At 40.9% G+C, this 144,179-nt stretch overlaps 1 protein-coding gene across 2 annotated transcripts; it reads left to right on the forward strand.

Annotated features, from left to right (window-relative positions):
* The first annotated feature begins 9,118 nt into the window (after window positions 1–9,118).
* CAV1 (caveolin 1) lies at window positions 9,119–89,801 on the forward strand. 2 transcript variants are annotated; one of them, XM_089672083.1, is made up of 4 exons: window positions 9,168–9,244; window positions 32,350–32,499; window positions 38,497–38,661; window positions 85,845–89,801. In XM_089672083.1, exons 3-4 carry the CDS (start codon window positions 38,563–38,565, stop codon window positions 86,184–86,186), a joined length of 441 nt encoding a protein of 146 aa, XP_089528209.1. In that variant the 5' UTR covers window positions 9,168–9,244; window positions 32,350–32,499; window positions 38,497–38,562; the 3' UTR covers window positions 86,187–89,801. The 2 variants fall into 2 exon arrangements, with proteins under 2 accessions (XP_089528208.1, XP_089528209.1); XM_089672082.1 differs by lacking the exon at window positions 32,350–32,499 and having other exon boundaries at window positions 9,119–9,244.
* The last annotated feature ends 54,378 nt before the right edge of the window (window positions 89,802–144,179 follow it).

The following is a 144,179-nucleotide window of genomic DNA, read 5'->3' on the forward strand; positions in this document are numbered from 1 at the left end:
TGCTGCATCAAGATTGGGATCAGGTAAGTTTATAGGGGGGCTGGGGGGGCTAATCATAGAGTTTTTACATTAATTCAGTGCATGCAGATTGTAAGCTCTAACAAGCAGGGCCCTGTTTCCTCTTGTACCAAATTGTACTTTAACTGTAATGTCTGCCTTCATTTTGTAAAGCGCTGCCCAGACTGTTGGCTATATATATATATATATATATATATATATATATATATATATATATATATATATATATATATATATATATATATATATCCTGTATAATAATAATAAGGTAAAAAACAAAAACCTTTAGCTTTTGGAACCACTTTAACTCTAATGAAAAATATTTCAGCTCACCAAATCATTGTTTCATACAACTTAAAGGATATGTTCACCTTTGGGAACATATTACATGTTCCACCCATTTTTAGGGTGTAACATGTTCCCATATCTGCAGCCACCGCGCCCCCTCCCTCTGTCAGATAGTACAGGGAGAAGTCTCCCGTACTATCTGTCAAATTTGAAAACAGCGTGGCCATGTGGGGCTCCGCCCACACAGCCACATCACTCATTCATGGATTTCCATGAATTAACTGCAAGTCCCGACAGCCTTAGCGGCTGTGGGCTTGTAATTTTCAATGAACTACCACAGCACTGTGTAGTGCCGTGGCAGTTCATTGAAGCTTCCTGTCAGTATATCTGCTTGCTCATACATCCCGTATGGCAAGCAGATATTCTGACAGGTCTGCAGGAGAACTTCATGGCATCAGCAATCTACTGATTGCTGGTGCAATGCTTTCCAGGCTCCTGTAGACAAAAATAATAAATGCACATTTTGTTACCTGCAAAAAAATGTGCATTTTATTATTTTTGTCTAAAGGTGAATTTATCCTTTAATCCACTTGTTATGATGGATTCTCTTCTACACACCCATAAAGAATTCTATACAAATACATTTAGTAGACCATATAATAATGTAACATGTGGCCAGCTTTACCATTATTACAAGTAGATCAGAAACAGATTTGACCATACTATGACCGATGTGGTCACTTTATGACTGAATCCACCATCTCAGTTGAGTTTATTGCTGTCACTATGTGATCGTTTATTAAAACCTTTGGACCCATATTGGTGATCCTTGGTGTGCTGGTGACATTTTTTCCTTGCTGATTTTGTTCGGTTCCAGCCAACGGTCGCTGCAGCACCCAATTATACACACAGCCATTTTTAACGCAGGAATGTGTGCGTTTGGAGTGTACACTTGCATTGCTGTCACTCGTTTCACATTTTTATTGTAATTAACTAAATTAAAAATGGTGGAGGTTTTAACACATTTGCCTGGAGTTGTTTTTAACATTTGTCTTTAGTGCCATAGAAACAGATCTAAACAGTTTGTGTAAAATATTTGTGTAAATACCTGTGACCAATATGGGTAGAACAGACAGTGTCACATTGTTACAGTCTGTCAAACCTTTCATATTTTGATGTTTGGTGTTTCATGAAAAAGAATACCTACAGCAAGCACGGACTGATTCTGCCAGAGTCAGAAAAACAGATCATGCACAAAACATGTTACATCTTGGTAGCTGGTTTAAAACAATCTTAGAGACTTAACTACACAAATTGTAAGACTTGGAGGGTAATAAAGGTCAACCACAATAAGCAGATATGAGACTGTTTTTTTCTTCTGCCTATTTTTGTTTGAGGGTCAATCCATTGTTAAGACTCAATAGCTACTACTACAATGTTCCTCGATTTATCAGCCTCTTTTCAATGAAGCTTCATAAGACTTATACTCCTATGATAATATGTGCTAGATTATACATTTTGAATCATGTGTTGGTTTCTGAATATGGGCTGGGCAAGGAGAAAACAGTTAGGCCAGGTCAGTACCAAGCAAGTGCAGTATCAAAGGGGTCAAGCGAAGCATAAACAAGTACAAGCCAGAGGTCAACACTAATTAAGTAAGTATGGTATGATACAAAGTGTTACAAAGGACACCAATATTTAATTTTCTTTCAGTCAACCCATGGTTGAAGGAAAAAAGCTACTTGATTCCACTATCAACACAGTGTTGATGGGGTAATCCATTACGAAGTGATCTACTGGCAGGGAGTGTGGGGAGCCTTCCTTCCAGGTAGAATACAATGATTACTGCTGATGGCTATAGCTGTTCAATGATTGGGTGACAAAAAAACCCGACAGGCTGGATCTAATGAAGTCACTCCATGGATCAACTTCAGTACAACTAACCTGCCCATAGATGGATCAAAATTGTCTGGTTCCTGATAAACTGGCCAAATTTCAATCCATCTATGGCCAGCCTTAGAAAGCAAGCCACAATAAACAGATTCAGAAACCTAAAAAAGGGTCAATAAGGTGAATGATGTTAACCAAAAGTTGGGAAATTTTCCAAAGACTAAAACCCTGTATACACACATACATTACCATAGATACCAGCCAGCATTTGACCCATGTGTACCGGTCCTTGTTTGACAGAAGCCAATCTCATGGCCGGCTTCTGCTGTGCAAGCTTGCTGGAAAATCAGTTGCCAATCAGCATCCGATTAGCACTCTCAGCCAATGTCTGTGAGGGCTGACCGGTGTGTTCTGGCTGGGGGGCAGCCCCCCTGTCAGAACACAACAGCTCAGTGGGGAGATCGCTGAACTAAAATCGCATTGTTAGTACAGCGACCTCCTCCCGAGCTCCTAAGGTTTTTTTTGTTCAGCCCAATGGGCTGTACTAAAAGAAAATTAGTGTGTACTAGGCTTAAATTATACATCAGTAAACATGGTTAGCACAGTTGGAATTAAAGACCTCAAATCTAAGGTCTGAGTTGAAATGACAGCATAGTTTGAAGAGAAGAAAATATAAGAATCAGCACTGGTGTTTTTTTTATTTCTTATGGCCATTTTTGTGATTTGGTATCACACAATATCACTGTTGGCGGAGCAACCTCCTCAAGGCATTAAAGTTGAAGGTGTGGTGTCCAAAGGTATGCAAATAAACCCAACACTAGACATCCAGACTGTGGCAGCTGGAGCCTTTTTAAAGGAGATTCAGAGAGAAGGATGTACATTGTGGGCTTGGACACCCAAACACATGTAAAAAAGCGAGAGGATAACTAAAAAGGTACCAAAGTATTAGGAAAAGGGTACACAGGAGGATGAGCAGATGACCAAGCAGCATTTGACAATCGGCCAACAGCAATTCTAGGGCTAGAAGTATAGAGAAATCTTCCAATGGAGTTTTAGAGATCAGGAAGGCCAAATGGTTTGGCCTGTTGAAAACTTCCTCTTAGTTTCTGTCAGAATGACAACAATATCACTGGACAGGAAGTGTGGTTAAATCTTCCCAATGGGCCATAGACAGCAATTAAAACCTAATAGGATAGCATGTTATTTTCTGGTGATATGCATTGGACACTGAGGTTATGAGACTTTTTGGCACCAACAAAACATATACCCAAAACTCCAGGTTATCACACCAAAAAAGTAATTAAACACAATCCCCAACTCCAGGCAGACATAAATGACACACGTGAATGTAGCTCTATAATGGTTAATACATCCTTAAATGTATTTATTAAATACAGGCAGTGTAAGTAGCTGACTTTCAACTGATATGTGCACTCTGAAGTTCCTGTACAGCAGGGCTGGAGAGTGAGCAGAAGAAGCAGTACAAGGAGCCAATCGGTTCATATGTTCAAGAGATGAACTCATCAGGAGCAGCAGAAAAAACTACTGCAAGGGAAATCTCTAGACTGATGCTGAATACTGCAGTAAAAGCCGGTATTGTTTGATCATTTAAAGGGCTATTTACTTTTATCTTGCTATTTTTGTTAAATTCTAAAACTAACCACCATATTACTAAAATGATACCACTGACTTTAGCCCTAGAGCAAAATATAATAGACAACATAACCTCTCACCAACAGTAAATTCCTTAATTTGGGTGGAGTTCCTTAAAGTTCCAAGGAGTCCAAAGCTGCCGTTTCAGATTCTGGCAGATGCTGACAAGTTGTATCATATATTAGTTTATTTTATCTCTCTAGGACTTCAGTCGCATAAATTACTTTTGCTTCAAGCTCTGCTTTTTCATTTTTTGATCTCCATAACTAAAAAACAAACCAGAAATTTTACAATAAGAATGAGACCCCATAATGGTTGTGATGAGAAGCAGTTTAGCCTTAGTCTGTGTAGGGTTTTTTTTTTTTTACGGTTGGAGCAGTAAGGATGTGGAACTCCCTTCCACAACTGGTGACGTCATCGGGAACTGTCAATAATTTAAAACTTTTAGACGGGCATCTTAGCGAACACAATATACAGGGATACGGGAAGTGGTAGAGACATACATGCATACACACACCCACACAGGTTGAACTGGATGGACTGGTGTCTTTATACCACCTTACCAGCTATGTAATTATGTAACGTAGGTGAATATTGGTACGACCTTTAAAACTACACATTCAAGGCAATGTGGCCTAGATAATTTTGAACCATCTTCTGCATAGTATGAGGCCATTGTGACATCCAGAACAGTAAAAAGGGAAAAGTATTTGTATTTTGTAAATGCATTTCAGTCTCACAATGGCAGTACCTTAATTCAGAGAAAAGCCCTTCAGTATATCGACATCCTTAGCAGATCATTAATATGTTGCAGTTATGTTAAGCTTTACAAGGAGTATTAGGATAATAAATCTCTGTCTTTTATGACCTTTTATCCCTCAGCCTTATTTGGTAAAAATCAATTCAAACATCTGTAGCTATTTTTAGGATTCCCTATCAAGCAGTTCTAAAAAGAAATAACCAATTGCTGTGGATCTGCCAAGATTTAACTGGATCAGATCTCTCCCTTCATAATATAGACTGTTTTATCATTTCACATGCTTTGTGAAAATAACCATATTGCCAGTTTATTTATTTCGTGATGTAAATGGTTTCAAACCTACAGTGCTGTGTTATGTATCCATGTCTCAAGCAGCATTAAAAGCTAGACTGGCATGACACAGAGTGAGACCTCTCTATGTTATATACCATTAAAAAGTATACATTTACTTGCAGAGTAAAAGTTAAATGCTGTCTAGGTTAAACATTGTGACCATCCAAGAAAAAAATGGAATATTGGAATATGTTCCCATGGAAATATTTTTCTCTGTTTACGGGAATGCTTACCATCAGTTGCCATGATTTCTTACATTTTCCATGCCTTTTTTTGTGCAGATTTGAAATAATGTAAGTATTTCTGTGAATGTTCCTTACTCCTTTCTAGCTGGAGACTTAAATAGACCAGAAACTGAGCTAATTTAACCCATTAAACTGTAATCAGTCAGAATGCGTTTTGGAATGCTTAACATTGTCTTGTATTAGACGAGTACCGTGAAACACTATTACGCATACAAATATCCTTTCACCAGTAATTATTTTCATACACAACAAATTCTGCATTTTACATGGGATTAAAAGATCCTTGTATGACACAAAATAGACTATAATCAAGCTTGTAAGACATCAGAAACAGTGCAATTCCCAAATACAGAGCTCTAAAAGTGTATGTATAACTTTATTTTAGTTACCACCACACCTTTTATTTAATGTATAAAAAAATATTTATTTTGAACCATTTAAAACCATGCATTAAAAATAGTAATGCACATATTGTTGACATTACAATTCACATAGTACATATACAAACATCACCCATGATATACATGAGCGAGTCCAAAAGTTGATTCCAATAGATAAGATGACAGATAAGGTCTCCACATTCAACATGTTTCACGGGACAACTGCTTCTTAGGGAATTATAAATATTCTCCACTTATCTGAAGTGACATCAATATATACATACATTAAAATTAACACAAAAGGAACACCTTCATGGATGGGTGGATATGGATGCTACACCACAGACCAAGAAGAGGAGGGGTCACTCGATACAGAGATGGGAAGTCAAAAGGTAGTTCTGTCTAGAAAATATTCCCTCTAGTGTCCTCCATTGTATGTATTCCAACAATCAGTAAGGGTTCTCCAGCCTCAATTCAGATGCAGTAGAGCAGGGGTGTCCAAACTACGGCCCTCCAGCTGTTGAAGTACTACAATTCCCATCATGCCTCTGCTTCTGGGTGTTTTGCCTGTGGATGTCAGAGTCTTGCAAGGCCTCATGGGACTTGCAGTTCCTCAACACCTGGAGAGCCATAGTTTGGACACCCCCGCAGTAGAAAAACCGATCCTCACAAGTTGTCCTGATAACCACTGATTCAGTCACAGGTTATTGGAAATCCAACATTTCTGAGTTGTCACAGGAATAGGAGAGGGAAAGGAAATCTTTCAATGATTAAACTTGTTGTGGTGACAAATGGCCAAGAGAACATATCATCTCACTTTGGAGGGATCTTATCTTACTTCCTCCATAGTCAATGGAGGAAGAACAAAAATAAATGAAAGAGGTTCCTCTATCTAGAGGTTCCTCTATCCAAACCTACAAAATTTTAGGCATTACATTCAATTTAAAGAAATTTAAAGCCAACAGGTTAGTGAAGCATTTGTTGAATGTTTTTTAAGGAATGGTGATTTCAACATTGCCAAGCAGGCATTCACAGTATGGGCCCTGGACCTGTCTGATTTTTTCTACTCAAGTCTGAGTCATGTGGAAGGATGATACATTTCCTCTGAAAGCATTGATTTGCAAGGCTGTAAAAAGTCTTAACTCCAATTTGAAATGACAACATTTCACAAGAAAAAACTAAAACACACACATAGTGGCACCAACAACAAATATCCTTTGGTATAAATTAACACAAGACCTGCCCTTTAGTTAAACAATATTGAAGAATATTCTGCATTATATGTCATGCCCACCTAATCTTAGAGGCAAACCCTGTTTGGGATTAAAGCGTATCTGAACTGTTATATACTTACCTAAGCATCGTTGTCAGCACACATCAGGTACCTCCTATCTAATTGTTAGCACCCCAGGTACCTGTAATGCTCAAGTGCTTCAATAGGCACTTACTAGTTTGTCTGCAAACCAGTAACCTGTTAACTCCAATCTTCACTTTCTGGCAAAGCTACAGCCACCATTGCTTTTCAATACCTCAGGGTTTGTCAAATAACTGGTCCCCATCTCGTTCTGTGGCTCTACTCACCTGGGGCAGGGTATCTGACACAGCCTATCAGTTGTGGTTGCAGCTCTGCAAGAGAGCAAAGTCTGGATTCTGTGCCTGTAGGACAGGTGAAAATTCATTGGGGTTGATTCACTACAGTAAAATAGGCTGTTCACATAGCAAGGGAAGTTGAACTTTGCAAGGGAATTTCTCTCAAAGCTTAGTGAATGAGGTGAGGTGAGGCTCTGCTGACTTCCATCATCCAATGATGTGCAAGCAAAAATACTGTTTTTTATTTTCCGTGCACATGATTGGGTGTTCTTGGTAACCTCAAACTTCACCACAGTCACTAAGCTCTGGGAAAAATGCCCTTTCAAAGTGCAACTTCCCTTGCAAAATGAACAATTTGCCTTTAGTAATTCAACCCCACACCCTTCTTTTACAGGGTGCCTTTGTTTGATTTTGGTGAATTAGCAACAAGGTTGCCTTAGGAGTCTAGTGGGTATAGATAAATAAACAGAACTAGAACAGCTAAAATACTCATTTGTCTTCCTAGGGAAATGCTGTTCCAGATTCCCTTCAGCGTTGCTCATAATTGTGAAGACAGGCATTTGGTTACATGATCTCTGTTGAAAGGCAAGATTGACAAATCTAAGCTCTGGTTCTTCCCTTCAGCAGCAATCATGTCCTTAAGTACCTTATCATAGGTCTATACTGACAGATCCAATTTTATATTAAGACTAATTAATTAATACATTATTTTCTTAAATTAATTTAATAATAAACTTTTCTAATTGAGGTAAAAACTGAACCTGAAGACTGTTAAAGGATAAGTTCACCTGTGGAACATGCTACATGTGCCACCCGCTTTTAAGGTGTAGCATTTTCAAGCACCTGCACCCCACACCCTCGATCCCCTCTAGCCTATGACAGTGGGAGGGGGGGGAATCTTCTCAACGCACCTACTGTCACAATTTAGAAAACAGCATGGCTGTGCAGGGCTCTGTGGCTCTGGGGCACAATATCCTGTGCATGAATAGCCTACAGGTACCATCAGCCATTGTGACTGACGGCTTGTAGTTCTCAATGAACTATGAGGTCACTGGTGAGCACTCTGGTAGTTCATTGATTCTTCCTGCTCTCACGTAACTGCCCACCGTACGAGGTACAGGTAGAAAGCTATCCTGAGAGTCTGCAGGCACCTAAGACTGCACCCACAATCTGCTGATTATGGGTGCAGTGCTCTGCAGGCTCCTTAGAAAGAAATAATACACGTACATTATTTTAACTGCAAAAAAAATGTGCATTTTATGTTATTTTTTTTCAAAAGGCGACTTAGCCTTTAACTCCTTCATTTTTAAATGCTGGAAATGTAATTTCTCAGTAGCAACTCAAAATGGGAAAACTCCAAATATAGTACTTAACACGCCTGCTCCGTGAATCTGAGAAACATCATACATTCAAACTTACTGATGCCATCAGTTATGTTAGCAGACAAGCCTGTAACAAGGAAAATAATACTAATTTGTCAGTTCCATTTGTTACTTAATCCTATGTGTTGTCTCTTGAGTCAGGGAAAGTGTTTGAGGTTGTATCTTGTATCTCACCTCACCCGTTCTTTTTATCCTTTAGTAAAAACTGTCCTCTTTATAACCCATGATCTTATACCACATTCAGTAATCCTCTAACTGCTCAATACTCTGCTTTATTCAAATAAATCTTAGATGCTTAAAGCCCCTGAAAAAGTGGGAAAATGCACAATGACATCTCTTCTATATAAGCAATACAATCCTAACAAGAGCACAGTACTGTACAGGTAAAGCAAAGTTTTAAGTTGGAGGAAAAGTTTTGTGGATCACAGCACCTTATTTTGTTCTGATGTTTTACGAGCCCTGGGGATGTGTCTGAGCTCAACGGGGCTGTCATCTATGCCAAAACCAAGCAGAACAAACATTGGATGTGGGCCAGCAACAATCATGCTCGCAGCCACCTCCTTCCCCTCCTTTCCTAGCTGTTCCTTTACACAATGCTGTATCTTCCTCCCTCAGATCCCTTAAATCATACCTCCCTGAAATCTCATTCAGAGCTCCTGGCAACTGAAGGACAGCATGTCTGGTGGCAAATACATAGATGAAGAGGTAGGAGTGCTCAGAGTGGTCTCTTTCTTCTAGCTCAGGCAGTAGGCTCATATAGCAATAGACTTTGCAAAACTTTAAGGATCTGTATTTAACACATATGTACCTGTCACAAGTTAAAAAGTACAGTGAGTCACATGATGAAATGATTTACAGACTGTCAAAGTAGTAGCCGAGAGATAGAGGAATTCTAAGTGGCATTACCCTGTGCAAACCATTTTGAGCTGATAACCTTGACATGGGGATGTTAACTCCTTAAAAATATTTTTATGTAATAAAATGTTTGCTTGGGGGAGTAGAGAATGGAATGTAACTTGGCTTCCTTACCAAAGGATTTATCCTTCATGAGCTCTGTTTGGCACTCCTGTGCTTGCTGATGTGTAGTCGAAAAGGGAGTTTAGGAAATGGCATTTGTTTTGCACAGGTGTGTTCATACCCACATGGTGAGGTCACTTCTGTTCCGTGAAATGCACTTCTAGCCTAACCTCGGGGCTCTGTGAATGGGATAATTGTAAGTGGAGCTTCCACAGAAAGTCAAAATTACAGAGTTGTGCTGGAAAAGCTGTTCCACACTGCGAATCTTCAAAGTGCATTTTTGAAGAATCCTGAGTTGCCTCTCCCTTTTCCACACGGAGAAAATTTGACTAACGCAAGTTGTTTCACAGTATGCAGACACAAATTGGAATAATACTGCTGAGCTGTAATAAAATTATGAGTGGGCTTTTACATACAATTACTAATTCATTTACTAGCTTTTAAAAATGTAGATCATTTAAATTACACCATATTACGATAATAAGACAGCACACTTAGTAGTCCTAGTGAATGCTCAAAGCGTGGTTGGCCATAAAAGGGTAGTTTTGGGGTTAACTAACAAGAAAAAAATACTTGGCGCACGCAAAGTCTGAGGTTTTGCAGGATGCTCGAAAATCTTTTCCATATTCTCCAAAAGAAAAGAGTATGATCCTTTCATTGTGAATACATTAGTGACAAATCTCTATCAAGTTCAGATGCAAAGTATAGGTTTTTAAGGTTGGGCAGGTCCATTTTTAAAGCAAAAAAGAGGTATTGTTATTTGTACCTTGTAACAGATACCAGATGAAACAAAGCGGTCCATTGTTATTAAAGACCATGTATGTGAACTTTGAATTGGTATTTGATTATACTGTATTTATACAAGGCATCTTAAGAAGGATAACAAAGGAAATCATTCCAAAGGCAAGTGTAATTAATAAGAGATCTTAAACAGTAATGGCCCATATACTAATAATAATTCCCACCATTTATGAGTTTAAGTAGTCATTTCAGAAAAAGGTGATTGCTCTGGCTTACATTGATTTTTGCCTTATCAAAGTCTAGAGTGTAACCACAGATAACCTTAGGATTGATCATGTGTGACGTTTCTGTGTCAGACATAGGGTATCATTCGCCAATAGGTGCTGAACATATACCTAGAGTGTCATTGGTAACACGAGGCTTGGCCTAGCTTATGGTAGGATGGAAACTAGTGATTTATATGGGTGTGTATATGCAATTCTGATTGGTTAACATTCTAATTGGTAGTTCCCATTCATTGTCTCATAAAATTCCAGATGCTAGTATTCTGGTGTTTTTGTGGTCTTCGCGCAGGGTTTGTTCCAGCACTGTAAATAGTATATCATATTTCTCAACAGCACAGTACAATGGATGAATTATTATTATTATGCTGTTTTGTGATCTTGAGTTAGCTATGTTAGTGTGGATGAATTGGTATGGTAGTTCTTGCATATTTGGTATAAAATAAGGATAATTTAGCTGTTATGTTGCATGATGCTGCACTCATGATCATTCAAGCCACATAGGGCATTCAACCTTCAACAATTTAGAGTTACAAGGATGCTCAATAAAATAAATTTCTACAGACTAAAAAGCCAGATAAACAACTATAAATTCAAATAGATACCCACTATATTATTTTATTGATATTGTGTTGGCTTTTTTCCTGCTGTTTTGAAATTCAAACCTGCCGTTTAGAACATGAAAAAAGTCGGGGCATCATAGGGTACAGCAGTAATCTTTACTGTATATAAAATATAGCATAGCAGTGTTTACTTAAAACTTAACCGCAGATAATTGGTTGCCCAATTGAATTACATGTATGGGAATTGTTTTGCCTATTAAAGAATTTGTAGCTCTGTGCAGCCAGTTTTGTGAGCACCACTGCCAGACAGCACAACCAGATCCTCAGCCCACACTACAGCAGTAGCAGCATAGCTGGGTCAAGGATATAGGTGAAAACACACCATGCAGACCCCGACTGAATCCCAGGTTATAGAAGCTGAATTACTAAAGGCAAAAAGGTTGTTCACTCTTTAAGGCAATTTTCCCCTAGTTTAGTAAATTGGGTGAAACATCACTTCGCAAAAAATAACCCAATCACATGCAAAGAAAAAAAATAACACACTTTTGGATGATAGAAATCAGCAGAGCTTCTCTTCACTCACTATACTTACAAAAAAACAAGAAGAACAGCCTGTTTGCCTTGAGTAAATCAACCTCTAATGCTGGTCTTCCCTTTACTAGTCTCAGTGTTCTAATACACCACATATCAAAAAATATTTAGGTACCTAAAGTAGCTACACTGAAATAGATACGGATGCAATACATTGATTTTTATAGCTGCCTAATGCTCATCTTTAAAGTGACCCTGTTATTACCTGAAAATATCATCAGACTTGCATGCCTGGATAAAAAACTGTGAATACCTTTCCTGCTGAATACAGTAGTGACGTAAAATTCTGAAGGAGAAACCAGTGAGCAATGGGGGGACCCCGGGAGATCGACATTCCCAGAAGTGTCAGATTCCTTAAAGTGGAACTTTAGGTAAAAAATTAACAGGTAGGCAGGCAGGATTTTTAATGCAGAAGAAAAGATGCTTTGCCTCTTATGCATTAAAGCTACCTGCCTGTCCACCCCTGTACAGTGAGCCATGCAGGCGCAGCTCACTGAACTAATTCATCAATACCGAATTCAACGGAACTCCCCCACATGTACAGGAGTGATCCCTGCCCAGCCAATGACAGCGGCTAGCGTTCGGGACCCGGAAGCCATCCGTCCGCAGATGTCAGCGGCCAAGCGGGAAGCTCCAGGACAGCACATCGTGAGTATAGTTCCGCTTACTGCAGAGGTTTCTTGTAGACGTGCACGGCAGAAATTTCGTTTTCGTTTTAATTTATCATGTAGATTCATTTTCGGGATTTGTTTTGTATCTTTGGCATTAGTTTCATATATTTGTATCAGAAGGATTCAATATTTTTCAAATCCGAACGGAATCTATTGTGAAGATCAGCTGCTTGTTAAGAAGTGGGCTGCCACCATGTCCTTAACAACCATGATTCATCTGCTGCCAGCAGGATTAACCGCAGAAAGCAGAATGTAAACAAACAAGTGCTGGCATGAAACCCCCCCCCAATCCTTAGGCCTTGTATGGATTTTGAGGGGAATCTCACTTTTTTCTAAAAATGGTGTAAGGTTCCCCCAAAATAAGGGTCTGGTATGGATTTTACAGGGAACCCCATGCCAATTTTTTTTTTAAATAGTGTGGAGTCCCCCCTAAATCCATACCCTTATTTGAGCATTGCAGCTCGGCAGGCCAGGAAAGTGGGGGACAAGCAAGTTCCTCCCTCCTCCTGATCCTTACCAGGCCACATACCCTCAACATAGGGGTACATGGTATGGATTTTGGTGGGGACCACACCATTTTTTTTAAATGTTGGCATGGGGTTCCCTTCAAAATCTATACAGACCCAAAGGGCCTGGTAAGGATTGGGGAGGACCCTGACGCTGGTTTTTTTTTTTAATGATTGCACTTGCTTGCTTACTTTCTGCAGTCAGCGAGGAAGCCTGCTGACAGCAGATGAGTCATGGTTGTTAAGGATGCGGCAGCCGCCCGCTCCTTAACAACCAGCTATTCACAATTAATTCAATATGTATCGAACAAATTTGAAAATCCGAATTAAACCAATGAAATTAATGCCTTCTTTTTTTCATTCTAACTTTTTTGGATTCATTTACATTAAATTCTATGCCCACTCAGAAATTGTGATACATCCAGATCTCCAAAAGCTAAATTTTCATCCAAAAAACGAATCAAAACAAAATGAATCACACGTCTAGTTTCTTGACAACAGGGCGTTCTGGCAGAGTGGGCAGCAGGAAAGGTGAGTAATCACCATCTTATTTTTTAGGTAAACCTCTTTGGGAATGTTTTTAGTTAATTATATGGTCGCTGTAACATAAAAAAGGTAAGTCATAGGCACATCTCCATTAATCTTTCGCTCCAACAGTCCACGGTACAGGGCCAGTATGACAATATCTTGACACTAAAGCCGGCCATAGACAGATCGAAATTCAGTTCAGCAAGAAGCTGTGGAATTTCAGTCCGTGCATGGGCAGGCTGGTTGTTCTGAAGTCAATCTATTGATCAAATTCAGTACTATAGCAGCCAGCAGTGATCATTGTATTCTACCGGTGGCTGAATACAATAGCATTGTGGGAGGGGTTCCCCTATCAACACTGACTGAGATGATGGAGGAATCGAAAGATTATCAACCCGTGGTTGAAGAAAAGAAAATTGCATCATGTATGCCTTGCCTAACATCATAGTACTTGGAGATCAGTGCAATCTTCTAAAAACTGTTAATAAACAACAGGCTATGGAGGAGGTGTTCCCAGAAAACCTGATTACTGATCACCAATGGACTGAGTGACCCAGAACACATTTTAGAATTTGACTGATGTGTACTGTATGTTTAATTACAAATTTTTCATTTAATGCACCAGCGTCAACATTACTGTCCTTTGAGACAATGGGCAGACCTGAACCTTTTTTAAGTCTACCAAGTGACATTTGATCATCCATTCATACTAAATAATGTTTGCCTTCCTATTGGAATGAGTAACTTGAATAATATAGGCCACTGACCGCTTCCTACAATCAAAAGAGTTTCATGAGAAATAACAATGTATTCTGTTCAGTTGCTTTGGGAGTCAGTTCAGTTTTTATTGTTTCTTGTTGTTCTTCCTTTCTCTCTTTTCCACTGTGAATAGTTTTCCTGCACATAAGGAAATGTATTACAACCATATTTTGATGGAATTTTTTGTTCATCTCACTGAAGAATTACAGTGGTCTAAAAAAAAAAAAAAATCGCAGGTTCTCATTTAAATCAGTATTACACCCCAAACCGCAAACACTGCTTTAACTGCAGCTGACTAGTTCTACGTTAGTTTTATTTGTTTTAGGGTTCTCTATTTTTACCTGTTGATCCTGCCAGTAAGTCTCTTATTATTTTATTTCTTTTAACAGGCTGAACTGTCCCGCAAAAGTGGCAATTAGAGGGTGCTTACAATGATCAGCTTTTATTAATTTATGTAAAATATTTTTCTCAAAGGTAAAAATAAACTATTGCTATAACTGCTTCAAATTTAACTCCAGGCATGAAAGCTTGCATTTAAATATATTTCTAAATTCCTATACATTTGAATATATTCAAATCCACAAATGATATGTAAATCCACTTTGTGTGCCCAAAATATATACTATACTACCAAGTAAAAGTAACAGAGACATCACCACTGCCCTGTATATAGCCTGTGCAGAGGGCAGAGCTGTGGAAGGGACCCAGCAGGCCCCACCCCCTGCAGACTGCCTGCAGAATACTACAGGAGGAGGTGGAGACTAGACCAGAAAACCTGCACAAGGAGGGAGCACAGTAATGACTGGTCTTAACACAGGAAACTCCAGCATAGATGCAAAGTTTCACACTCAAATACTGCACAGAAGTACGGTAATTTTTTTTTAATCATACTTACCTAGGTGGATGCAGCATCGGTCCGGTGTTGCATCTGTCCCTCGCTGGCTCTAAGGGTGAGAACTCAGCAATCACATGACCACTGATCAATGAGTTCTCACAGCCGCTCTGAGCAGAGAACATGACCATCAGTCACCGCTCTCTACTCAGTCCCCCCAGCACTCACTGGGGCGCTGGGCTGTGGTGGGGAAGGGAGCAGCTGACTCAGGCTCTCAGTGGCTCACTGAGAGGCTGAGCCAGGTGCCCCTCCAGACAACTGAGGTGGATCCTGACTTTGCAGGTGGGATCTGTCCCCAGCATGAACTGGCTGAGTGATGTTAGCTGACAGCGGACTGAAAACGGGTCACAGGAGTGCAGAACGAACTGCACACCTGTGATCCAGAGAAGTACAGCCAAACAAGCTTTGGCTGTACTTTTCCTTTAATGAATATTCAGTTTAACCCAGTCCAAACTGCAGAAGGATAATACAGCAGTAACAAATAAGTATGTTCCATAGCGGTTATCAGCTATAGTCCAGGTAATGCAGCTTTAATGATGTTTAAGGGATTGTATTTTTCCGGTGTGGAAAGTCATTACAAATTACAGTAGGAATGCAAGGACGTCTGCTATAGCAATAGTGTAAGTCTACCTCACCTAGCTTACAAAATGGCTGTATTGTTTCAAATACACTGTTGTGACTTTTGCACTGTACTTTCAGTATTTCCATAGTATGAATAGAAGTATTAAACAAAGGTTAGCTTTGTGTCTTATGGAAAACCAACAGCTGTCACTGGAATCTATATGATACATTACATAAAGTTTGGCACATAAGACACATATATAAAGGCAAGTGAAAAGTACTACACATTCAGTCTATTCTGACACTTATATATTTAAATTAGTTATTGACAGGGTGTAGGTTTATGAAAACCAAAGTAAGGAAACAAGCTGTCTTAGCTATACCTAATGTAAAGCGCTATGTAAGTACCTGTAATAAATAAATATATACATAAATACATAAGTATAAAATCAGAGCTTTTCCCCACAACTATTTGTCAGGTTCTAGACTTCACTTTCCCAATGTATGTTAGAGAATTATAGGTACAACCTAATTGCTATGGGCTCAGACCCCTATTTTTACACCCTGCATTGTTGTGAAGAGAGCAGTGCTGTAAGCTAAACCAAAGCAAGCAATCAAAGTCCAGCTTTCATTGGTCTGACTACAGTGTATTGCTGAGAAGTATATATAACTGGCTGCCTTAAAGGGTAACTCCACTTTCATGGGAAAAAAGTAGCAAATTAAAAAAAAACAGCATATAAAATTGCAACAGAAGTCATATTGTAATTGAATTATTAAGAATTACCTTTGCTTTTCAATCTGCGGCACTTTAATTTTCTGTAAAATTCAATCAATATGGCAACCTATCCCAGCCACAGCACCACCTGCCTGGAGTTTGCATGTTCTCCCTGTGCCTGCGTGGGTTTCCTCCATGTACTCCGGTTTCCTCCCACACTCCAAAGACAAGGTGATAGGTTAATTGGCTCCTCTCTAAATTGACCCTAGTATGTGTATGTATGAATGTAAGTTAGGGACCTTAGATTGTACACCCCTTGAGGGTTAGGGACTGATGTGAATGTACAATATATATGTAAAGCGCTGTGTAAATAGACGGCGCTATATAAGTACCTGAAATAAATAAATAATAAACCTCGAGGCATTCTGTACACAGATGGTGTCACGATCGCAAGATCGCCGCCACCAACATGTGACAATCTCACAACCGCGACCACCAATACGTCACGATCGCAGCGTCAGACCCCAGACCTTCTCGACCAAACTCGTGACCGAAGGACCGTCCGATCCAGACCGCGATGTGACGTGCGTTGCAATGCCACACCCAACTGCACCCTACACAGCGATTTTCCAGCTAATGGATTTCAATCTGTGCCGGCAGCCTGGATGCGCTTGTTACTGGGTCGGGTTAATTACGCAACTAACCCTTCACTGCCACCGCCCCTTTTTGTAGGGGAAACTCTCTTTATCAAATATACACTGTAATGGTAGAAAAGTCGCCTGTCCAATACGGTCACCGCAGGCCGATTGGGCAGAGGATTTCGTAAATTGGCAGAGGAATTGGTAAATTGCAATTAAGCGCTTTAGAAACAGTTTAACACTTTCAGAAAGAAAGATTTATTACTAAAAGAGTCAAACAGGTGCAATAAAATATTTACAGAAAAAGATGTAGCTAAGATATATATATATACATACAAAGAACCATAGCACAGCAAAGAGATATCAGAGAGGAAGTTAAAGGGTTAAGTTACTTGCCAATTAAGCCTTAGCCATAAGCAGATCCAAGTTTCAGAGCAAAGGGTCTCCCCGGGTGGTATATTGATGTTACAATTGGGAGATGTCTTCAAACTTCTTTTTAGACCTGCTAACCTGTGTTTTAAAGTCCCCCAGCAAGGGGGGTGGCTCTGAGTAACTGACCAATACTCTATTTAGGGAGGGATCGTCGGGCGTACCCTGAATTAAAACCAACATCTTCATAATCCATGATATGAAACATAGGGGACAAACTGACTTGAGGAATGTTCATTTAATTCTGTCACCTAAGCTGGTAGGTTTTATGAGGTTACAATCTCTTTCAATTCCTGGGAAAAGCTGCCTTATCTCAGTTACGAGGTGAGAGATTACACAGGTTCTTGGGCAGCCAGGCTCTGTCTCTCTGGGGGGGCTTTGTAGCTCTGGGCCCCCTGCTGCTCTAGCCCACATCTGTCACTGTGCCTCTCAGGAAGGGAGGGGGAAGGAGAATAAAGGATAAATGAATACTTTTAATAAAAAGGGGGAATCTGCGTCCATCTCTGATAAGCAAGTGTGCTACAGACGGTATAGGGAACACTCCCCAGAAATGTTATTTCCTGCTTGTATGATTGACTTACTGATTTTCCCAGAAATCTGCACTAAAATGTAAGTCAGATTTTGGGCATCCCCTGCAAAAATATGTTATTTATAGTAAGATACTCCCAAAAGGAAATCATTTATAAAGGGATTCAGACCCCACAGCTGTCCTAATTAGAACCCTGCAACATCTGGGGGGATCAAAGGGTTAACTGTGTGCTGTGTGTGTGTGTTACTTTGTGCTGTGTTTTACTAGGGAGGCGTGCTGCTTTGAATATCTCTCTGCTGTGCAGAGAGATATGCAAAGCAGCATGTCCTTGCTGACAGCAAAGAGACCTGTATTGTTTACACACAGGTCTCTCCCCTGTCAGCCAGCCGGTACCCGGTAATTGACATTTCTAGCCGCCAATAGCGGCGTGGGTAGGGCAGCGCAGACGCGCGTGCCCCCTACCCTGAAATGCAAATCACATATATATTTCACATATTTCTGCTATAAGGCGGAGGGCAAGTGGTTAAAACAGGGAGTGGATAGAGGTGTACACTGCAGCGTTAGGGTTACCTCGCGTTACTTTGAATCAAAACAAATACTGCCTGCAAATTTCGGCAGACATTGATGAATTGCAACTGCCTTCATTCACTTCTATTGAAATGTACCAAAAGGGCACCATAAACACACTGTATATGTGCCTATGGCGTTAACAGAGCATTTAGGGTGCGGTTGCACAGCGATTGTTTCCCTTTTTAGCCTTGTAAAAAATAAAAACAAACATCTTACAGGACATTTGAGGAGCATCGTCTGATGCTTGTGCATCCAAAATGCTCATTAACACTACAGCTGAGTTAATGCTCTTTAAAGGCTGCTTAACCACTTCCCATCCGGCCCATGTACATAAACGGCCGAGCGAGAGCAGTGCAGGAGCGGGTGGGCATTTATAAACATCCTCCCACATTTCCTGCCTGTGCGTGCTCCCTGGGACACCGATCGCTGTACAGGACCTCTGTGTGAAGTCCCAATCCTGTTATCACCGATTGGCCAGTGAATAAATACCACCAAAATAAAGCTTTATCTGTCTCAAAAAAATGCTAAACAATTCATATGGGTACAGTGTTGCATGACCGCGCAATTGTCATTCAAAGTGTGATAGCACTGAAAGCTGAAAATTGGCCTGGGGAGGAAGAGGGTAAAAGTGTCCGGACTGGAAGCGGTTAAAGAACCCATAGGGTATCTCCAGTGTGGATGGAGGAACAACAGAGACACTTCAGACAGCAGCATTATCAATCTGGGGAGATGGTAACATTAGATACACTAGCAGATTTCAATGGACTTGACTAACAAATGAAAGCCAAACTCCAGCTAACACTTTTGTTAGGCAGTTGCTGCAACAGTTTAGACAAAGGTGTTACATAAATAAATGAAAGCTGACCTGTCATTGCTAAATGGTTTTTCTCAACTCTCTTATTGCCACTTTTGCTGGACAGCTTTGTCTGTAAAAGGAAAAATACCAGACTTAAGCCGACCATACATGAGTTGAATTCCAAAAGAGTTTTCTTTCCAAAATCTTTTCTAAGAATCTTCATTTGAATTTTGTACCATTAGTGGGCCACAGCAAGGGTTAATTTTCGAGCGACCATTGAAGTTGAATGATCAGACATGGTGGAAATTTTTTTTAAAAACAAACAAATTTCTAATCAATGATGGGAGAATCATGCGAGAAATGTAATTGAAAAAAAGAAATGAGCATGAACTGGCCATGAGAATCCTTTTCTGTAGCAACATGAGGTGAAATTAAAGGCTTAGTTGGTCGAATATCGAAATCAATGATGGCTCCATTGGATTACAAAACACACAAAATTTACAATTTTCTAAAGAAAATGCGTTCGGAATTCAACCTATGTATGGCCTGCAAAACTGGCCACCAGGTGAAAATAAAGGACCATGGTACTGTACATGTGATCAGCTATGATACCAGCCATTTGATAACTTGACAGTTCAGTTAGGAGCACAAGCAACAGTGACAAAGGTGTTACATAAATAAATGAAAGTTGACCTGTCAGTGCTAAATGGTTTTTCTCAACCCTCTTGTTGCCACTTTTGAAAAATAACAGACTTAAGTTGACCATACATGAGTCGAATTCCGAAAGAATGTTCTTTTCAAAATCTTTTCTAAGAATTTTCATTTGAATTTTTCACCATTAGTGAGCCACAGCAAGGGTTAATTTTTGAGCAACCATTGAATTTGAGTGATCAAACAAATTTCTAATCAATGATGGGAGAATCATGCGAGAAATGTAATTGAAAAAGAAATGAGCATGAACTGGCCACGAAAATCCTTTTCTGTAGCAACATGAGGTGAAATTAAAGGCTTATTTGGTCGAATATCGAAATCAATGGTGGCTCCATCAGATTAAAAAACACACAAAAATTACGATTTTCTAAAAAAAATGCGTTCGGAATTCATACCATGTATGGCCTGCACTACGGGTCATCAGGTGAAAATAAAGGACCATGGTGCTGTGCATGTGATCTGCTATGATACCAGCCATTTGTTAACTTGACAGTTCAGTTAGGAGCACAAGCAACAGTGACAGTTATTCACAACACGCATTTAACCGCTTAAGGACCGCCCTATAGCAAATATACTGCTATAGGGTGGCACCTGTGCGCAGAATCACATATATATATATGTGATTTTGCATTTCCGCGTAGGGGGTGCACGAGCTGCACGCGTACGTTACCTGTGTCGGCGCCGGGTAATTACCAAGCATAACAAGGAAGATTGTTTTGTTTACAAACAGTCATCCTCCCTGTCAGTTCAAGCGCACTGCTCAGGATGGCTGTGAACAGTACAGTGACACCAAGTTAGTTCCCCCCCAGTGTCAGAATGTCCACCGCAGTCCCGCTAAATGTCGCTGATCACCGCCATAACTAGTAGAAAAAAAAAATCCCATTATCTACACCACCATTTGTAAACCTATAACTTTCATGTAAACCAATTAATTTACATGTATTGGGATTTTCTTTAGCAAAGACATGTCGCAGAATACATTTTGGCCTAAATTTATGATGAAATTAGATTTTTTTATTTTTTTACTGGACATGTTTAATAGCAAAAAGTCCAAAATATTTTTTTCTCAATATCGTCGGTCTTTTTTTGCTTATAGCGCAAAAAATAAAAAATGAACAGGTGATCAAATACCACCGAAAGAAAGCTCAATTCGTGGGAAAAAAAGGACGTAAATTTTATTTGGGTGCAGCATTGCATGACCACGCAATTGACAGTTAACGTAACGCAGCGTCGTAACACAAAAATGGCCTGGTCAGGAAGGGGGGTAAATCCTCAGGAGGGCAAGTGGTTAACATAACCTATTTGGAAAACAGCTAATTTGATGGGTTTAGGTCCACTTTAAATATTCCCAGTTGCCAATGGACATTACAAAGATCCCTTAACCATTTCACTCTGCTAAAACCTGGCCTTATGGTTGGTAACCAGTCACACAATGAATGGTGGTGTAATCACAGTGTGTATATTCATTTATTGCTCCATACATAATGACCCCATTGTACTTACAGAGGACCCTGCTCCATTCTGGCCCCGGGGACCCCAAATGAGTTCCTATACCTCTCTAGCCATGAACTAGGTGTTGGCTTCCTGTAATTCTTTTTCAGTGTCAGGCTAAGTCTTTTATCTACAACTGTGCCCGAGAGGGTGGCTGCACTGCAGAATAGCATTGTCTGCCAAATACTGCATACTTGTGAAGACATGAAGAGGGGATTTAATGCCTGCAAAATAATAGCACTTTTGTAAGAGAAACTAGCACAGAAATATTTGTTTTAATACTAACGAACACAAATGACTTATTAACCAAGCTAAAACTTGTTTCAATATAATGCTGGATATTTATTTAAAAAAAAAACAGCTTTACTGTGTTGAAAGCATATTCCTTTGAATCCCCATATATTATTTTTGGACAGATTTACAGGTAATTTATTATTTGTGAACTGGTCAGCCACTATAAAGTTTTAAGTGTAGATATCCTGCTTAGACGTATGTGCCAAATAGTGTCATCTTTTATATTTGTTAGCCACCAAACTCTCCTCTGTGTGCCTCTCTGACACTAGTTTCAGCTAGATTCTAAGTCCTCATGCACACTGGACGTTTTTACAGCGGCTGTTTTTGGCTTTTGAAGTTTTTTCTACAGCTAGTAAACTCCCCAGCATGTTATCCTATGTGTCCATGCACACATAGGGTTCATGTACACGGGGCATTTGGAAAACTCTTCTGAACGATGGAAATTGCTGGAAAACGTAGGTTAAAAAAGTTTCAGTTTAGCCGTGTTTGCATACCGCATTTATGCGCGTTTATGCACGTTTGCATTTAGAAGCGTTTTTAAAAGATAACCACAGGAGACCCTCCCATATGCCCAGAATGCACTGAAAAATAGTAAATAATTAACTTTTTTCAGACATTTTGAGAAAAATAGAGAGAGCAGAAGCAGAGAGAGCAGTATGTGTTTAGATTACCTGTCTTTTCTGGTTGTATTCACTATGGATCCCATCATGAGCATAATGCAGCATCTCATGGGCCCCCCTACTAACCCCGGGCTCTCGGGCAGTGCCCGAGTTTCCAAATGGTCAGTCCGCCCCTGCTCTGGACAGCATCTGGATATGGACCAGCCAAAAACCGCTTCTAAATGCAAACGCTTATAAACACAGTTAACCACGTTGACAAGCGTTTGCCATTTGAAACACCAGTAAAATCTACTCCTGAAAGCAATTTTGGTGCGTTCCAAAAAATGACTATAAACACAACTGCCTGTAAACAACTGTAAATGACTATGTGTACATGGACACATAGGAAAACATTAGGGAGAATTCAGGGGCTGCTAAGCAAAATGCTGAACAGCTCCTGAACGTCAGTTTAGCAGCTGCAGTGTGCATGAGCCCATAGATTGTAACCAACGTTTTTTTGGCTGGAAAAAAAACCCAGGACTAGTGGGTTTCTAGAAGAGTTTTTTAGTTGTAAAATCGCTCTGATGCTGAAAACTGTGGCAAAACACGGTAAAACACGGTAAAATGCTGCAAACCAGTGTTTTTGGACTTTTTTTGACCAAAAATAAATTTTGGGGGGTAAAAAAAACGCAAATGCGGAAAAACGCCGCCATTCTCGATAAAATGCAGCTAAACGCTAATGCAAAAACGCTAAAAAAAACCTCACGTTTTTAACGTGACTTTACACAGCTAACGTTACCAGCATTATCAAAACGCCCCGTGTGCATGGAGCCTAAGGCATCAACTTCCCTGACCTTGGCTAAAGGCTAATTTCACCTTTCAGGCCATTTCACAATACACCCAACTTAGGATGTAACATGAAACATGATCACATTCCTCTGTGCCCCCATTAGCGAGAGTCACCCTATTTGTCCTGTTTACCATTATCACTGAAAGTGAAGGTAAAAGAAAATTGCAAAATTTGGGTTGTCCCCAGGAATGTAGTAGACAGTAGAGGATAGGTCTTCCAATGGGGACCCCAAGGGATTCCCTTAATTTGCAGGCATTTTCTCACACGTCCTGTTTTGGCTATTGGATAGGAAGTGAAGGTAAATCTTCCCAATGGGACACAGATGGCAAAAAAAATCTGCCAGGGGTTTTAACCTTCCATTACTCTATCCAAATTGGTAGGTAGGTTTGCCTATAATTCCACTTTAATTTCACATCAGAGGTTCCCTATCTTATCAGAATCCACCAGTGTCTCCCCTTTACACCAGAGACCCTCCATCATCACATCCAATTCAACCCTTCAGAGGCTCTTGCCATCACATCAGAGCCCCCTCCCTATCACATTAGAATTTTCCCATCACCATAGTATCCCCCTATCGCAGAGTTCCCCAATCAAATAGCCCCCCAGTCACACAGCCCCCCACTCAAATTTGGCGTCACTGCATGCACAACATAATGAGGATGTCATATCCATTTACAAAAAAGAGACCTGCCAATGTATTATGTGACATTGGGAGGGGGTCCAATGTAGTTTATACATTTATGTAGTTTATAGATTCTTAAAAGAGAAGTATGGGTGCTTCCCCCCCCCCCAATTATATGTATATACAGTCAGGTCCATAAATATTGGGACATCAACACAATTCTAACATTTTTGGCTCTATACACAACCACAATGGATTTGAAATAAAGCAAACAAGATGTGCTTTAACTGCAGACTGCCAGCTTTAATTTGAGGGTATTTACATCCAAATCAGGTGAACGGTTTAGGAATTACAACAGTTTGCATATTAGCCTCCCACTTGTTAAGGGACCAAAAGTAATGGGACAATTGGCTTCTCAGCCGTTCCATGGCCAGGTGTGTGTTATTCCCTCATTATCCCAATTACAATGAGCAGATAAAAGGTCCAGAGTTTATTTCAAGTGTGCTATTTGCATTTGGAATCTGTTGCTGTCAACTCTCAAGATGAGATCCAAAGAGCTGTCACTATCAGTGAAGCAAGCCATCATTAGGCTGAAAAAACAAAACAAACCCATCAGAGAGATAGCAAAAACATTAGGCGTGGCCAAAACAACTGTTTGGAACATTCTTAAAAAGAAGGAACGCACCGGTGAGCTCAGCAACACCAAAAGACCTGGAAGACCGTGGAAAACAACTGTGGTGGATGACCGAAGAATTCTTTCCCTGGTGAAGAAAACACCCTTCACAACAGTTGGCCAGATCAAGAACACTCTCCAGGAGGTAAGTGTATGTGTGTCAAAGTCAACAATCAAGAGAAGACTTCACCAGAGTGAATACAGAGGGTTCACCACAAGATGTAAACCATGGTGAGCCTCAAAAACAGGAAGGCCTGATTAGAGTTTGCCAAACGACATCTAAAAAAGTCTTCACAGTTCTGGAACAACATCCTATGGACAGATGAGACCAAGATCAACTTGTACCAGAGTGATGGGAAGAGAAGAGTATGGAGAAGGAAAGGAACTGCTCATGATCCTAAGCATACCACCTCATCAGTGAAGCATGGTGGTGGTAGTGTCATGGCGTGGCCATGTATGGCTGCCAATGGAACTGGTTCTCTTGTATTTATTGATGATGTGACTGCTGACAAAAGCAGCAGGAATTCTGAAGTGTTTCGGGCAATATTATCTGCTCATACTCAGCCGAATGCTTCACAACTCATTGGACGCCGCTTCACAGTGCAGATGGACAATGACCCAAAGCATACTGCAAAAGCAACCAAAGAGTTTTTTAAGGGAAAGAAGTGGAATGTTATGGAATGGTCAAGTCAATCACCTGACCTGAATCCGATTGAGCATGCATTTCACTTGCTGAAGACAAAACTGAAGGGAAAATGCCCCAAGAACAAGCAGGAACTGAAGACAGTTGCAGTAGAGGCCTGGCAGAGCATCACCAGGGATGAAGCCCAGCGTCTGGTGATGTCTATGCGTTCCAGACTTCAGGCTGTAATTGACTGCAAAGGATTTGCAACCAAGTATTAAAAAGTGAAAGTTTGATTTATGATTATTATTCTGTCCCATTACTTTTGGTCCCTTAACAAGTGGGAGGCACATATGCAAACTGTTGTAATTCCTACACCGTTCACCTGATTTGGAAGTAAATACCCTCAAATTAAAGCTGACAGTCTGCAGTTAAAGCACATCTTGTTCGTTTCATTTCAAATCCATTGTGGTGGTGTATAGAGCCAAAAATTTTAGAATTGTGTCGATGTCCCAATATTTATGGACCTGACTGTAGGTGGATGCAGCATCGGTCCAATGCTACATCTGCCCCCCACCGGCTCTAAGTGTAAGAACTCAGTGATCACATGATCACTACAGTCACCACTGTCTGATATGCATCCCTCCCACTCACTGGAATGCTGGACTGGGGAGGGGGAGAGAGCAGGTGACACAGGCTCTCAGAGGATCGCTGAGAGGCTGATTCAGATGCCACTCCAGACTCTGAGGTGGATACCGACTTTACAGTTGGGATCTTTCCCCAGCCTGGACCAGCTGAGCCAACATGGAGCTTCAGCCCACTGTCAGTTGAAAATGGGTCACAGGAGTGCAGAACGAACTGGTGATCCACAGGATGAGTACAACCAAAAGAGCTTTGGCTGTACTTCTTCTTTAAATCAGAAGTTTGTATTTTTGTGATAGAGATGTTAGGCCCCATGTACATGGGACACTTCAGAACGATGGAAACTGACTGCTGGAAAACGTAGGTTAAAAAACATCTGTTTAGCCACGCTTATGTGCATTTGCCTTTAGAAGTGTTTTTTAAAGATAAGCACAGAAGAACCTCCCAAATGTCCAGAATGCACTGAAAAGTGGTAAATTATTAACTATTTCAGACTGTGTCAGAGAAATACAGAGAGTAGAAGCAGAGATAGCAGTATGTGTTGAGATTAGCTTAGGTGTGAGTTGCTCATTAACATTTCTTTTGTTTCCAATTGTGGGAAGGTATCTGCTGGAGTGAGTCATTAAGGACACCTGGCAGGGGTCTTCATGAGGAATTTGAGGTGTGAATGGTCATTAACATATCTTTTGTTTCAAAGGGTGGGAGAGGTCTGAGGTGTGAATTGGTCATTACAATGTGTGACAAGCTTGGTAGGAACATCCTGTTTTCAGTGTTTTGTCCATCTGAGTTCCTTGAAAATGCTTTGCATGCATTTTTCATGATGAATAAAGGCTCTGGACAGCATCGGGAACTGGAAGAGTTAAAAAAAAAATTCAGACGCAAATGCTTATAAACGCGATTTGCCGCGTTTAGCTGTGTTTACAAGCATTTTGCATTTGAAATGTTATTAAAATTGACTGTTGTATGCACGTTTTCTGCGTTCAAAAAAACGACTGTAAACTCAAATGCCTGTAAACGACTGTAAACGAAGATGTGTACATGGACACATAGGAAAATATTAGGGGGAGTTCAGGGGCTGCTGGAAAAAATGCTGAACAGCTGCTAAACAAGAGTTTATCAGCTGCAGTGTACATGAGCCCCAACCATTATTCTATAAAGGAAACAAACGCTTTAATCGGATGGGCTTAAGAATTGTATACAATAACTTGCCAGCTTTGAAACTCTTTTGACCAAAATCAAAGGGTCTTCCCAACACAATCTTAATTTGAGTCATGTTTTATAGACTGTGTGTAGAGCAGAGAAATACACAGCAGCATGTCTCCCTAGTAAAACATACACAGCACATAGCACACAGTTAACCCTTTGATCGCCCTAGATGTTAACCCCTTCCTGCTCAGTGTCATTAGTACAGTGTCAGCGCTTTTTATTAGCACTGATCACTGTATTAGTGTCATTGCGATGCCAGTGGCAGTTAGTCAGTCCCCCCCCCCCCCCCCCCAGTGTCAGAATGCCCACTGCAGTCCCGCAGTCCCGCTATAAGTTGCTGATCGCCACCATTACAAGTATAAAAAAATAAAAATAAAAACCCTGGTATATATACCGCCATTTGTAGACACTATAACTTTCACTTAAACCAATTAATTTACACGTATTGGGATTTTTTGTAGCAAAGACATGTAGAACAATGTTTGAAGAATTTAGATTTTTTTTTACATTTTTTTTACTGGATATGTTTTATAGCAAATGTTAAAATATATTTTTTTTCAAAATTGTTGTTTTTTTTTCTTTATAGCACAACAAATGTAAAAAACGCAGAGGGGATCAAATGCTACTGAAAGGAAGCTCTATTTGTGGGGAAAAAGGACATATACTTAATTTATGCACAGCGTTGCATGACTGCGTAATTGTCAGCTAAAGTAACACAGCGCGTGTGTCAAAAAATGGCCTGGTCAGGAAGAGGGGTAAATCATTTGGAGGGCAAGTGGTTAAAATTCATTGCTCAGTAACCTATCCTTGTTGCTGGTGAAGCCAGGCAGCCCCGGGATATGATTCTCTATTCACCATAATACAAGGCTGGGATGAGGTTTTAGTGTTCTCTCCTATCCATCCAACCTGAAGTATCTGTTGCAGTCTGAGGATGCTTTACTACATTGTTGTCAGTACTTGGCGCAGATTTCAGAGTGTGGCTGAAAATGTTACATTCCTCATAACCTTACCAAGTGGATAGGAGCTGGATGAGAGTAAACAGACATGCTGATATTTTGCAGAAAGCTTGGGAATAGCAGCACTGCCTTGCTGCTGCTGCTGCCAAATTGATGATGGTAGCACCATTTATAACTTCTCAACATTCTTGAAATTACATATTAAAAAAAATAAAGATCACTCAAGCTGGTCGACTTGGCAATAAACAAAGTTAACCACTTCAATACCAGGCACTTTTATCCCCTTCCTGCGCAGGCCAAGCTCTCAGCGTTCAGCGCTGTTGCACTTTGAATTACAATTGCGCGGTCATACAACACTGTACTCAAATTTCATTTTTAGCATTTTTTTGAGACAGATAGAGCTTTCTTTCGGTGGCATCTGGGTTTTTTGTTTTTTACTAAACAAACAGGGAAAAAAAAGAAAACTTTTTTGGGGGAAAAAAACCTTTCTTAGTTTCTGTCAAAGTGTTGCAAACTAGTAATTTTTCACTTCACTGATGTGCACTGATGAGGCTGCACTGATGGGCACTGATGAGTCAGCACTGATGGGTACTGATGAGTTGGCACTGATGGGCACTGATGAGGCGGTTCTGATGGGCACTGATGAGGCAGCACTGATGGGCAATGATAGGCTGTACTGAAGGACACTGATGAGGCTGCACTGATGGGCACTGATGAGTCGGCACTGATGGACACTGATGAGGCAGCACTGATGGGCAATGATAGGCTGCACTGATGAGTTGGCACTGATGGGCACTGATGAGGCGGCACTGACAGGCTGCATTGATGGCCAGTGATTGGCACTGATGGGGCTGCACTAATAATCAGGGCACTGATGATCAGTAACATATACAGTACCAGAAACCAGCGCTCAGATCTTCGTGCTACACAGAAAACACGGAATCAGACAATCGTTGAGGTGCCGCCCTTGTTAGATCGGGGAAATTTGATGCTGGCAAAAAAGAATAAAACGGCGCACTCTCCTCATGCATTACCGTGATATATAGGAAATGTATTGTAAAATCACAAATGTATACCCACAAACCAAAAAGGTCATAAAAACAGAGAAAAGGAGCCAAAGATGACAATCGCAGGCAGCGGAGGTCCTTGGGTGAAATGTACTAATGCGTTTCGGGAGTTGAACGCTGCTATGATGAAGGGAGTTCGACTCCCGAAACTTGTTAGCACATTTCACCCAAGGATCTCCGCTGTCCGCAATTGTGATCTTTGGCTCTTTGTATCTGTTTTTATGACCTTTTTGGTTTGTTAGTATGCAATTGTGATTTTACAATAAATTTCCTATATATCATGGTAATGCACGAGAACAGTGCGCCCTGTTTTATTCTTTTTTGTCACTGATGATCAGTGCCCTGATTATTAATGTAAATGTTCCCTGTCAGGATTACCAGCTCTCCTTTACACATACTGTGACAGTATGGAGACGTGGAGAAAAGAATGCTGATAACCAGGAAGTCTTTTTACAATGTGGCCACTGTGATTGGCCCTTTACCATGATCTGTGATCAGCTATGTCCAAAGGTCACAGAGTGCACACGATGCGCACCTCGGGGGCACGCAGAGGGTGGGGTTCTAGGAGGATATCAACAGATACCCTCCCAGAACTAGCTGACTGCACTGTAGCCGTATTTTGGCTATAGCACGGTCGGAAAGTGGTAAAGTAGTATTGAACCCTCTGTATTTTTTTGTTGAACACATTGAACACACTAAAATAAACATTCACCAGTAAGCTGTGTGTTAAAGCGGAGTTCCACTCACTCTGTAAAAAAATAAAAGTCAGCAGCTGCAAAAACTGTAGCTGTTTACATTTGAAAAAAAGCCGCTCACCTGTCCAACGATCCCGCGTTGCCCCCACCACAGCCCGTTTCACTGGCCGCCCTGTAATCCAGGCGCTGGCATCTTCAGTGTGGGAACCTGGCTGTGACAGCTTGCGGCTTCACAGCCGGGTGCCCACTGCACATGCGCGAGTAGTGCTGACCTTCCTGAATGGCCCTGTCGTCTTCTGGGACCTTTCATGTGTCCCACAAGACTTCGGGGAGGGAGGGTAGGAGGACCACTTCCGTTTCCGATTGCCTAGGCGATCGCAGCGGGAGTGGGAGCGGATACCTGTCAAATTCGGGTACCCGTTTCCCCCCCGCTTCCCAAAGGTGCTAATCCTAATGGGGAGCGGGGGACCAATCTTTAAAGCGGAACTTCCCCTTTTGGGTGGAACTCTGCTTTAATATTCGTAGCCCAGCACTTGCACATGACAGGTCCCAGAAGACGACGGGGCTATTCAGGAAGCGCAGTGCTACTCGCGCATATGCAGTGGGTACCCTGCTGTGAAGCCGCAAGCTGTCACAGCCAGGTGCCCACACTGAAGATGCCAGCGCCTAGAATACAGGATGGTCGCTGAAACGGGCTGCGGCGGGGGCAACGCGGGATCGTGGGGCAGGTGAGTGGCTGTTTTTTAAAAGTCAGCAGCTACAGTTTTTGCAGCTGCTGACTTTTATTTTTTTACAGAGTGAGTGGAACTCCGCTTTAATTTCAATAGCATCTGAAAATGTGGGGCTATTTGCTGTGAACGCGGTGCATTTTCCCATGTAGCAAACATGTCACGATCGTGCAAACAAAATCAAGGGATGCGTGAACCCCAAAAACAGTTCCAGAAACTTTTTTTGGGGGGGTCGTGCGTCCCATAATTTTGTTTGCGCGATCGCGGCAAGGAGTGGAAGAGTGGGTTTGATAATAAAGTTAGCGGTGCCTCCACCCAAGACAGGGCCGCTGTAAACAGAATGGGTTCCCTTCTTAGGAAATTAATCAGTGATTTAATCAAAGTAAGTGGGAGCAGATGAACTACTGCAACCAGCATATGACAGTACCATAAGTCTATAGCTGCAAACCAGTATAAAAAATACCAGCTTTATATAAGAAGAGATTATTAATAGTACATACATCCAATGTGCAAACAGGAATTATCAGCATAGAATCTAAAAAAAGTCCTGATGGAATTGTGCACATATACAAGAGTATATATATTTATATAGTGGGCCGTAACGCCGAAAGGCTGCACATACACATTACATATCACAGCAGCGTTCACACATGTAGGACACCCAACATTAGAGGTGATTTATTCTTACAAAGCAAATACACCTTTACAAACTGGTACTGATTAGTATTTCAGCATTTCTCTTCTCCTTCACTCTGCTAACATGACCCCAATTCTGATGGAGATGTCCTCCATATCAGTCGATGATGTCACTAGTTGTCAGGATGCTGGTGGCTGGCCTGCATTGTTGCCCAAGGTTGTAATGCCACACCTAATTTTCCCACTGGCTTCTACAAAATTTTGGGGCAATTAGAGGCAATTTTTAGGCATTTTGCAAAGGAATTCCTGAAAAACCCAAACGGCACCCCAGGCTGCAGCAGCACCCTGGTTCAAAAAGTCTATACTAATGTAATGAAAGGTGACCACTATATACAGAAGCATAGACCTTGCTATCTGTCACTGCGCATGTGAGATAATAACAGTAGGACAGAGATACTCTGTTAGAAGGATTCAGATACACTCTCAAGAAGCATCTTCAAAGTATTAGAACATAGAAATACTTGCATAATAGTCTCTGCTTCTGGTCTGAGTGAATTACAGCAGCTTCTGCGTACGTAAGATCATATAGTTCAGTTCCTCTCTCTCTCCCCACTTTCTTCTTGTAGGGTTTCTGACCCAGCTAGCAGGGACAGGAAGTACATGTTTATAACCAACTCACCAATTCTGTGGTAAGTAACAAACAGTAACTGTTTACAAATACAGAGAATAGAGGACAGCAGATCCCTACACTAGGTTTTGTTTTATATCATAGTAGACAAGAGAAGCATGGAGGGTGCCATTGTTGACTTCTCATTCTCCAGATGCTGAGTATCTTGCTCCTTCACTTTCTGTCAATAATCCAGAACAAGCATGCAGATAAGGACTCCTGACTTTACTAATCTGCAATCATCAATGACTCACAAAGTACTGAAGTCAATGGTTCTGCACAATAGCCAGGCAACAAGCATTTTTCAGGAGGTCAGTAGTAGCAGATCCCAGGGAGCTACTGGTATATATAGCAGATGTCATGCACAGCTCCCTATCCCTGAAGAGGTGGGTTGCCAGGAAATGCGTTGAGTTAATGCATGACGTCATTGCGCACGCTGCGCGCTGAGCAGCAAGGCTGTTTTTTAATGCTTGTTGACACCAATCTTTGTGAGTACCTGTAAAGTTAATTAATTGACTTGAATAAAGATATTGAGCCTTGCATTTGTGGTTTGTTCTCTCTGAGTGATTGAAGACTGACCCGGCTGTGAACATGCTGGATTCCTGAGGTCCATTGGGAGAGAGCCCGAGAGTGAGAACTAGACTGCTGCTGTGATCCTATGTGGAGTGATACCTGCTGTTTTAACCTCTTATAATCTGGAGGTTGTTGCATTTGGTAAGAGGCAAGTTCCGGCAGTGGTGGTTGCACAGTGGAGGAATTTGAGTGAAGTTTCACAGCACCAGATTATCTGGGAATTTATGAACTTTGGTGGACTTTTCATTAATTTAGAAGCACTTGAGCACTTTTTGTAATATATGCATGATAGCACTTTCATGTAAAATGTTTGAATTGTTCGCACTTTGTTTTTTACATATAAATCATGAAATAGTTGCACTAGAGCACTTTTCAGATGCAGTATATAATGATGCATAATTTATTATATGAATTTGATGCATCGTTTTTATATAAATTTTTACGTATAATTTTTGCCATTCATTTTGTATATGTTTAGTTGCACTTGAGCACTTTTTAATTCTTAAAGGGACAGCGCAGCTTTTTGTGGAATATCCCACAGTTATAACCTATATATACCTACATTGGTCCAAGCTGGAACAACTGTAAAGATAAAAATTGCCATACCTGGAATTCAGCTTTAAACTGGAACATAGGCAAGGATCAAAAGATCCTCAGTAAAGCAGACCATAGAAGGATCAAAACTCAGCCAGCTCAGCAAGGATAGGCTGAATTTCAATCAATGTGTGGCTATCCCTGTTCAATAGAAGTCAATTGTTAGAAAAGTTGGAAAACTCTTCTTGATCAGCGGCTGCAGCTGTTGATCCATGTATCCTGATGTCCCAGTGGGGGGAAGAAGAAGGGATTCCTCTTTCCTCCACCCACCTCACTTTTTATTTTGCTTAGCCTGCAGTTGAATAAAAAAAAAAAGCTGTACTTAGCCAACCTAAAGTGGAACTTCTCATAAAATCTGAAGTTCTGCTCATTGTACTCCTTCTCCTCCCTACCATTAATGGAAATAGTTCTCTTTTTTCAGGTAGTGGTATCTAGTTTTGACAGGTACCCACTCCCACTCAGATTGCCTAGGCAATCCAAGTGGAAGTCCCCCCTCCATGCACAACCTCCTGGGGCACATCACAGGTCCCCAAGACTGTGGGTCTATTCAGAAAGCTCAGCACTACACGTGCGCAGTGGGGATCCGGCTGTGAGCCAGTAGGAAGTCACAGTCAGCTTCCCACACTCAAGATGAACTGAAAAGAATAGGCGCTGTGGGAAATGCTCTCAGTCAAGCACCTTAATGAAGGTACATCTTTATTCAGTGAGACAAAGTAGCAAATGTAATACAATTTGACCAGCCTGAAGTGAACAGCGTGACTCCAACGGATGGCCCGTCTGCTCTGAAGGGAGCTGGGATCGGAGAACGCTCCTGTCGGCTATGAATCACGTGGTGTCAGCGTACCAGCGTCCTGGGTGGCGTCATCACGGCAACTAAAGGGCGGAAGGTAGTGTCCAGCGTCGGCTTCAGCTGGGAGCGTATGCAGGGTTACCAAGATGATATGCTTCACGCAGTTGCGCTTTGTCAAGGCTCTGGTAACCCTGGCTGGCGGCCATTATATAGAAGACTATTAGAGGGAAGGGTGGCTGAGTGTAATTAGCAGGGAATGGGGTGTCAATCAGAGCAGACGGCTCATCCTGAAGCAATGCTAAATGCCGGCCAGGGTTACCAGAGACTTGACAAAGCGCAACTGCGTGAAGCATATCATCTTGGTAACCCTGCATACACTCCAAGCTGAAGCCGACGCCGGACACTGCCTTCCGCCCTTCGCTTGCCTTGATGACGCCACTCGGGACGCCGGTACACTGACACCACGTGATTCATAGCCGACAGGAGCATTCTCCAATATCAGCTCCCTTCAGAGCGGATGGGCCGTCCTTTGGAGTCACGCTGTTCACTTCAGGCTGGTCAAATTTTATTATATTTGCTACTTTGTCTCACTGAATAAAGATGTACCTTCATTAAGGTGCTTGACTGAGAGCTTTTTCCACAGCGCCTATTCTTTTCAGTTCTCATCGTCTTGCAAATGATTAACAAGGCAACAGTGGTAAGCTCATGATCAACTGTTCACATGTTTCCACCTAGAGTGGCCTCTCTGCGCTCATTTGTATGAGTTTCCCACACTCAAGATGGCAGTGCTGGGGACCCAAAGACTGGTGAGGAACCAGCCCAGGTGATGATAGTGCTAGATGCAAAAGAAGAGCAATTCCCTGTGCTTGGGAGAAGTGCATCAACAGGCAGAAAACAAGTGCTGTTCGATATAACCAATGTAGGCACCAGCTTTGCTGCCCTTTCAACGGTACAGGGGGACCCAGAGAACGTACTGCAAAGACAAGAAATGGAAGGTGCACCAGCCTAGTGCATTACTTTAATAATATTTGTATTTATAATAAAAGGAGTAGATGTATACTCACAAACAGCACAAATGAAAAGATACATCAAACATCATAATGGACCTGAGAACATCTGGTCTCCTGGGTGAACCCCAAATGCATGAAGACCTTCCAAACCTTCTGAAGCGTTTTGAGGGGTGATCCCCTCTTCATCAGAGTTCACCCTTCGAAATGCGTTAGCCTGTTTGGAAGGTCTTCACGCATTTGGGGTTCGTTCAGGAGACCAGATGTTCTCAGGTCCATTCTGATGTCTGATGTGGCTTTTCATTTGATGACAGTGCTGGATCCCTGTACAGGTGAGTACCAATTTAGGGCTCATTCACACCATACATGAAAACTAATGTGAAAACCATACAGATTTCACTTGCACAGACATGAGTTTACATCAGTTTCACATCGGAGTACATCAGTTTTCAAGCACGTTTTAGTGAGTTTTTATGCACGTTGACATCAGTTTTCATGCTCGTCATTTATGCGCCTGTATACACCACAGTGTTGATGTTCCGTCAGTTTTTTTTTCTGTGCAGAAAACAGCATACACATCACAGATTCCTGGGCAGAAAAAGTCTGCACATGATACAAGTGTTGTGGTATAAATAGGCACATAAAGAACAATTATTTTTCTTGTGCCCTTGCAGAGCACATGCAGAAAAACTGACGTCTCTGCACAATGTGGTGAACAAGGCCTTAAAGTGTTACAAAACCCACAATAGTAAAATCAGTCTATATATGCAGCAAAGCATGCTTGTTATACTCACTGTGGAACCAAAGAGGTTAATCCTCCGCATTGTGTAAAAAGGATGCTTGATCCTGTCTTCTCTTATCCTCCCCTTCTTCTATCCCCAATCCATCTGCTGATAGAACAGAGTCTTGAGAGTAAGCTGCACATGCTCAGTTTGGTGTGTATTGCTAGAGAGGTTTTTTTTTTTCTTGGGAGAGTACATGTGATCAGCATAGGTCCAATCAGCACTGTCCAGACAGAGGGTCAGGGGCTATGCAGCCTCATAGGACAGTCAGAGCAGAATTAAAACTCTGCCTACAAGCTTTGTGCTCGGCCGGACATTGATAGAAGTCAGAGAAGTCAGTCTTCTAGAAGATAGAACACTGCTATATACTGCTGCTAAGAAAAGGTATTTAGCAGTTTATATTTACTAAAATAGTTGCATTTCCATGTTCTGTGTATTGTGGGAGACCAGATATAGTGAATGCAGGGTCATGGGTTTAGTAACACTATGAAGTGATACTACAGTCTTGGTGTTTTTTCTTAAAAAAAACAAAGATGTAATACTTATCCTCTTACCCTCTTCTTGGGTCCCTTGCTGGCACTCCTAGCCCCTCCCTCCTATCGGGTGCACCCATAGCAAATAGCTTGCTATGGGGACACCTGAGTAGGCACGCTCCCGAGCCAAGGCTCTGCTTGTCCATTCGCACACAGAGCCACGACTCGGTCCACCTCTGCCCTCTCCTGATTGGCTCAATGGCTGTGATTGACAGCAGTGGGAGCCAATGGCTCCTGCTACTGCCTCAGCCAACCAGGAGTGAGAGTCCCTTGAGAACTGAGGCTCTCGTCGACAACGCTGGATCAAGAGGGGGTTCAGGTGTTAGGGGGGCTGCTAAACATTCTGTAGAATTCATAGAATACATGAAGGTAAAAATCCTTGAGCCTTTAGAACCACTTTAATAACAGTGGCTTCATACTGCCCTGGTGCAGTCCCACTGTGCTTTGGGCACAGCGTGGCTAACTCATAGTTTTCATGAGGGTTAGCTATGCTTTCCCATAGACTTCTACGCTGTCACGCTGTTTTGGTACTTTCAGAAAGCTTACCAAAGATGCAGCATGCAGGAGCTTCGGTGCGCTCAAGACCTCATAGACGTCTATGGGAAAGTGCAGCTAGCCCTCAGGGAAACAGAAGGTTAGCAGCGCTTTAGCAAAAGGCTAAATGGCTGGAGTTCCTCTTTAAGTGATTAAATCAGCTGTGAAAGTGTTTAAAATCAGAGGGTATAATGTGTCTTTAATCATTCCATACTTAATTCAAAAGAAAAAAAGTTCTGACTTTGCACTTCTTTCTCGATCTTTGTATATATCAGTGTATATCAGAGGAGTGTATATCAGAGGAGCTGTGATGATGAAGAGTACAGCGATCTGTGTGTACAGAGTACATGTGATGAGGATGAGTACAGCGATCTGTGTGTACAGAATACATGTGAGGAGTACAGCGATCTGGGTGTACAGAGTACATGTGATGAGGATGAGTACAGCGATCTGTGTGTACAGAATACATGTGAGGAGGAGTACAGCGATCTGTGTGTACAGAATACATGTGATGATGAGGAGTACAGTGATCTGTGTGTACAGAATACATGTGATGATGAGGAGTACAGCGATCTGGGTGTACAGAGTACATGTGATGAGGAGGAGTACAGTGATCTGTGTGTACAGAGCACATGTGAGGAGGAGTACAGTGATCTGTGTGTACAGAGTACATGTGATGAGGAGTACAGCGATCTGTGTGTACAGAGTACATGTGATGAGGAGTACAGTGATCTGTGTGTACACGGTACATGTGATGAGGAGGAGTACAGTGATCTGTGTGTACAGAGTACATGTGATGAGTACAGCGATCTGTGTTTACAGAGTACATGTGATGAGTACAGCGATCTGTGTGTACAGAGTACATGTGATGAGGAGGAGTACAGTGATCTGTGTGTACAGAGTACTTGTGATGAGGAGTACAGAGATCTGGGTGTACAGAGTACATGTGATGATGAGTACAGTGATCTGTGTGTACAGAGTACTTGTGATGAGGAGTACAGCAATCTGGGTGTACAGAGTACATGTGATGAGGAGGAGTACAGTGATCTGGGTGTACAGAGTACATGTGATGATGAGTACAGCGATCTGGGTGTACAGAGTACATGTGATGATGAGGAGTACAGAGATCTGTGTGTACAGAGTACATGTGATGAGGAGGAGTACAGCGATCTGGGTGTACAGAGTACATGTGATGATGAGGAGTACAGAGATCTGTGTGTACAGAGTACATGTGATGAGGAGGAGTACAGAGATCTGTGTGTACAGAGTACTTGTGATGAGGAGTACAGAGATCTGGGTGTACAGGGTACATGTGATGATGAGTACAGAGATCTGGGTGTACAGGGTACATGTGATGATGAGTACAGCGATCTGGGTGTACAGAGTACTTGTGATGAGGAGTACAGTGATCTGGGTGTACAGAGTACTTGTGATGATGAGTACAGCGATCTGGGTGTACAGAGTACATGTGATGAGGAGGAGTACAGTGATCTGGGTGTACAGAGTACATGTGATGAGGAGGAGTACAGTGATCTGGGTGTACAGAGTACATGTGACGATGATCCGAGTGCTGACAGCAGAGGAGAGCGGAGGTCTCCTCCGGCAGGGTGTGGTCCTGGAAAGTCCTAGCTGTCCATGGCCCGGGGCTGGGTGTGCCAGGGATTGCCTGTCCGGGAGGGGTGAGGAATCCCCGAGGAATGAGGAATATTCCCGATGTGATGACCCCTGCTGGAGAGAAGAGGGCTCTGGTACAGAGGGGTGTGGTGTGTGCATGGCTCCTCTTATAAACCAAGCCTTACTTCTACACTGCTAGACAAGTTTCTTGTGCTCCGTGTGACAGCTCCGCTCTGCCCATCTATGGTCACACACTGCTAACCCCTCTCTCCTCTACACCCCAGGGTGTGCTCTACACCACCCCCATCATCCGAGACCAAGGCAACATCTACAAACCGAACAACAAAGTCATGGCAGACGACAGCGACAAGTCAGCCCACGATGTCCTCACCAAGGAGATCGACCTGGTCAACAGGGACCCCAAACACCTCAATGACGATGTGGTCAAGGTGAGGAGGGGGAGGGGACATGGTGACAACACCTGGGGACACCTGTCATCAGAGGATGGGGAATGTCTCTGCTCTGCATCTGGACTGATCTCATGATTTCTATGCTGTGGATTGATTTCTGTATTCTCTTTAATCATTTCTGTTTTGTATTTATTTGTATTTGTTTTCTATCCTGTGTATTTATTTGTTTCTAGTGTTTGCTGCCACTGACTATTAAACTGTTAAAGGAGTTTATCGATTAAAGCTGGCGATTGCGAAATCAGGCTGACTTCTTCATAGGAACCAATCAGCTGCTAACTTCAGCTCTGGCAAGCTGATTGGTGAGCCTGATTTTGCACTCTCTAGCTTTAGTAAATAAACCCCAAAGTGTCTTTTGTAGGAAAATAACTTACTAAGATTCGTATAAGCGATGTGCACATCCAGATCTAAGGCTCACCCTACATGTTACAATCTGATTGTACAATCTCTGCACAATCCATAGAAGATTTAACAAAGAATAAGTACCTGTAATAAATAAATACATAACTATGTAATATAAAACACGACCTAATCTATCCGATTTGTATCCTTGGGCTACATAGTTGTTGACAGATCTAAAAAATGGTACAATCAGATGGTAACATGTGTGGTGGGCTTAATAGTTGATGCGCACAGAGAATTTACAGACATTTTTTATGCCTCGTGTAAATTTCCCAGCGCTTTGCCATGCCATGGATGCCATGTCTTCCACACAAGTAAATGGCTGTATGCGGCCATACTCTTGCAAATGTCGATGTTTCTTTGCATTAGCGGTTATCTGTGCATGCGCTTGAAACTTCTACATTTGGGAAACATATGAAACGCACGTGCACAGGTGCAAGGAAGCATCGACATTTGCCACTTACAGCCATTCAGTGCTATGGCAGGTTGTACATGAACCCTAAGGGCCGGTACACACTATAGAAACGCAGTCCAAATGCGTTCCAGATGCACTTTTGCATGCACGTTTTTGGCACATTCCAGTGCGTTTTTCATGCATCCTGGTTCATTTTTCATGCATTCCAGTGCGTATTTCATGCATTCATGTTCACTTTTTCCCCTCTCTCTTTCTTCAATTTAAATAAGGACATGTGCGTTCCAGTGCATTTTTTGGTGCGTTTTTCATGCATTTTAGCATGGTCCAGTTCTGTGCAGGAACACTCTAGAACTGCAAGCACTGATATGAACTATGACATTGACAACCACTACTTTCTGTGCTTTTTGGATGCAGAAATAAAGCACACTGAAATGCATGGAGTGTGAACTGGCCCTAAAGGCTACCATACACTCTACAATCAGATTGTACAAATCTCCTCGATCTAACATCTACTCTATAGTGCATGGGCGTGCCAGTTTGTTAGTAAATGAAGAAATCATTTAGGTTTGTGACATCGTTTTGGTCAATCTAAAGAAGATTGTACAGAGATTGTACATTGATATTGTATAGTGTATGGCCAGCTTTAGAGAGATTTGTACAATTGTCACAGATAACATGCTGGGTTGTTAGTATGACTTCTAGTGTCCTACAATCACTTTGCTCCTATCTGTCCCGTATTTGGATAGACTGTTTCTCTTTTGGAACCAACTCCCTCTGTCCTCCATTTGATCTAATCTATAGCTCATAGTATAGTGCACAATCATTGTATTGCCTCCATTATATTGTGTGTTATTTTGAAAACTAGTATAAAAAGTGATAAAAGCACTTGTGGATTTAATCGGGAATTGTTTGCATATTCTTCTAGTCCGTGTAACTGGAGGCGTGGCCGGGGTGTGTCCTTTGTCTGCATACTTTGTGATCCAAGGGGACCCTCTCTCCCATCTCAGGGCTCATTCACATTATATCCATTGAGCTCTGTTGATCTGCATAGATGATTGCAAGGATCCATAGAAAACAAAGATTTCTGTGTGCCCTGTTCAAACTATAATGCTGTGCTGCCGTGTGTTGGGTAGAAACATTAGTGCAGCGCAGCAACATAGTGCATGGCATGGCAGCACACTGCGATGTGCTACAGTGCAAACACTTGAATCAAGTGTCATTTTGTGGCCCTTCAATGTAATTAAAAAATGAAACCGTAAACCACATGATGCATTGTTACCAGTGGTGGACTGACAACTCATGGGGCCCCCAGGCAATAGAAAATCATGGGGCCCCTGTGTCCTCGCCCACACTCAAACCACACCCGAAAAAAGCCTATAAAAGATACCAGGGCATCTCATGGGGCCTCCTACTGACCCCGGGCCCTCAGGCAGTGCCTGAGTGGCTAAATGGTCAGTCCGCCCCTGGTTGTTACATATTTTTAAGGTCTTGTTCACATCAGCACTACCTCTCACCGCCCCTACACAACTCATTTTCCGAAGGGCTCATGCCAGCGCTACCCCTCAAGGTTCCTACACATTCCACTTTCTTAGGGCTCATTCACAACAGCGTTACCCCTCCCCACCCCTGCACAGCACACTTTCTTATGGCTCACTGACACCAGCGTTACCGCTCACCACCCCTACACAATGCACTTTCTTTTGACTCATTTATACCAGCCTTACCCCTCACTGCCCCTGCACAGCACACTTTCTTAGGGCTCATTGACACCAGTGTTACCACTCACCACCCCTACACAATGCATTCTCTTATGGCACATTTATACCAGCCTTACCCCTCACCACCCCTCACAATGTACTTTCTTTGGACTCATTTACAACAGTGTTACCGCTCACCACGCCTACACAATGCACATTCTTAGGGCTCATTCACACCAGTGTTACTGCTCACCACCACTACACAATGCACTCTCTTATGGCTCATTCACACCAGCCTTACCTCTCACCACCCTTACACAATGCACTTTCTTATGGCACATTCACACCAGCGTTACCGCTCACCATCCCTACACAATGCACTTTCTTAGGGTTCTTTCACACCAATGTTACCACTCACCACCCTTTCACAATGCACTTTCTTAGGGTTCATTCACACCAATGTTACCGCTCACCACCCCTACACAATGCATATTACCGCTCACCACCCCTACACAGCACATTTTCTTAGGGCTCATTCACACCAGCTTGCCCCTCTCCACAGCACCCTTTCTTAGGACTCATTCACACCAGCGTTATCACTCACCACCCCTACACAATGCACTTTCTTAGGGTTCATTCACACCAATGTTACCACTCACCACCCTTCTACAATGCACTTTCTTAGGGTTCATTCACACCAATGTTACCACTCACCACCCTTCTACAATGCACTTTCTTAGGGTTCATTCACACCAATGTTACTGCTCACCACCCCTACACAATGCATGTTACCGCTCACCACCCCTACACAGCACACTTTCTTAGGGCTCATTCACACCAGCGTTATCGCTCACCACCCCTACACAATGCACTTTCTTAGGGTTCATTCACACCAATGTTACCACTCACCACCCTTCTACAATGCACTTTCTTAGGGTTCATTCACACCAATGTTACCACTCACCACCCTTCCACAATGCACTTTCTTAGGGTTCATTCACACCAATGTTACCGCTCACCACCCCTACACAATGCATATTACCGCTCACCACCCCTACACAGCACACTTTCTTAGGGCTCATTCACACCAGCTTGCCCCTCTCCACAGCACCCTTTCTTAGGACTCATTCACACCAGCGTTATCACTCACCACCCCTACACAATGCACTTTCTTAGGGTTCATTCACACCAATGTTACCACTCACCACCCTTCCACAATGCACTTTCTTAGGGTTCATTCACACCAATGTTACTGCTCACCACCCCTACACAATGCATGTTACCGCTCACCACCCCTACACAGCACACTTTCTTAGGGCTCATTCACACCAGCTTGCCCCTCTCCACAGCACACTTTCTTAGGACTCATTCACACCAGTGTTTTTGCTCACCACCCCTACACAATGCACTTCTTAGGGTTCATTCACACTACCCAGCGTGCTAAAATGTGTACCTTGTGCAATGCACCACACACAACAGCGCACAGTCATTTTGATGATACCTTAGAAAGTTGGGGGTATATCATCATGATTATGTACAAAACACACCACTCTTTATTGCCCATACACAACACACACAAGAGCATGAGCGAGTGTAAAGAGCCCTTAGATAGTTTGGAGGGGGGTGTCATCATGAATATCTGAAAAAGACACTGACCCTACATAACGCACACTAGCACGTTCGCATTTTAGCTTGTAAATAGGTGTGAATGAGCCCCTTTAAAATGCATTATGTAGGGGTTAATGGGGACATTGTGAATGAGCCCTTAGAAATTTGGGGTGTTATGTCAATTGTAAAAAAGACACTGCCCCTCACTGTCCCTACATAACACTCACAGCATACACACATTTTGGTGAGCCCTTAGAAAGTTGCTGAGTCATCATGATTATGTAAAGAACACAATGCACACAAGCGCTCACATTTTAGCACATGGGCTGGTGTAAATGAGCTCTTAGTGCATTGTGTAGGCGCAGTGCGGAGTGGTGCTGGTGAGAGCAAACCCTTAGAAAGTTGGGCAGTACATCTTCATCATTATGTGAAGAAGACACTGCCCCACACAACACACATCAATGTGCATACATTCTGGCATGTGGACTGGTGTCAACAAGCCCTGAAAAAGTTCATTGTGTAGGCCCATGAGGGGCTGTGCTGGTGTGAACAAGCCTTTAGAAAGTTGGGGGGGGAGGTCACCATGATTAAAGTGAAGAAGTTGTCTTGCAGTCCTTTGAATTATGCAGTGAAAGGTTTCCACAGAAGTATCAAACAAGGTTTTCAAATGGATTCAGCATTTAGAGGGATGGGCCTGGGGTTCCTGTTTTTGCTTGAACTTGGAAAGTCATCCAAGGGATGCTCCAGGTGAAAGCTCTGCTTTTTTCTTTTTTTAATGTTTCCTATAACAAATGTTCTTTGTTAGGAAATGTGAATTCAGCATCACTCCCAAATGACCACAATGTAAAGGAAGGCATTGTTCCTCCCACTGCACTTGAAGGTTATGGGGCTGGGTTACAAAAACACAAGCTAATAAAATTAAAGCAAAAGAGTTACCCATAACGACCAATCAGAATTATTCTCCTAAATGAACCAAGTCATCTGGCTGGTTGCCAGGGGCAGACTGACAACTCATGGGGCTCCCGGGCAATAGGGGATCATGGGCCCCTGTGTCCTTGCCCAAACTCAAAAAAGCCTATGAAAAAGGTACCAGGGGCATCTCATGGGGCCCCCTACTGACCCCGGACCCTCGGGCAGTGCCCGAGTTTCCAAATGGTCAGTCCTTTCCTGCTGGTTGCAGAACTACTCTAGGTTTTTGCTGGCCCAGTTCTTGTAAATCAGCCATATAGCATTGATCATAGGTGTTTGCCTGGATGCATTACAGTAGCCGCCCTTTGACACAGCTGGTACAGATACCAAAGGCGCTCTACTGACTGCAGTCAATGAAACCATCCAAGATCTTGGGAATTAAGGCCTTTCTCAATAAGACATTTTGGCCAAAGACTCATTGAAGTATAAATAAATTTGCCAAATTGTGGACATGGTGACCGCTTTACATTGCTGCTGCTATGATGCTTCACTTGACGGTGCAGTATTTTTAACTCACCATGTACGGTTTGACAGTCATTATGCTTGCCGAATGCGCTGATTGAAGTCAATGTGATTGCATCAGCACGTATCATGGTATTTCAATGTAAAACCACCTATGATGTTGTAAAAGAAAAGACATTCAGGGGGTGCTAGCATCTCCTCCTGAACACCTGCAAACTGCCACCTCTGAAAAGCAATCCACAGTGGATTGCTTTACAGAGAGGTGAGAAAGTCCAACACTTGCATGACTGGGGAATTCATAAAGCATGTATAAGACACCAGTAATGCACAGGTACGTGAATATGGGGCATGCACTGTGTGTAGAAGCGCACTGACAGTGGAGCATCCATGCGGACACTTTGCTCTGAGTGCAACTGTGCTTCTTCCCCGCCGTCAGACAGCACAGCGGCAGGGAGTTTTGTATCTGGTGGTGGAACCTGATCAGGAACCCATCAGGTCCACTCCCCTTGTGTTTGACAGCAGGCAATGGACAGCTCATTAGCCAATAGACAGCCTGCTCTTGGTTATAGACTCCACCTGCTGCCTGCTGTCATTACGACACCTGATGGAGAACTAGTGACTCAGCTTCCTCATCAGGCTCCACCCACTGCAGCCTCACGGGTTGCTAGGAGGCTGTCAGCTATGAAGACAACAGCATTCTTAACAACCAGAGACAGGGAGAAAATAGCAGCAGCAAATATGCTGCTCTGCTGCGTTGCGTACAGAGACAGACATTCTGCCTGTCTCTGTACACCAAGTTAGAGTAGGTCTTTATTACCTCCATTTTCATTATTTCATGATCTATAAACTGGGGGCAATTATTTTTGAATTTGGTACGTTAATAGCGGCACTTTGTAAAACTGGTGCTATTAAGAACTACCTGAATCTGCCACTTGGGTTGGTAGAGTTACCGAAACGGGTGGTAGGGATTTTTGAATTTGGCACAAGCCATTTTAATATGCCAGAAAACTGTTGATAGTGTTTCAATGAATTCCCCTTTGTATGTTACACTAACAATGATCTTCTCTTACTAGCTTTTGATCTGTTAAACATACTTTGAAAATGTTTTGTTATTTCTTTGGGAAAAATAAAAAAAAACAGTTGATCCTGCCACAAATCCAGTAAGCTTGTAAGTTCCAATACATTTTTCTTTCATTGCACTAAGTTATGGAGCAGTGTTATCAGCCCAGACTACATCTCCTCTACGAACTACAGAATAACCCCCCTTTCCCCATGTTATTAAGGAAGGGGAAGATGTTCCATAGTCCATATCAGGAGCAGCTTAGGGTGACAACACTGCTTATCTATAAATAAAGTACAGTGAGTGTTGTCACCCTTGGACAGGATGTACTGGCAGGCTTATTAGATGAAAATAAAGAAACCACTTTAATTTAGGTCTCAGGAGCAAAGCGATATAATGTATCACACAGCCTGCCTCCTTATCCTGTCTTTATATAAGAACAAAGTCTCCCTGCCTCTTTTTGATCCATTAGTGCTCTTCCTTTTCCTGCATAGCTGCGTCCTGCCCTCTGGATCTCACTCGTTCACACCTCATCATCTGTTCCTGTCTCCAGTGTTTATCCCTTCTTTTGCTGAATGTTGATCTTTTCTCCGTTGTCTGACATTTTTCCTCTCATCCTTTATACAAGCGCTCTGCTGTGTGTCACTTCCAGATCATTTATACATGTAAAATACAATGTGTTACCATGCAATCAAACAGCTTAGTGTTCAACCTCATCAGTAATCAGGAGGTTGAACACTGAGCTGGAGGTACCATTAGGTCCCTCTGCCATTTATCCTAGAGCTGATGCCTCAAACCAAATACATTCTGTACATGGCGCAATTAGGCCTCACTACGCCCACCAATGTAAGCCTATGTGTTCATGCACAAATAGGCGTTTACAGGACTTTAGACAAAGGATTATATACAGGCACAGAAAAAAGAAACCATTTATGCGTTCAAGAGAGGAGCCTTTTGGCTGAAAAAAGGCCAAACGTGCTTAACGTGTCTAAACATATTCTTTTCATTAGCCAGAATTAATATTTTGTCCAATGAAATGAATGAACACCCAAACGTTTGACACGCATAAACACGCCTAGATTTTGGCACATTTGCCCTGGGTGCTGGATGACCTTGTCCTGGCACTGCTTACAGCCAAGCATCTTCATGGTCCACAGAGGAACTTACAAATTCACTGTTTACACCCAACGCCACCCACCAGTCCTCCAACATGAACGTGGGGGGGCAGAGTTTAGCATCTTTGCCCTGGGTCCTGGAAGACCTTCTCCTGGCACTGTTCAGAGTCAAGCATATTCATGGTCCACAGAGGAACTTACAAATTCACTGTTTACACCCAACGCCACCCACCAGTCCTCCAACATGAACGTGGGGGGGGGGGGGCAGAGTTTAGGATCTTTGCCCTGGGACCTGGAAGACCTTCTCCTGGCACTGTTCAGAGTCAAGCATATTCATGGTCCACAGAAGAACTTACAAATTCACTGTTTACACCAAACGCCACCCACCAGTCCTCCAACATGAACGTGGGGGGGGGGCAGAGTTTAGGATCTTTGCCCTGGGTCCTGGAAGACCTTCTCCTGGCACTGTTCAGAGTCAAGCATATTCATGGTCCACAGAGGAACTTACAAATTCACTGTTTACACCCAACGCCACCCACCAGTCCTCCAACATGAACATGGGGGGGCAGAGTTTAGGATCTTTGCCCTGGGTCCTGGAAGACCTTCTCCTGGCACTGTTCAGAGTCAAGCATCTTCATGGTCCACAGAGGAACTGACAAATGCACTGTTTACACCCAACGCCACCCACCAGTCCTCCAACATGAATGTGTGTGTGTGTGTGGGGGGGGGGCAGAGTTTGACATCTTTGCCCTGGGTGCTGGAGGATCTTGTCCTGGCACTGGTTACAGTTTATAATCTTCATGGTCCACAGAGGAACTTACAAATGCACTGTTTACATCCAACGCCACCCACCAGTCCTCCAACATGAACGTGTGTGTGTGTGTGTGAGGGGGGCAGAGTTTGACATCTTGTCCACAGGGGAACTTACAAATTCATTGTTTACACCCAACGCCACCCACCATTCCTCCAACATGAATGTGGGGGGGGGGCACAGTTTGGCATCTTGCCCTGGGTGCTGGTTGACCTGGCACTGCTTACAGTTAAGCATCTTCATGGTCCTCAGAGGAACATAAAAATTCACTGTTTACATCCAACTCCCCCCACCAATTCTCCGCACTTTTGTTTTTTTATATATTGTGTGTATGCCTTTTTAAAAAAACGTCTTCATGTGGGTCAAATGACGTCACATGAGATGTCTTCTTTTCTTTGGCTCTTTGATGGTCCTCAGTGATGCATCACTGATGTAACGACATCGCACCATGGTGACACCCCTTGGGCATTTCCATTAAGCCTTGTACTCCAGGAATTAGGTTGAGCGACGCTAAGTTAAGAACTGCCGCTTGATTGTGGGGAAGCTCTCGACAGGAAGTAAGTAGAGCAAGAAAGGTTTTTTTTTTTTTTTTTACTGGACACATTATTATACTGGACAGTTTATTAAAAAATACAATAAATAAGTGCATTCCTGGAGTAAGAAACATGTGAGCTCCTTCTGCTGACCTCCTTTTGGAGATGCTAGCTGTCTGGCTGTCTATGGCTTTAATAATTGGCCCCAGGGGCGGACTGACCATTTGGAAACTCGGCACTGCCCGAGGGCCGGGGTCAGTAGGGGGCCCCATGAGATGCCATTGGTACCTTTTTCATAGACTTTTTGGAGTTTGGGCAAGGACACAGGGGCCCCATGATCCCCTATTGCCCAGGGGCCCCATGAGTTGTCAGTCCGCCCCTGATTGGCCCACAACAAGCATGCAACAAGTGACAGCAGCTTAGTGGTTAGCACATCCGTTGTCAGCTGTCCCTCCTCTACTCTGAAGCTGGCCCTGGGGCCTAGTCATGTGACCAGATCGGAGCACCCTCAGAATAGGTAATTATACAGATCTTTCCTTTCACATGGTAGATAGACTAGGCTTAGCATGGGGGTGAGAGGAGGTTTAGTCTTAGTATTTGACTGGACTTCCACTTTAAGAGAGACTTTTCCCAATATGTTCTTGTTTTCATTTGCTATGTATTAGCCAATATGTTACCTGTTCATTAGTCACTAATCTTTAGTATGTACTGGAAAGGTATCATCTTTGTAATACAGGCAGCACAGTGGCTAAATGGTTAGCACTTCCATCTTGCAGCACTAGGGTCGTTGGTTCGAATCCCAACCAGAGCACCACCTGCCTGAAGTTTGCATGTTGTCCCTATGCCTGTGTGGGTTTCCTCCCATCCTCCAAAGACATGCTGGGAAATTAATTAGATCCTGTCTAAATTGGCACTAGTATGTGTATGAATGTTAGGGACCTTAGATTGTACACCCCTTGAGGGTTAGGGACTGACATGAATTTACAATATATATGTAAAGTACCTGAAATAAATAATATTTTATTTTATAATAAAGTGTGCATATAGCCAATACATTTTGGGGGGTTGGATAGAATAGGGAAGGGTTAGGAGCTGTTTTAGCTGTCTTTGTCCCACGTTTTGTTGACCATTGTCACAGCAACATAACGTGATGGGAAATTCAAATTTTTAAAGTTGTCACTAGAGCAAATGGCAAGGCAACATTTTACAGCGGGGACACCTGTCCCAGTGACAAGCGTCTAACAGGGGAATTCCCTTTGTTTTGCAGAAAAGTCTTCTTACTTCCTGTTGTATCTCAGGGACAGGAAGTGAAAGAAAAGTTTCACAACAGTACAAACAACCAAAAACTAAACTGACAATGCTTTGGAACTCTTGCTACTCTAGCCAACTCTTAAGAATGTTTTTTTAGTAACTTTAACATTTAAAAAAGAGAGAAAATAGATTGGTTGGTGCCATGTACATATATATATATATATATATATATATATACACAATTAAAACACACACAAACACATGTTGAGATGATGTACTTAAAGCGGAGCTCCATCCAAAAGGGGAAGTTCCACTTTAAGCCTTTGTCCCCCCTTGGGGGAGAGCAGGTACCCGAATTTGACAGGTACCCGCTCCCACTTCCTTTTCGATCGCCTAGGTGAACAGAAGCGGACGTTGTCCTCCTACCCTCCCTCCCCGTAGTCTTCTGGGACATATGACAGGTCCCAGAAGACTACGGGGCCATTCACAAAGCGCAGCGCTTCTCACGCATGATTGTCACAGCCGGGTGCCCACACTGAAGATGCCAGCGCCACGGAGAGAAGATGGCCGGTGACACCAGCGGTTGTGAGGACACCGCTGGACCGAAGGACAGGTAAGAGTCTGTATTTTTAAAGTCAGCAGCTTTTGTAGCTTCTTTTATTTTTTTTTCCAGGTGGAACTCTAAAGAAGCTGATTCCCTCACTGTATATATTTTAAAAAGAGTTATTATACTGGGAGACTGAGAGTTCCCTCTAGTGGCAATTCTGCAAAAGGTTATGAGAATACAACATCAAACAAAGGAAAGGGCAAGCTTGTAAAATTGTGAAAGCCATATAATAGTTTACCAAGTTAAACAGTGCTATAATAACGAATAAATGTGCACTACATTTGAAAAGGTTAGAACCCTTATTGAGTTTTCATAACTGTCTGGATCCCCATTGTAGAGTTTTAAGCTCACTTCCTGCCCCAGTGACAACCTGCCACACCCTGACAATCATCTGATCACCAGGACTGGCACAGAGGGAAAATCTTCCCAGTTGGAACAAGGAATAAACATCTGACAGTGTTTGTTACGATTCTCTATTGCTGTCTGTGGCTATATTGGAAAGATTTGTCCCCACAGTACAAACCTGGCAGGGGTTTTAACCCATCTCCTCTCTATCCTAAACAAACAATTGTTTTCACTGAGGCTGGCCTTTAATATAGTTAGACTAGTACTTTATGTCCTTCTCTTCAGGGGCATCATAACTATTTTTATGACCGCCACATTCCCCTTTTCCTGTTCCATTGGTCTGCTCTCTACTACTCTGCTCTACTATTTTCCATTACACATCTCTGAAAATGTGTTGGGTGGAAAGGAATGAGTTTGTGGGTTGCTCGTTACTCATTTAGAGGGTATTCGCTCGGAGTGGCCTTGCCAGAACTGCAGAAAAAAAAACCCTTTAATCACATTTCTCACACATTTTGCTGGTTTATGTAAATAATATACACTGCTCAAAAAAATGTAAGGAACACTTTGAATACACATCAGATCTCAATGGGGAAAAATATCATGCTGGATATCTATACTGATATGGACTGGGTAATGTGTTAGGAATGTAAGAATGCCCCATTGTTTGATGAAAATTATCAACCTACAGAGGACTGAATTCAAAGACACCTCAAAAATCAAAGTGAAAAAATAATGCAGCAAGCTAGTCCATTTTGCTGAATTTTCATTGCAGCAACTCAAAATGGTACTCAGTAGTTTGTATGGCCCCCCATGTACTTGTATGCATGCCTGACAACGTGGGGACATGCTTCTAATGAGACGACGATGGTGTCCTGGGGTATTTGCTCCCAGATCTGGGCCAAGGCATCACTGAGTTCCTGGACAGTCTGAGGTGCAACCTGGTGGCGTCGGATGGACTGAAACATGATATCCCAGAGGTGTTCTATTGGATTTAGGTCAGGTGAGCATGGGGGCCATTCAATGGTATCAATTCCTTCATCCTCTAGGAACTGCCTGCATACTCTCATCACATGAGGCTGGGCATTGTTGTGCACCAGGAGGAACCCAGGACCCACTGCACCACCGTAGGGTCTGACAATGGGTCCAAGGATTTCATCCCGAAACCTAATGGTAGTCAGGGTGCCATTGTCTAGCCTGTAGAGGTTTATGTGTCCCTCCATGGATATGCCTCCCCAGACCACCACTGACCCACCACCAAAACTGTCATTCTGAACAATGTTACCGGCAGCAGAACGTTCTCCACAGCTTCTCCAGACCCTTTCATGTCTGTCACATGTGCTCAGGGTGAACCTGCTCTCATTTGTGAAAAGCACAGGGTGCCAGTGGCAGACCGGCCAATTCTGGCGTTCAGTGGCAAATGCCCATCAAGCTCTATGGTGCCGGGCAGTGAGCACAGGTACTGCTAGAGGATGTTGGGTCCTCAGGCCAAACTCATGAAGTCTGTTTCTGATCGTTTGGTCAGAGGCATTCACACCACTGACCTGCTGGCAGTATTCAGCCTGTTCCTCCTTGCACAAAGAAGCAAATACTGGTCCTGCTGATGAATTAAGTGACTGTCTGCTCACCCCCCCAGCGCTCACTGGAGCACTGGGCTGTAGAGGGGGAGGGAGCAGCTGGCTGAGGCTCTCAACGCTTTGCTGAGAGGCTGAGCCAGGTGCCGCTCCAGACTCTGGAGTGGATCCCGACTTTAAAGTCGGGATCTTTCCCCAGCCTGGACCGGTTGAGTGACGTCAGGCGACAGCGGGCTTTAGCCTATCAGCTGAAAACGGGTCACAGGAGTGCAGAATGAACTGCACTCCTGTGATCCACAGGAGAAGTACAGCTAAAAGAGCTTTGACTGTACTCCTCCTTTAAAGTAGAATTCTAGGATAAACTAATTAATCTTAAAAATGCTTCCTTGCCCCTCCTAACACATATGCTGATTAACCTGTGTAAGAAAGCTCTGTATACTTACTTGTTTTTAGGCCTTTCTGGTCCGGTCACATGATCCAGCTCCGTTGCATCAGCCACCGATGACTGCAGGGTAGAGGAGGGAGAGCGAACACCGGATGGGTCATAGTAAATCTATGGGTGACATCACCGCTCCCAGGCATTGCTAGCCATTGTCTAGGCCTCTCTCCGCCATAAGTATGCAGATCCTTCTTAGACTGGTAATCCAGGTTAAGTGTTAGGAAGGGGGAGCATTTTTAGGATTAGTTAGGTTTATCCTGGAATTCTGCTTTAAAGTGTATCAAACAAAACAAATGTTCTATATATTTCAGCTAACCAGTCTTTTAATGTTCTGGCTGTACTAGTTGTCTGTTTTGTTTTTTTGTTTTTTCTATTCATCTGGTGCTCTGGTCAGTATCACACAGCCTGTCTTTCCCTGGGTTCACACCTATGCAGGTAACATTTGATGCATTTCTGCATTGCATTGTGTTTTGCGTTTTTGCCGCATTTTTGATGCGTTTTTGTTATTTATTTTTATTTTTTTCATTTTTCTTGCTGCTAGGCAGATTTAAAATGCAAAACGCATCAAAAACACAGCAACATTTTGCGTTCGGAAAAGTTCCTGACCCTTTCCAAAAAACACACCGGGTGAGAACACAGAGATGTGAACCTGTCCCATAGGAAATCATGTTAAATGGACTGTACTGCATTTCTGCAAAACACAAAATGCTGCAGAAAACGCTTAGGTGTGAACCAAGGTTAGGGCTTCTCCACTCTGTGGAGGAAAAATGGGGACACCCTTGGAAAGCAAAAATGTCAATCAGGAGAGAGGGTAGCAGGTTTCTGTGGACCTGACAGAAAAATAAAAGATGAACTCCAGTTAGCACTTTTCAAGCAGTTACAGCTTACAGTTTTTTCCCTTTGGGACAAAGGTTTTACATAAGTGAAAAACAGCTGAACATTGTAAGTCAGTGGAAAGTGGTTAATCTCAACCCTCTAACTGCCACTTTTCCTGGATAGCTTGAGCTGTTAAAGGAATTTGCAAATTACTGGCAAGACCACCGAGTGAAAATAGGGAAAACCTTAATAAGAAAATGAATGCAGTCACCACATTTAAAGTGATTGTAAAGGAAAATGTCTTTCTTTTTTAAAAATAACAAACATGTCATACTTACCTACTCTGTGCAAAAGAATTGCACAAGGCACCTCTGATCCTCCTCTTCTCGGGACCCCGCCAGGGACACTACTCTGGCTGTGTGTGTGATGTAAAGGGGGGCAAAATGTGAAGTGGGGCAGTGCTGTGTGCATATGGTGGTGATGTAAAGGGGGCAGTGCTGTGAAGGGGTGATGTAAAGGGGGGGATTTTTGATGTGAGGAGGGGGGCATTACTGTGGAGGGGGAGATATAAAGGGGGGGCAGTGTTGTGGCGGGGGGGATGTGAAAGGGCAGAGGACAGTACTGTTAGGTAGGGATGTGAAGTGTGGGGGGGGGTTGATGTGAAGAGGGCAATGTATACTACTGGGGTGGGGTGTGACGGTGGCAATGCTGTGAAGGGGTGATGTAAAGGGGGGGATTTTTGATGTGAGGAGGGGGGCATTACTGTGGAGGGGGAGATATAAAGGGGGGGCAGTGTTGTGGCGGGGGGGATGTGAAAGGGCAGAGGACAGTACTGTTAGGTAGGGATGTGAAGTGTGGGGGGGGGGTTGATGTGAAGAGGGCAATGTATACTACTGGGGTGGGGTGTGAAGGGGTCAGTGCTGTGAAGGGGTTTTGTAAAGGGGGGATTTGTGATGTGAGGAGGGGGGCATTACTGTGGAGGGGGAGATATAAAGGGGGGGCAGTGTTGTGGCGGGGGGGATGTGAAAGGGCAGAGGACAGTACTGTTAGTTAGGGATGTGAAGTGTGGGGGGGGTTGATGTGAAGAGGGCAATGTATACTACTGGGGTGGGGTGTGAAGGGGTCAGTGCTGTGAAGGGGTTATGTAAAGGGGGGATATGTGATGTGAGGAGGGGGGCATTACTGTGGAGGGGAAGATGTAAAAGGGGGGGGCAGTGTTGTGGTGGGGTGATGTGAAAGGGCAGACGACAGTACTGTTGGGTAGGGATGTGAAGTGGGGGGGGGGGGGGGGAGTTGATGTGATGAGGGAAAAGTAGACTAGTGGGGTGGGGTGTGAAGGGGACAGTGCAGTGTGTGGGGGTAGGGTTGATATGAAAAGGGCAGAGAACACTACTGTTGGGGGGGGGATTTGTGATGTGAGGGGGTGGGGCAGGGCTGTTGGGAGAGATGTAGGGGGAGCAATGCTGTGGGGAGGAAGATGTAAAGGGGGGCAGTGTTGTGGGGGGATGTGAAGCGGGCACAGTTCTGCTGGGGGTTATGTGAAGGGGAAGAGGACAGTATGGGGTGGGGGTGATGATTTGAAGGGGGGTTGAGGACTGCTGAAAATAATGGGGGTGTTCTGTAAAGGGGTGAGTGGGGGTGATGTGCAGGGGGCCTGTGAAGGTGAAACTGATGTGAAGTTGAGGACTGTGACGTACTGGGGGGGGGGGGGGTGGTACTGAGGACACTGAAGTATAGGGATTGTGATATACAGCAGGAGAGGGCTGACAAAAAAAATACGGTTCGGACCTCTGTTGGAAGAAAATATTACTGATCGGACCGCCATGTGTTTTAACTCAGTACCCCTGACCTAGGGTAAGTGCGGATGGAGGAATCTGTTTGATCTCTCTCAATCTATATGTGTATGGCTAGCTTTCGCCTTGTTGTTACTCTTAGCATCTAGACAGCTGTGTTTAATTTTCAGTAATTAAAGGGCCACTGCGTATTATTTAAAACAACTGTCACAAGTCTATGGAAAGTGAATACATGTGAATCTGCTGTGAAAGATAAACTATTCATTTTGTCCATGGCATCTGCCATGTAATCGAGTCATGAAAACTTTCCATAGCACTAATGGAAAAACTTGAACACATCTGTATGAACTAGTTACAAGAAATTATACGTAGTATGGACTGGACTCCTCTCAGGTTATTAACAACTATTACACCATGATGCCGACCGTGCTCCAAGTCTAACAAATTTCACAGGCAAACATTAACTGCAGAAACGTTTGTCCTCGTTAGACACATTCTTTCCAAACGAGCTGCTGCACAAGTGTGACATTGGGTAAAAATATTTGCTAAATAAGTAAACAGGCCTGTGCCTGGGACAATGGATCCTAGATTCTGTATTGTCAGCTTCCCACTCTGCAGTTAAATTCCACATCTCCCAAATTACCAGCTAAAAGTCACTGTAGCAGCCTGAGCAAGCATGCAAACGAATGCAAACTAAGCAAAAAAGAGACTTAATTTCTTCTATTTTAATGTTCATATTTTATGTAGAGTTGGCATGCTTTCCTATAAACGTTGGCAAAATAGTAAGAATTGTTATATTTATACAAAATTTGGTGGGCAATCATTATCGCTGTTCTAGCAGTGACAGCACATCGTGTTTTCGAAACTGACAGTGTAACTAAGCCCTAAAGAAGGAATTATTTTTTAGGAAGGAATAATTAATATTTTTGTTTTTTAATTTTGAATTGAGAGAACTTAAATATACTTTTCTGGGTATTAGTTTTTGGGCTGAAGTGTTGTATACTGTATGCTGCCAATGTCTTTGATGTTGTTATGTAATGTTCTTCTTGTCCTATATCCATAAGGTATCCTTCGTATTTATGAACTACTGCCTTGACGAAGGCTGGCCATATATTTGACAATTTTCTTGAGATTTTTGCTTTAGATTTACCAAAAACCATATAATAGCAGGTCAAACCCAAACAACACTTTCGCTTGTATCCAATTAGGCAGGCCCTTGCACTACATAGTTGACGGTAAAATTAAAGGACATTGGGCAGAAATTGGACAGAGAATTGAAAGAAAATTGTATAGTGTATGGCCAGCCTTAGGCTGGCCATACATTATACAATTTTCTTGTACAATTTTCCTTTAAATTTTCCAAAACCATATAAGGTGAGGTCAAATCCAAACCCTTTCAATTTTTATGCATACAGGCAGGCCCTTGCACTACATAGTTGAAGGAAAATCTAAAGGAAATTGAACAAGAAAATTGCATAATATATGACCAGCTCAAAGTGATACTAAACCCAGGACCCTGCATTCACTATATCTGGTCTCTCACAGTACACAAAACATGGAAGTGTTGGTATTTTAGTAAATATAAACTGCTAAACACCTTTTCTCATCAGCAGTTAGACCAGCCTTGTGACTTCTGTCAGTGCCCAGCAGAGCACTGGTTAAAGCTTGTAGGAGGAGTTTTCATTCTGCCCTAGGAGGATGCAGAACCCCTGTCTGGACAGTTCTGATTGGCCCTGTGCTGATCACATGCACTCCCCCCCCCCCCCCAAAAAAAAAAAAAATTATCTAGTAATACACACCAAACTGAGCATGTGCAGAGAGACTCCACATGATATGTCTTATCAAGAGATAAGAGGGAGCACTGGAAGAAGGGGAGAATCAGAGAAGTCAGGATCAAACAGCCTTTTTACACAATGCAGAGGATTAATCCCCCACAGTGAGTATAACAAGCATGCTTTACTGCATATACAGACCGATTTTACTGTCGTGGTTTTAGTAACACTTTAACTATCCTTTATAAAGCTGAAGAGAACCAATACTACAGTATATATGATATCCACATACATAAAGTGGACCACCTCCCCTCCTGATTTTCCTCAGGGTGGTAAGCTATAAGAATTGTGGATGAATAACCTTTTAATCAATGTTGCAGTAATCATTAATAAAATGTACTGTTAAAGTGGTTGTAAACCTCAGACATGAAATATGAACAGCATATCCCCCTATGGTGTGTACTTGTCTGAATCCAGAGCACTAAGTGTAATTTCTGTGTGCTGCCCCAATCCTCTATCTGCATGAATGGCTTCTGGCAAATTTTCTTGACACTAAGAGAAAAAAGGTGACAAGGGAGGAACCTCCAGCACACAGCCTGTGATTGACAACCTCAGCTCTGGTCCTGTGTGCTGTGTGGAAGGGTGTGTCCTTTTCCTCCAATTAGCTCTCAGAGCTCTCCTAATTGAGATCTGCAGTGTGTAATTTCAGCTCTCTGCCCCCCTGCTTTCTGAAAGCTTAGACACGCTGTATAAATTCTGGACTTTGAGGAAGAAAAGAATGCAAATAAACAGGTACAACTTATGTTGTACATTATGTTGAAGGATTTGTGTTATCTATGTGTATCACTTGAGGCCAGTCGCCTCGCTGGGTATATGTAAGGGTTTATATGCTGCCTTACTGTTAGCTGACAGCTAGATAACAAAACTCAGAATCAGCGTTGTGTTTCATTCCAAAACTAAATTTTCTTCTGTGAATGGTTCTGTACAACTGCAATACAGTCACAAAAACCGAGGTTACAATATGTGTTTATACGTGTCTCTTTCAAATACATACAATAAACACATTTCATTTCAGACAGCTCACCTACAAATCCATATCAAATACATAGTATTGCATTTCAGATATATCATAACTTTAACAATGAAAAGAATACAAGCATGTGTGTATCAAAGGGAAAAATAGGAGAGCTTCACTGGTGTTTTTTCTAGAAGCTGAAATGGCTCTGCAGTGATATGTGGAGAAACTTTATTAACAAATACAAAGCACTTCCTGTTCTTGTTTAAAAAGAATAAAGATAGGCTGCAATTGCACTGAACTCTCAGCAGATGGCCCCTAATCAACACAATAAAACTGAGATATACAGTACAGTTTACAACCACTATAACAGTTACCTTTTTGAGATATATATATATATATATATATATATATATATATATATATATATATATATGTATATATAATTTGTACCTTTAAAGTGCAATGTTTAACATTTATAATTAAACTGTCCCTTTAACAAAACCCCACTGTCATTTCAGAATCATCCTCATGTGGAAACAGTTACTGGTTGTGGGTCCTAATGCTTCTAGTAGTCACTGAAGTAGAGCATGACTCAAAATGTATTGCCTCTGTGTGGTGTCACCTCTTTAATATATTACTGCAGGCAGATCTGAGCTGTGCAGACATGTTCAAAACCTTACACCTTCAGTGACAATGGGCTGTGCTTCCTCCTTTCAGCCACTAGACTACTTTGCAACAGAAATGCTGAGAATGCCAAAGTTCCCTTGGGTTAACTCTTTAACGGTTCCTGCTGTCCATTGGGCACTGGAGTGTGTCATATACTGCCCAATAGGTATTCTGGCTCTCAGGGGTTTACCTATTCTAATAAAAATATAGATACAGATATGTGGCAAGTGCTGAAATCTGCTTGCACAAAAGACAGTGACAAGAAATCTCACAGAATATATAAATAAAGTGCAGCGCTAAATATTAAATAGCATCACCAACGCAATAAAATATAAAAAACAACTCTAAACAAACAGTATGCATATACATAATCTCCAACAGCACTAAATATTAAATAGCATCACCAGTGCAATAAAATATAAAAAACAACTCAAAACAAACAATATACATATAAACTAGAAAACCTACAATTTCTGGGGAAATTGTGTGGTGTTCTTGCCTCCACCAGTAGTCTACAACTGGAGTTGACGGAGTAACTGGCTTAGCCGTGGACATTTTTAGTGGCAGCAGGGATAGCTGAACATTTTGATATAAGATTTGTGTAGGTGGGCTTGAAAATGAGGGAGTGATGGCAGTTTAGAAATCATGTCCTGATTTTTCAGCTCACACTCTAGCTTTTGTCAGCTCCCACTCTAGTTTTGAACATTGCGCCATTCATTCCTATGGGACCAATTTCACCACAAAAACGCAGATATTTCGTGAACCATTCGGCGAAACGTTCCACAAAGTAATAGCACACCAATCGGGAACAATCCCCACGTTTCCGTATATTACTGTCTATGTAGTATAAAAACTGTGGGAGGAGTTAGGGTGCTACATTTGACTATAATAATAAGAATATATATGTGAGATAACAGTAGGTGGTCTTGCCATGCAAGAACACTTAATTATATCACTCATTGATATAATTTATATGCATATTGTTTGTTTTGGGTTGTTTTTTTCTATTTTATTGCACTGGTGGTGCTATTTAATATTTAGCGCTGCACTTTATTTATTTGTAATAAAAATATAGGCTATCATTTCTGACCTCTTTCAGAAAATGTAATTGATTTGGCTGTGTCTGGCTTTATTACTTCTGAATCACAGACCATAACTTAAATGTTACTGAAATCAAACTATCAACATGACAGCCTGGCAGCTGGTATTTTCAGCAATGAAAGAAGCTTAAAGCAGAACTTTACTCTCTCAATCAACATTGACTATTTTTAATCCTTATGCTGCTACCATTAGTAAATGGATAGGAAAGTATATTATATTTACGTGTTTTATACTTTTTGTTTTAAAACTATCTTCAGTTACTTCCTGGTTTCCATGCCTAGGCAAATGATGTTATACATCCCAGCAGTCTTCAGGAGGGGAAGGAGGGTTTTCAGCTCAGCTAATGACTGAGCAAAGGGCAGATGGATTCCAGATTCCAGGAAGTAAATACTAAATGAATCATCTGCCCTTACTCAAGATGGCCACTGCCAGAAGTGCTATGGGGTGTTTTTCAAAATTATTTCTCTGCTTAATAAAGCATGGAGACATGAATGGACGAATGAGCTTGCTTTGAACATTAACAATGAATTAAATCATATTTTTGGTTTGTGGTGCTCAGATGCTGTGCAGTTCACTCTCTCAATCAACATTAACTAGTTTTAATCTTTTTGATGCTAGCATTAGTAAATGGATAGGAAAGTATATTATATATACTTGTTTTATACTTCTTTTTTTTTAACTTCAGTTACTTCCTGGTTTCCATGCTTAGGCAAATGATGTCATGCATCCCAGCAGTCTTCAGGAGGGGAGAGAGGGTTCTCAGCTCAGCTAATGACTGAGCATAGGGCAGATGGATTCCAGATACCAGGAAGTAAACACTAAATGAATCATCTGCCCTTACTCAAGATGGCCACTGCCAGAAATGCTAGGGAGTGTTTTTCAAAATTATTTCTCAGCTAAATAAAGCATGGAGACATGAATGGACGAATGAGCTTGCTTTGAATATTAACAATGAATTAAATCGTATTTTTGGTTTGTGGTGCTCAGGTGCTGTGCAGTTCCACATTAATTGGTAAATTTTTGTGACAAAGTGGAACATAATGCATGATAGTCCATTGCAGTGCCCTCAAGAATGAATGGCACTGCATTGCACTTAGACACACTACCATGCATTGCAGTAACGCACATGGTACCAAACCACATTGGTGAGAATAGACTCAAATTCATTTTTATTACCTCCATTTCTTTTACCGTTACCATGTAATCCTGTTACTTTTATCTATTCCATTTATGTTAATCTGTTTTTGTAGTGCCAATTTTATAAGAACCGCGGGGTTCCCTTTGACATCCTTGTTTTGGGTGCCAGAGGACCTTGGCCTGACGTGGGCCACCGCCATCACAGACATTTATGTTGTAAAGCATTGCGTAAACTGTTGGTGCTATATAAAACCTGTATAATAATAATATGAATGACATGAGGAAGTGGCTCAAAAAAGTTAGAGGGTCAGTTCATCCAAAAATGTGATATTCCAATTAATGGTGGAACCTGGTGGCCTTACCTAACTCCTGACTTCTTATATGTCTTATACTTCAGCAACACAATCTACCTGCCATAACTGCTGACCTAAGAGATTTGGGAGCTCCCAACTATCTTTACATGTTTTAGTGCATTATTATTTATTTTATATTATGCAGAATGCAACAAAACATCCAAGAGGGATTCTGGAGAACCCCCAAAAATGTCCACAGCAGGTGATGCCGACCCAGGAACTCAAGCATAGCAGAGCTCACCAATATACTGTAGTCTCTAAGACATAAGAAAATGTCAGTTGATTTAAAGTTGTATTAAAATCAAAACCAAAAATGTAATATATTGGCTGCATCCATTTTCTCTTTTTAGGCTTTTTTTTCACCTGGTGATTGGGCCAGTAACACACCCCCTGTACTAGCAGTGGTGGGCCTTCAGAGCCAGCCTTACTCTCTCTGGCAGCAAGGACTGCGCTGCTTCTGTAGCCTCCTGCGATATGTGAAGATTTTACGTAAATAAATAAAAGCTATATATATACATATAGATATATGTAAAAGCACTGCGTAAATTGACGGCGCTATCAGGGGTGGACTGACAACTAATGGGGCCCTCGGGCAATAGGGGATCATGGGGCCCCTGTGTCCTTGCCCAAACTCAAAAAAGCCTATGAAAAAGGTACCAGGGACATTTCATGGGGCCCCCTACTGACCCCGGGCCCTCGGGCAGTGCCCGAGTTTCCAAATGGTCAGTCCGCCCCTGAGCGCTATATAAGTACCTGAAATAAATAAATTAAAAAAAGCTGATCATTGTAAATATCCCTGTTTAGTGGTAATTGGTTTGTCTCATCCCTTTAAACTGATACATCTGTGGAAGATTGTTCTTTTGAAAAAAAAAAAACAGATTTACTGGCTAGATCACCAGATGAAAACAAAAGAATGAAAGCGTAAAAAAGGAAACAAATGCAGCCATCACATCTAAGAATTTGTAAGCTGCAATATAATAAATATGTACGTTACGTGATTTTGCTGCTACACATAGATAATCCATGATCATAGATAATCCATGCCCCACTTTTTAGCATGCTGAATGTTTAAGGTTACAGCGAAAAATTTCTGGATTCATTCCAATAGGACATCACTGCAGGCCTAGGTGTGAAACGCACAGCCCTTCACTACGTATTAGAGTGCCTACACCCTGGACGGAGGAGCAACAAAGAAACTTTTGGACAGCAGCACTGTCAGCCTGGGGGGGGGGGGGGGGGAATGTTAGATGTACTAGTAGATTTAGATACAGTAACAAACTGAAGTCAGACTCCAGCTATCACATTACAGTTACCATTTTGTTCCTTTTGGGATAAAGGTTTTACATACATGAAAAAAAGCTGATCATTGTAAGCACTATTGTCAGTGGTAAATGGTTTATCTCAACTCTTTCACTGCTACAACTGCAGGAGAGCTTGTTCTGTTGAAAATCTAAAGACTTACTGGCCAAATCACCAGGTGAAAATAAAAGAAAGAGAGCCTAAAAAAGAAAACAAATGCAGCCACCACATCGAAGAATCGGTAAGCTGCAAATATAATAACTGTTTACTATTGGGTTTAATACGGCTTTACCTCTCTAGTGCTTCTCTGCACCTTCTGAGTAAAGAATCCCTAATTGTATAAGATAAGCCAAGTCCTGTACAAAGACTCATCCAGACCCCTGCAATCATAACAAAGCCCTTCTCCTCATTCTTAGAAACATGTATAGGTGACAAGTATATAATCCCTATCCCGGTGACTGATGTCTTTGCAGTATGGGACATTCTTTCGGTATGATCTAGAAATTCCTATACCCAGGCTGGCTACAAACATACAGAATAGAACTTCTTAAAGTGTTACTATACCCAGGACCCTGCATTCACTATATCTGGTCTCCCACAGTACACACAACATGGACGTGCAATTATTTTAGTAAATATAAACTGATAAATACCTTTTCTCATCAGCAGTTAGAGCAGTCTTGTGACTTCTATCAGTGTTCAGCAGAGCACTGGTTACAGCTTGTAGGAGGAGTTTTCTTTCTGCTCTAGGAGGATGAAAAACCGCTGACCTCTGTCTGGAATGTGCTGACTGGCCCTGTGCTGATCACATGCACGCTCCCAAGAAAAAAAAAACTCTCTAGAAATACACACTAAACCGAGCATGTGCAGAATGGCTGTCTTATCAGTTTATAAAACGTGGACATTTGAACAAAAGGAGGGCAGAGAAGACAGGATCAAACGGCCTTTCTACACAATGCAAAGGATTAACCCCTTAGGTTCCACAGTGAGTATAACAAGCATGCTTTACTGCATATACAGACTGATTTTACTGTTGTGGGTTTAGTAACATTTTAAGCTATAAAATCAGAATGTGTTACATGGCTACAAATCATTGCCTGCCATAAGAAACAGAATTCATTCCGGTCTAATTTCTATAGATTTGTCCGTGTTCATTTGTGAGTGAAACAAGTAAGTCTTTCACATATGTCAGCATGTGTCTTAGCTATAGTTTTCCTTGAAGATGACTCATTTGCTATTTTTAATCACTTACACCTACTTATTCCAATTTTCTGCAGAACTTCACTCATATGAGCAGACTTTTCCCAAACAACTGTTAGGCAGCTGCAGGCAAATGTACTGGATTTTTTTTTTTTTTGGAAGCAAAAGGCAAAGCAATGGCCAGAACTAAACTCACTATAGAAATAATACGATCCGTTTATGGGAAACATCTAATGAAAACCAGTTTTGTCTTAAGAATGTCAGTTTTACATTCATTCCCAGATAGAATTCTACAATTGACTTTACATGGGAAAGCCTGGCCTTCAAAGGAGAAGGGCTTGCTTGTTTTAATTATAGACAGACAATAATTCATTTGTGGTAAATGAAAATGAACAAGTCTTTTGCAATGGACACAGTTCTAATCGCATCCGCTAATAACAAGGGGGCAAATTTTGATTTGTTGACTTACCAAAGGCAAACAGGCTGTTCACTTTGCAAGGGAATTTTCTTTTAACTTATGAATGTGATGAAAATTCACATTTGCAAAGAATATGCAATAATGTGCAAGGAAAATAAAAAAATAAGATGTATGCTTGCACATGCTTGGATGATGGAAATTAGCACATCTTAACCTCATTCACCAAGCTAAAAATTAAAGTATATGTAAGCCCTGACCCTGTAAAATTACCTATACAGCTTAAAATAGAATGAAGGGTAAAACATTTCCTTATAGGTATAAAAAAGAGATCAAATTTCCTATGTTCTCAGCTGCATAAAGAGGTGTGGGTGGAAAAACAATAGCACATTGGTCTTCCCAGTGAATGGCTGTGGGGGGGGAGTGTCAAGACAAGTCTGGTCATTGGAGGAGAGCACTGCGGGGGGGATTTACTAAAAATGGTTCACTCAGAATCTGGTACACCTGTGCAAAGTAGCCAATCAGCTTGGTTGTTGAGTTAGAGTGGTTGTAAAAAACCTTCTCTGTGCAGCATCCCCCCCAGCCCCCCTAATACTCACCTAAGCCTCCTCTCGATCTAGCGATGTGCACTGGAGTCTCGGCTGTCCCAGGACCCCCTCTCCTCATTGGCTGAGACAGCAGCAGGAGCCTTTGGCTTCCACTGCTGTCTATCACAGCCAGTGAGCCAATGAGGAGGGAGAGGGGGGCCAAGCCACAGCTCCGTGTAACAATGGACACCGAGCCTGACTGGGTGCCCCCATAGTCAGGTGCTTGCTGTGGGGGCACACAACAAGCTAGAGGGAACTTGAGAAAAGGAGGATCGGGTCTGCTCTGTGCAAATCACTGCACACATCAGGTAAGTATGATATGTTTGTTATTTTAAAAGAAAAACAAAAATTGCTTTAAAATCGCTTTAAGTTTTGGCAATAAAACCTGGAAGCTGGTTTCTATGCAGCAGTGAACCTGATCTTGCACTCTTCACCTTTAGTAAATAAACCCCACTGAGTTCCCAGTACAGCTAAAGAACTGACCACACTGTGCTCTCATACCTGGTGTGGTCAGTTTTTTTTTAAATCAGAAAGCAGAGGTGCTGGCAGGGATTTCACACAAAGGAAGCAATACAAAGAGAACAGGATACGTTTTCATACAAGTATATGGTACATCAGGCACAAATCGAGAATATGAAACGTTGGGTTTCCATACTTTTTAAGTGAAAATTCCCTTGCAAAGCGAACATGCTTTGCTCGTTTAGTAAATCATCCACATTGTATATGTTAAACATTTCTAAAACTGCTTTTCGTCTGGGTTTTGTTACACATACTGAATATGGATGTAATGTTCTCATACATGTTTTTGGTTGTTTGATGCCGGCGGATGATAAGTGCAGTCTGTAATGTAGCTATGGTTGTTATAGCAACAAACTGCCTCATCTAATCTCATCACTGGTATGTAATAACATACCTCATATGGGTAAAGTTATATACTGAGGCTAGTTGGAGTTGGAGTAGGGCTGGAGTTTGTGAATAGGTATGGTAAATGTATGAAGTTCTTTTATCTTTTTTATGTGATATGGACATTTACAAAATACAAATCAGAAGCGATGGAATTTGAATAATTCAAGGAAATCCTAAATTGTTAACCATATACCTTATCAAGTATCCTGACTTTAAAAAATGACTTGAACTAGGTAATTCTTGAAAAACATGAGTCCAGTTTTGTAACCCATCAAAAAAGAATTTCATGTGTTTAAACATATTTAAGAGTATACCTGTCTGAAATGTATCTTATATTGAAGTGTTAGTAAACCCACAACAGTAAAATCAGTCTGTATATGCAGTAAAGCATGCTTGTTGTACTCACTGTGGAACCTAAGGGGTTAATCCTCTGCATTGTGCAAAAAGGATGTTTGATTCTCTCTTCTCTGATCCTCCCCTTCTTCCAGTATCTCCCAAATAACTCCTGAAAGAACAGAGCCTTGGGGGCAAGCTGCACATGCTCAGTTTGGTGTGTATTGCTAGAGAGGTTTTTTTTTTCTTGGGAGAGTGCATGTGATTAGCACAGGGCCAATCAACACTGTCCAGACAGAAGGTCAGGGGTCCTACATCCTTCTACAGGAGAATTAAAACTCCTTCTACAACCTTTAACCAGTGCTCTGCTGGACACTGATAGAAGTCACAAAACCGCTCTAAGTAATGATGAAAAAAGGTATTTAGCAGTTTATATTTATTAAAAATAATGGCATTTCCATGTTGTGCGTACTGTGGGAGACCAGATATAGTGGATGCAGGGTCCTGGGTTTGGTAATACTTTAAATTCTCTCCTATGACTTTGCAGCAGATGTATACCTTTAAAATTATTTCCTATTAAGTTAATATTTTGCCAGTACAAAGTGGGTAAAAGTGTAAAACTTACTTGCTCCTGCAATCTAGGTAGGTACATTTTTGGGGGAAAAAAAAATGCTCATAAAGTTCCAGTTTAGGAATAACATACTCCCCGTCCCTGGAGCAATATACATTCTTATGGCCAGGTGCGTGTTTGCCAAACATTCATCTGCAGATTGACCTGGTGAAAAGATGCATATGGCATGCGTTTGCTAAAAACATTCACCCATAACAGGGTAAATATCAGGGGCGGACTGACAACTCATGGGGCACCCGGGCAATAGGGGATCATGGGGCCCTTGTGTCCTTGCCCAAACTCAAAAAAGCCTATGAAAAAGGTACCAGGGGCATCTCATGGGGCCCCCTACTGACCCGAGTTTCCAAAATTAAGTCCGCCCCTGGTAAATATGCACCCCAGCAAATTCCATAGCTGCAAATGTCCATCAATTGTAATTTGCACAGTAATCTGCAAAAAGCATAACCATAGTGCCCTCCATAGTGCTGAGAGGGTTATTTATTCACTATATTCAAAGGGGTTCCAAACTAATAGCAGCTCCTCCAAAAGTACCTGTACCTGATTTGGATAGGCACCAGGTGTTTCAGAACCCTCGTTGACCAGGCAAAGTATGCATTTGTTTTCTGGAACGTTAACAAAAACACACATTTTTTAGCCCTGGTTCACATTTGTGTGGGCTGTGCGATTCGTGTGTACATGGGCACAAAGGCCCATTCATTCGAATGGCCTGCCATGCCTGCGTTTTTTACAAAAAAGAGGTGCATGCACTCTTTTAAAAGTGCATTCACAAGGGAATTGGTCTTTTTGGCCATGCAATTTCCCTGTAGTTTCCACACTCACAAACGCTCTGTGGGATGAGATGCGTGGGGGTGCCACTCAGAATGAATGGCAGCCCTGCACATCTCGTAAGATGCGATTCCCGCACCCACAAACAGCATGCACATTGTGAACCAGGCATAACACAAATACGTTTTTTTTTTTTGGTGGGATCTATCAATGTGCTGATCTTTTCCTTGCACAGCCTTGCCCGATCTGAGAAGCATAGTGGCTATATAGAGTTCCCTATGATGTAAGGCTAAAATTGGACGATGATGTAATAGTTACATCATTGCAGAAATCTAGACTAATATGAAATTTATGTTGCTGTTACCTATTTAATGTTGAATATGGCTGGTGAAATGCCAAGCAAGTTGGAGGCCATAGTTGTTTAGCTGACCAGGGTGATCTCTGCTCACCCTACAACAGGAGTGTCAAACTGGCAGCCCTCCAGCTGTTGCCAAACTCCAAGTCCCGTCATGCCTCTGCCTTTGAAAATCATGCGTGTAACTGTTAGCCTTGTAATGCCTCATGGGACTTGTAGTTTGGCAACAGCTGGAGGGCCACCAGTTTGACAGCCCTGCTCTACAATAAATGAGATAAGGGCAGCAGATCACCACTGATAGGGGTAGGAATACATTATTTCTACTAAACTAGAAAATAGAGAAGCTCTTGTAAGGCAATGCAGTTATTTCTGAGCCAAAACTAAGGCAGGTTACATGTTATGCAATTTTATTTCCTTTCACCACAGGTTGAAGGAATGAAAATTGCTCAACTCCCCCCATCAACACAGTCAGTGTTGATGGGGGAATCCCTCTCACAGTGCTATTGTGCTCTGCTGATGGGGAGCCTTCCCTGCCAGAAGAACACAATGATTCGTTTTGCTGGCTATAAAAACCCAATCGACTTGTGTACAACCAGGGTGCCCATGCATGGATCCAAATTCAGCTGGCTCCTGCTGAACTGGCTGAATTTTGATCCATGTATGGCCAGCTTAAAGACAGTCATCTGCTCCCCCACTACCATACCAAAGTCAATTTCTATCAGGATTTTTTTACAAACATGGGCTTGTGATTTGAAAAGTTGATGTTTCTGTTATGTGTACAGCTTAGTTTTTGCCATCATTTTACTTTTGATGACTGCTAGAATTACCGTATTTTTTGCTCCGTAAGATGCACTTTCCCCCCCCAAAGAAATGGGGGGAAAATGTCTGTTCGTCTTATGGAGCAGCCGACCTGGTATTCCCCCCGTCGCTGCTGCTGTGTTAGAATACCGGGCCGGCTGCTCGGCTCCACTGTGCAGAAGAACCTGCTCCTCAGTCCTACCTGTTCCTTGGCCCAGTGGTGTCCTGCTTCCATCGGCCATCTTCTCTCCCTGGCATCAGCATCTTCATTGTGGGCACCAGGCTGTGACAGCTTGCGGCTTCACAGCCGGGTGCCCACTGCACATGATCGAGAAGTGCTGAGCTTTGTGAATGTTCACGCAGTCTTGTGGGACCTGTCACGTGTCCCACAAGACTACAGGGAGGGGGGGAGGACAACTCCACAGAAGTGGGAGCGGGTACCAAATTCAGGTACCTGCCCCTCCCCCGCTCCACAAAGGTCTGCAGTCACTGGTGATCTTCTGTACTATGTCTGCAGTCTCTGGTCATCTCCTGTACTGTGTCCGCAGTCTCTGGTCATCTCCTGTACTGTGTCTGCAGTCTCTGGTCATCTCCTGTACTATGTCCGCAGTCTCTGGTCATCTCCTGTACTATGTCCGCAGTCTCTGGTCATCTCCTGTACTGTGTCTGCAGTCTCTGGTCATCTCCTGTACTAGGTCTGCAGTCTCTGGTCATCTCCTGTACTATGTTCGCAGTCTTTGGTCATCTCATGTAGTAGTACGTCTGCAGTCTCTAGTCATCTCTTGTACTGTGTCTGCAGTCTCTGGTCATCTCCTGTACTATGTCCGCAGTCTCTGGTCATCTCCTGTACTATGTCCGCAGTCTCTGGTCATCTCCTGTACTGTGTCTGCAGTCTCTGGTCATCTCCTGTACTAGGTCTGCAGTCTCTGGTCATCTCCTGTACTATGTTCGCAGTCTTTGGTCATCTCATGTAGTAGTACGTCTGCAGTCTCTAGTCATCTCTTGTACTGTGTCTGCAGTCTCTGGTCATCTCCTGTACTAGGTCTGCAGTCTCTGGTCATCTCCTGTACTGTGTCTGCAGTCTCTGGTCATCTCCTGTACTATGTCTGCAGTCTCTGGTCATCTCCTGTACTGTGTCTGCAGTCTCTGGTCAACTCCTGTACTATGTCTGCAGTCTCTGGTCATCTCCTGTACTATGTTCGCAGTCTTTGGTCATCTCATGTACTATGTTCGCAGTCTTTGGTCATCTCCTGTACTATGTCTGCAGTCTCTGGTCATCTCCTGTACTATGTCTGCAGTCTCTGGTCATCTCCTGTACTGTGTCTGCAGTCTCTGGTCATCTCCTGTACTAGGTCTGCAGTCTCTGGTCATCTCCTGTACTATGTCTGCAGTCTCTGGTCATCTCCTGTACTGTGTCTGCAGTCTCTGGTCATCTCCTGTACTAGGTCTGCAGTCTCTGGTCATCTCCTGTACTATGTTCGCAGTCTTTGGTCATCTCATGTAGTAGTACGTCTGCAGTCTCTAGTCATCTCTTGTACTGTGTCCGCAGTCTCTGGTCATCTCCTGTATTGTGTCCCCAGTCTTTGGTCATCTCCTGTACTGTGTCTGCAGTCTCTGGTCATCTCCTGTACTATGTCTGCAGTCTCGGGTCATCTCCTGTACTATGTCTGCAGTCTCTGGTCATCTCCTGTACTATGTCCGCAGTCTCTGGTCATTTCCTGTACTGTGTCTGCAGTCTCAGGTCATCTCCTGTACTATGTCCGTAGTCTCAGGTCATCTCCTGTACTATGTCCGCAGTCTCTGGTCTTCTCCTGTACTATGTCCTCAGTCTCTGGTCATCTCCTGTACTATGTCTGCAGTCTCTGGTCATCTCCTGTACTATGCCTGCAGTCTCTGGTCATCTCCTGTACTATGTCTGCAGTCTCTGGTCATCTCCTGTACTATGTCTGCAGTCTCTGGTCATCTCCTGTACTATGTCTGCAGTCCATTGGTTCAGAATATTTTTTTTTCTTGTTTTCCTCCTCTAAAATCTAGGTGCGTCTTATGGTCAGGTGCGTCCTTTGGAGTGAAAAATACGGTAATACTTTTAGGGATTTTTAATATTAACTGGCTTTTAGTGAGTCCTCCTATTACTACTGTGTGATGTTGCTAAGAAAAATGGTATTTATGACAACACTGAAGGAATGTTGTCTGCTGATAAACTTTTAATCTAGAATAGAAAGGAAGAACATTCCATAACAGCTTAAGGTGAATGTGTTCCTTTCCTCCATGCAGAATGATAAGAAATGAATTTGGCACTTCAGAGATCACAGACAATTTTTCAGCAGGATGGGAGGACTGTCAGTAACTGCCTAATCTGGTACAGCAATAAATAACCCAGTGTGTCATGAGAATATTAGATTCATGCAGCTATTTCCATTATGTTGGCATGTATGCATAACACATCTTCAGAGAACTTGTTAACTAAATATCAGTTATACAAATTCTGCATTCCAACATAAATGAATACTTATCAAAATATTGAGCAAAAGTGGAAAAATTCATATAAAAAGTCTTAAAGTGGAACTATACTGCATCTGAGCACCACAAACCAAAAAATGCTATTTAATTCATTGTTAAAGCAAACTCGCCCATCCATCCGTCTCCATGCTTTATTTTGCGGAGAAATCATTTTGAAAATGGGTGGCCATCCTGAGTAAGGGCAGATAATTCATGTAGCATTTACTCACTGGAATCCATCTGTCCTTAGCTCAGGCATTGGCTGGATTGGGAACCCTCCCTCCCCTCCTGAAGACTGATGGGATGTATGGCATCACTTGCTTAGGCCAGGAAACCAGGAAGTAACTGAAAAAATAAAAAAAAAAAGACGTTTCAAACAAGTAAATATAATATACTTTACTATCCATTTACTAATGCTAGCAGCATAAGTATTAAAAATAGTCCATGTTGATTGAGAGACTGAAATTCCACTTTAAGTTAATTTTCTTTGTTTATCCACAGCAAACTGATAGATACACACGTTTTTTTTCCCTGCAGGAGCAAATCGCATCATGCTGTGCTGGGTTTTTTTTTGCCTTCCTCTGGATCAACTGTGGGGATAGGATTATAACATTTTTTTTTTTAATGGTTGAACTGGAGGGACTTTTGTCTTTTTTCAGCCAGACTAACTATGTAACTATGTATTAAAGCTCCTGAAAAATAAACAGCTGCATGGGGTCAGTTGATGAGATTTACCATCATTTCCTGTTCCATAGATGTTGGGGGCCCTTTAACCTCCCTAGCGGTCTGATTATGTCAGTATTTCTGTGCTCAAAGTGGTACATTTTTTTGCATGGAAATATGTTGTTTTTTTATTGTAGGCCTGTATTTCTTAGGAATAACTCACTGAAATCTGTCCGAACAAGAGTCTAGTAAACATCCCGGCAGGGGTGGACTGACAACTCATGGGGTCCCCGGGCAATAGGGGATCATGAGGCCCCTGTGTCCTTGCCCAAACTCAAAAAAGCCTATGAAAAAGGTACCAGGGGCATCTCATGGGGCCCCCTACTGACCCCGGGCCCTCGGGCAGTGCCCGAGTTTCCAAATGGTCAGTCCGCCCCTGCATCCTGGGTATGATAAAATTTGAAACACAAAATCATAAATTATAATATAATAATACATTTAATTCAATAATGTAATCAAACCAAAAACACTGAAATTTGAAACAGAGCGCCAAGTTCACACATCACTGAGCTTAGTTGCAAAATCGTTTTCAGTGTCTGATGACGAATTTCCCCACAAATCATTATCACTCAGTTCTGCAAGTAGTAATAATTTACTATCACTGTTCTCTAGCTGGTCTAAAACCGCTTTTGACCTAAAGGGACGCTTTTTGGATGCCATGGACTTTTCTCAGTTTCCAGGCAGAAAGAACAGTAAAAATGCAGGCAGGGCACAGGACAAAGCAGTAGGGACAAAATGTATGTGAAATGGTTTGATACAGTAATGTTTTACTATGTGATTTTAGTGTATTGAGTGAATGGCACTTTTAAAATTTTTGAATTTCCCGCCGGTTCTGTCCCCTGTATGTCCCGACACTCACAGGGAACGGAACCCAGAAGACGGATGCCGGCATCGGCTGGAGGAGATGACTGGGGGACATCGCGGGAGCGAAGGACAAGGTAAGTGCTGGAGGGATCGTGGAGCAACGCTGCAGGGTATTCCCGACTGTAGCTGGGGGGTACTGCTTGTGGTGCTGAAAGTTTACCCCGAGCTACACTCGTGAATACCACCAGGGAGGTTAATTTGTCTCGTTCAAGGGCAACAGACTGTGCTCTCTAGGGGTTGGTCAGCTCTGCTTCAATGAAGAGAGAGATTGAATGACAGAGGGAGATTTGACTTTTTGAGTTGTGTGGTGGCTGGGAGAAGAGTGGACGTCTGCTACAAGAAGAGACCTGATAGAGATCACCATGTATTCACTAATTGGTGTTCCCCCAACTCTGGGAGAGACAGTTATCATCAGCCATGTTCCCCAGGTTAAAAATATTACCCCGATGGAGAAAGGTGGGAGAGAAAGTACCTATGTTATACAGAGGAGAGTGTAAGTTCTCATGCACACAGGCGCCTGGAGCTATACAATGTAAAATTCAAGAGCATTTTCCCACCTGGGAGCCACAGGTGCTGCATACAACTGCCACCCATAGAAGTCAATGACTTTACATGAGTATATCCTGGTTTTCCATGAGTATTTTCCTTTAACTGCGTCCATGGTTGAATATGCATGCGTATAGCCATGATTTCTATGGGCAGATGTACACAGCATGTGTAGCTTCCATGCAGGGAAATATGCTTGAATTTGAGGTTGTATGGCCCCAGACACCCATGTGCATGAAGCCTTAATAATAGGCAGTGTACCTGTCTCCTTTACTCTTTATAGCTGAACTCCACGTTTCTCCAAGTTTGCCATTTTCAGATCCTTTCCCAAGCAGCCATAAAAACCACGCTTACCGATCCCCGCTGGCTAGAGTTTTGGGACTGTGCAGGGAGCACGCTCTCAGCACGGTAAGTTGTTTACAAAGGGCTGCATATATGCGTACGGCCAGCCAGGGGCGAAATGACAACTCATGGGGCCCCCGGGCAATAGGGGATCATGGGACCCCTGTGTCCTTGCCCAAACTCAAAAAAGCCTATGAACAAGGTACCAGGGGCATCTCATGGGGCCCCCTACTGACCCCGGGCCCTCAGGCAGTGCCCGAGTTTCCAATTGGTCAGTCTGCTCCTGCGGGCAGCATGAAGAGGTTAAAAAGGGGATTACAGGGGAAGCCTATAAGAGAGAGAGGTCGCAGAGACTCTGAGGTTGTTGATGAAAGGTAAAAGGTAAGAGGAATTTTGGGTGAAGTCAATCAGATCTGGTGACTTCTTGATGACCACTAAATAAATGAAGTGGCAAATCTACCTTTTAGACTAAGTTCACACTAGCTTTGTAAGCAGGCGTTTGAGGGGCGTTTTTATACACATGGCAGCACATAGTGCTGTTCACACTGAAGCGTTAGCGTCACAGCAAAATTTACACCTCATGTTGAGTCAGGAGGAGTTGAAACCTTTCAACACTTCTCATTCAAGTCTATAGGTCCTTTCACATGGGTGTTCCGTTTTTTTTCTTCAGTTCAGTCACATTTTTTCAAAGAAAAAACGGACGAGTTTACATCCGTTTTTTTAACCGTTTACACCCAATTTTTCATCGTTTTTTTCATCTGTTTACATCCGTTTTTCATCTGTTTACATCCGTTTTCGGTCTGTTTACATCCGTTTTTGGTCTGTTTACATCCGTTTTTTGTCTGTTTACATCCGTTTTTCATCTGTTTGCATCCGTTTTCATCCATTTACATCTGTTTTTGATACATTGACATCCGTTTTTCATCCGTTTTGGATTTTTTTAAATCCGTTTACATTGGTTTACATCTGTTTTTCATCTGTTTTTTATCTGTTTACATCTGTTTTCATCCGTTTTTGATCCGTTTACATCCGTTTTCATCCATTTACATCTGTTTTTGGTCCATTGACATCCGTTTTTCGTCCGTTCCGGATCTTTTAAAATCTGTTTTACATTGGTTTACATCCGTTTTTCATCTGTTTACATCTGTTTTCATCCGTTTTTGGTCTGTTTGCATCCGTTTTTCATCTGTTTACATCCGTTTTCATCTGTTTAATCCACTTTTGATCCATTTACATCCGTTTTCATCCATTTACATCTGTTTTTGGTCCATTGACATCCGTTTTTCATCCATTCTGGATTTTTTTGCGGAAGAAAAATAGAGTTTTCTTCCGTTCAAAGAAACGGATGTTAACAGATGCGGGCATTAACGGATGTAAAAAGATGTTCATCTATTTACATCTGCAAGTCCATAAAAATACATGGGGGTCCGTTTTTCATCCATAAACAGATGAAAAACGGACATATGGAATTCCCGTGTGAAAGGGGCCTATGTTGACACTCCTCAAACGCCTGGCAGGCATTTGCGGGGCGTTTGTGAGGCGTTTGCAGGGTGTTAATACCATTATCTTCATTATAGGCATTTGTGGTGCAGTTTTAACACTTGGAAAACGTCTATGAAACGCCTCAAAAACACACATAGGGCGTTTGGGGGGTGTTTGAGGAGCGTTGAAAACACTCCCCAAACGCCTGTCTAATGCCTGTCAAATGCTATAGGGGGGTTTGGGAAGAAGTCAAGTGTGAACAAGCCCTTAGTGAAGTCCTGTCCATGATAGAAGAAGCACCCTGGACCTAGAATGTGACTCTGAAAATAGCTCCTTAAATTCAGAAAAGTGTAAAAAAATAAGTATTTTGAGGTTTTTTTATTATTATTATTATTTAGGATTTATATAGTGCTAATAGTTTGCCCAGCGCTTTACAAAAGGGAGAGATGTAGTTACAACACAATACAAGAGGAATCAGAGGGCCCTATTCATTAGAGCTTACAATCTAAAAATGTTATTGTTTCTTTCTTTCCTTTCCCCTTTACAAAGTTCTCTTTCTTCCATTGGCACAACAGGAAGTAAGTTCCCAAAAGTGAGGGGAAGTGCTCTCTCTGACAGTTGTCAACATAACAGGTGTCCCCATTGGAAGATTTCTCCTCACTTCCTGTTTCAGTAACATCTTTGGATTTGCCATGGTTGTCACTCAGTCAAACATGCCTTTGTTCATTTCCATTCTGCTGTGTATTGATGGGAGTATAAAAGAGCAAAATCTACTTATGAGCTACCACCAAGATAAATGATATATTGTTTTCAATGGTGAATAGCTGCCAGCACTTTCTGTGTCTTCACAGGTTAGAATAAAATAAAGGTAAAATTAGTGTGGTGCTTATTCACACATGATGATGTGTGTATCCGTAATTGAATGAAGAATGTGCAAAAACAAAACATCCCCTTCTGGATATTGTTGCTAGTTTCAGTGCTGTAAACCAAAGAAAATATAGACTTTATCCAGCAGCATAATATGGACTAAATAAAGTAAATATGTGCAGAATCAATTCAAGCAAACTCCCCTGCTGGATATTGTTGCTATCCCCAGCGCTGCAAGCAAGGGAAAGCTGCTGTATATACTAAACCCATTATTGTGTTAATCATAAAACTCAGTGCTAAATATCTAATAATGTAAAACAACCAATTCACTAATAATACTATAAACCTTACTGGTTACTGATACCAAAATTCAGTGCTGCAAGATGCCAAAATGTTAAGTGTTAAAAGTCCAGTGCTAAAAGACCATAATTTAATGACACTCAAAATTCACCACAAATATTCACTTTAAATGAAAACACTATTGTGAAAAATTTCCAAAGTCCACTTAAACCGCAATCCCCAGAATTCCAAGTGCAGTGAAGTACTCTCTAGACTGAGAATAAATACTTATATATTTTCAGCAGTACTCCACCACCATGCAATATGGCCGCTCACCTGATATTTTGACCCATACTCTCATACAGATCAAACTGCGCTTTTGTCAAATTGTACAACCAATGTGTACTTTCTCCTCAAGTGGTTGTTTTTCCTCTGCTCCTCTGCTCACCATGGTAAATTAAATAAAGTTCACCATAGTGTAAGACTGCTAAAAATATACTAAAAATTTACTCACATTCTTTAAAGTGGAGTTCCACTCAAAAACAGAAGCTCTGCTTATTTTCCCCACCCCCATATTTGACACCTTTTGGGGGGGGAGCGGGTACCTAGTTTTGACAGGTACCCATTCCCACTTCTGGCTCAGTTCGCCCTGTAGCAGTGAACAGGAAGTTCGGCCCCCTTCTTCCTCCTACAGTCTCCTGGGAACTTTCACTGATTGCGTTTCACAGGTCCCAGGAGACTGGGGGACCAATTAGGAGGCGAAGCACAACTCGTGCATGCTGTCACAGCCGTGTGCCCACAGTTGAGATGCCGGCACCTTATTTTATTAAACACAAAAACGGCTGGAACTCTGCTTTAAACATTCATGTACGAGTGAGCAAACGTATAGAGCTCTGTGTAAACCGAACTTCCGGTCTTGGCCGCAACCGGAAGGGACGTCACCCGGCTCCTCCCGGCACGTTGCGTCACTGATCACGTGACTTCTTCAGGTAGTAGTAGTTTATAAAAGGATAACATTTTTTATGCAAATTTTTCAACTCATAGTAAATGACACTGCATTTCTGGCAAGACTAATGCCTAGTACACACTACTAGTTTTTTTTTTTTTTTCCTTCAACCCAGTGGGCTGAAATGAAACAAACTGATAGCTCAGGAGGAGCCTCTGTACTTACTATCCGATGTTAGTACAGCGATCTCTACTGCTGTGCTATTGTGTTCTGACAGGGGGGATTACCCTTGCCTTCCATTGGCTGACCTGGGGTCATTCAGCAGATCTTTTTTTCGGTCATGCCCCCGAACGGCTTGCTCCTGTCGGACCAAATGCTGTTGAATGTTGGCTGGTTATCAATGAACCTGCCGATGCCACCCACCCTTCAGTCAGTGTGTACTAGGCTTAACAGCTATTTCTGTACTTGCATAAAATGTTCTGAAGGTGGCTGGCAGAGAATAACTGGTGAGCTAAAATATATTATATTTTTTGTGGGGTTGGATAGACTTTAACCAGAGTTGCCTTAGATTTTTTCTTCTCAAGTTCTGTGCATATGAATGACTACATGATCAGATGTAAGAATTCTGGTTTGTTCTGTACACAGAGTACAGTTCTCATGATTGCAAAGATGTAAAATTAGAATTTTGGCATTTGGCTGCAGGCTGCAAATCCAAATTGAATCTTTTTCTCCTGAATCTTTAAAAAAATTAATGCAATATATGGATTTTAGTGTGGTTTCCTTTAAGTTGCATTGCATGGCTTAGCAGATACAGTCCAAAAGTGTTCTAGAAGAAGATGTTGGAATATGTGAGCAACGGGAATGCAAGTTAAACAAACACTTTTGTTTTATACTGGTGGCCAGCTACATCCCAGTGTTTGGCTGTTAAAAGTAAGTCCTATGATTTGCGTACACTAGCTGACAAAGACGTGAATGTCTAGCATAAACTATATCCTAATTTGGAAGGATAGACATTTTTTCCATATTAATTTTGATCCAGTTCTCCTTTGAGTGTTTTCTTAAGACGACATTTACAATCAAGTCTTTAAATCTATTACAGAGCACCATCCTAGATGTATTTTGGGGGTTTTGACTGGGGCACTAAAACAAATGAAAATAATGAGAAGTGTGCTGCACAAATATATTGAATTATGGTGTCACCGACACCTTACATTACACATACTTTAAGGATATTAACACATATTATCTAAGATACATGCCTGCTTACATCCCATGGATATTGAAATAGGACATTTCAGTGAACTTGCAAATGTTCTTTTTTTGTCAAAAATGAATTCTGCTTGAGATGATATACCTTTATTGTGATAACATGATCAGCCCAGTTGCACCTCCAACAACCCTTTAGACATACAAGCCAGGCATACCGGCAAAGATGAAAGAGCCTATTATGGTAACATTTCAGGAATAATGCAATAGACTTTCTGCAGTTTTACCGTAAATTGTATTTCCACTTCTACAGTCAAACTTAAGAAAACCCCACTATTTGTTATGTATTCTCATTCACATAGCATACCTATTTTATTTAACATTTCTTAGGAGAAGGTGTCATTGCAGACTGTAAGCATTTCTGAACACGTTCAGAGCGTGTCTGTCCCAATAGAAAGGCTTAGGACAGGCTGAGTTTCCTCTGATTAACATTTTTAGATTGTAAGCTCTAATGAGCAGGGCCCTCTGATTCCTCTTGATACAACAGAGAAGCCCAACATCTAAATATTTAACCCTATGTTAGAACAATGTTCAATCCAGTTTACAACTCATAATGAGATCTGCTATCACAGTGCAGACAGGGTTAATTATGACAAACACAGTTACACATCTTCCTCATAAAGAGCGCTAAGTAGAACTTTACAGTGCTGGGGTTGTCAGAAAAGAGCTGGGCAGCACAGTGGCTAAATGGTTAGCACTTCCACCTGCTGGCAGTACTAGGGTCGTTGGTTCAAATCCCAGCCACAGCACCACCTGCCTGGAGTTTGCATGTTCTCCCTGTGTCTGCGTTGGTTTCCTCAGGGTACTCTGGTTTCCTTCCACACTCCGAAGACATACTGGTAGGTTAATTAAGTCCTGTCTAAATTGGCCCTAATATGTGTATGTATGAATGTAAGTTAGGGACATTAGATTGTACACACCTTGAGGGTCAGGGACTGATGTGAATGTACAATATATATGTGTAAAGTGCTGCGTAAAATTGACAGCGCTATATAAGTACCTAAAATAAATAAAGTGGTAAGCAGCAATGTTTAAATATTTTTTAAGTTCTGCTATATGAATGAGAAGATGTAACAAATATAAAATAGATGTAATCCCAGTTTGGCTACAAAAGTGAAAAAAACTTTAAGCTCAATTAAGTAGAATTTTAGTCAACTACAGAAGCGTAATGAAGTTCCCCAATTTGCCACATTTTTAGACTCTCACAGCTTAATAGTGCCCACAGTGGTCTAATACCCTATCTCCAAGGATGTCACAACTATTCTGTGATCCTAGATTATTCTCCAATGTATTTTATATAGTAAATGTTAATTCAAAGCAAACTGGGAAATCTTTGGGGGGGGGAACTAAAGGACCTTCTTACCATAATTCAAGGAGCAGTGGAGTTCCACATAATGAGAAGCTTTAAAAACACAGAAAGGGGGAATTCTTGATTAAAGAAAATGTTCTTACATGTATTCTTTCGTATGCATAGTTAACATAGAAGTCATAATTGGGTTGGGTTGGGTTCTTTTTTAATACATGTTAAGATGTGATATTAAGGTAGTCTGACAGTTTTCCCAGGCCCTAGTATTTATTTTGGGATTCAGGCCAGATATGTGAGTGGGAAGTTGTGGAAGTGGAGAGTCAGGACAAATTGCTAACCCATGACTATGAGTGAAGTTGTACTAATATCCCACACATTGGAAAGAACATCTACTTCATAATTTAAAGTAAATTAGAGGTTTTATGACTTAATAAACATCATCATGAGCTTTACATGACATTATGGATTAATGGGATACATTTTTTCTGATATTTATCAATTTGCTTTCATATCCATGAAAGCAAATTGAGGTTGACCTTCTTTCAGTAAACTGTTAACTTTACCAAAAAGATTCTTTACACCATTCTGGCATTGTGTCATAGCATAAAACAAGGTATTTAGAAATTTTATGACACATCCATACCTTTAAAGATTTCCGGGATAGGCAAAAAAAATCACCCATTAGTACACCCATCTACACACAAAACACTAAACAGTTAATAAAATTGTGAAAATCCTGACCATTTAGGAGGAAAGTCTAGTTGAATTTTCATGACTTCATCTATGCAATTCAAAAAGATAACAGCATCTGCTCTGTCAAGGAGGAGGTGTACCAGCAAGGATTACATCATATCCTCTTTTCTCTCTCTGGGAAACTACAGTTCCCATCAACCACAGGGAATTGTAGTGGGCGGATACACTAGGACTGTATATGTTGAATGTGTCTGAGAGTCCTGGTCCGCCCTCAAGTGGACTGAATTAAATCACTGTTTCTTGGCAAAAGAACTACAGAAGGGATGTGCCAAGACTAGTGGCTGGGGAAATAGGAGGCATAGCAGCCACTTGTCTTACAAACAGGAAACCAAAGAGCATTAACAGTTTGATTTGAAAATGAATAGGTTATTTCAGAGCAACTACTGAGTGAACCAGAAGATGGATGACATGTTCAGTGAAGGGAGGAAATCAGCAACAAGGACATGTAAAGAGGTTTTTGACCAGAGTTCTGCTGTAACACATACTCTTCAATGCTTAAAAAAGCACCTGTTCTAATCTAGTCAACTCAGCTCACCACAACACACATCTGTGTTTTGTGATGCACTGTTTTTTACAGTATATGTGCATTGGGGAGCCATTTAGAATTACATTCTACAATGCACATATACTTGCACCTCACCGTGCCTTTTGATGCCATTAGTGTTCTCGAAGTCTGTCCTACATACCTTTTCCAAGGCAGTTTTTTATGCATTGAGAAGTATCTGATTCTGTGAGAAACTCTTTAGTACTGACTCTTTTATTTTATATCAGCAAGAAGCCAACTGGAGTTTTACAACATCCAAAGCAGGCATGTTCCGAAATTACCAGCTTGCCACTAGAAGGAAATGGTGCCTGGATAGAAAAAAAACTGACATATGGGCTATACTTTCTGTAGGCATTAATTTCAGGTTTGACTGGAGTGTAGGTCTGAGATATGATTATCAAACAGAGGAAGCATTTAGCTGCGTTACTTATGACATTTTATCTTCATGGAGCATGGTATATAAGCCTGTTAAAGTACTTGAGAGATGTCATCTACTTTTAGTTATAGCAGTTTATCAATAAATCACTTGAAATTACGTAATTTAAGCAACCTCACTTTTGCTTCAGATTTGAAGGCATATATAATTCAGCAAGGGTTCCTAGATACAGGTACTGATCTCCTTCTGAAAGGGAACTATTAGTAACATCAGCTAAAACTCTGAGATACAAGTAGCCTGAAAGCTACTGATTAGGTGTCACAGAATACATGAATACATGTAAGGACTGAAAAATACTGATTCTGGTCAGATTTTGGTTTGTGACTTGCACAAAAAAACATGGACACTCTTTACCACCTTTGACCTGTCTATATTAAAGCTCAACAGCACAACAAAATGTCTTGGCGTGCATAATAGCTTAAAATTCATGATTATGTTCCAGCTGAGTGTTTGTTTTTTTATCTTTGTATTACATCCCCAGAAGAAAGAACAGACACAGTCCAAACCATATTTAAATTCTGATTAAAATTAGATAATAGAACTACAAAGTCCTCAGGTCTGCAAATATATACAGAGTGGGGTGGAAGGCTAAATTCTAAAGCCTCTGCTTGAGACTTTGTTTCATCAATAGCCAGGGATTGTTCTGAAAGAGACAAACAATGAACTTCCTCCTGGTATGATTGCTTATAATGCTGTTCTTCTTCCACAACCCTTATAGTTTTGTGGCAAAGTTCCATTATTTAGTTTATAGAGTCTAAGGTTTTTGTTCTCCAATGGCAGAGGTTGGTAAGTTTATGGATAAGAAAATATACTATAATAGGTCATGATAAACTGTTAGTTCACCATGAAGCACACATAGATGTAAATATCAAACTGTACAAATGAAGCAATGCCCATTTTACTATAAATAATAATATTTTATATTTTTAAATTTGTTCTGCTCATGGTGTAGCTTCATCACTCCATCCAATAATCAGATTTCTTCCCCCGAATTCAGATTTACCCTTCCTTTCATTCCCTGTTAGCATTGGTGATCAGTACAATTAGATTGAATCTCCCTGATGGGAATATAGACAGCAGTAAAAACCTGGTTCTCTCACTACTCCATCCAAATCTAAGAAGAGGTTTGCCTTTAGATAAACTTTATTATATTTCATGATGTTATGCTTTAACAGACACACTGAGGTTCATTTTCTATGGGAGCAGAATGTTGGTTTAGCTCAGTGAAGTTGGGTTCATGTTATAGGAATTTCCATTTTCTTATATTCACATGCAAAGGTTTGGGTATTTGAACATGGGTTAGGCATGGGTTCCCTAAGTGAAATTTCTACTTCTTTAGTAAACCAATCCCTCTGAGTTAATGCAACTGGAAAATTTGAAGCTGCATACAGCTGGAGTAAACCCAGCCCATATTTTTGTCTTATCCATTTTCCCATCTTAGAAGAAAGGTACTTCCACTGATGCTTTTATGGTAGTCTACATAGGAGACTCTACAAATCTCCTAACTTTCCTTATCCTGTAGTCACAAAATACTGTGCACTTCCGAAGCTGCCATCTTTATAAGGCAAGGTATTTTGTTAATGCACTGGATGTACAATGGTGTCCAGAGCCACCATTTTATTTTGAGAATTACATTTTACTGATAACTTCGTTATTAAATATTTTACATGCATGAATAATTGAATGGACACTCTGCCAAACCATGTAAATAAAAGTTTTTATTTATTTTGGAATTAACTTTCTCGATTCCATTAACTGGATATTAAAATGCAGATAGCATGTCGGAAGGTTCGGCATGTTTGAATGTTATTAGGCTTTTTTAATAAATTGAAATATGTAAAGGTTTCTTACTAATAAAACATCAGTAGCAATTCCGAGGAATAATTCATCTAAGAATTCCTTTGATGTCATTCCCAGGAAATGACAGCTCCCTTACCCAATATAACAGCTTGTTTTATATTGCTCACCCACTCTATCAAACTTAAATAATTTTTACTGAGATGCCTTGTATTGCTGATGGGCAAAATGTGCCGTCTTATTCTGATTACATATGAGTTACTACCTATGCTGATTGAGGTGAGGCCCTTAGACCATCTTCGTTAACTAACTGAAGGATACTCATTTCGGTAAATCATCATGAAAAATATTATCAAACTAAGGATTTGATGGGAGGAAAATATATATGTAAATTCTGAAGCAGTCTATCTGAGATGTAACTTTAAAATTGGATAGAAAGTCATTTGCAAGCGAAAAGTAGTTCCCACGTGTGCAACCGGGTTATTTGCAATTCTATTTGCTATACAGATTTACTTATTTAATATCAGATGAGTCTAACTTTTGTAGATGATTATGGCAATGCCATTTTTAATGATTTCCTGCAGTATAATTTTGAAATGCAATTCTGTAACCTTTGAAATAGTCATCAGCGAAGAAAATAATGTGAAAGTGTGTGAACACAATATGAAGAGTTTGGAAGTGTTATCATTATCAACTAAATTGTATTTGCTAAGGTGTTGTGAAAAAGTTAAAGTGGTAATCACCAATAACAAAGGAAAGGTAGTTATATGTAAAGAGTAAATATTGTGTTTTCTAAAATTTGTGGTGTTCTATAGGTGTTTGTATGTGTGTAGAGTCTCAAATTGACCAACATGTAAATATATCTCAATATAGAGGTACATAATTATCTGTCATCCTCATTTTTTTTTGTTGCTTTCATTTTAACATTTCCTATCTTTGTACCTATAAAATTTGGTGAGTTTACAATTTTTTGTCTATTATATTTCAAATAGTCCCATGAAGACCTACACAACATTTCTAAGTCGCCTTTCAACATAGTTGACTGTATGTGGGTTGTCAGTTGATGTCTTTCTTAAAAAAAGTTTGAACAATATAAGTGTTTGTTACTCATACTAAACAGTTGGATAAGATCAGGCATAGAAAGCCAAAATTTCCAGTCTATACGGTACAAACTTAAGACAAGAAGTTTCCAATGAGCAGAAACTTTTCCAGTTATGGCCAGTTGGAATTAAAACATCTGACCTGAAAGGCCACAGGTTGTTAGAGAACTTTAACAGCTTATGAAACAAAGTTCTTGACATTTAACATCAATACATGATCCCACAAATGCTCTGTTTGCAGAATGAGCAACAATTCCCACAGATAGACACACTCCAAAAAGCCCTCCTAAAAGAGTTAAGGCCACAAATATGGAGAGCAACTTCATATTATTGCTAATGGGATGGGATGTCCAACAAGGTAACACAGATGTGATGATCAGGTATACTTTTCTGTACTGAGTACACACAAATTAGATAAGTAGAGTATAACCAATGTTCATTTTAGAGCCTATTCCTTAGGGATTCATGTATTGTAATATTAGTACCAACATGTGTTTCCATCTGTATGGCAGTATACAGTGGGTAAAATAATTATTTGATCGCCTGCAGATTTTGTAAGTTTGTCCACTTACAAACAAATTAAGGGTCTATAATTTTATCATAGGTGTATTTTAAATTATAGAGACAGAATATTAAGCAAAAATTCAGAAAAAACACATGATACAAATGTTATAAATTGAGTTGTAGTTCAGTGAGTAAAATATGTATTTGTTCCCCTACCAACCAACAATAATTCTGGCTCCCACAGACTGGTTATGTGCTCATGTTGTACACAGATTAGTCCTGTCAATTTAAGAAGGTGCTCCTAACGACAATTTACTATATGTTTAAAAGACACTTGTCCACAGAATCTCTTTCTTGGGCACTACCGTGGACAAGACCAGTCAATGGATCTGTCAATGGATGTCAGGGACAAGATTGTAGATCTGCACAAAGCTGTAATGGGCTACAAGACCATCAGCAAGAAGCTTGGTGAGAAGGAGACAACTGTTGGAGCAATTATTCACAAATGGAAGAAATACAAAATAACCATCAATTTTCCTCGGTCTGGAGCTCCATGCAAGATTTCACCTCATGGGGCAAGGATGATCATGAGAAAAGTGGGGGATAAGCTCAGAACTACATGGGAGGAGCTTGTGAATGATCTCAAGGCAGTTGGGACCACAGTCACCAAACAAACCATTAGTAACACAATATACTGCCATGGATTGAAATCCTGCAGCGTGCGCAAGGACCTCCTCCTCAAGAAGGCACATGTACAGGCCCTTCTGAAGTTTGCCAATGAACATCTAAATGATTCAGAGAAGTATTTTTAGAAAGTGCTGTTGTCAGATGAGACCAAAATTGAGCTCTTTGGCATTAACTCGACTCGCCGTGTTTGGAGGAAGAAAAATGCTGACTATGACTCTAAGAACACCATCCCTTCAGTCAAGCACAGAGGTGGAAACATTATGCTTTGGGGCTGTTTCTCTGCTAAAGGTACAGGCCAACTTTGCCACTTTGAGGAGCCAATGGATGGGGCCATGTATTGTAAAATCTTGGATGAGAACCTTCTTCCCTCAGCCATAAAAATGAAGATGGGTCATGGATGGGTCTTCCAGCAGGACAATGAACCAAAAAATACTGCTAAAACAACAAAGAAGTGGCTCAAGAAGAAGCACATTAAGGTCAAGGAGTGGCCTAGCCAATCTTTAATTCTATAGAAAATTTATGGAGGGAGCTGAAACTTTGAGTTGCCAAGCAAGAGCCAAGAAACATTAAGGATTTAGAGAAGATCTGTAGAGAAGAGTAGACCAAAATCCCTCCTGAGATGTGTGCAAATCTGGTAACCAACTACAAGAAACCTCTTGCTTCTCTGCTTGCCAACAAGGGTTTCTCCACTAAGTACTAAGTCGTGTTTTGATTGGGGATCAAATACTTATTTTACTCACAGAATTTATAACATTTGTATCATGTGTTTTTCCTGAATTTGGGTTGATATTCTGTCTCTATCATTTAAAATACACCTATGATAAAAATTCGAGATCATTCATTTCTTTGTAAGTGGGCAAACTTACAAAATCTTCAGGGGATCAAATAATTATTTTCTCCAATGTTAATAACATTATCATGGATGTATATGTATATTTCCCACCTTTGTAAAATTTGTATTACATTTTATTTGTTTTCTTTTGTTTTATTTCAGATTGACTTTGAAGATGTGATAGCTGAACCTGAGGGGACCCATAGTTTTGATGGGATTTGGAAAGCAAGCTTCACTACATTCACTGTGACTAAATACTGGTTCTACCGCTTACTGTCTGCAATCTTTGGAATACCATTGTCACTTGTTTGGGGCATTTATTTTGCCATCCTTTCATTCCTACACATCTGGGCTGTAGTTCCATGCATAAAGAGCTACTTGATTGAAATTCAGTGCATTAGCCGAGTCTACTCCATCTGCATCCACACATTCTGTGACCCATTGTTTGAAGCCATTGGCAAGATGTTCAGCTTTGTTCGAATTACTGTACGCAAAGAAGTATAGGTGACATCCAAACGCAGTTATATGTCAGAAATGTGTCAATATTTTATGAGCACTGACACAGGATCAGTAACTAGAGTATGTATCCTGGGGCAAAATCTTTACCCTTTTAGAAGATTTAAGTTTAAAAGAGTGTTTGTTTTGTGATAAAAAATATTTTTTTCTGTTACCAGCTACATGGCATTTTGTCGTCTCTTTGTGAAATACTGTATTTTTGCTTTTCTATCCACAAATTGCTTACATGTTATAATTGAAAGGATGCAAGCAATAGGTGGGCAGGTATCTGATTAAAAAAATAAACTGATGAAGATTGTATTATTTGGTTCATTTCTCAAGCTGATGCAGTTCTGTAAAAGAATGTTTAATTAATAGACTACAGCTGAGAAAATTCAATTTTTTTTATTTCAAAAGCAACATATGCAAACATACTGAGAGATGCTTGCAGTTTTATCCAATGTATATAAATGTATTTAACGGAAGCTCTATAGCTCACTTTAATGGAGAAGCTTGATTATTTCTATGCCTACTGTAATAGCAAGAGTTTTCAGTAAATAGCAGATTTGTATATGTAACAACTTATCACAAACAATTGCAGGACATTTCATAGATTCTATTGAAGATCTATATTTTTTGTCAAAGCGTTCTTCCTACTATATTGTTTTAATGAACATAAGCAAATGGTGTTTATTAAAGCTTAAGTTTTTAAAAATACAAAATGTACCAAAGGCACTATTTCATCAATAAAGGGCATGATATTTTAATGCCAAAGACAAATTGCATGAGGCTAACTAATAAACATTTCTATGGTTCTAGATGTCCTTTTGTAATATAGCAAGAACATTAGCTCTTTAATTTACTAATAGGCCTTATCTGTGTCAGATCTGAATTTTTAATAGATTATTACCAATTACTTTTTCTAAAAGAGACAATGTCTAGACATGTATTGTTTGTTAATGGTTCCTTTCGTGTGTTTTTTTTTCTTGAAAAATTTTATATGGTTTTAAAAATATATGTTTTATTAGAAAGATCAGACACTGTAAAGCATTCGGCTAAAATTATTTTGAATACTATATGATTGATGAATTGGTTCCATATTGATTAGTTTAGACAACTTTTTGTGCATGCGACTCAATTTCATTTCAAATATAATTCTCTTTAATTTCTCTTGCTTAATATGTTTAATTTGTCTTGCTCAGACATATCTTTATTTGTGCATGATTCTCACGCTATATAATAAAATATGTATATGACACTGCTTTTAATAATACCGAATGCTAAGAATTCGTAAACTATCCAAGTATATTATGACAAATTACAAAAGAATAATACGTTTGCTGTTTGTGAAGCTGGCATAGCTATATGGGTATGGGTTTGAGTTGAATCAGTGGCTCAAATTACCCCCACATTTAAATCAAACCACCCAACTATGTGAAGCCCTCTCTACCCTTGCATGTTCACAAAATAATTTACCATAAAATGCCCAGCAGGTGAGGTACCAAAAAATCAATCTTCATTGATTGCATAGTTGTGCAGGAAGCCTGCCAAGTGTAAGGGACTCCCCTATGCAGCCACGTGATATAATATAATAGGGATGGTATGGCTGCATTGGCAGCTTCTGTGTGCACCCCTGCTGTACAGAAAGATTTTCATGGAATTTTGCCAGTGGGCCCTCTATAGTAGCAGTATACAAATGTGAACTGTAGAGATGCACTGCTTGTATTAAACACATTAGATCATAGTTGGGCTGTATTATACATATAATGTAAATTAAATACTAGACTTATGTAATCAAATAGCTTTTTTAAAGGTTATCTTTAGCCAAATGACATTAAAAGAGCTTTCCAAGTTAATTTCCTTATAACATTTTTGTCTTTGAACCACTTTGTGCAGTAACACAGACGAATCTCCTTATACCTCATCTACAACTTCACATTCTGATTTCACCAGGGTTGGAAAATGTAATTTAGGACTTCACCTGAAGCCTTTAAAATTTCATCAGAAGCAGTGACTCCTGGTAAAATCAGGTATTATACTGTGACCATAAAACGCAGAGACCTTCCGTATTACTAGTGAGATGTCAGTCCTCAAACAGCAGTTAGGGAAGGGGTCTCTGTGTAGGACTTTAGCATAAGACGTAATTGTTGCATCACAGATGGATTCCCAGTAGATAAGGGATTTTCAGCTTAGTAAAACTACTATTAAAAAAGACTGTCATAAAGCTATATGCCGGTCTCTAATAAATCTGTTGGAAGCAGTAATCCCCAATACACAGGTAGTGCTCATGCAAGTTTTTCTTTAGCATTTTTGTCTGTACATGATCTCTTTGAAGTTTTCACTGTTTATACTAGAAACCTAAAATGGCATTCAGCCAAACTTTGATATCATAATTAAACATATTTGGCTGTATTTATTGATAAAACACCCATAGACATGAGATGATTGCTGCTTATCCAGTCTGATACCTTCCAGATCAGGAAATAATCACATGTCAATGTTTGTTTGCAATCTCAGTAAAGACCTATTGGAAGGGCGCTGAGACTTCAAAACCTATTAGTGTGATCAAGCCAAAGGAAACTTAAACATGTTCACTAGGTTTGGTCCAGTGGCTGGCAAACAACATGGCTGCTCTTGATGGGTATCCAGCTGTTTTATGTCATTGAGTTGTGAACAATTAAAAGTATCTTGGACTCTCTCATCCTCTGGTTCTGGTGTTCTATATTTCTCTGTAATCTCTGTAGTCACCCTCTGGCCAACCTTTTAAATAAAATCATTGTCCAAAATGATTTTGATTACTGCTGTTAGCTCAAGGAAAGGAAAATGTCTGCTCAGTGCATAAACAGTCACATGTTTGTGCATTGTGCATGTTTATGGAACAGTTGTTCTATGAAACAAATGTGTGCTCACAAAACACATACCAGTAAATGCAATGTCAAGTAAAAGTAGTGGAAATCTATGCACAAACAGTTGTATACATCTTACACGCATGTTTACAATAAGATACAAATAAAAATCACCAATAAAGCATTTAAAATGTGCCTTTTATTCACATAATAATATTTCTGAATGCTTAATAAATATAAAAACTTGACATTTTATGGTTTTTCTACCAATCTTTGTCAACTCAGAATCCAGTATTGTGTGAATTTAAACTGTGATAACATTTTTTTTATTTTTATTTTTTTAAATATTCCTGGTGAAATTAGAATGAGGCTAAATTAAAAATTAGATGACATTTAAAATAGACTTTTTTGTATTTTGTATATAAGAAAGTTATTTTTCTTCTATCTAAAGAGTTTTTAAGAGATAAAATACAATGGTGTGTTTTACTAAAGGTTCTCTGTGCCTAAAAATCTGGTCTACGTCTAATTGCCAGTCAAAGAATGCATATTGTGTTTACTATTAACATGTACGTCTGTGGACACCGATCTGAGGAACCTTACATAAGCTATCAAAATAAAACAGATGTGCTTTGAACATTTCTTTGTAATGTACTCTTATTATTTTTAATATAGTGTAATGAACATGCAGATTCAATTGATGTAAACATACCAAAATTGTATAACTCATATTGCATGTAACTTACAAACTAAAGATGTGCACAATAAAAGGATCAACGCGTTTCAGTGTACATTATTTGATAAATGTGTGGAAACTTGCCGTGGTTTAATTAAAGAAATGTCATCACTATTTGTTCCTGAGGGATATGAGCTCTTCAATAATTCACAGTGTACACAGACGAGTACCTGATGGTCATGTTGTGATTGGTTGGTGAGTTATGTTAACAAAAGCTTTAGATTTAATAACCTTCCAAGTTCTTCCAAAGTGTTAAGTGCAAGGCAAAGCATGGAACTGATTCTACTTTTATGGAAACATAGCAGAGTTCTCATTGTAATTCTCTTAGATGAGAAGTCAGAATAACATTGCTAGCTTTGATAAAGTCATATCTGAAAATTAACTGATGGGACTCTTAAGTCCAGAAGTATAAAGGCCTTAACTTAAGCAAAAAATATACCTACCAAACCTGTACTTTGGGATTTAGGTAATTGCGGTGTACAAGATGCATAATGTTAAGCTCTTTAAAGTACTTATTCAAAATCAGGCTTTCAACAATTTAGTGTAATCATAATGAAAGTTGATTTCAGATTGCTTAGAAATGTTTATTGTACACTCAGAGGAATAGCAGTTGGTGGAGCTTAACTATAAGGTCAGAGAAAAGCAGTTTCAGCAGAAATGTTAAACTAAACCAGAGAGAAGCCATTCTTAGGCAGGACTTTAATATTTAAAATAAAAATAAAATAAAATGGAGTACAGGTTAACTTGAATTGAGGGACAGGAAACAGGAAGAATTAGGAGGATTATTGTCTACTAAAACAAAAACACTTTGGGGGGTGTAATGAGATCTATGCAGAGTACAGATTTGGAGCAGCCATTCAGCTATGTTTAAAGAGATGTTAGGAAGACTTTGTGAGACTTCCATAATTGTTCAGGTTTAAAGCTGCTCAGATTTCTTTCCCGCAAGCTACGTGCCTTGCAAAGGTAAGCAGTGGTGGCACCACCAGGGTGCTTAAGTGTGCTACAACACCACCAATATTTTTTTAAGCTTCCCCATATCAACCTCACCATTTCATCCAGTGCGAGTGTTGAGGGCATGGGCATATTGGGCAATAACCCATGACCCTTATCTGCAGGGTGGCATTAGGTGACAACTGTGGGAAAGCAGATTGTTCCAGTACCCAGTGGTAGAATGAGTCTATGAGCCACACCCCACACCATGGAGCAGAACTCCTCGCATGTGGCTGTATAGAATGGCCAGGCACAACCGGAGCTGCACAGACTTCGTAGTTTTCCTGCTGGATGCAAAGTGCTGAGCAGCATGTTTCACAACATTGATTTGGACAGGTACCTTTTTCAGCTATCCACTCCCTGTGCCCCCACAGACACCAATGAAAGAGACATTATGCTCCGCACTAACACCAATGAAGAGGACACTAAGTTCCCAATGACATTAATGCAAGTGACAGCATGGCCCCCATTGAACCCAATATGAGGGAAAGTTTACAGATGTAAGGATATCTTACTCTCACATACTACACATGCAGGAGGAGCATTTCTCTCACTTCCTCTCTTCCATTTGTTTTCACACATTGTCATGATTGCCTATTTGCTGGCTGCATATTGTCATGATTTCCTATTTATTGTCTGCTTATTGACATACCTACCTGCCGCCAGCATATTGTCACAAATGCCTGTATATTTTAAAAATTACCAATTTGTTTCCTGCATATGGTCGTGCATAGAGCTTTTTTCCTGTGTATTGACCGTCTGATGCCTGTGCAGTGTAAATGATTACACATTTGGGTCCCAATTCTTGTTAGCATTGCCATTTTTCCCTACATATTGTCAAGTCACTGATTTTTTGAGGACAATATTGCTGTAATTTAGCCAATAGAGGCCTACCTTTGCTATTATCCTCATGTTTTGCTACAGTACACTACACTGGTACACTACATGCACCACTATTAAACCCCTGAAGTTTAATAAATAACACTACAAACAGTAGAGGTGGGAAGTTAGTATAGACCTAGCTGTAAGAACCAACAGAAGATGTCATTCACAACTCATAAATATACCAATTCACAAAGAAAACAATGACTATATCTCTGGAGGTAGTTCACAGACACTATATTATAAAATATTATTTTTTATTAGAAAAATTCTTTATAAAAGCTTTTCCAATGTCAGTATAAAAAAAATTATACTGACTTTCGTCTAACTTTTATAAATTATTTTTTTTTAATAAAAAATATTTTAAAAGATGTCTGTGAACTACCTTTGGAGATACAGTTAGTCTCTGTTGTTTTGCCTGTGGATTGGTATATTTAAATAAATAGACATGCCATTAGGCTAGGTTAACGCATATGTGGGTCGGGAACTTGTGCATATTGCACTGGTTCCTGAACCTGTAGACAACACAAGCTGCTCTTTAATAGAAGCGTGGGGTTGCCATTAACCGCATGGTGCCACCCGCACAAAAAGCAGGGATGTGAACCTAGGCTAATTATCCCCGTTTTACAACAGTGCATTAGGAGCACTGCTTTTAAAACATTGAGAGTTTTTTTTATCCAAATTTTTATATGTAGTATCTTCACTGCCTTTGTTGTCTTTTACTGTATATTATTAGTATTAATAATTCATTAATAGTTAAATTATCCGTTGTTTTAAGGTTTATTTCTGTCTGTGTTACTTTCAATGGTAACACAGTAATTAAGGCATGTTTTGCAGGCAGAAGAGACAGTAAAAAAATGTGCTACATACAGCAAATAGGCTTAGGTTCTGTTTAATCATATCGCTTTGGGCAGGTCCACTGATCAGCACAATGTTGGCATGCGCTACACACTCCATTGTGTTGATTACTATAATACATTACATTTTTCATTTTGGTGTGAATGCTTACTATGTTATATTACTTTTTTTATTTTATGACTAAGAATTTCTCATTAAGATATGTCTGAGTTTATTATATTTTGGAATTCAGAAGGACCTGGGGATAAGATACCAATAACATTGAGAAATGGTGAATTGGCCCCCACAGAACCTACTATTAATGATATGAGGCCTGTGGTCATATTTCATATCAGTTTTTACAGCATAAAACGATATTAAGTATATGTCAGAGAACCAACAATTGTTATAGAATTTTCAGTCTTCAGATTTAACTATAAACTATAAAAAATTCTGCATAATTTATAAATTCCTCCTTTACCACTCTAAAGCAGTATTGTGGAAAAACAAAACCTGCCCCTGACCACTTTTTAATCTGTTTGCAATAAAATATCTATATCATTTCTAAATGTTTCTTGGATCTCTGCAAATCCATCTCAGTTTGCTGCCTAGGATTGCAGGGCCAGGGATTGCAAATACACAACCAAAACTCTTTGTCATGTACTTTACTTAAAGAGAGGCAACTTTGTATGCACTAATTTTATTTTTTCATGTCCTTCCTCACTATATTTTCCCTAAAAGAAAAAAAAACTACCCCATGTATTTCTTTAATGAGTGATTCAACTATCTTTATGTTTTCTAATTACCAGTACTTTATACTTTATCTCATATCCTTGCCGAATCTCACCTTGTTGTTTGATTTATTTCTTACTTATTTTTAATGTTGTTAGTACAAAAATTATTAGGACACAAAAAGGCAAACTGATCAGCCAGTCACAATGTGCATTATTGTAAAAGTCTGTTTATAACACTGCACAAGAGTCAAGCATAGCAAATAGTAGGGAGGTGCCAGTTTAGACAGCCCAGCTCTACTTCTCAGAAACATTCTATAGCTCTTAAGAAGTAATGCATGTATCTGCCAAAAAGAACCCAATAAAATGTTTGTTCCTTTTACATAAAACAAACTGCAAAGATTGAGACCAGACTCCGGAGAAGAACAAGCAATGTGGAAGGACTGGATTCAAACAAAATCTCTTAAGACAATCTTTGTGAAGCAGAACTTGGCTTTGTTACTAGAGAATCTAAGAAGTCTCTAATCATCAAGGGTAATGTTACCCAGAGGCATAAAGGAATCTTTATAGCACAGGCCATAATTGGAAAATCCATCTATTCTGGAACAGGATGAAGCTATAATAAAAGGGTTTATAAAAACAAAATTATAAAACCGAGCTAGAAACAACAAACTAAAAATAAATTTCAAAGGTGAGCAAGAAAATATAAATGTAATATGCGCTTTAAATGTTTTTTTCTGATTAATATTCGAAAATATGTGGCGTTTCTTAAATAATTAATTCAGAATGGCGGTGTTAAAACCCAACTGGAATCTCAGATATAGATAAGAAATCAGACATCACCTTACTAACCACCACTATTTTTATAGTCTTACCTGCACTTTCCTGTTGCAGCTGTTGTGCATGTTTAAAGTGATTTTAAGCCTCAGAGCTGAAATACAAACAAAGCATATCCATCTATAGTGTGTACTTGTCTCAATTCAGAGCACTAGATGTAATTTCTGTCCACTGCCTCCTTCCTCTGCTATCTGCTTGAGTCACTTCCAGGGGCAGACTGACCATTTGGAAACTCAGGCACTGCCCGAGGGCTCGGGGTCAGTAGGGGGCTCCATGAGATGCCCCTGGTACCTTTTTCATAGGCTTTTTTGAGTTTAGGCAAGGACACAGGGGCCCCATGATCCCCTATTGCCCAGGGGCTCCATGAGCTGTCAGTCTGCCCCTGGTCACTTTTGATAAGCTTTCCTGACACCATGAAAAAAAAGGTGACGGGAGGGCACAGTCTGTGACTGACAACCTGAGCTCTATTTTTGTGTGGAGGGGAGGGGGTGTGTACCTTCACTCCAATCAGCTCTCAGAGCTCTCCTCACTGATGTAACTTCAGCTCTCCGCCCCCTGCTTTTCAGAGCTGTGAGATCCTGTGAAAATTCTGCACTTTCAATGGATATAAGAGAAAAACGGCTGAAGATAAACAGGTACAACTTATGTAGGAGGATTTGTTTAATCTCTGTGCATCACCTGAGCCCAGTCACTTCACTAGGCATATATAAGGGTTTACAACCACTTTAAATATTACCATGCAAGCATGTAGGCATCATACACTAAGTGAATTCCCGTCAGTTCCCAACACCCTCCAACCAGACATCCTTTGATTGAAAAATCAAGGAGCCAGATGAAAGATTATTGACTGAACAATGGCTGTGTCCAATCATATGCAACCATTGTTTCAGTATTCTGACAACCACTGGTGCCAACTGTCAGAATAAAATAGCTGATGCTGGAAATTCATCCATCTGTGTTGTATAATTTTTTTCCTTTTTATTTTCTTTCCCTTTCCTTTTCTTCCATAAAGTTTTTTTTTATGCAAAGCCAAAAGAACAATACAGAAATCATCTGACAGAAACAATTACAATCAGTATATAATTACACTGCAGATCAGTTGGTATGGGAAAGGTAATAGTAATAAATCCGACTCATCAGTTGGTTATGGTAAATAAATATAAGAAAAACTAACCATGGACTTCTAAAGTAGGCTGTCACCATACTATAGGAAACCAGTTATATCTAATAATATTTGGGGAAATAGAATGGCAAACCAGATGTCAAAAGCGTGAAGATCACGTAGAAGGGAGGGATGGGATTAGATATAGAGATCTGTGAGAATGATTACTACTGGTCTAAGCTGGGTCTTAGGGGAGACGAAAAAAGAGGGGGGGAGGGAGGGTGCGAGAAAGGAACGTAGAGAGCAGGGACCCCCAGGGAATGTTAGCCGGTTCTGCAGACAGCCTTTAGGAACAGGATGGAGGCCTCCAAAATCAATGTGAGAAGCCCAGGATAGGTCATTCAGGAGGGGTGGTGATGTTTATGGAGGTCGGAATCTTTAAACAAGAACCATCTCCTCCACATAGAGATACATGTGGGCATAGTTGAATTGCTTGTGTTCACCAGCTCTTCCATCTCTCCCACCTGATCAACATGATGGAACCATTCAGAAAGTCCCGGAGTCTTAGTGGATCTCCAGTATCTGGGGGTAAGCATTTTGGCTGCATTCAACTGGTGAATTGTAGGGGATCGTTTGTATTTAGAGTGCGACATGTCCATGTGGTGGAGAAGGAAAGTGACTGGTTGGAGCAGCAGGTCCCAGTCTGTTATCTGTTTGATCAGCGAATTCACGGCCTTCCAAAAAGGGCATATCCAGGGACATTTTTTTATTTTAGGTACTTATATAGCGTTGTCAATTTACGCAGCGCTTTACATATATATTGTACATTCACATCAGTCCCTAACCCTCAAGGAGAGTACAATCTAAGGTCCCTAACTCACATCCATGCATACTAGGGGCCAATTTAGACAGGAGCCAATTAACCTACCAGTATGTCTTTGGAGAGTGGGAGGAAACTGGAGTACCCGAAGGAAACCCACGCAGGCACAGGGAGAATATGCAAACTCCAGGCAGGTGGTGCTGTGGTCGGGATTTGAACCAGCGACCCTAGTACTGCCAGGTGGAAGTGCTAACCATTTAGCCACTATGCTGCCCCACATGACCACCAAACATGTAAATGTGTCCCTGTGCCAGATTTTAAAACATTATTATGATAAGGGGTGTGACTGTTACTCAACTATGTCAGCAAAGAACACTGGAATCGGATGAAAGGAAGAAGCGTTTTCATGATTTTAAGGCATTCCAAGAGATAATAACATGGGGTACAGGACTACACAGAGTTAAAAAGGCATTAGACTTCAATTGGGCTATAATGTTATATACATGGTAAAAAATACAGAGGGGGGAATGTGGGAAGCATATACTGACTAGAAAGGCTAGAAAAGAGGGGGGAGGCACTTGTATAAAAGCCCCTCAGAAATTAAATTTTCCGCTTATGTGGTTGGCTTACTCTTTTTCCTAGAAGTCTGCACTAAAAAGAAAGTCAGATTTTTGGCACTCCCTGCAACAAAATGTAATTTTATGTGAGATACCTCCAAAGAGAAATCACATCTAAAAGGGATGCAGACTGCAATTTTCCTAATTAGAGCTCTACAGGTACAGCAGCCGAATGATAATTACATAACCACTCCCATACAGATTCACTCTGCATATGATCACAGACATACAAACAGCTATTTCTTCTAAATAACAAAAGGTAGAAAACTACAACAAAGTTGGTAAAATCCTTGAAATATACATTAACCATATCCTGACCGCCCTATAGCAGATATACTACTACAGGGCAGCAGGGGTACGCAAAATCATGTATATATATTATATATAAATCACATATTTCCAGCCGAGCACGCCCTACCTGCGTTGCCATTTGCGGCTGCGGCTGTCAATCACCGGGTCCCGGCTTATGATTCTTGCTGGAGCCCAGTGATTACAGAGCATCTCCAATGGGAAGGAGGACTGCTTTGTTTACTAACAGTCCTCCTCCTTGTTGGCTCGGGCACACTGTTCTGGATGGCTGTGCACAGCTCAGCCATCCAGAGCAGTGTACTTACAGTGAAGCACCAACACACCGACCCCCCCCCCCCAGTAAAACACTCCCAGGACACAGTTAACCGTTTGATTGCCCCTCATGTTAACCCCTTCCTGCCCAGTGCCATTAGTACAGTGTCAGTGCTTTTTTTTCTTAGCACTGATCATTTTATTGGTGTCACTGGGGATGTCAGTGACTCCAAGTCAGTTCCCCCTAGTGTCAGAATGCCCGCTGCAGTTCTGCTATAAGTCGCTGATCGCCGCCATTACTAGTAGAAAAAAAAAATTCCAGTATCTATACCGCCATTTGTAAATGCTATAACTTTCACGTAAACCAATTAATTTACACGTATTGGGATTTTATTTTAGCAAAGACATGTAGCAGAATACATTTTGGTGTAAATTTATGATGAAATTTGATTCTTTACATTTTTTTACTGGATGTTTAATAGCAAAAAGCCAAAAATATTGTTTTTTTTCTCGAAATTCTTGGTCTTTTCTTTATAGCGCAAAAAATAAAAACCACACAGGTGATAAAATACCACTGACAGAAAGCTCAATTCGTGGGGGAAAAAAAGGATGTAAATTTCATTTGGGTGCAGCGTTGCATGACCGTGCAATTGTCAGTTAAAATAACGCAGCACCGCAACCCACAAAATGGCCTGGTCAGGAAGGGGGGGGGGGTAAATCCTCAGGAGGGAAAGTGATTAATGACCTAGAGAGAAATGTTTTTTGTCAACAAAAGTGAAGTAATGCAGGCCATACATGGTTCGAATTCTGAACTATTTTTCATCTGAAAAGAGAAAACGTCATTAGCTCGATAATCCGATGGTGCCATCAATGATTTTGAAATCAGCCGACCAAGTCATAAAGTTCACCCCATATAACAGGCGAAACTTCTGTTCCTTCCAGGTCACGGCTCATGAGCATATTCTTTTTGGAAAAATGATCGTACGATTTGACCATCATTGAGTCGATAATTGGTCGTTGGTCACGAATTTTCCAACATGCCCGATCACTGAAAAGGGGAGGAACCATGAAAATCGGCCAGTGCCATTGACTCACTAACAGACTGAAAATTGGCCAATTATTCTTAGGTCCAATTTTCGGACAAAAAATCGGTCGAATTTCGACCCATTTATGGCCGGCCTTAGTCTTTAAAAATTTTTGAGATCAAACAGAACTGCTAATGAGACATTACCCAGAACCAGTCTACAGTAGGCACAGAGTATAACAAAAGGCTGCATGCAAGCACACACCAGGAAAAAGTTGTTCACACAGTCATCCTCATAGCCCAGAGACACTAAGTCATAAAACTATATAGAATGCCAAGCAATGAATGTACCAGTGACTATTGAGCGACGTCAGCATTCATCCATGCACAAAACTGACCAATGTCAATGGAAATGAAGAGCCCCAAGCTGCTAAATAATAAAAAAGAGGGTGTGAGGGATAGTGGCAGACTGCACAGTCCCTGGAAATCACATAAGTATTGAGCATAACAAGCAAAGTGTACAAAGTGCCTGATAGTTACTCTGCCAGAGACACAGTCAGACATGAGAGGGGAGGATGGGGGATAAGTAGTGCCAGGATGCACAGAATGTGAAGTATAGCAAGTAAAGCATGCACACAGCCAGCCAACAGAGGAGGGGACACTCAATGGTTGGCACAGAGACAGAAATGAGTTTGTGTTGTTGTCTACATGCCTGAAGTCTGAATAGAAAAATAAAAAATGTTGAATATTTTCTCTGAGCCTGTTTTTTTAGAGACCCTCATTAAACATGGGATAATTCAATTAGGACTGAATTACCTTCAATTGTATGTAAACCCCAACCATTAACTCCCCGTGTTTGGTCCCCTTCGGTCTGTTAAATATACAAAAGTGTTTGTTACTGTATATCTGAGTTTATAAGCTCAAAAAAGTAACCTGTTCATCTGCCAGAAATCTTTTGAGTTGATAGCGTCATGTGCTCTCTGCCCATGCTGTTATCAATTATATTGTTCTACAGTATATGTAAGTGTAATATGTATGTGGGAAGGATTAGAAAAGGTGAAAGAGCTAATCTCAGCAATAAACTGTATTTGATTAGAAAGCTATACCAAACCAAGCCAATGAAAGGCCAGGATATGCAGAATTACAAAAGGCACACCCTGAAAATGGTTGAATGCCTGAGAGTTTTAGGAGAAGAAATAAAAGACTTTCATATTGCAGCACTATTACTTAGTGGTTTACCAGAAAGTTATGAAACGCTTTTCACTGCAGTTGATGCACGTCCAGATGATGAACTGACATTGGAATATGTTAAGGGCAACCTTGTGGATGAATATAAGTGTAAAACAGAAAGCAGTATTAGTGACAGTGATTCTATCGCAGAATCTGCTTTAAAGACAGCATGTGAATGTTTTGTGTGCAAGACACAAGGTAATTTAAAATCAGATTGCAGAATCTGGAAAGCTAGAATCTGAAAACAAGCTAAACTACAAAAGGCCAAAATGAAGAAGGAAGAAACTGTTGAGTGTCACCAGAAAGATACCTGTTTAAAAAAATTTCCTGTATGTCCCTGCTCTTGAAACTCATCTTTTGTCCGTGAAGAAGCTCATAAGACAAGGCAATGTAGTTACCTTCCAAGGTGACAGTTATATCATTACAAAAGGGGATATCTTACTTGCAAAGGCTAAAATTACAGATGAACTGTATCAGCTGAACTGCAATGAGGTGGTTCATACTGCCAAAGAGGAAAAACATTCAAATTGCATTCACACATTAAAATAATATTATTTTTTATTTTATATAGTGCCTTCAAAGGTAGCTTCTCAAAGCACTTTGGAAGAAAACACTAAGAAATACACAGGATAAAATAAAGGAAAAAAGGGACAATTACGTGACTAAATAAAAAAAGTTTTTAGATTTGATTTTAATGAATTTAGAGAGGATGACTCTGATGTTCTTAGGAGTTGAATTTCAGAGTTTTGTGGCATAGCAGGAGAAGGCTGTGACTACCATTGAGTATGTGCAAGTAGGGGACACACACAGAAGACCAGAATAGGAGGAGCAGAGGTTACTGGGGGGCGGAGTACGTTGACAAGAGTTCAGAGAGATAATGCGGTGCCAAGCCATGAAGAGCCTCATAGGTGAGCAAGAGCATGTTAAAGTCTATGTGAATCCCAGGGGCGGACTGACAACTCATGGGGCCCCCGGGCAATAGGGGATCATGGGGCCCCTGTTTCCTTGCCCACACTCAAAGCAGACCCAAAAAAGTCTATAAAAGGTACCAGGGGCTTTCATGGGGCCCCCTACTGACACCGGGCCCACGGGCAGTGCCCAAGTGCTCAAATGGTCAGTCCACCCCTGGTGAAACCTGATGGATAGCCAGTAAAAGGACTCCAGGATAGGGGTAACATGGTCATTTGTACCAGACCTAGTCAGGATTCTGGCTGCAGAATGCTGTACATATTGAAGTAGATTAATAGTGGATTTAGGTACACTAGTGAGTAGAGCATTGCAGTAGTCAAGTCAGGAGAACACAAATGTATAGATCAGCTTTTCAGCTACAGTGTATTATAGCATAGAACGCAGCCGAGCAATGTTTCTCAAGTGAAAAAAGATGTTCTGACAACATTTTGTACATGTGAATCAGAGGTTAAACTAGCATTAAATATCACTCCTAGATTTCTCAATTTAGACTGAAGCTCAAGTACAGTGCCACCTACCAGGACTGGCCTTACATATTTGATTGGGGGTGGAGCAATAAGCATGACTTCAGTCTTGTCACTGTTTAATTGAAGGAAATTGTGTGTCATCCAAGTTTTTATATCACAAATACAGTTAGATAGGAGAGAAGCAGCCAAGGTAGAATCAGGTTTAGCGTGGATGTATATCTGAGTATCATCAGCATAGAAGTGATAATTGAGCCCATGTGTTCTAAGCAGTTGGCCAAGTGGAAACATGTAAATGCTAAAAAGTGAACCAAGATTGTGCTCTGAGGAACACCGTACTTGACTGGACCAACATCATACTGGAATCTCCCAAGAGAAACTACGTGGCAGCAATCAGTAAGATATGGCTTATTCCATTTCAGAGTAAATTCTGAGACTCCAAATATGGTTTCAGGATGACAGAGTAAAAGATTGTGGTCTATAGTATCAAAAGCAGAACTAAGATCCAGTAGAATAATAATAGTGAGCTGGAAACAGAAGCTAACAGAAGATCATTAATGACTCTGACCAAGGCCGTTTCTGTGCTGTGCAGTTGCCAAAAACCAGATTGGAGGGGTTCAAATAGATTATTTAAAGCCAGGTAATTATGTAACTGAGCTATCACAGCCTGCTCAAGGATCTTGGCAAGGAAGGGTAAGTTAGAAATTGGGTGAAAGTTGTTTAAATTGTCTAAAGTGATGTTGGATTTTTAGGGTGATGGCAGCAATTTTAAGGATTGTTGGTACAAACCCGGTGCTAAGGGAGTCATTTATGATATTGAGAATAATGGGGCACAGAGAACTAAAACAGGATTTAAATAAATGGGTAGGAATAGGATCAAGTATGCAGGTGGAAAATTTCATATTAAAGACCAATTTAATCAGAGATGCAGAGTCAAGTAGAGAGAAGTGGAAGACAGAAGAACCAGTAAAACTGTGTGGGTCAGGAAGTGATGTGGAAGACATGTGATGTGGTAAAAATTTGATGCCTAGTTTTTTCAATTTTTGAGGAGAAAGAACCTGAGAATGTGTTACAGAGCTGTGTCGAAGCTGGTAGTGGGGAGGGACAGCAAGGTTTTAATAATATGTCAATGGTGCAGAAGAGCTGTCTAGGGCTGCTAAGATTTTTTTCAATGGCATGGGAGTAATGGTTTTACCCAGCAGTCTCAATTTGTCCGCTATAGACACACAAATGGTTCTTCCAAACCTGATAATGAACAGTCAAGGCAGAGCAGCACCACTGGCACGCTCATCTCCGTGAGACTTCCTTCAATAAACATAGGTGAGAATTGTACCATGGAGCTGGATGGGAGAATGAGACTAGAAAAGTGCGGTCCAAGACAAAAGAGCAATTAGCAATGATAAGGTCCAAGGCGTGTCCTTTGATAAGTGTGGGGGTACAAACAAATTGAGTTAGGTCAAAGCATTCCAGTAAAGCCAAAAAGTCTTTAGCTAAACTGGTAGATTCTGAGTCAGTGTGTATAATATAATCCCCAAGGAAAAGGATTCACTTAAAACTATGGCATAAAAATGAAAGCAAATCAGTAAATTCACCCTAAAAAGTTGCTACAACACTTGGGTGGTTGATAAACAACAGCAATAACAGATGCGTGGGGAACACAGATCCTGAGAACAAGACATTCAAAGAAAGAGAAAGAGGGTACATTAACAGGGGATGAAGTGTACAGCAAGCTGTAAATATCAATTATACCTCCACCTTTGCCTGGGAGATGTGAAAGGTCAAACAATCCGTACCCCAGAGGGGTGAGTTGGTTGAAAAGGATGCCATCATTTTGTTTGTGCCAATTCTCAGTTAAGCACAGAAAGTCCAGCTTATTATCTACAATAAATACACACATGGCACAGATGACTTAGGCACATAAGTCCTGGTATAATAAAGAAATTAACTGAGAATGACTATGCAAGTGGAATAAAAATTAGTCCTTGTGATCAAACAACAAAATGTACCAGTTGTAAAAAAAAGAAAAAAAGAAAAAAGCTTTTCCAAAGCAGAGTAACAGCACAGCTAAGAAAACTCTGGACTTAATTCATTCAAATTTTTGCGGTCCAATGGAAAAAATGACTCTAGGAAAGAAGAGATATTTTCTCACTTTTATAGATTATTACTACAGGTATACTACATTATATCTGTTACACAACATAAGTGATGTACCAGAGAAACTCGAACAGTGTTTGGCTCAAGTAAGCAAAAAATGTGTCAAAATGCCGAGTGTATTGCACACAGACAATCAAACAGAATATACAGGTGATAACACACAGGCAATTCTCAGAAAGCCACAGGCAATTCTCAGAAAGCATGGCATAATATTTCAAACTGCTGTACCATACAAACCAGAACAAAATGGGGTGGCAGAGAGAGTGAACCGTACTCTATGTGTGAGTGGAAGAACCGTGTTATTTGATGCAGATTTGCCAAACACATACTGGGGGGAGACAATTATGACAGAATGCTATCTACAAAATCAACTACCAGGAAAATCAACTAAGAAAACTCCATATGAACTGTGGAATAGAAAGGCCCTGAACTTGAACCATCTAAAATTTATTGGAAGCAAAGACTATGTGTACATCCAAAAAGAAAAATGTACAAAATGGGATGCTTGCACAAAGGAAGGTGTACTTTTGGGGTACAGTGAATTTCATAAGGAATACATAATTCTACAGCAAGAAGCAAACAAGGTAGAAATGTGATTGTCAATGAAACTTCAGTGTGCAAAATTTCATGAACTAAAACAAACACTTCCAAGTGAGGAACATTCCACATCAGTGTTGCATGAAGATAAGCAACATAGTGACATAGAAATAGAAATTATCACACAAATAATCCTAATATTATAAAAGAAGAAACCAGTCCACAAAAGGCTTCAATCAGGGAATTTACCAGAAGCAACAAAGACATCCCAGCCAAACATCTGACCTATTTTGCTTGCATAGCATTAAAACCAGAGCCAGATTCATGGGATGAGATGCAAAGACTTTCAACCCATGAGAAACAAAACTAGATCAGATGCTTTGACAAAACCGCTTTGAGAAACAGATTTATACAACTGAGATCCAAAATGGGACTAATATAAGGAGTAGTTGTTGAGTGGGGGTTGGAACACATTGTTCATGTATTTTTGTGCAACAACTACTTGAGTACATCAATGGCAGTGTTCAGTAGAAATATATTCTTCAACCAATAGATGGCAGTGTTTATAAATGTGTAGTTTCAACTATGATAGAGCTCTATGTCTTTTCTCAATAAAGTTCCTGTTTCCTGTTTGCAGAGAAGCACCAGATAAATACAGGTGGACTGTGCACTGTCTTCTTTAGGGCTATATACAGAATCTCTAACAGAGGACTAACATAAATGATTATGCCTTGCTCTTCACACAACTGGAAGCTCAAGCCCCTCTCAGGGTGACCACAGACAAGCCAATGTTGATCCTTACCCTCTACATTGTATTTTGCATGTGGTTCATTGTCCCTCCATGGGAAATATTAACTAACAATTTTTACTCCACTTCATAAAATAACAAACTAATGCAGACCTAATTTCCATAGAATAAAAATTTGAAAACGTATGTTGTGTAAAAGTGATGCATACCTGCTCCGTCCCTTGAGGGGTGCAAAGACTCCAGGCAATAAACATTTTATTAATGAAAAGTGTGTACATGTATTATCCTGCTAGATCATCCAGATCTGGATCAGCTCACAGGAAAGAAAGACTCACTTGTAGAATATCTGGCACAAAAAACAACAAACTATGTAAAATAGAAGTACATAAATGTTCTGCTTCGTGTTACTGAACTGTTGTATAACACTAGTCAGACAGTCTAACAATAATTCAGAAGTCAAGAAACGTGAGACATCAGATCTGTATGTATTCTTTGTCCTGAATAACTTTGTAAAACTACAACATAAGCGCAAACAAAACATATGTATCAGTACATTAAACATTGTACAACAGCTTCATCCCATCAGTGAGTGTACTCACAGACAATTCCACCATAAGTCCAGGAATAGCTCAGAGCTCCACTGTATGCTGCTTGTTAGATCCAGAAGCAGTCACGAAATGGAGGATAGGAAGTTCCAGGTTAAAGGTTACTGTCTCTATGTGAAAATTACCACTTCCTGTCAAGTCCTGATATATACTAGGCATAATAATAACTAACTCTGACCACTAGATGGCAGCAACATCACATAACATTGCAGTATAATCCATTACAGCACATTACATACATTTATTTTCAACAATATGGGCAGAACAATAAAGTTTCTTTCACAAATGAAAAAAATCCAAAATATTTTCCTTTATTGCACTACCATGTAAACTGCACTGTTGACTATCTAATGTTTTTTTTTTCAAGTAGTTGAAATACACATATGTGAACAGATGTACTTGTCAAATGATTTGTAATGCTGTTTAGCTAGTGTTTTTATCCAGACAGCTCAGAATGGCCAGGTCTCTGAAATCCCAGTTGACTGGCCTGCAGTTTTGCAGTGTAGCCTGGCCCAGAACCCATTCCAGGCGGTGGGTGGATAATGAAGGGCATCATGTCATTGTTTTGGTCATCTCTCTGCTTTCCTCCTATAAGCTTGTTCAGAAGACTACTATACAAAATTACAAAAGACCAGATTGGCTCATAGTACTGATCCAGGGCTCAGAGTGTTGCTCCAGTCAGCGAGCTACTGTGCAGGGGATTGCAGAGGGCTGATATTCAAACAGATTCAGGATCATTCCCTAGGCAAAATTTAAAGAGGTTCTAAAGCTAAAATGTGTTTTAACTTAATTCCTTCCCTGTAGCCCCCTCCCCTTCTAAACACTTACGTCACTCCTGGATTGATCCAGTACTGTGCCTGACTGCAGTCTTCTCTCATCTCTCCCTCGTCACACAGCGACTGACAGGCAGCAGAACTCCATTGGCTCCTGCTGCTGTCAATCAAATTCTGTGAGGAGGGAGCAGGGGCAGGGCTAAGCTACACTTTGTGTGTCAATAGACGCACACAGCCCAGCTTGGGCAAGAGATTTCTATGGCAACAGATGGAGATGAGGAAGAGTGGACAGCGCCGACATGGAACCCCAGAAGAGGAGGATTGGGGTCACTCTGTGCAATACCAGAGGGTAAGTATAACATGTTTGTTATTTCAGTGCAAAAAAAACTTTAGAACCACTTAAATTCATTTAAAGAAACCTTGTCACCAACTTTTAAAATTCAAGTAAAAGCACACAAAAGCAAGTGTTTTATTACTGACTTACAATGTTTACCTTTTTCTTAAATTATGCTTTATTAGAATTTGCCTCTGCTAGAAAATCTGACTGTTCCAGTAGTGTCAAATCCCTAGCACAAGTGTACAATCAGTATACAAGAGTTACAAAATGGCTGTGTGTATAAGTGGGTGCTGCAGCGACCATCGGCTGGAACCAAACAGAATCAGCAAGGGAGAATGTCACCAGCACACCGAGGATCACCAATATGGGTCCAAAAGTTTTAATGAACGATCACATAGTTACAGCAAGGCAGAATTTCAGAGTCTCGCAGGACCCCTTCATATGGCCCCTTCCCTCCTTGTAAGTCATAGCCCTCTCCTCTTCTAGGAATGTTTACTTACTGTCTGTGCTGATCCAGCATCTCTCATTCTGAAGGAGAATACTATAATGTGTCACTTGAAAGATAGCTCTGAGTCTACTGGGTCTGCTGATATCACATCCAAGATGGCCAGCAGCAGTCTCAGGGACTTTAGATATTTACCCAAGGAAGACCTTTACAGGCAAAGAACATGGTAATGTTACCAGAATATTTTTTTAAATTAATGTTCAAGCAAACCTTGGTGAGGCAATCATAGAATAACTGAACTCTATAAGCTGCGATCAGAAAATGCAAAAGGCAGACAAAGGGAAAATAATTAGTCACCAGTATTGGCTCAGGTCTCCCAGCAGATGATCTTTAACCATTACTGAATCACCAAACATTGTTCTGCACTGTATCAATATGTAGGCCACCATCTCGGCAGAGGCAGGCCTTTGCTTCCTCATGTCAGAGCCTCTATCAAGGAGAACAGTGAGCAGAAAAGTAGTAACACCCCCAAATCCCCAAATCTCTTGTGACTTCCAGTCTTCAGGAACACAGAAAGCAGTAAAAACCTGACAGGAGTTCTAATCCATCCTTACTCTGTCCAATATAAAAGGTTTCTTTTTTGGCCATACTGTAAATACACATTAAAGTTTATTTTCCATGAATATATTCCATGAATAAGTGATGATGTTTTTCTGCCCCACTTTCATGTATTTCATTCCTCGTATTGATTTACACGAGGTTATCATTTTTTTCTGTAGTATGTTGACATTTAGTGGTGGTTTTGGGCCACTGCAACTTGTTTACAATGTGATTTTTGGTATCTTCCTCTGTCCTCCCCTCATGTTTAGGGTTAGTTAGTTAGTTTAGTCTTAATTAGACCCTACCTAATTCTTCCATGTTCTCTCAGCCAGTGTTAGTTTTTCACAGAAACGGGCCAGGAAAGCCAGTGACCTCGTACACTTCAAAGTAGTGGTAAAACACCCTCTGTAGTGTATTTAGCTGAAGTAAAATTGGGTTGGATTCAACTTCTGTGTCTTATTGAAGATTTACACTGCCTGTGGATGGTGTCAAGTCAGCAGATGACCATACTGTCCAAACAATCTGTGCATAAAGCAGCATTTGAAATAGAACATATGTATCTGCTTGGAGTTTATATTTAAAGCACCAGTAAAAATCCATCATAGACATTGTCTTTTACTCTGTGGATACAATATCAGACTGTAAAATCTGACCTGCTTTTCAGGTTGCGAGTGCATTTTTTTGCTAGTGTACTAGTTTGAAGTATCAAATGAATAGTTTTGTGTTTAAGAACTAATATTACTGAAGACAAAGGTTTGGCCAGTAATACCTCCCCACCAGGAGGACATCAATTTCCATAGCCGTGGAATGTTACACCCTGTGATAAGCAGAAAAGCCTTGCACTCAATTGTAGCTGTAACCTGGAAGAGAAGATGGAAAGAAACACATTGCGTTGGGGTTGGGTAGTAAAACAAATTATATAAATCATTTTAAAGCAAGCTCCAGCTGCAATAATAAAGTTATAAGAGACACTGTTCACATCAAGTATTTCAGTAATATAGTCTGTCTAGTATTTCTATCCATTTTTCAATATATTTGTAACATTAAAATTAGGCAAAACATGCAGCCGCTCACCCATGACAGAAGTAGTTCCTATTAAGAACCTTTTTATAACAGATTTTTTCACCTACAAAACATTTTGCTAATATAAACATACATCTACTGTAGATTAGCATTGTCTATAACAATAGGCTAATGCTTCAATTGCTCAAATTCCACTTTGAATTTTTTAGAGTTGTGTTTTAAAAATTGTTTCTGGAAGTGAACATAAGTTAACTAGTTGGTATTGTTCATGAATCTCAGTTATTTTTCCAGAATATCTTCCCAGCTAGGCTGGCTCTTCTTCCTGAAAGCTGAAATTCCCATAGTTAGAGAACATAAAATGTGGAAAGGTTGTTGGAGTGCTGATATCATCCCCTCTGCAATTAGAGCAATGGTCCTAGAGTTGGCCATACATGGCTCAAAATGTGGTCGGTTCAGCAGGGACGAGCTGAATATCGATCCATGTATGGGCAGGCTGGTTGTACACAAGTCGGTTTATCAATTGACTTGTGTACAACCAGCCTGTTGGAAAAATTTCTTTCGATCAGCGCTGCTCGCTTTAGCCAGCAGTGCTAATGAGTGTATTTTGGCAGCATGGAAATCTGCTCACTGTCAAAATACAATGGTTCAGTGGGAGGGATTTCTTCATGGGGGAATCGAGTCATTTTCTTTCATTCAACCAGCAAATTGAACGAAATAAAATGACATGTGTGGTCGTCCTAAAAAAACAATGATCAGTTTAACTGCAGGGATTTTGGGAATAGAGATTAGTTTAACAAGTGTCCAGGAAAAATGTTTAGAGTCAATCAGACCCTTCACCCACTTACCACTTACTGTTATTACAGTGATCACTAAAAAAAGTTGCCCTTCTCCACTGAACACCAATGTAGGGGAACACTTCACAACTGACCGCATAAATAAAGGGGCAGTTCATCACTGACCTCCAATGTAAGAGGGATAAATCCCTATTGGTTATCAAAGGGGCACTACAAAGACCAATAAAGTGGGTACATCCCCATTGTCCAGCAACATAAGGGAGCACATCACCTCTGGCCACCATAGTAAGGGGACACTTTACCACTGACCACTAATATAAGGGGCAGTTCAACCTTGACCATTATGTGTGAGGAGTTCCAATATTTTCAATATTCATGAAAGTTTGAGAAAAAAACTTGCAGGTTTGGTGCCAGTAATAAGGAGCCACCTGTAATGTTGTGCATGGTCTTTACCCCTGATCAGCCTAATTACAAGAGCCAGTAATTTGAAGGCAGGAATAACACTTTCTATAAAAGGGTGGGCTGACAGCAACCATACTGTCAATGTGTGTTGGGTGTGTTAAGGAAAGCTGAAATGTCAGTGTAGGGAGAGATTCTGTGATTTATTTATTTAATTTTGGCATTGGTACATGTTCCCATCACAGGGCCTGCCTTCCTATGGCTTTTTGTTTGACAATAACTTGCTTATTAGACCTACAAATGACCAGTTCTGAATTACAAGATTCACACCTTATACACTTCAATGGGGAAGAAAAACTGCTTGCAGACCACTCCTCCCTACTGACCAACAATATAAGTGGCATTTCTGCACTGACCAACAACATAAGGGGGCACTGCACCACTGATCAGCAACTCGGCATGCAACTCGGCATGCTCTTATCACCGCTGAGCACCTTCCAGGTCCTTCCAAACCCCCCCTCTCTATCCTTCTCCTCCTTCGAGGCCCACTGCATCCAACTCTTCTCCCCCACCCCTCTGAGGATTGCAGTAATCTATCGGCCCCCTGGACCTGTATCCCGCTTCCTTGACGACTTTTCTGCCTGGCTGCCCTTCTTCCTCTCCTCTGAGCTACCCACCATCATCCTTGGTGATTTCAATATCCCTGTCAATGTCAACAACCCGGCCACATCCCAACTCCTCCACTTAACCTCTTCCTTTGCACTCACACAGTGCACACAGTCCTCCACCCACACCGACGGGAACACCCTGGACCTCGTTTACTCCCATCCTTGCACCCCCCACAACCTCACTAACACCCCTTTCCCTCTCTCTGACCACAACCTCATTACGTTCTCTATCTCCCTGTCCTCTAACACCTCCCCCCCAAACGTCAAACCATTACCAGTCGTAACCTCCGCAACCTGAACCCAGCCCCTCTCCACTCTGCAGCTGACCGTCTGTTCGACAGTATCCTTCCACTGTCATGCCCTGACCTGGCCACTACTGCGTATAACGACTTGCTGTCAGCTGCCTTAGACTCCTTAGCACCCCTTACCAGACGTAGTATTAGACCCCGACCGCTTCAACCCTGGCAGAACAACCACACTATAAATCTTAAATGAAAAATCCGTCTCTACAAATCCACCTTCCTCACCTACACACCCTCCCTCCACACCGCCAAACAAGCCTACTATATAACCCTCATCAACACCCTCTCCTCCAGTCCTCACCGGCTCTTCTCCACTTTCAACTCCCTACTCTCCCCCCCTCCACCCCCACCCAGTACCTCACTCACCTCCCACGAGATTGCCAATCACTTCCAAAATAAGATCGATGCAATCCGTAAGGACATCACCAATGCTCAATCTACCTCCCCACCCAGCCTCCCTCCCACTATAACCCCACCAACTCTCCCCTCCTCTGCCCTCGCAACCGCCCTGCGCCCCACCACATCTAACATCCCGCACACTAAAACCTCCCGAACACTCCACTCCTGCAGCCTTGCCACCACTGAGGAGGTCACCAAGGTCTTCTCAGGAGCCCACCTCACCACTTGCCCCCTTGACCCTGTCCCCACCCAACTCCTCCGGGCACCCTCCTCCTCCATCCTACGCTCCCTCACCCACATCTTTAATCTCTCCCTCTCTACTGGCACATTCCCCTCCCCCCTAAAGCACGCGCACATCACTCCCATACTCAAAAAACCCTCCCTGGACCCCACCGACCTGAACAACCTTAGACCCATCTCCCTGCTGCCATTTACTTCCAAGCTCCTTGAGCGCTTAGTCTACAATCGCCTAAGCACCCACCTCACTGACAACAACCTCCTCGATCCACTACAGTCTGGCTCCCATCCCCTACACTCAACCAAAACCGCCCTGCTCAAAATCACTAATGACCTGCTAACCGCCAAAGCTAATGGCCACTACTCAGTCCTTTTACTCCTTGACCTCTCCGCGGCCTTTGACACAGTTGACCACCCCCTCCTTCTTAATAAACTACACTCCCTTGGCATCAGAGACTCCGCTCTCTCCTGGCTCTCTTCCTACCTATCCCAACGCTCCTTCAGCGTTACCTATAATGCTACCACCTCCCCCTCTCTCCCCCTCTCTGTTGGGGTCCCCCAAGGCTCTGTCCTCGGGCCCCTTCTCTTCTCCATCTACACCTCCTCCCTCGGCAAACTGATACACTCCCACGGCTTCAACTATCACCTCTATGCTGATGACACGCAAATTTACCTCTCCACCCCTCACCTCACCCCTTCAGTCTCTGCCCGTATCACCCACCTGCTGAACGACATATCAGACTGGATGTCTTTCTATTTCCTCAAATTTAACCTTTCCAAAACCGAGCTGCTAATCTTCCCCCCAGCCCACGCCACCCCCACCCTCTCCATCATGACCAACAACGCCACCATCAGTCCCACCTAAAGCTGGCCATACATGGGTCAAATTCCAAAAGAATTTTCTTTTGAAAATCTTTTCTAAGAATTTTCATTCTAATTTTGCTCCATTAGTGTGTCATTGAAACAGACGATTTTTGTGCGACCATCGATTTTGAGGGATCGAGCATGTTGGAAATTTTTTGAAAAACAAACAAATTTCTAATCAATGATGGGAGAATCATGCAAGAAATATAATTGAAAAAGAAATTAGAATGAGCTGTGACCTAGAAAGAAAAGAAAATTCTGTAGCAACATGAGATGAAATTGAAGGCTTGGTTGGTCAAATTTCAAAATCAGTGGTGGCACCATCAGATTACAAAATGCACAAAGGTTCAGATTTTCTCAAGAAAATTTGTTTGGAATTCGACCCATGTTTGGCCTGCATTAGTAACCAGCAGGGGCGTCCCGAGGCAGGTGCGGGGGGTGCGGGCCACACCGGGTGACACCGACCTCACGGGGTGACACTGGACCCGCTCCACGAAAAGTTAAGTTGTAAAGAAAGCCGACAGTCCCCGCAGGAGTTATCGGATCTGCGAATTGAGCATAATGGATCGGAGTCCACTCCATTATGCTCAATCTGCATATCCGATCCATTCTGCGGGGATCGTTGGAGGGGGTGTCACCAAGTGTTACCGTACTGGGTGACACCAACCCTAGGGACGCCACTGGCAACCAGTGACAATAAACATAATTGGGGTAATACAGTGGCCACCAGTGTAAAGACCTTTCTCCTCTAAGCACCAATTAAGGAGCACCTTTTTACTGACCATCAATGTAAGGGAATTTTACACCAAAAATTCAGCAAAATGCATACCACAGATATACTCTGTCCTGCCCACTGCACTCTGTAAGCTGTTCTCTTGACAAAAATGTTGATGTCTCCTAGATTGTAAGCTCAATCCCCTCATGTTTTGCATTGTATTGGTATTGTTCTGTCACATGTTCTGTCCTCCTTTGTAATGTACAGCGCTGAGTGAACTATTGGTGCTTTATAAATACTGTATAATAATAATAATAATAATGTCCCAAGAGCATCTGGTTATTAAGTAGTCTTAAATTATTTTAAGACTCATGCACACAGCTACCTGGAGCCAAGTGACTTAAGATTTACTTGCCTGCTCCACTGCCCTATTATCTGAGCGATTTCTACCCCTTAGATTTACATCCTTCATACCTATCTCGATTACCATCTATATTCAATACTTTATTGGTGTATATCGTTCACCTGGTTTCGTGTTATTTTGTTTCTGTTCGATGTACATTTCAAATGCATATCTGATTACCCGTCTGCGTCACGGGAGACTAAGCCAGTTGTATGTACGCGGACTGTGTTCCGTATCTATTTATGACCTGATATGCCTTTTACTTCAATAAAGACTTTTTGGATAAAAAAAAAAAAAAAAAAAGATTTACTTGCCAAAGGTGCCGCGGACAACAGCCAATAGAAAGCAATTGCTGTGCACATACATGCACTGGTATTTGCATAAACATGTCCATTTGCATACCTGTGTATACAGAAATACCTGCGTGTGCTTGCATACAGCCATTGCTTTCTATGGGAGGCTGTACACAGCACTTGTAGTGCCTAATCTCCTGTCTTTATGTTAGGTTCAGATAAAGAGTTAGCTCTATGTCTGTAACACCAGCCAACAAAGATTTTGCCACAGAACAAATAACAGTCATCTTCTATGTACATTGATATGTCTATTTTATTATTCAGAATTTTTCTATCACACAGTGACTTAATTTCTATGCTATATCAATCGTATCTAATTATCTATTAGGAATGTATTGGTGTATTAAAATGTAATTGAGGCAAAATGTTTTATTTCTATTTGTGAACATTGTTAAGACTTTCCAGAAGGGCTCAAAGTACTGTACGTCTGTTTTGCCAGAGTTTACAGAATGGGAATGTGAATCGGACAGCAGAGACTGGAAAATTCATTACACCCAAAAACAGTGGCCAAAACGGACATTACTGACTCCAGGAAAGATGAATGCAATCAACACACCCCTGGTGGACCCTGAAAAAGTGTACCTCCCTCCACTGCACATTAAGTAACATTCTTAGAATTAGTGATGCTAATAAGGCAAAGGAAAGAACATTTTTGGGACCTCTTATTGGGGAAGATTAGAAATTTAGTACCATTTGAACTAAGCTGAAAAAGCTGCATAGTTGTGCTTCAAGAGTATTTGCAAGAATTTCCTGGGGAAATTATAAGGCAGATGACTATTGAAAAAGTTGATATTTTTAAATTAGAAAAAGTTAATTTCTTTCATTCTACTTCTTCCTTTTTTTCTTTTTTTTTTTAACCTGAGAATCGTGGAGAAGTCAGTGATGAGCATGGTGAATAGCGAATGGATCACTGTAACAGTAAGAGGAATTTGTTTAGCCTCCAGACTCCTGGTTACCCTGGCCAGTAGTGATGAGGTGAATGTACCTGGGTTTGGTTTGAGCAGAGTTCGATGAACATTACTACAGTTCTGGTGCTGAATCCAAACCCCAGTGAAGTCGAAGGGAACAAAATCTTAAAAACCATTCTAGCCACTTTCTGGACTAATAGGTAAGAGATTGTAAAACAGTCATCATATGGTTCTGGGCTCCGTCCTGGAAAGCATGTACCAAAGCAAAAAAAAAAAAAAAACAGCATGGGGTTTACCCCTTATTTCATACCAGGCCCTTTAGGTCTGATATAGATTTTAATGTGGAACCCCATGCGAAAATCAAGAAAGCAAAAATACAAAAAAGTATGAGGTCCCAACTAAAAATCCACAACAGATCCTTATCCATGCATGCAGCCTGGCAGGTCAGGAAAAGACGAGCATGTGAACTGTACCAGACCACATGCCCTCAACATGAAGAAAGCCCCAGAAGAGCACCTAGCTGTCATGAGGATAAGGAAAAGGACCTCTTCCCTACAACCCCACATACATACATACATAGCATCCCTACCCATTCACAGAAAAAGTAAACAGTTGGAAAAAAAACCCACAAATTTTTAACAATTCCTGTAATCAATATATAAATATAACCCCCCCCCCCCCGCCAAGAAATGTTTTACAAAAAACATCAATCATCAATCATGCAATCCAATGATGTAAAGCCACATCGATAAATGCACCATGGCCCACTGAAAGAAAATGATAACACCTGCCGGCACACTTATGGACTCGACAACTGCTCATCCACTAGTGACAGCTCTGGCAGATCACAGCTCATACATACAAAGAAGTGAGGTCTCCTGTGTGATGTCATTGACCTTATAAGGCCATGGACTATAGTCTCCCAGGTGATATTACCCTTCAAGTTTGGCATAGTTTTAATGCTCATATTTAGGCAATAATATCACCCCTAGCCTCACCCTTACTTGCTTACATGGCCAAGGATTCCCAGCCATGTAAGTGAATGAACAGGGTGATATCAGTGGTTGGTGATGTATAGCATGTACAGACAAACATCCCTTATCTCATCCTTACTGGCCAGCTAGGCTGGAAAAGTCTTAAATATCACTAAACTACAGCCTGTATGCCTAGTGCCTGTCTTTCATAGGTTTCAAAAAAATCCCAGTTTTTCCTCAGCTAAAAACTGACAAAGAGGTTTTTAGTTCTGGCAAAAAACACATTTTCAAAAAGTTTGTATAAAGGTAATTGTGTGCAGGAGTATGAACAATTATATCATAATATAAAATATTGTTATGGTTATTATTATTACTACTATAACTACTTGTTCTTTCTTTATAACTTACCACTAGCCTACAACTTTTATCAGGGCTGTCTTATCACTCAGGAAGCCCTGGGCACTGCCAAGTCCCCCCCCCCCCCCCCCCGCAGCAATGAAGGAATTGCATGTGGACAAAGCAGGTGATTAGTGCGGCATTAGTCCAGTAAAATCCCTCACCTGCTGCACTGGTCACCCCTTCCAAGCTGTCCACTATCGGATTCGCCCCCACTGCCTGGACCCCCCTGTGTACCCCTCTCCTCTTCCCCAGTGCTGTCGGCTTCCCAAAAGCTGCAGTCATACAGAAGGATGGAGATGGAGGGAAGGGGCCGGTAACTACTAATATACCAGACCCCTCCTTTTCTAAATTGACACAGTGAATTATCAGTACCGATCACTCACTGTGTTCATTCATAACTGAAGTATACTAAACTGTGTTTACTATGCTTCAGTTTATGAATGAATAGGAGCCTCTCTCTCCTGTTCATTCAGTTGAAGTGCAGCTGAGGCTGCAGAAAGGAACAGGGGAATGTATTTCCTCAATCCCCTTTTTTGTCTCAAAAGTGAGACTTCAGAGGTCTGTTTAGACCCCTGATACCTCACCAAAGACCCTCCAACAGTATTTTGAATATAATGTAAAAAAAATATGTAAAATAATTATTTAATAATTGTAAAAAATCAGAGTAAACTTCTAATGAGACTATGAAGCCAAGCCCAATATGTAGCATAATTTAGCCACACCCACTGTTTTCCGAGTGTGTAGCATGCTGCAGGTCACCATCTCCCTTTTAGGGGCACCAGTCCATTACTTTACCCATCGACTCATGATGTTATTAGGGTGGCACTGGGTTTTAGTAGACACTTGCTGTGGTGTTGGTAGTGGTGGGAGGATTTAGATTTTACATTGAGGCCATGAGAGCTGCGATGCTATAAACAATGAGGAACTACTGAAGAGTAGCTAGCTGGAAAACTAATGATAAATGTTAATTTACTGCACTGCGGCTTTCATCTTCCCCAAATACTTTTATCCTTGATTTGGACATACTTTATATTAGTATAAATGACAGCAGTGAGGTTGTCAGGAAGGGAGGGGTAATAGGACTAGGTCATCAAATTTTGCAATGGTGCCCCATTATCTCATTTTCTGTAGCTATGTCCCTAGGCACAAGTCTTGTGTCACTGGCCCAAATTAATAAAAAAAAGGGTTAACCACTTCAATACCGGCCCCTTGCTGCTCAGACCAATTTTCAGCTTTCAGCGCTCTCACACTTTAAATGATAATTGTGCGGTCATGCACTGCTGTACCCAAACTAAATTTTTACCATTTGATGCACACAACTAGAGCTTTCTTTTGGTGATATTTATTCATCACTGAGGTTTTAATTTTTTTGCTAAATGAACGAAAAAGACTGAAAATTTTGAAAAAAAAATAACATTTTGCAAATAAATAATTGTTCTTCATACATTTAGGCCAAAATGTATTCTGCTACATTTCTTTGGTGAAAATAATACAAATCAGTATTTAATATTTAGTCTGTAGGAAAGTTACACAAACTAAGGTATATATCTGAAAATTGATCAATCCTGAAGTACTGACAGCTAATTTAATTTCTTGAGGCCCAAAAATGTCAGGGCAGTACAGACATATCCTAAATTACCCCTTTTTTGCAAAGTAGACAGTCCAAGGAATTTAGTAAGAGGCATGGTGAGTTTTTTGAAGATGTAATTTTTTTTGTCATCATTTTTTGGAAAATGAAGAAATTAAGATTTTTTTTTACATTTTTTTTACATACTGTCACAAGTGCAGTACAGCATCATCATATAACTGGTGTGATGTTGATCAGAGACACTGACTAATGACAGTACAAAAAAAAATTTTTTTTTTCAATTTATCAATCTTTTTCAATTATTTTTTGTTACATTTTTTCTTTTTTTTAAGATTTGTTTTTTCACAATACACTGTGACCAGAGTAGTATAATGTTACCATAGTAGTGGGGAAATGATCAGTATTTTTTTTTACTTTTACACATTATGGTTGCTTATAGTAAAGAATTTCTTTGCTATAAGCAAGTATGTAATTGAATAAAATCAATTCATTCAGGTTTTTTGTTGTGATTAGCTGTGATTGGCCACAGCTAATCATATGACACATATGGGCTGTGATTGGCCCAGTCTGTACATGTGATTTCTGTGACCAATCACAGCTAGTTACACAATTGTATACAATGGATGGTATCAAAGGAAGACATCCATTGTTTACATATGTCAAGTGACCTGCTGTGACTGGTCACAGCAGGTCATATGTCACTGGTACACAGATCTGTCATTAGCTGTGTCTTAGGTACACAGCTGGTGACAGATCTTGCCACAACGCGGCCCCATGGGCACACCTGTAGTGCGATCTGGGAAGGATGTCATATGACGCCCACCCGGATCGATGAGAGTCCCGCTCGGCCGTCATTCTGCTATTTCTCGGGCGGGAACAGGTTAAAAATGGAAATATAGTGTACTTTTAGCACAAAACATACTTTAAAATGTAAATAAATGTACAATTAAGATAATCTAAGGAATACACTAAACACTAACACATTCAACTGGTAGCTCAGTGAGACTAAGGTCTGACAGACACTTGTTGGCCAATTCTGGCCATGGCTTTAGTCAGGCTACAGGCCTGATAGTGCTTATGATCATGTTCCCCTCAGCTCCTCTAGCTAGATAGAGGGTTAAGAAACAGAAATGTGTGAAGGTGTGAGAAGTGCTGTATGTTTATTCTATTAGGCATGAGAAACACTAGATTGTCCCATACCCAGCCATGTTGTTATGGGTAAGAGAGACTCTGGGTTATCTTGCTCTAAGTGAGCTTGTTACGGCTAGATAATGAGAGTGTCTTCTGGAAATTCCCAGAGTTTGGAGGAATAGAGGGATACATAAGTGAGTTTAGGTAATATTAATGAGGGGTGTGTCAAATGTTAATCAGCATCTTTGCATAAATGATCAAAATGCTATAAATGTATCCTGAAATGTAAACAATTTAGCACTTTTCTTTTTTGCTTTTTAAGTGCAACACATATATGTTCAGCAAACTTGGATTATATTTTCACCGCAAAAGACAGTGGTATGGATTTTTTTTTACAACAGATATATTGCCCTATCTGCTGGACCAAGATGGCTAGGTTCTGGAGGACAGGACAGACACTGGTAACCATAGGTAAGCTTTAATTACCCGCTTCCTTCTGAGTCTTTCCGGGAACTGGTAGTATTCCATGACAGGTGACCTGATCTCTCTTGGGCAGGAATAAATTCTGTGTCGGTAAATGCATACAGTCTTCTGTTCTAAAGTGTTCTGAAGCTAATTCCTGTGTGTGTATGGATGCAGCTGAATTAATCTAAATGAATGTGGGGTAGGTCTGTAATGATGCCAACTTCTACTTCACTCACTAAGCTTCCCATTAACCATATTAGTTTGCTATTGGAATTGTTGTCAGAGTACTTAAACACCTTGTTGTTGGGTGATAATATAGATTGGGGCTTGATGAGAGCTGGCAATTGATGGTACAAATTATGACAGTATTCTTGATCCTTAAGTGAGGAGGGAGAGTATGCATTGTGTCCCATGAACCTGTAGATTGTGGTTACCTGATAATGTAGTCACCTAGCAGAAGGCTTACAGTTGAGAGGGGAGATAAAGCTTTTAGACATATAGAGACATACAGGGACATATAGTCAATTACAAAGCCTGCAAGCAATGGGGAATGCCAAAATCAAGTGCGCTTTTGGCAGTCAGAAAAGTGAAGTTTCTTCTGAGTATGAGAGCTCCACAGGGAATTCAACCCCTCCCTTGGAGTTGTAAGGAAAAAAATGCTGGTAATACACCCCAAACCTGAGATCTGTGGGCAGCAGCAGATATATCCAACTCATCTACTGTGTATCCTCCTTCTTTATGGGACTAGATTATAGCAAATTATGCAATCTTTATCCATTATTGATCGAAATGTGAGTTAGAAGATGAGAGAGGAGAGGATTTTTTTTATGTATTAAGATATTTTCTTTATAATGTGGCAAGGCCAACTAAAGTTTGTTTGTTGGCATCGATGTAGGAAAAATTCTGTTGATTTGTGTGAAATGATAGTGATGTGTCTCACTAATTTGGCAGCCTGCTTGCCCCTCCCTTCTGAATAATGAGTGGATGCTGCACTGTGATATACTTCTTGTCTGTGAGTCATTGTAACAGTTCTGTTGTTGTCTTACAAAGAAAATTGTGATGTGTTGGGTCATTTAGGCTATGTTCACACTAGCTTTTGTCAGCAGGCATCAGTCAGGCATTTGGGAAGCGTTTTTAACGCTTCTCAAACGCCTATGAAAATTATGCACATGGCAGCACACAGTGCTGTTCACATTGAAGTGTAAGCGTTGCGTCGCGGCGAGACTGGCGCCTCATGTGGAGTCAGGAGGAGTTGAAGCCTCCCATTCAAGTCTATGGTGCCACTACTCAAATGCCTGGCAGGCGTTTGCGGTGCGGTTGCGACGCAGTTGCAAGGCGTTTGCGGAGCGTTAATACCATATAACTTCATTATAGGCATTTGCGGTGCAGTGTTAATGCTTGGCTCTCATGCCTGTTTACCCCCTATGGACCAGACCATATTTTCACATTTACACGATGTGTCTATTCAGGAGTATATACCTTTGTAATCATTTATGATACAAAAATGACTGGGCTTTCTTGTGATCACAAGGTCCTCTGAGAATTTAAAAAATATATTTTGCATTTTAAGGGGAAAAAAATTGTAAAAATGGGAAAAAAAAATTATTTTTTCAAGCTTGATCACTAATATTTTGAACACAAGTACCATTACTGTGGGGAAACTTATACATTTTATTCTGCTGCTTGTTCTTTTTACTGAAACATTACAATTACATTTTTGGTACAAAAGAACTAACGGTTTGATTGTTTTTTACATTTTTGCATATATTTAATTTTTCTCATAATGCATCATTTCTTACTGATTTAAAATAAAACAGATATATCCTAAACTATATATATATTTAAAAGGAAACCCATAAAGATAACAATGTATATGTGTGCTTTATAATATTTTTTTTCCCAACAAATATTTTAAAATAAAAACATGGAACAGGAGATGAAACTGTTAAATAGTGCTTATACAGGCTGATCTACTGAAATTAATGGGTTAAGCAGTAAAAGATTAAATAAGCGCATGTCCTGGTTAATTAAGAGTTAGCTAACTCCCTGTGCACACACTAAATATTCTTCTGTGTAAGGTCCCTTTCACACTGACGGTCCGATCTGGTCTGCCTGTTAGTTTTTCAGGCAGACCTGATCGGACCATCTATAGCTCATTCTGAAATGGCGGGTGTCAGCGGACATGTGTCCGCTGACACCCTCTGGCATCCAATTGGATGACAGTCGGTTGGAAACGGACAGGCGGTCCATTTCCATCCAACCGCCACATAGAAAACAGCGGGCTGTGTCTGTGTCTGCTCTGCAGCAGCGGAGCGGACACAGACCTGTCATCCACTTGCTCAGCAAGGAACAGCGGAGAGATCCCCCACTGAACAAGTGGATCCAGTGAATACTTTAATGGTTTCCAGCTTCCAGGGGCATCGGCCAGGTATAGTTTATATATAGTTACATTGGTCCAGCAGTTAATAACATTTTACATTCAATGACGAAAATGTAATATCTTTGAGCATGTAGGTGCTGGTGATTGTGGAAGTAGCTGATATGGATAGAAGTCTTAGACAGTTGTAGGGCTAGCAGCTAAGCTGCTGTGAAAGAGTTGGGAGTGTATCAACAATTTTACTTCCCATTTCCTGGACCACAAGCTAGTGGGGGGAGGTAAAAAGTATAATGCTACTTTGAAAAATGAACTTGCTACCATTTTGTTAGTTAGAGGAATGAAATTAAGTGATGCATTGACTTTAGTGCTGATTTCAGTAAGACACATGCCTAGAAAGACTGAACATTTTACTTTTTTCGATATACTTTTTGGACACGCATCAAAGACTAAACTGTGTTTTCTTCAAGATGCTCATGTTTCTTATGCTAATGAAGCTTTGAACTTTTAATGCATTTGCATTATGCACTAACTGACCTGCTGTTCTAAATATTTTCTTTGTTGCCAGATCCTGAACAACACTGTCTAATAATGGGGACTGGGTAGTGGTCAAGCAGCACCTTGCCAAGCCTTTGCAGCCTTGGTGGGTTGCATCAGTCTAGCTAAGGGGTAAGCCCACCTGATTCATGCCTCCCATCGGCTCCTTTCTGTGATGTCAACACTCCAGGGGGTCTTCGACTAGGCTACTAGCCAAGGAGAAGTCACTGTATTTTAAGAAAAATACCACGGAAGCCTGATGGAGCCTTCAAACAGGGAGTTGTTTACTGTTTGCTGCTTTTTATGTGCTGCCTTCACAAGTGTCACTTAAACCTAGATGCCTGTTTTTGATTGATCTAGAAATTAACTGTCTCAAGTAGGCCTTTCATTGGGTGAAGAACGGGTGTCTATTATTTTGTTTCTTTTTCCAGCTACTGTTAAAGCTCCATGGACAATGCTTCTTTGTGGAACTACACATTGCTACATGAACTTCAACTGCTGGGCCTTATTCCTGTAACTGTTTTTGTTTGGGGATTCTCCCTATTTGGAGTTACTTTCATGGACTCTGAGTGGACTGGTTACTTTCCAGGGGAAGTGAGTTTGAGAAGAACATTTCTCCTCCCTGAAAACATTATAAAGATAACCTTCAGTTAGCAGGCTTTCTGAATTCTGCTTGCTTTACTTTTGCATTGTGCTCTGGTATTGACTGTCTTAACACTTATTGTAGACGTAAAAATGATTGTCAAAAGTTTGCTGTAGTAGCAGGAATTACACATTCAGGTTGGGGTAGGTACCTATCTAAGGGGTTCACCTTTTTGGGATTGGGAGAAACAATTCACATGGTTTCCTGAATTACATTAATGATACGGGGGGTTTTGAGGGGAGTTGCAATTACTGTGCTAATAATGAGAGTGCCCTTAACACAAAGGTTAGAAAAATGTAATTGTTTCTTGAAGTGAATTTCAAAGAGAGGCCCTTAAATAGTTCCCTTTTAAAGTGATACTAAACATACAATGTTTAATTGTCATCATCCCTTCTGTTTATATATAAAGACTATGCCACTGTATTTAATCTATTATTTAAAAAAAAGTCATCTGAGTATCTCATTTATTAATTGCTGCTCATAGGTCATATGATATTTCCTAGGTCTTTCCTCTCCTCAGGGAAAGTTCTGAGGGAGGAGTTTCTAGTACTCTGCTGATGCATGAATCTGTGTCTGCACAGCACTGATTGGTGCTGTGCAGGTCACATGACATAAAGATGTTTTAGGAATAGAGATTTAAAATAAAGAAATAATAGCAACAGAGTGTTTTAAATCTTCAAACAAAACTATATTTCAAAGCAAATGTTTATTATGTTTTGCAATAACATGCTGTAGGTGGAGTTTAAGTTGATTGACAATAGCTTTTACTTTGTTCACACTGTAAAGCTACCTGGAGAAGGTTCTGCCAATGGAAGGCTGTGGCACACCGCTCTAGCCTGGTGTGTATATTGCTGGAACTAACAGGAAGATGAAGCCTCCATCAGTCACCATCTTATAACCCCCCCGCCCCCAATTATGTTTAGCAATATGAGGAGGCAGGCAGTGGGCTATCATTTATCTGTATCTGGAGTGTATATGCCCACATGTGTGACTCTATTGTCACGTGAGATGCACAGACAAGAAAAAGGAGGAAATTAACAGCTTAGAAGGGAACTGATACTAGAGCTTACTCAGTAGAGGTCAACCGCTGGTCTAAACAATATCAGGCTGCAGCAGCGGCACATACAAGGAAGGCACGATAGTGAACAGCAGGATCAACCAGGATTTTTGCAGTCTACATAAAAAAATACTTTAGTTAGTGAGTGAGTATGAACACAATATATAATCTCCAACATATTCTAAAAACAAGTGCTCAGATCTTCGTGCCACACAGAAAACATGGAATAAGACATTCGCTGAGGTGCCGCCCTTGATAGATCAGGGAGTTTTGATGCTGGCAAAAAAGAATAAAACAAGGCGCACTCTTCTTGTGCATTACCATCATATATAGTACATTTATTGTAAAATCACTTTGCTCTGAGGAAGGGAGTTCGACTTCCGAAACACGTAAGCACATTTTAGCCTAGGACCTCCGCTGTCCACGATTGTCATCTTTGGCTCCTTGTCTCTGTTGTTATGACCTTTTTGGTTTGTGAGTATGCATTTGTGATTTTACAATAAATGTCCTATATATCACGGTAATGCACGAGGAGAGTGTGCTCTGTTTTATTATTTTTTGCCATGAACACAATGTATAACATAATATAGCATGTATTGATAGCTTTTAATGATTTGGGTTTAATGACATTTTAATTCCATGGGTAATTGTATGTCATTGTTGTAAGAGAACGCCTTCATATCTTTAAATATTCCCCTGGCCTTCCAGTTAAGAGAAACCTTTTTTTTCTAGACTGTATATGTTCTATGTAACAAGTCCTTCTTAGACATGACAGGATGAACAATCTATATAATGAGTAAGATGAACCTGTATACTATGCTGTATAATGGATCAGAGAGCCATTTTCTCTTGGCAGCTCAGGTTGGAGTCTGCAGAATGATGTCAGATAGTGAATGCTGCACATTTATTTCAGATCATCATATTTTTACTAGGTGAGAGAGCTGCAACAAGCAGTTAAAACCTGGGTGAGAGTGACTGAAATCCATTTGCTTAGATGGGTTTATATGACATTTGATTGAGTAAAATGTTGTTTATTTCTTGAGACAATAGTTGCTTTTATAGTTTTGATAAGGAGTATATGGTTGGTTGCTATTAGAAAACAAATGTTGGGAAATTCTGGACATGGCTTTAGTCAGGTTACAGACCCGAGGCTAGGTTCACACTGCTGAGACTTGGGATCCGACTTTTGAGGCTCCAGGTTGCATGACTTGTGAAATCCCATGTTAGTCAATGAGAGCTGTCTTAAACAGCACTACTGAAGTCGCTCTGGACCCCCAAAGGAAAAAAGCCAAAGGTCCTCCCAGTAATGATCCCGAAATAGGGTAGCTAAACTACTCCGGTTGGACCCAAAATGGGTATTAGGAGATATGCAAGAGAAGAATGCTCCACATAGTGTAAAACCAATAAAACAACGTTTATTTAAAAAATGGTTACACTCACATGAAAGTGGACATAGATGAGCATGTAAAAGCAAAAAGTTAGATTCTTCCAGCATCCAAAATGGCCACCGGCTATTTGCGTATGCGTGGTAGCGTGTGTGCGTGGCTCCTTCCTACGCGTTTTGTCATAAGTGATGTCATCAGGTGCCCCTGGGGGTCCATAGGATGGTCCGGCTTTCCAACCTTCTGGGTTATCATACAACAAAGCACGACTGACCACTCTTAACAGGGGGGTCACATCTCTCTGGTAAGCCTTTAAGTGAGTGGTCGGTGACACATCAGCTGTCCTTGGATTTTTCCTGTTTCATCACGGTCTTTGGGGGCTTTTCTTTATTTTGACAACTCTAGACAGATATTTCTTTCAATATTTTTTATTACAATTTTGTTTCACTAATTGTTTGGTATTTTGTTAAGAGCTGCACTTTATATGTATATTACAGGAAGATTGCCCAGGCATTCCCTGTAAGTTCCTTCAGAGTTGCTTCAAAGTAGTACTCAAATCGCCTGGCAAACTTGCACTGCAAGTCGTGCGACTTTCAGGTAGCAGTAGTGTGAACCGAGACTAACAGTGGTTATGATCTTGTTCCCCTCAGCTCCTCTAGCTAGCTAGAGGCTTAGGAAACAGAAATGTGTGATTGTGTAAGAAGGGCAAAATATTTATGGTATTGGCACTGTAGGCAAGAGATATACTAGATTGTCCCTTACCCAGCCATTTTGTTATCGGTAGGAGAGAGTCTGGGAGACTCTTGGTTATCTTGCTCTAAGTGAGCTTGGTATGGCTAAATAATGAAAGTGTCTTCTGGAAATTCAGAGTTTTGAGGTATAAAGGATTACAGAGGTGGTTTTGGTTGTTTTTAATGTGGGGTATGTCAAATGATAATCAGCTTCTATGCAAAAATGATCAAAATTGTATTAATGTAAATCATTTAGCACTTTCCTGTTGCTGTCCCATGTATATAAGATTAACACATTTGGATTCTATTTTCACTGCAGAAGACAGTGGTATATATTTTTCTAAAGCACACTCCAAGATTACTCTGCAGTTATGTTTTCACCCCCTCCTCAAATCAATGACAGAGGAGTCAGTCATACAGCCACTTTCCCCAGTTTTTCTTTCTATAATGCAAAAACACTTTAGAAAAGCATGATAACATCATTATGATTTGTAATGGCTATGGGAGTTATCTGAAATTTGGAATTTTAGTGAGGAATCCTGGATTTTAAAAGCAGGAATAAACTTGAAAAGATTGAAAAATTCATAGCAGGTACCAGGGGGCCCCCGGGCAATAGGGGATCATGGGGCCCCTGTGTCCTTGCCAAACTCAAAATATCCTATGAAAAAGGTACCAGGGGCACCTCATGGGGCCCCCTACTGACCCTGGGCCCTCGGACAGTACCCGATTTTCCAAATGGTCAGTCCGCCCATGGCAGGTACATTTTCTTTTTTTGGTTTATGGTGTCTATACAGTACCGGTAGAGGTTCGTCCAGTGTCCAGGGCAAGGATGCTGAACTGTGCCCCCGCCCTCACTGCTAATGCATGTTGTAGAATGGGTGCACCACCCTGCGTTCCTGCTGAGCGAGGGGCGTCTGCCCCTCCATGTCCTGGCCCTGGGTCATTATATCAATCACTTAAGATTCACACAACTTTCACCCATGATTCACACTTTTATCATACAAGAATCAAATAGAAAATACGTAAGTCTTTGGTGAAAATTTAGCAAATCTTGGATGAAAACATTGATAAATCAATCCCTAGAAGTTTTGTCTGCCAAAAAAAATCAAGCTGCTTTTTTTTTCTTTGTTTACACTGCCTGCAGTGCATGCAGAGAGAACAATTCTAGTCCATTTCTGTAACATGCCGAAAATAAATTCAGGTGATGGGCTGATGTATTTCCAGTGTGCCTATGTAGGAGTTATATCACCAGTGGCTGTCAAATAGCAGAGAAGGGGAGACAAGGAATCAGAGGGAGAGCATAGACCTTGCATTGCCAGTGCAGGGCACACTAGTGGTTAAGCCTACCATAGTATGAAAGTATGCTGTGCATTGAACCATTGAACCATTTCCGGTTCACTGACCCAGCAAAGTCATACGACCATGTGCTGTTATAGGAACCAATTACCAATAATGAACTTACTGTCCTTTGAATTGTGGCCAGGTGGCTTAGAATTAGCAATATAGGGTATTTTCCTTTGTTTCACCCCCTACCTGCAAAAAGGAGGCTTTTGTCAGGCTTTTTTGGAGTAGATAGAGCTGATAGTGTGTCATTAAGAAGAGATAGTAATGCTTCACAGTGCTATATACAGTTATATACACAGCAATGTATTGTGCTACATTTTGTAGGAAGAGATAGTTGCAGCTATACAGTCCTATACAGTACCATATACAGTTCTATGTAGTCCTATATACCGTGCTGTATTGTGCTACATTACTGTTGATTTCAGTGTGCTGGGCTACATATCAGTGTGCATTGTCCACTGTGTTCACAGTGTATAGACCAACAGTTCTGTTTATGGGTAATCAACTAAAAAAATCCTCAAAGATTTCATCACAATACTATATATCTGTAAGGTGTCTAATATGGAAAGATGATCAGGGAGTTGCCGGTATAATGAAAGTCACAAATTATTCAAAAAAAGGATAAAGATCCTGGCTCTGACTGCCAAACCCTATCCATTTATTACAAAAATACTGTATGTAACACACCAAAATGGGTCCACCCCATACATGTCAAAATATAAATTCTATTTATCAACATAAATAAAAATAATCCACAGAGATTTTTTTCCTGGCCAAGAGATACATAAATACACAAACACTACTAACACTGGTACATCAATACACCCCTCATATGATGAACAGCATATCAAAGATTGTATTGTTAAAGAAAGGTTGATAGTCCACCAAGTTCTAGGCAGTAGTCCAAGAAACTAAACACAGAATGTGATAATTATTAATCTCTCAAGTAAGTGGACATATCCATAACATCGATGATCACCACGGCTCTGTAACAGGGAATAATCCATTCAGAAGACTGATAGCTATAACATGTTTTCTTTTTCGAGTGTGTCAGAAAGATCTTCAATTGTTGTTTAGCTGCTGCCCCCTTTTGCAGTTTTTCCCTTTTTTTTTTAGTTTTCTTTTATTTCATACTATATCATTATTTTAATGTTTTATAACATAGAATGCATTTCCTAATTGGCTGAAAAGTTTTTTTTCTTAAAGTTCTTTTTTGTAAAATTAGTGTTATATTCCCTGGCAATGTTGTGAGAAGGGTATTTTTGTTTTCCTTCTATTGTCAACACACAAGCTAGTTTTTCTATTAAATGAAATATTTTCCCTTTATTGTTTTTAGATTATAAATTTAAGCTTGGGGTGAGTAGAGTGTATCAGGCAGTTGTTGCTGACAGTCCATCCAATAGTTTATGTTTGGCATTGCTTTAACCACTTGCCCTCCAGAGGATTTACCCCCCTCCCTGACCAGGCCATTATTTGTGATAATTCTCTGTGTTACTTTAACTTACAATTGTGTGGTCGTGCAACGCTGCACCCAAAATTAAATTTATGTCCTTTTCTTTCCCACAAATGGAGCTTTCTTTCAATGGTATTTGATCACCTCTGCGTTTTTTATTTTTTACACTATAAACAAAAAAAGACCAACAATTTTGAAAAAAAAATTTTTTTTTTTACTTTTTGCTATAAAACATATCCAATTTCATCATAAATTTAAGCCAAAATGTATCCTGCTACATGTCTACGCTAAAAAAAAAATCCCAATACGTGTAAATGAATTGGTGTACATGAAAGTTATAGTGTCTACAAATGGTGGTATATATACTGTAGTGGAATGCACTGTAGTGGAGTGCAAAGCAGCATGCTGGTGCTGACAGGGGAGAGATCTGTATTGTTACATACAGACCACGCCCCTTTCAGTCTTCCTCGGCGGGGACTCTCCAGCCAAAACCCGGTGATCGACAGCTGTAGCCGCCAATGGCGGTGCAAGTAGGGCAGTGCGCACATGCTCCCCCCACCCAGAAATGAAAAATTACATATAAATATATATATATATATATATATATATATATATATATATATACATGATTTTGTGCAGCCCTGCTGCCCTGTAGCAGTAGGTCTTCTATAGGGCTGTTGGGAAGCGGTTAAATTAAAAAAAAAAAAGAACATTGTGCACCTAAACCACATGACATCACTCACACTGCACTCCCATCTTTACACAGAAAATACAATTTAGGCATACAGCAGTTAGGTCTATTATCTCTGATAAAGCAGTCCCACTTTTGGCCAATTTTACAGTGCTGTATCTGCACTATATTTTTTTCATTTAGCAAATCTTTATGCTATTACTAATAGGTAGATGACATAAGTCTTTAACAGAACAATTATATAACTATTTATAAAGCATTCACAAAACAGTAAGTTATTCATTAGCTGCCTTAACACACTTCGGCTTTGTACTATGAGCTGCATAAACAGAGAAAAAGAAAAGTACAAAAAGCATTTTATAACAAAAAAGCTATATAGAAGACCCCTTTGCTTTGATATTCATATTCTTCAAATCTTCTTCAGATCTGGAGATCTATTTGGTAAGTTGGAATGTGTTTGTTACCAATGCAAAGCCAAAGGATACATGACTGTGGCAGGAGAAAAAGATTGTCCTACCTTGAATTCAGGATATGATCACTTGAAAGTGGTTCACTTGCAGCCTTGCCATACCTACCCACAGCCTTTGAACAGGGTAGGAATGGCTTTAGGAGCAAAAAACAAAATATTGTATAAAATATTAAAAATAAAAATGTGAAATGGAGAATGGGCAAAGCTAGGGTATCTACCCTTTCTACCTTATTTAAAAAAAGTTGACCTCTCACGCCTTTTAATTTGTGCCACAGGCAAACAGTAAAACAGCTTTGCTGCTGCTTGTGGTTAATTTAGCACGTGGGCTCTTCTTCTATTCTTCAGTATTCTGTCTTCCCAGAACAGGGAAGTATTGACATCACCAGAATTCACTTGCTGGATTATACAATATAGCACCTACAGCATAAGTCTATATCCAGTTTGTCAATCGAGCTCTCTATTTAGCTGTTGCCTGCACATTAGGTTCATATCGTAGCCCCAATTCTTGGTATTTGCATGTGATTATGCTTGTTCACCATCTGACATAACCTTTTGCTTGTTTCTGATATTGCCTGTCGAATAAGTATCATGCTTTGATTCTATTTCTGTTCAGCTGACATCTACAGAGGTATGCCTGAGGGCCATTACTTGATACATCCACCATCATTCCTTGAGGGGTGCTCTGGTGAAGATCTGGTGAGTGTGCTTAGACTCTGTACTTATTTCCTGTTACACCCTCCGCAATGTGCAGATAACACTGTCCATTTTTTTCTGTGATCTGGTTCTCATTACGCTTCCGAAATATCCTTTTTTATAGACATCAGAGTCATTCCTCTCTCTACTCTGACCTACAAGGTGGTATTCTTTGTAGGTATCACCTCTGCCAGTTCAGTGTTATTTTATAGGGGTTTTTTTTGCAAGACAATGGACTATGAACAGTTTCATTGTATTTACCTGACTCTCTAATGTTGCTGCTTTGTAACAGTTCCCACATCAGCTGACCTTTCATTCTTTCAATTATCTTCTTGAGTAGCTGCCAATAAATCATCAACATTTTTATTTTTATTGATCGACTGTATGATTATTTTTTTTCAAACCAATACTGAATAAACACTATTTATTTAATGGACTTATGTGTGAATCATTATTTCCTGGTCTCTTTCATTGGGTTCCTTGAGTAAGACTTACAACTCATTTAAAACATCAGCATCAATCTTATTAATACCCTCCTCCACACCGTCAAAAAAGGGAACACGTTGAGTCCAAATCGTCAAAATGCCAAGAGAACCCTTGTAGCCATCACTTCTGTGAGGCCAGTGTCTAAGCTGATTGCCCTATCTTGCAGGAAGCATATATTTCTTTTATTTTTGCATAGGGACAAAGTGTTCTTTAGACCTAGGACTTGCTTGCTTTAACAGAGCAGGGATGGCCTTACAAGGAAGTAAAACATTTTAAAAAGTAAAAATAAATAAATTGCTCAATATGAAAATACATGAAACTACTAAATAATTACTACAAGTGTTCTGATCCTCTCTCTTTAGGCTTGGTAGATCTTGGCAAACTGACTAAATTTAATGGCAGCTATGAAAAATGTGTGCGGGGGGGGGGGAGGGTGGATATGCACACAGAAGCCAGCAACAAGTTTCAAACCAAGCTAACCCTGTAAAAGGATCTGTAAAAAGGCAGTCAGACTATGTCCTTAGGTGTTACATTTTGTATTTGTAAATGCAGCAAATAGTTTCTTTGCACCACATCCTCAAGGTGGATCATTTTGGATTCACTCTTTGAAGGTGGTGGTAGATGCTTTAGCAATTTTCCCCTTACAGTATATCAGGGAGGAGCGAAACATCCCCCTGAAGCCTCCACAAAAATTTCCTTCTTCTTTTTGCCAGCACCGCAACACTTTTCCACTTTCTAACCATCAGCACCCCATTACTCTTCCTCCTTATATTTCTCATTTTCCTTCTGCTCTCCCATAGCATTCCATGTGCTGGTAGATGGCAGGCATGATCTTCTGTGTAAAATAAAGGTGCTGGCCAAAAACCTTCTAGTCCTAACAATGGCAGCTGCGTACCTGCCACTGTGGTGTAGCACAGTCTTTCAAAAAGAGGGCACATTAGCAATCCAATCCAAAATGGCTGCTATGCACCCTTGAGGAGGAGGAGAATAAGGTTGCATTAGGAACCCATAGAAATGATTGATATGCACATTTGTGGGGAAGGACAGGAAGAAAGAAAAGCACGCATTAACAGGCCCAAAAACATGGCTGCTATACGCCCAAGAGGAGGAGGAAAAAAAGACACATTAGGAGTCCACAGAAATGTCTAGCAAGAAAACCTGAGAGGAGGAGGAGTAAAATGGTGCAATAGTAGTGCTTACAAGTAATTGGCTGCTCTGCACCTTGTACAATTAAAAATAGAGATGGTTTGTCTGATCATTCTCTACCTTCTGCACAATTCATCATATGCGAGGTAGAAGAAAAAACATTTCCCCCAAGCTTTTCCACTCCACCTTTCTGATATTTGTGAACAAAAATGAAGATTTGTGGAAGAGCAGGCAGGCTATTGTCATAAGATTCAATGCTTATATTTTTGCTGCAGCCTTCTTTTCCCCCTGCATTGACGAAGGGCAGGCCTTCATTTTAATTCTTCATATGGAAAAGGTGGTGTATTGGTTTAGGACTTTCTTTTTTGTTAAGGGAGGACCCAGGTTGCATTGCTGTTCCTGCTAAACAAAAACCTTATTTCCTCTGCATGCAGTACCATTGCTTCTGACCTTAGGTCTCCCTGTAATTTAATGGCCGCTCTGGCAATAGGGGGGATAAATATCATATATGGTACTTACTCAGTTTACCATGAACTGTAAGAAAAGTACAGCTTTGCCTGTGTCATCAACATGTGTAAACTGCCAAAGCCCTGAAATAATTAAAATTCCACGTAAAAGAAAATAAAATGTACATCCTCAAAATATAAACCCTGATTTGAGGAATGGTGGAAGCCTTCAGTTTTGCTGCTGTCTGCCCTTCTTCCTGGCCAGAGGATTTACCCCCTCTATTTGCAGTTGCCTGCCCTTCCTTCTACATTGTGGAAGGGTTCTCAGCATTAAGTGGGGCATGTTAGGATCCCTTTGGGATGGTGACAGTCAGGGGTGGACTGACAACTCATGGGGCCCCCCGGGGCAATAGAGGATCATGGGGCCTCTGTGTCCTTGCCCACACTCAAACCACACCCAAAACAGCCTATGAAAAAGCCTATGAAAGGTACCAGGGGCATCTCATGTGGCCCCCTACTGACCCCGACCCTTGGACAGTGCCTGAGTGCCCGGATGGTCAGTCCTCTCCTGGTGACAGTAGATCCCCTAGATTTTCCCCTTTTATCAGGTAGGAGTTAAGGTCCCATTGAAGATTCCCACTTTTCCCCCCCCCCTTCTGCTAACTGCATGTACTTCCAATTCTCCTCCTCACTATCAGCATCATAACCCTCACCACCAGTACCCCAACCCTCCTTTTTTCTCCTAAGAGAGACACTCCTCCACTAGAGACAGTAGCACTGCAGCTTTCTATGGAACAACCCTGTGTATAGTATCCCAAAAATTCTGCCCAATCTTCATAGCCAGCTGATGGGGAATCGGGGATATACACCCTGTTCCAAATGATTATGCAAATGATATTTTTCTCATTTACCTAAATAATTGATGTAAATAACAGTCGGCATAATTCTCATGTTATCAACTATTAAGAGTACAATTCAAATTGTATTGAACAAACCTCCTAATGATAACAGTATTTTTTTTAAACATAAAACACTTACAATGCACTGTTCCAAATTATTACGCACAATAAGTTTCAAAACACTTTATAGATTGTAAAGAACTGAAAATTGTAATTTGTTGTGTTTGCAGCATATTTACTGAAATCAAAAGCTATTTCAATCAAACTTTTAACAGCATTTTAACTTTTTAAACATTTTAACAGGTCACGTTACATTTTAACATAGGACCCCTTATTTGATAGCAGCTTCACAAGTCTTGCATCCATTGAACTTGTGAGTTTTTGGACAGTTTCTGCTTGAATTTATTTGCAAGATGTCAGAATAGCCTCCCAAAGCTGCTGTTTGGATGTAAACTGCCTCCCACCCTCATAGATCTTTTGCTTAAGGATGCTCCAAAGGTTCTCAATAGGATTGAGGTCAGGGGAGGATGGAGGCCACACCATGACTTTCTCTCCTTTTATCCCCATAGCAGCCATTGATGCAGAGGTATTCTTTGCAGCATGAGATGGTGCATTGTCATGCATGAAGATGATTTTATTACGGAAAGCATAGTTCTTCCTTCTGTACCAGGGAAGAAAGTGATCAGTCAAAAACTCCACATACTTTGCAGGGGTCATCTTTACACCTTCGGGGACCCTAAAGGGGCCGACCAGCTCTGTTCCCATGATTCCGGCCCAAAACATGACTCCTTGCTGACATTGCAGCCTTGTTGGAACAGGGTGGCCGTCCACCAACCATCCACTACTCCATCCATCTGGACCATCCAAGGTTGCACGGCACTCATCAGTGAACAGGACTGTTTGAAAATTAGTCTTCATGTATTTTTCTGCCCAATGCAGCCATTTCTGCTTGTGAGGATTGGTTAGTGGTGGCTGAATAGAAGGTTAATGCACAGGTGCAAGACACTGGAGGACTCTACACCTTGATGTCCGTGGGACTCCAGAGGCACCAGCAGCTTCAAATATCTGTTTGCTGCTATGTAATGGTATTTTAGCAGCTGCTCTCTTGATCCGATGCATGGATCTGGCAGAAATCTTCCTCAATGTGCCTTTATCTGCACGAACCCGTCTGTGCTCTGAATCAGCCACAAATCTCTTAATAGTGCGATGATCACGCTTAAGTTTTCGTGAAATATCTAATGTTTTCATACCTCGTCCAAGGCATTGAACTATTTCACTCTTTTTGGCAGCAGAGAGATCCTTTTTCTTCCCCATATTGATTGAAAATGGTGCTCTGCTTAATAATGTGGAACACCCTTCTTTAGTAGTTTTTCCTTTAATTGGGCTCACCTGCCAATCTAATTATCACAGGTGTCCAAGATTGTTTTCATTGATCAAAAGAGCCCTGAGACACAATGCCATCCATGAGTTAAACTTAAAAACAAAATATTTAATCTTTGTGACACTTAAATAGAATTTGCATAATAATTTGGAACTGTGTAGTGGAATTTGAAAAATAGCAAGAGGAAAAGGCTGCATCAGGAGTCTAAAGAAATGTCTGAAATGCATGCCATAAGGGTGAAGAAGAGGAAAAGAGTAAATTAGCAGCACCTAAAGAGTAACTTCTATTCACTCTTGAGAAGTAATAGGAAAAGGTCACATTAGAAGGCCCAAAAAATGGCTGCGATCTGCCCTTTCAGGAGAGGAGGAGGAGAACAATGGTGCATTAGTGGTACATTAACTTGAGGTGGAGTACATGCCTTTTGCCATTAACTTGTGTCATTGAGCTGCTGGTCCTATTGCGCTCATTGGTGCATAGTCAGGTGTTTTATCATGCATTTGGTACCAAAATGGCTGGTACTTTTACCACGGCTAATACACTGCAGGCAAAAGATGAAGACCACAATGGTGCTGTCAACATCAGATATATTTAAAAAAGCCCACACTGCAGAACCTCTTATTTAAAGTGATTATAAGCCTCAGACATGTGGCGTTATCATTTTTGAAATTGTTTTGTGCATCCTGTTTTGACATTTTCATTAATTATGCAGTGTAGTAATGTGAAAAAAGAAGCTCACAAGGTACATGTTAAACTGTTGTGTCACTGGCCAGTTTGTATGAAGTTGATTGCCACGTGTTGTGGATCCTACTTTTATTGTTCAATTCAGGCCTACTACAGCTGGAAAAAAATCAGGATTAAACAAATCTTTTTTTCAATTTATAATGAGCCAGATGGGGGTGCTGTTGCTGCAATTATTCCGCACAATAATGTAATAAAAAAAAAATCAATTATTATTATTATTGTTGTTACACAGGATTTATATAGCACCAACAGTTTGTGCAGCGCTTTACAAAATGAAGGTAGACATTATCAGTTACAATACAATTTGGTACAAGAGGAAACAGAGGGCCCTGCTCGTTAGAGCTTACAATCTAAGAGATTACACATGTAAAATATGTTATTCCACAATACGGTGTCACTGACACTGTCCTTGGGAATCATACTGCTCCATAATACAACATACAGCTTAAAAGCATCTTCCCAGCATGCAAACGAAGGGATCTGTGTTTTTCTCATGTCACCCACAAAGTATTAAAAAGGAGATCCATCTTCTGACTATTCTTTAAACATTTTAGGATTGATATTTGTTCCCCATGGTATTGCCTGGCTTCCCATGCCCTTTGTTTGACAATCCCTTGGATATTGGACTTTATGCTTGTCCCACATACATCCCACAAAAGGGAAACCAAGCACATTTGCTCATCCCTAATTATGACAAATGCTCTGAAATACGCTGGAGATTTAACCCCTTCACATTTATTTTACTAAGATGTGCTTTTTAATTAATTGAAATCTAATCTATTTTTGTTCTGTTTTTCAATGATTTCAATACGTGAATATTTTTTATGTTTGTGCTATTTTACTATTTAAATGAAAGCTTTGTATAATATTGGTAGAGAGACACCTTCTCTGACCCTTTAGAAAGCTTGCTGTGCATTTAGCAATACACCACTGCATTGCAAGCCAAGATTCTTTGATTCAGTAAATGTTCACTGCATGAGACACTACAGCAGGTAAGAAAACAATATAAGAAAAGTGAAGAGATCACAAGTAATAGCTCCTAAATCAATGGCACTCAACTGTGTCCTCCCGTGTTCTCACCATGAGTACAGAATGAAGGCTTCCTCAAAGGCCCAGCTCTCTGTTCTCCGTATGTGTTCCTGTCAGCATAAAACCTTACTGTTTATTCAGGCTTGAGGATTGCACTATTTATTGTATAACCAAGTCCTTGTAATTTTATACAGACATATTCAATAGCCTCTTAAAAAGGCAAACATATATAGGTCATATTCATGGGAAACCTGGCCCAGAACATCCGCTAGTCTTTGAAGAATAAAATAAACGCCTGATATGAAAGAGAGGCATAACAGTGCATTATTATTTTGTACATATTGTATGAAAAAAATCTAAAAATATATATAAAGAGTGACCTATATTTTAAGTGGTTCTGCTATGTCAGGAACACATGGAGGCACACGAATAATGTATTAAATGTTTATAGGATTCAGCGATCTAGGAAAATGGTCCATGTGTGGTTTAACTACATTAATTACACGTATTACATTCTTCCCACTTAAAAGTGCTAAGTATTGCAAATAAATTGAGCAGCTTAGGTAAATATTGAACAGAATATCAGGGCATTTTATAAGGAAATTACACAAACAACATCTCAGCACCAGCTGATTGTTTCCTGCTATGTATCTCAAGACCTGCGGCTTGCAGCGGCCATAAGGGCAGGGCCAGTGCAAGGATTTTTGTCTACTCAAGGGAATGTGCATTTTGGGTGGGACTGCGAAGCTTGGTAAAAATGGCGGGTTGAACATGCGTGCGAAGGGGTCTGCACATTGAGGAGGTTGTGGAAGAGGTCATCGACTTCACAGCCACTTGTATCACCTCCATATTGAAAGCCGACAGCAGGCTTCACAAATTACACACACTCCTGGCTGGTATACCAGCCAGGAGTGTGTTAAAAGCACGTCTAAAGCACATAAAAAATGTGAATCTCCAGCAAATGACTGGAGATTCATATTTTACTGTCCAATCCCCCATTCTGGCACCCTAAGGTGGCTGCCTAAGCTGCTTTATGGTTGCCCTGCCCCTGCATAAGGGATACATGTGGGTGCTGGTCATTTAGATCTCCCAACTAAAAGAAAAAAAACTAAATTATCTAAGACTGTCAAGGGTTAGACACCCTTAATATTTGTATTTACATCTCTCTGCATTGAATCACAAATCCCAGTTATGTCTAATCCTCACAAAGCTGCATTTGTCTGTTCCCATTTGGTTGTGTGTTTGCCAAGCTCACCATTTTTGTTTGAATAGTCACTGTCAGCAGACCAATGTGCTTACCGAAGTAATAGCCTATTAGTGAGGAGAACTTATTAGGGACCTGAGGATAGTTTACAGGAGGAATGGGAACATATTGTAATTTGCCTTTCACATGCACAACCCAAAGAAAAGGTAATAATAAAACCAGACAATTTAGAAAGGCCAATCATGTCCTAGATTATGTTAAAAATAATAAAAAGAAAGCTAAGAAAAAGAAAGGTAAGTACAAACTGAAGATCACCCATATGACCCATAGTCTGGGTGTTTTATTTGCTGCAATATGTTATCTGAACATATAGCTAGCACAATGAGCCACTAACTATATCATGGATGTACTCCAGACTTTGCGTATAGGCGATTGTCTTTGGGCTGACCAAAGGTCATTGCCTATATTATTATACAGGATTTATATAGCGCCAACAGTTTGCTCAGCGCTTTACAATATAATGGGAGACAATACAGCAACAATATAGCTCAATACAAGAGGGTTAGGAGGGCCCTGCTCCTTGGAGCTTACAATCTAATAGGGAGGGGCTAGTGGTACAAAAGGTAACAACTGTGGGGGATGGACTGGTAGGAGGAAGAGAAGATTCCATTATTAGCTGATGGCAGGATAGGCTTCCCCGAAGAGATAGGTTTTCAGATATCGCCTAAAGGTGAGCAGAGTAGGCGATAGTCTGATAAATTGGAGACATGAGTCTACTGTACAGTTTAGCCTTGCTGTCTGAGTTTGCAAAGCATGATAAATTGTAGGCTGCTTTGGGGCAGGGACTAATGTGAATGTTTTTTATTGTTCAGTATTTTTATTATCAAAAATTATGGCAGGTTATAATTTATCTTTTGCAGTTTTAATGGTACATAAGCATATTTATTGTTTTGTTTTTTTGCATAAGGTCCACAAGTATGTTTTCTCATATTCACAATATTTTAGATATACATATTTAATGTTTTTTTTTTAAATATTTTTATGTGTAATATGTTCGTGCTATAAACATTTAGGGAATTAATGTTCATGATGCAGTAGTAATATTGATACTAAGAATATTAATAATACTATCGATAATACTGAATAAGAACCACTGTTTTCATATAAGGATTTGTCTAGACCTGCTTTAAGCATAATAACAAAACACATGTAAATATACTAATCCTCAAAGTGCTCAGCAAAAAACCTACAATAGATACAAGTATCCACATGTTTTTAGGCAAGTCAATATTTTACTAGTTACATTCTAAACTGATTGTTACGTAAATGCTGCCATCTACTGGATATCAATATTAAAAGAGACTGCTTTTATTTAATTGCCTAATGCTGTAACATAGATATAGTTATGAAAAGTGTGGCAAAGAAGTCCAACAAAAGTAGAGCTGTTACCAGAAACAAATAACCAGTTGTGTGATATGAAATAAGCACTTGATAAAGGTAGCATGTCCTTTGTAGTATTACTAATCTGAAGGAATCCTAGCAAAAGTGGAATTATTTGATAAAACTTGATGAAAAGTGAAGATCAGCTAATAAGGTTTCGTGTTTCCAATTCTCACTGCTACCCAAGCCGAACCGAGCTGTCTAAACGTCAACATTAATAAATATGGTTAGCATTTCTGCCTGGCAGTACTAGGATTGTCGGTTCAAATCCCAACCACAGCCCCGCCTGCCTGGAGTTTGCATGTTCTCCCTGTGCCTGCATGGGTTTCCTCTGGGTACTCCTGTTTCCTCCCACATTCCAAAGACATGCTGGTAGGTTAATTGGATCCTGCCTATATTGGCCCTATTATATGTATGTATGAATGTGAGTTAGGGACCTTATATTGTACGCCCCTTGAGGGTTAGGGACTGCTGTGAATGTACAATACATGTATGTAAAGTATAAGTACCTGAAATAAATAAATAAATAAATAAAATAAATGATTGAGTTAAGGCTAAACCCAGGACCCTGCATTCGCTGTATCTGGTCTCCCGCAGTGCACAGAACATGGAAATGCAATTATTTTAGTAAGTATAAACTGCTAAATACCTTTTCTCATCAGCAGTTAGAGCAGTCTTATGACTTCTCTCAGTGTCCAGCAGAGTACATGTTAAAGCTTGTAGGAGGAGTTTTCATTTTCCTCTGCCTGTCCTATGAGGCTGCATGACCCCTGATCCTCTGTCTGGACAGTGCTGATTGACCCTATGCCAATCACATACACCCTCCCAAAAAAAAAAAAAACTCTCTAGCAATACACACCAAATTGAGCATGTGCAGAGTGTCTCCTAGGGCTCTGTACTATCAGCAGATAGATTGGGGACAGTAGAAGAAGGGGAGGATCAGAGAAGACAGAATCAAAAAGCCTTTTTATACAATGCGGTGGGTTAACCCCCTAGGTTCCATAGTGAGTATAACAAGCATGCTTTACTTCATATACAGACTGATTTTGCTGCTGTTGTGGGTTTAGTAACACTTTAATTGTTCTTATTTAATCCTTGTAGGACTACCCTAATGTTGCATTTGACAGGTACTCTGTTGTGCTTATGAGATAAGATCCGCTTCTCATAGGGCTGCTGAGCATCTGAAGCCTATATTATCTTACCTTGACTCTTTTGTACGAATTTTCATACGATGCACATCAGGAACATTATGCTAGAACAGGATTTCTCAACATTTTCAACACAGAGGAACCCTTGAAATAACTTACCGGTGTTAGGATACCCCTGCGTAAAATACTATATATACAACTCTTCATACAATAGTGTGATTGTCAGTAGGAAGAATGTTCCTTATGCTGGTGGACATTGGAAAGAATTGCTGAGAGGCAGAAATTGCTCATTGCTCAAGGAACCCATAGCAACCTCTGGAGGAACCCTAGGGTCCCATAGAACCCTGGTTGTGACAATCACTGCTAGCAATGCTATAGTTAGGGAAAGTTCCAATCAATACGTTGGAGCTCCTGGCTCCAAATTGTAGGCTAAATGCTGGCCTGGCACTTGTGACTATAGCTGAGACTGTCAAAGGACTTATAGAAAGAAAATGTAGGGATTCTGCCCTTTGCAATTGTGGCCTAACTAAATATGGCGTTTATTGTTCCTAGGCTGTATCCAGTGTGAACTGTTGATTGACTTTTTCTACACTCTGCAGGTCTTCCCTAATCTCAGTGGGTTGGTTGCTTCTGCCTGTTACTGTGAAGGAAGTTTTTGGGAAGGAAATCATGTATCTGACCCAACAATTCATGGGGAGCTTATCCAGATGTATGGACTATGAGATTATAAATATTCTGAGATCCTTGTCAGAGTACTATCAAGCTCCGGGTTTCTGCCTAGAGAGGGTTCTTGTTTACAGGATCTCTACTTTAGCCTAGTATCAGCATGGGGCACATACTGGAGGCCCATGACCAGGGGCGGACTGACCATTTGGAAACTCGGGCACTGCCCGAGGGCCCAGGGTCAGTAGGGGGCCCCATGAGATGCCCCTGGTACCTTTTTCATAGGCTTTTTTGAGTTTGGGCAAGGACACAGGGGCCTCATGACCCCCTATTGCCCGTGGGCCCCCATGAGTTGTCAGTCCGACCCTGCCCATGACTTTAGCTGCACTGATGGAGGGTGTTACCCTGAGGGAGCTGGACGTGCAGATGGCTGCCAGGAAGGAGCATCTGTAAGAAGAACTGGTTAGCAGAAGCTACTGTCTGGACATTTCAAGAATGATTGATTGCCTACAGATCAAGGTATCTTTGACTGCTATCAGATGGTCAACTAACACATTTATTAGAGATAGAGATCCAGTGTGATTTAAAGGAAAGACCATGGCTGATTACAGGGACAAGAATCAGCCTGGCTGCTCTTAAAGTGCCTATTATTGTTAATATTGTTACTTCTGAGTACTCATCCTCTTTTTGTATTTTTGGGGTATCCTGCACCCCTAAACCTTCTCTCTTGCTGTTGAGTTCAACAATACTGTACATTGTGAAAATAATGGCACTACTTTTACAGAGGAAATGAAGAGAGGACTGTGAGACTTGTGCGGTGCGGATTGAAGCTCAGGTTTCACAGCTAATTGATGCAGTAGTTGTTCAGCGGGTCATGTCAGGTTTAATTCAGGTTGAGGACAGGATTAGCTCTCAGGATTATCCGATCCATTATGCTGAATCTGCAGATCCGATCTATCCTGTGGGGATCGTCGGCTTGCTTTACATCTTACCTTTTTGTGGAGCGGGTCTGGTGTCACCCGGTGCGGTAGGTGTCACCCCGTGTGGGCCGCACCCCCCCCCCCCACTGCTTACATGGTTATGCCAATGCTCATGTGCATACTCATAATTCTGAGCAAAAGCTCACTGCAAAACGGGCATTGCCACATACACGCAAATGTATTAACATGCGCATTGGTGCTATATGGCCTATTTAAGCTGGAATATGACATGAATGGATTAACTAAGTGGTCTTTAGCTAATTCCTGCTTTACCTGAGCCTTGATCTGCCTTACCTGCCTACCCATGTACTAATCGGCTTGCTCCTGATCTGTCTTTGTGTTTCTGCCTGCCTGCTGTGACCTCAACGTGTATTCTGAATCTGCTCCTGTTTTGCTCTCCTGTACCTAGCTGCCCGACTCTGTACGTTTCTGTACCAATCCCGGCTTGTATCCTGCCTCTGCCTGAGGTACCTCATTCCTTGGCTGTTGGTGACCCTTTGGCTTGTGTCCTGGCTACGCTCCTGTCTGACAATCAAATGTCATCATGTTCCTGCTTCCTGCAAACAGCAACTGGTGCTGCCTGTTTTACTGGCCCTCATGCTATTCTGTGTCCTCACACCTCCTGTCATCACTACCAGGGATCTTGAATGAGAGGTACAAGAGAAACATCCTCTCCAGCTCAATCTCCATCCAGTATGTGACACATCCACATGCTTCAAAAAGGTATGGGATTGTTTTTAAACATTGTTAAGACATCAGTCTTCACCATCTTCCACTTGGAATCGTAAAGAATAAGTTTCATCACCTATCTTAACCCCTTGACACCGGCGCCTCCCGGCCCTTTAAGGGTTTCAAAAGCCGAGAGGCGGGGCGGGGTTTAGGGTCATGTGACCGCCGTGACGGTGGATGGGTCCCGATCAAAATAGGAGATCGGGACCTTTCCGTGAGTATGGAAATGTGTGCTGGGAGCGCGCAGGGCATGCGCTCTCAGCACATATGTTTTTTTTTTAATAGAACGCAAATGTGTGGTCGCTCGGTGTCTAGGCCCAGACGCCGGGAGGCCGCACATTTGCGTTCGGCCGGCGCCAAGAGGTTAAACACATCTAGTTTTTTGACTGACTCCAGAATATAGCTACAAGCATGTTTCCCCTTCTTTGTTATGTAAGAAATTATGTAAGGAAATTATCATGCAAGGAAATTTCATTTCAGATACAGGCATAAAGATTGGGTTTCTGTTAAGACCAGGTTTAATTTATTGCTGTGGCATGTGTATACCTTTGGCTGCTGTCTCAGTAACACCCTGGTCACATTGGGTGTGACTTGGTATGCGATTTGCATGCCATGCAACATGGAAATCGCATGCCAAGTCGCACCCTATTGTCCGCAATTAGAGAGATCAAATTGGTGCGGTTCTGACTTGGTCGGAGCCGCACCGATTTCTAAAGTAGTACAAGTACTAATTTTGGTGCAATTTGCATAGACATCTGTGTCAGATGTCTTGCAAGTTACACCTGAAATCGGCATGTCCCCGACATTGAAATCGTGCGACTGCACTGTAAGTCGCACGATTTCAAAGTCGGGCTTGATGTGACCAGGGGGTAAAACTGCTACTCAACCGCAAAGCTTTACCACCCTCCAACTTTACATGTGAATGAGCCGTAAGCCTGCTGCTGAATGCAATTAAGGGCTCATTCACAAGTGCAGCAGGCACCACTGCTCCTCTGAAAAGTAATCCAAGTGTGATTTACAGATGGTGAAGAGGCGATATATTGCCTCCACATCACTTGATTTAAACCCATGATTGCATGCAATGCATGCAATTGCGACACGGTAGTATGGAAATTAGAAGTTTAAATTAGGTGTAAGGAGGCAACACTGTGCCTGGGGATCGTTGACTTCTTCCATGTTGTTTAAGTAGATCTCCACCTCTTTAACCACTTGCTTACCTCCCTATAGCTCCCTATAGCACACACCGCTGCAGAGCGGCTGCTCTGCGCAGAATCACATATATATATATATATATATATATATATATATATATATATATGGTTTTGCAGTTCTGGGTAGGGGGCTCGCACGTCAATCACCAAGTCCTGCACGGCGATTCTCAGACGGCACTCGGTGATTGCCAATGAAGCTGAGAGGGGAGAGATCTGTGTGTACACAACACAGATTTCTCTCCTGTCAGCATGGACATGCTGCTTTCTCTCTCTCTTCACAGCAAAACAGCACACAGTGTAGGCACAACACAACACACAGTTAACCCTTTGATCACCCCAGATGTTAACCCCTTCCTGCCCAGTGTCATTAGTACAGAGAGTGTTTTTATTAGCACTGAGCACTGTATTAGTGTCACTGGGGATGTCAGTGGCAGTTACTCAGTTCCCCCCCGTGCCATAATGCCCACCACAGTCTCGCTATAAGTCGCTGATCACTGCCATTACTAGTATATACAAAATAAAAATTCCAGTATATATACGCCTCCATTTGTAGATGTTATAACTTTCATGTAAAGCAATTAATTTACACGTATTGGGATTTTTTTTTTAGCAAAGACATGCAAGGGGGTTTCATTTTGGCCTAGATTTATGAAGAAATTGT

The sequence above is a fragment of the Staurois parvus genome, unplaced genomic scaffold, assembly GCF_062004578.1.
Source record: "Staurois parvus isolate SC_StPar_1 unplaced genomic scaffold, SC_StPar_1.0 ptg000120l, whole genome shotgun sequence".
Taxonomy (NCBI): domain Eukaryota; kingdom Metazoa; phylum Chordata; class Amphibia; order Anura; family Ranidae; genus Staurois; species Staurois parvus.

Excerpts from the sequence above, each read along its gene's own strand:
- CAV1 (XM_089672082.1), top strand. The coding sequence starts at position 9,215 with ATGTCTGGTGGCAAATACATAGATGAAGAG. Across the intron at positions 9,245-38,496 it reads GCAAATACATAGATGAAGAG|GGTGTGCTCTACACCACCCC; the intron begins GTAGGAGTGCTC and ends TCTACACCCCAG. Across the intron at positions 38,662-85,844 it reads TCAATGACGATGTGGTCAAG|ATTGACTTTGAAGATGTGAT; the intron begins GTGAGGAGGGGG and ends GTTTTATTTCAG.